Consider the following 144179-nt stretch of genomic DNA (forward strand, 5'->3'; position numbering starts at 1 on the left):
TTCAATGAATATCAATGAGATGCAAAATTTGCTATCACAGCTAATTAGTGCTTAAATATACAAATACACAGGCATACCTCTAACCTTCTACAGTGGCAGGTTGCTGATATGGTTGTATTAACAACTGTAGTGAGTCAGGGAACCTTTGTGTAAATAGACAATGGTTTTAGCTTCATAAGAGTGTCCAGTCTAAAAAAAAAGGGGGGGGGAGAAAACCATAAACCAAAAGGTGTCTCTATTAACTATTTATCTATTCACCAGCAGGTGTAGCTGCAGCCTTCTGAATGAAAATACCCTTAAGTGTCAAATTCTTAAATGAATCTAATTTCAGTGTTTCACTTCAAATAGGTGAAATGTCAATTGTAAGGGACCACGAGGGTCATCTAGTCCAATGCCTCCTTGCAATGCAAAAATATTTTTGCCCAACATGTGGCTCAAACACACAACCCTGAGATTAAGAGTCTCATGATCTGTCAACTGAGCTATCTCTTCTTTGAGTAGGTTACACATTTTGACATGAAGTACACATTTTTTTCGGTGCTTGCACTGTTGTAAGGTGCCCTAGAAATGTGCTAAATAAAATTGTAGCATGGATATGGACACCTCAGCTGCTACCCACTTCAAGCGCATAGTAGATGATTTGCCCATTTCCACTTTCAGAGTAAACAAGTCCTGCTCCTTCACGGCAGTAACATCACCACTAATATACCATATGCACGAGTGACATGGGCAGTCATAGATTTGGCCAGATCTGCTCATTTTGCATAACTAGAGTTGTCACGTCTGCCAGCATTTCTTAGTATAATTTATACATGCTTAATACTTACTTTATTACATTTATGTACATTCTGCCTTTTGTTAAGGACCTGAGGGCATTGTACTTTCTGTGTGCCCTTCCCAATTTTATGCTGACAACCCTGTGAAGTGATTAATCATTTAAAATACAATTTGCTAGTGCCCCATTTAATGATATGGACTTTTTCAATTTAACATCAAATATAAATCCATGGTTGTTCTTAAACTGCACTATTTGCTTAAATCTGTTATCTAGGTGTGCAATTTTTTCATCCACCATAACATGGAGGAATTCTATGTAAAATTTGCCTGTTGTATCAAGAATGGGGGTCATCTGATGTTTCACCTAGGGAAAATGTTTCTTTCTCACATGCTTCTTAGTGCTGGATCGAAAGTAGATTTAAACCTCGCCATCAAGCCTTGTGCTGCGAGGGGGATGATTGTGATATGGGCCTCCATGTAATAGGAAGTCAGGCAAGTTTGGTGTGTGTTCCTTTTTTTTAGAGTGAGCATGTATGTTTTTCTACATGTGTGGTGTGTGCACCTGAGTCGACACAATCACATGGATATGCACACTGGCTTGTACCCCATGGAGGACTGGCCAGCACAAGATGGGGCCTTGGTCAAAAAAATGGTCTATGGAAAGATATCCATATATGGAACATGCCTGGTGAATCTTTCCCAGCCTCTTATTGAAAGCTATCATGAGAAAATTCAACATTCCTAGGCAGCATGCTCCATTAGATAAAATACAGTAATTACCGTATTTTTTGCACCATAACACTCACTTTTTTTCCTCCTAAAAAGTAAGGGCAAATGTCTGTGCGTGTTATGGAGGGAATGCCTATGGATGGCATGCCTACGGATTTTCCTCCTCTAAAAACTACGTGCGTGTTATGGTCAGGTGCGTGTTATAGAGCAAAAAATACGGTATATTAATGCAAGACTTTCGAGCAAAACAGGTACTCTCACCAAGGAGCACATCGCTAAATTGGAGGCTCTAAACTTTTTCCTGAAGGTTACTTGTAACTTCCTGTTCCCATCAGGAGTTCCATCCTATCTTGGTTTCAAGTGAATGGCATGTTCTGCTGCTGTTGTACCTGTTCGTTATTTATGCAAAACTTTTCCATTTGTCTCAGTAACTCAGTTGGCTTTCCTGTGTGCCTTATCGTAATGGACCCAGATCATTATAGCATGGCCAGCTATATTTATAAAATAATAATTTATTACTTATACCCCGCCCATCTGGCTGGGTCTCCCCAGCCACTCTGGGCGGTTCCAACAGGAGATTAAAATACATTAAAACGTCATAAAAAAACTTCCCTAAGCAGGCTGCCTATTTGCCACTTCTGTTAATGGGTATATAGTGGTACCTCAGAAGTCGAACGGAATCCGTTCCGGAAGTCCGTAAAACTTCCAAAATGTTTGGAAACCAAAGCGCAACTTCTGATTGGCTGCAGGAGCTTCTGCAGCCAATCGGAAGCCACGGAAACCCCATCGGACATTCCGGTTCCAAAGAACGTTTGCAAACCAGAACACTCACTTCCGGGTTTGCAGCATTCAGGAGCCAAAAGGTTCCTCGCAAGGCATTCAGGATCCAAGGTACGACTGTACCTGGATTCTAGCCTGTACCTGGATGCCCAGGTTTTGGTGGTGGCTATGGCTCATGCACCAACTGCACCCCTTCGTTGATATCAGATCTGCCCATGGTGATGCATGCCTTACATTACATTCCTGTTGGGACTACTATCTCTCTCTCCATGGATCTGCCTTTGAAAAGTAGTCAGAAGCGTCAGCTGGTCTAGAATGATATGGCTAGACTGCTGACTGCAGCTAATTACAAGGAGTATGGTACTCCTGTTAAAACATCACTGGCCAACGGTCCGTTTCCAGCCACAATGCAAAGTGCTGGTTATGAACTATAAAGCCCTGTGTAGCCTGCATCCAGAAGAGTAGTAGTTTGGATTTGATATCCCGTTTTATCATTACCCTAAGGAGTCTCAAAGTGTGATCTCCCTATCCGAATCTGTCTGTGGGCTAAGATCCTCAGGTGAGCATCTCCCCTCACTCATCACATCTGAAACATGGTTGGCAGTGACATGAGCTTTTTTTGTGGCTGCTCCCAGGTTAGATTTGTTCTCTTTTTGCTGGCAGGCCAAGACCTTCCTGCTTAGACAAGCCTTTGGAAGCCAAGGTGTTTATGATGCTGATTACTGGGCAAATGTTTAAATTGCTAGCTTTATGTGAATTATGTATTTTAATTACTGTACTTTATTTTATATTTTGTAATTGATGTTTTTAAATTCTGCAAGGTACCTTGGAATCCCAACTTTGGAGAAAGGCAGCATATTAAATAAACAAACACTGAGCAACTACCACAATAAAGAGCTCAAATTTATTGACAGACTGGAAAGCACTACACCCTTGTATTGCCTCAAACGCAGACAGACATGAGTTTCCTCAACAGGATTTAGATGAACAAGCAGGAATGACCAGCTCAGTGTGTGTGCGCGCGCGCACAAAAATATTCTTCACAGATAGATTTATAGACCATTAATGGGATATGATACTCAAGGCTGACAAAAACATGACAATATTAATTTCAAAATGTTACTTTAATAATCTGATTCAATACTAATTAAGAACAAAGTTAAACATTCATATAGAAAACATTGGTTTAAGCCAAAAAGCCTGTAATTGGTAACATCTATTTTGGCAATATCAGAACAGATCATTAGGAGGGCCAATTATATTAATTTTGCAACTAAAATTGAAATAGATTTTAGCTGGAGCTTCTGGTGTCTCAAACTACAGCTTTCAGTATCGTACACTATAACACTTTTATACATTCAGTTTGAAAATGGTAACAGTATACTTATGTACAAGTTCTAAAAACATGCCAACAGGTACACTGAAATATTAACACATAAAGGGAAGATGAGGTGAAGGGGAGGAATTAACTTTTGGAGAACTTTATTAGAAAGAATGACAAACAAACATTTACACTAATAATGTAATTCAAATATAAAATTGGTGCACTGACTCTGTACACAATACACTAGCTTCAGAGAATGAAGCTGCTTTCAGCAGGGCAGCTTTGATATTTTTCACATAATTTTTTTAAAAGCCCACTAACACAATGATTGTTTTAATGCTACAGTTTTACAGCAAATACAAACTAAAAATAGCAGCAGTTTCACATGGCATGTTTCCACAGGCTTTTTCCTGTGGTCTACGCAATGCCTAACAAAGTGCTCCCAGTTGAATACACAAGTAAAATTCACAATAGTTTACCTGACACCAGGTATGGTTCAGCCTGTTGGCCTTTGGCCTCTCCCCATGTCATTTTTTCCCTCCATTCCAAATAGAGTAGTTTACTCAAAAAAGCCCATTAGACTACTAGGAAAAGATCTTTCCCCTGAAATGCATTAAGAATGAGAAGCAGCAAACCACTATAGTGGTTAACTCTGGATGGTATACTATTCAGTGTAACTAAAAGGCTTGAAAGTTAGCGTCCTGCTTTCTTTAAGGAGCAGGAGGACACATAGGGTCAGATCCAGACTTGACATTCTGCAACAGAAGAGTTTCTTCCATTCACAGAAAAGCCTGATACCCACTGGAGGCTTCTGCTGGACAAAAGCAGCAATTTTCTCCAATTCCACCCACAGCTCCCACACCACCTCCCACCATTTTCTGGAGGGTCCCTATATCCTCTGAAGCAGATTTTCAGGAGCTGCAGGGAGGGAGGGTTGGTGAAAAATCACATTTGCTCCTTCCTGTGGTGAGAGACCTCAATGAACAGAGTGCCACTCATAGGAAGCCTGGATCCTACAGTTATTTAACTGCATTTGGCAAAACTAAAATTGTAAAAGACTTCTTTATAACACCAATGATAGTGATTTAAAGAAACAGAATCCTCTTCCTCTCCTAAACTAGTCCAGGAATATTCCACAATCTTCTTGAAAGCTTTCTGGAACGGCCAATTCAATATATTGTCAGGCTAACTGAACGGTTCATTTTCTTTCCATTAAGACGAGTTGTTCTAGTCTGTGCTGTAGATCTAGTTGTCATTCGATCTGTAATTTGAGCTCGCTCTTCTGCTGCTGCTTTTGCCATTTGTGCTTTCTTAAGTTCCCTGGAACATAGAAAAAAAGTCATTTTGCCACCAAATAACTTGCATCCAAAATCATTCTAAAGAGACAAGAACAGTAATTCAGGGTGCAAACATTTTATTGTAACATTTTTTTCTGGTCTACCAGCACTATTAGCAGAATCACACAGAGCTTTCTACAAGAATACACTGCAGCAGCACTGATGGATCAGACCAAAGGCCTATCTAGGCCAGCTTTCCATTCTAGTGGCCCACATTTCTAAGTGGTGTACATAAAAAAATTAATTCACAGAAAATTGGACAATAAAAATTTATCATAAAACCAAACACGACCTTAAAATGCACGCTGGAGCAAGGAATTCTGATATTTTATTGATATAAAATTCATCTGCTGATCCTGGGTTCAAGTATTAAGAGGGAGTAAACTACTTCCTGTCCACTTTCTCCCCACCTCTATCACATCTTTCACAATGAAAGCAGATACAAAGAATTCATTCCATTTTTCTGCAATCTCACCCTCCATTAGTACCTTTCCCCCAACTTAACTAGATAACAGTCATTTCCTAAACTCTGATTTTGCCTGAATGGTAGTGTGTTTTAAGAGAGCACACATTTGATATTATGCTCTCTTCACCATCCTGTAAATATACTTATGTGTTTTCCCTTTAAAGGGAGAGAAGAGAATACCTTGCATTTTGACCTCCACTTTGTAGAACCAAAAGCTGAGACCTAGTAGCTGTATTCATTAGGCATATTTAATACATAAAGTTCCCCTAGTCCTCGTCAAACTTTGTAACGTCCACTTTTTGTTACTGGCATGTTTTGTCACCTCACAGACTAATTCTGGTCAAGTTCAATCTTAATACTGAGGTGTCACCCAATAGTTTGTAACAGCATCAACTGTTGCTGCGTGAATGCACAGGGACACACACGGATACACACACAGACACAATGCTGAGGAAGTTGCAACTAGGGCTACTAAAAATGTCCACCAGTTGAAGCTTTCAGGGCAAATATGCTGTCAAAAAACCTCTGTTCTCCCCTTCAAAAAACCCAGTAAAAAGGTTTTCAGCAATCGTTTGCCAAGACAGGCATTCCGTCAGCACCACTGAACCACACCTTTCTGGTTTAGTAGTAAACTAGGGACCACATAGCTAATGTGACTTGCATATCATCTGAACACTTTGTATGGTCGCATACAAAGGGAGAATTTGCACATATCCTTCCCATTCAGAGATGTACATACTTTCTCCTCCTTGGGAACGCAAAGCTCTCCCCATGGTAGATGTTACTATATGAACCTGTTTCCTCCCCCCTGCCCCCGAGTACTTAGAAGCAGTCTTTACCAAATCAAAGTAAACACTGTAAGAACCAGAGTTTCAAGCAGCTTCCATTCAGTGTTGGTATCTTGTTAAACAATACCTAAAGCAAAAAATATGGTGTCTGCTGTACTTCAAATCACTGGTGCTACGTTCAATGTGCTTCAAGAGAAGTTGCAAAATGTTTTATTTTGTTGCTTATGTCTGGAGTTAAATTAAGAGGTTACATAATAAAGTCTAGGTTTTCTTTTTTGTAACAAGGAACAGAGTCTTCTGCTACTTGGCTCTTAATATTATTTCCTAGATTTCTGACACTGAAGTTGCCACAGTATGGATTCAACTTACTTCTGCAACAAAGAGTTTTTGAATTTTTCAGCATTCAGTTCTATTCGTAGTTGCTCAGCACTCTTTCTGGCAGTAGATAACAATGCAGAATGCTTGACTAGAGCTACTGCTGAGGGTCTTTTCTCTGGATCAGGGTTTATCATAAGCTGAAATAGGAAAGAGATGAAAATTAAGGCTGACCACCCTTCCCTTAAAGAACGTGTAGCATGATGCCAGGAACACAGATCACCTTCTTACCTTCAGTAACTCTAATAGCTCTTGACAAAGGACTTGTGGAATTCTAGGGAGTTTTCCTTGTCGAATTTCATGCCAATGATCCCCATTGGCTGGCAGTGGTTCGGCACCAGCAGCACACACCACAGTTAATGCAAGAGCAAAAATATCTGCTTTTGGCAAGTAATTGTAGTTCTGCAAAGGAAATAAAAGTTTACAAAATCCCACCAGAACAATATATCAAGGCATAGATCCTAAGTTTTCACTTTGTTAATGCTTTTACTATGTTTGTTTAAGTCACTATGAGTTCACCTTGCTGGAAAGAAGTGACTATTAATAAAGAGTTCTGCTTTCAGAAGGGGCCCTCCTGTGAATGTAACTCTCCTTCAATGAAGGGAGGATCCTTCCATTCATAATCAGAGGACCCAAACCCTAGTCATCAGTAAGATACAATTAATTATTTAACTCCCATTAGCAAAACACTGTTTACCTCTTGTAAAACTTCATTGGCCAGGAAACGACTATCTCCTTCTTCTACTTGTGGACTAGATATTCTAGTTACATGACCAAGGTCACCTACATCAAAGAAGAATGGGAAGAAGGGTTATTTTCTCAAAAGCAAAAACAAATAAAAGGTTGCACAGGAAAATGTAACTCCATGCTCCCCTACCTATTTTGAAAACAACCCTGCTAGATGTCCATTCATCATCATCGCCTTCTTCAGATATAGTAGTTGGAATTGAAGTCCTAGATATGAAGATATTACCTGCCAAGGAGTAAAAATAGACATTCGTCAAAATATAATCTAGTTTCAGAATTTGCACCATCTGCTGGCTTCTTTGAATAATTAACCCAACAGCCTTCTGGGAAAGAAGCCAAATTTCAGGACAGCCAGCAAACAAGCATAATCTAACAAAAAAAAAAAAGATCCAAAATAAACTGAACAGCAGTTGGCCAGCTGTATGTTTCAGAACTGATTTCTTTCATTGTTTTCTGTATTCAGAATGAAAAAGTTTCCGTTACTAAGGTGTGGTTCACTGGTTATTTTACTACCACGTATTCAATCATCTCTAAAAACACTTTCAATGCAGGAAATACCAGATCTCTGAATACTTACTGGGCTTTATATCCATGTGCACCAAGGACATTGAATGGATATACTTTAAACCACGGGCAACTTGTAGAAGCAAATCTTTCAATTCTGGTTCACTGAAATAGCGCATACTTCTATAGTTTTCGCTTATAGCATCAGCTAAACTTCCACCTAGAAGCAAAATTAAATAATGTAAAAGTAAAAAATTCATTTTCTTGTAGGCCAGAGGTAGCCAAGGTGGTGCCCTCAGGACATTTTGGACTCTCATCAGGCCCAGCCAGCACATCTAATGGTATAGAATGATGGGAGCTATAGTCTTGCAACATTTGGAGGGCACCATGTTGCTACCTTGGTTCTAAGGCCAATGCATGCTGTGTTTAACAATACTTAGCATTTGTATAACACTTTTAAAGTGCTCAAAGCACTTAACATCTATTATCTAGATGTAGTTCTTGCAACAATAATGTAAGGCACATATAGCCAACATGGTATCTTCCAGATGTTGTTGGGTTACAAATTCCATCAACCCCAGCCACTGTGGCCAATGATGACAGGAATTGTAGTCCCAAAAACATCTGGAAGGCACTGCATTGTCAAGGAGCTAGTAGGCTGTAGGGGTTCTATCCAATTCCCTGGGCCACATGTTCGAGAGGTCTAGTCTAGGGTTAAGGGACAATAACAGACAAAAGAAAAGAGACTCTAAAAAAGATACATGAGTAAAGCTATATAAGTACAACCACATATTAAGCAAACCAGATTATTTATATTTTTGTTCTGAAATATTCTAGACTGGGTATTGAATTTTTTCTTGGAATGAAGATCCCCAATTTATGACTCAGGAAGCAAGTCTAGTTAATCAGCTGAAATGTTTGTAAGAACATTCATTTCCTGCCTATTTAAGAAGCTCACAAATTATTTGAATTTTGTTGTATCATAAATTGTCTAAAATTCATCTGATCTTTTACTTCTACTTGCTTTATCCTAACTGTAACCACATGTGTTTGACATTAATATAAAAGGCAACTGATTCAGAGACTAAGATGAACAGAGCACTGCTTGTACAAACTAGGCTCCAATCCCCACTTCTGCCTCTTGCACACACCACAAAAGCCACTTCTTAAAAGGTGAATGACCCTCCAGAACAGTGTGTGATGGGGCATGGGGGGCTTCAGCAGGATGGAGCAATCAAGAAAATTTGCTAGGTTGTCTTCTACAAGCACAAATGCCTTTCTGCTCATGTAAGACATACCTGGCTGGGTCCAAGCCAATGGCTGCAATCCTGTACCCCATTACACATGCTTAAATTCCATTGAAAGAAAAAGGACTTAGCAAGTGCACCATTGACTTTGTTGGCAAATAAGTCAGCAGATCTCCCTCCCCTTTCCCAGACAAGTTTAGCATCTTACTACAACTATGTTCCCTAATAACCAGAATTCATAGTAAGGTAAATTCAATAGGAGCTTTACTTACCATTACAATACTCATTCTGTATAAGCATATGATCATCTTCTGCCCAAGCAGAGAAATATCTGACTACATGTGAATGCTGTCCCAAAACTGCATGAGCATAGACTTCTCTAAGAGCATTTTGCCTGTGGTATTAAAACAAATTAAATAAAGCTTGAAACTGGTTTAAGGAAGCAAGCATAGAATGCTGGTCACATTACAAGAGCAGTTAAGTTTTTTGAGTTGGAAGAGATATGAACTATGGCATAGGGGTGCTGTGTTTGTTATGTACAGGTGAATGAATGATAGTTTTGCAACTATAAACATTTCATTATTGTAGCTGCAAAGACAATACGTGAACAAATCCTTGATGGGATTATTTTAAAAATGAGTATGTGCAGAGGAGTGAAATACAAGGACATAGGATAGTTTACATTTAATTTTTTACTCACTCATCAATTGAGCCAGCCAAGGGTTTCTTAGAACGCTTTATTGCATAGATGCAACCATCAAGCCTTTTCACACATTTGAATACTGAACCAAATTCTCCAGATCCAATCTTTTCCAATTCATGAAATTCTGTTGCATATCGTGATTTCATATTACTTTCTGTTATGCTGATCCGCTAAAAGGATTGAGACAAACAAGTTGAGGAAAAGGGCTTCTTAAAAGGTTAATCCTATGGATTTCAATGGAACTTTAAAAATGCTTACTTAGGAATAAATGGGGATTGTTTTTTATTTTTATTTACCTTGGCAGGTCTTGTAGTTTCATCTTCAGGCTCTCCATCACTTGCTTCCATATCTTCACCATAGGAGCTGTGACACAAACAATAAGTAAAAGAAATGCTATGAAACCTTCACTTTCATCGATAAGTTACATCGATAAGTTACATTTTACTTTCCAAGCAATTTAATCAAATTCATGAACTGTGCAAAGCCATAGCTACCAGACCACTTCCAGACATCTTTTTTCACCCATGCCAATAGTAGGGACAATGTAGAAGAAGGTGTGTGCACAAAAAGTCATGAAGGAAGCTGTGCTGCATTGAGGTGATGTGACAGAATGATTGTTTGGATAGATTGTGTCAATTAATATTGTGCCATGCCAACATCTCAGCACAGTAAGATGTATGTTTGTGTCAAATGCAGGGAAGAGAGACTGATAGGAAACAGACTCCTAAAAAAAGGGAAGTAGAACAAGTATGTAAAAGGTTACATTCAGGCCCAAATTAGACCTCATGCTAAAGGTGAAGCTGTCAGAATTTACCCATGTTTCCCTGGGGCCTACTGTAGCAACAACCAACTGTGTAGAATGGAGACGAGGAAACTGAATATAACATCAGCAGAGAAAGAGCTATATTTGCAGCCCATGTTTAGCAAACTTACAAACTAATATCTCACAATGTTAGGCAATGTTACAAGTTCTGCTGTACAATTTTAACCACTTGTGTTCTTAAAGCCTCTGTAACTCTAAACCTAATTATTCACTTGAAAATAAAGATAGTTAAGTACAATCCCTTCATTGACAGGATTGCTATCAAAAGTTTATTTCTTAAGCAGTTTATCATTTACCAGCTCTAGACACTTACTCATTCCAATGTGTTCTCTTTCTCCTACGACACTGCCCAACTGATGACTGAAGGAAGAGAGAGTCTGGAGTGAAGGGATTAATGTTCACGTAAGGTGCTTGCCCCACATCAGATTCCTGTTTTACTAGTTTTCCAACATTCATAAAGAGAGAGCCACCTCGGAGTTTAGCTGAACTTGATCCCATTCCTTCAGCTCTGCAAAGTAAACTCTGAAAAATAAAGGAAACGAGTAAATTAACAGTTCTGTCCCATGTTGACTTAACAAGTTAATGATTATTTGGAATTTAAACGAATGAATAATCTTTCCAAATATAACACTTGTGCTTCCCCTATGGCGAATTACTATGGCATAAATGGGTTTCCTATTCATTGTTCCATATGTAAAATCAATATAATGCAATAACTGATTTTGGTTATCAGAGCAATGAGCAAAGCAGAACTAAACACACACACACACACACACACACACACACACACACACCTCGCCTCACCTGCAGGCTTCCTAAGTTCTATTAGACATATTGTTTAATCAGTTTTTATCTTATTGTTCCTCCCAAAAGAGCCCAGAGTAGAAAACATATTAGTATCATTTAAAGCATACTAACAACACCTAAAAACTATCACATTCTCTCAGCTAATGATATGGACATAAATGGAAGTTGTCTCCACCCAGCTTTAAAGTGATCTCTGTTTTTAGCCCACTGTGCCACAACTCACCCTCACCCCCAGAAGCTTTCTGAAGTGTTTGGGGAGATGCCAAAGGAGGAAAGAGTCATCTTCTGGCAATCCCCTTCTAGTGGAACTTCTTGGGATCCAAGGCAATAATTGGTGTGAAACGCTTTAAATCAACAGCATTTCTGAATCAAGAGTTTCTTTGTTAATAGAAAAGAAAAATACTTCTGGCAAACAAAACATCTCTCTCCCACCCTTTCTTTAAATCACAGCTGGTGTTATAGGCATGCCACAAAATGCAACACAAGGTGTTGATCAGATAATACAACTATTAGTTCATAAAATCTTCACCTGGATGAAGAGCAAGACCTGATCACCTCCAAAATATAGAAGGCTAACTAAAGATGCTTCTGTCCAGCTCTTGCCATTACACACTTAGTTATACATTGAAGTTGCCTACTTAAATTCAGCAGAACAGATGTACAACTCCAACCAGTAAAACACTGTAAGCTACACATAACAGCTTTGACCAGTTACTGACAGAAGGAATTGGTACAGTTTTTAGATAACAGCAATGTGCAAGACTAGTTGTCCATGCCTACTTTCATCTTGCAGTCAAGAACATGTACATATCAACCCATGTTAATCAAATCTGCTAACTCGGTGAAAGAATTAGGAGTAACTATTAGTATTATTAAAATCTGTATACTGCCTTTGAGCTGTAGATCCCAGAGTGGTTCACAACATAAAATCACAATATGAAAACCACAAAACACATAGTAAAAAGTAAGAACAAACTAATAATCTCCTCTCCCACAACACATTTAAAAGAGCATCAGATGTTAATCAGCCAAAGGCCTGGTTGAAGAGGAATGTTTCACTTAGCAGCTGAAGGTGTATAATGAAGGCACCAGGTGAACTTCCCTGGGGAGAGCATTCCACAAGCAGGGAATAACAGCAGAAAAGGCCCGTTCTCGTATTGCCACCCTCAAGACCTCTCATGGAGGCACACAATAAGGGCCTCAGAGGATGACCTCAGGGTTCGGGTAGGTTCATATGGAAAGAGGTGGTCCTTGAAGTATTGCAGTCCTGAGCCATTTAAGGTTTTATAGGTCAAAACCAGCACTTGAAATTGGGCCCAGAAACTAATTGGCAGCCAGTGCAGTCGGGCCAGGATTGGTATAATATGCTCAAACTGTCTTTCTCCAGTAAGCAACCTGGCTGCCGAATTCTGCACCAGCTGAAGTTTCTGAACCATCTTCAGAGGGAGCTCTGTGTACAACGTGTTGCTGTAATTTAACCTAGAGATTACAAGAGCATAGACAGCAGTAGTTAGGCAATCCCTGTGCAAGTAAGGGCACAGCTGAGCCACCAGTCAAAGCTGATGGAAGGCACTTCACACCACTAAGGCCACCTGAGCCTCAAATGACAGAAATGCAACCACAGGTACCACCAAGCTATGTACCCGGTCGCTAAGAGGGAGTGTAACCCCATCAAGAGCAGGCAACCTCCCATCCATCCTGTTTAGGACAGCCCACTAACAATTCCTCAGTCTTATCTGATCTAGTCCATTACAGAGGCAAGACAATGGTCCAGCACATCCACTGCCACACCTGCAGATGTAAAGGAACAGAACTGTGTGTCATCAGCATATTGCTGACAACATACTCCGAAGCTTTAGAGCAATGTTCCCCAACCTTGGGCCTCCAGCTGTTTTTGGACTACAATTCCCATCATCCTTGACCACTGGTCTTGCTAGTGAGGGATGATGGGAGTTGTAGTCCAAAAACAGCTGGAGGCCCAAGGTTGGGGAACACTGCTCTAGAGGACCCCACTTAGTAGTTCCAAATATATGTGAAAATACACTGAAGGCTCCATGGGGCTGAAAAATACTCCCCAAGCATCATCCCCTGGAAATGTCCACCCAAGTAGGACTGGAACCACAGCAAAGTGGTGCCACCCACCCACTACTAGGACTGCAAGCATTAATCAATGAACTGGTAAATTTGACAATAAATAATGGGAGTCTAGAAAGTCATACCTGAGTCCTGTTGATGTAGATGTCCTTTATCCTTCTTACCTCATTCAAGTTTACTAAAAATCACACAACTAAGAGATGACTTTTCTTTCCAGTTTGTAGTCAGAGCCAACAGTTTGCCATACCACAGGCAACAGAAGAACTCAACTGACACCATATACAGCAATACAGTACTGAAGTACTGAAGTACCTTGACCTTTTTATTTTTATTTTTTTGATCCATTATGACTCTCATGCCATATTCTAAACCAAAAGAAAGCAGACATCCAAAGCCCCCTCATACATACAAATAAACTGCCACCGTGCCACCAACCACCAAACTTTCAGTATTATATTTGGCCACTGACCGGTTGCTTCGATATAGTTTCAAAACTCTGATAAAAGCCAGGTTCTCAGAACATAAATGGTTTCATTTGGGCCCACACTGGCAACAGCAAATATTAAACATTGCTGAAATTGTGAAAACATACTTCTTTTTGTCTGGTTGAGGGTGAAAAAGAATCACCAATAGAAATTAGCAGTATAGCATTTTAAAATAATAGTAATACGTAAGAAAACTGTGCTCTCTGTAAGATGTATTTGAAGTATAATATGCATAGTGCTCATAGAGCAGTGGTGTCCAAACTTTTTTCAAAGAGGACCAGATTTGATGAAGTGAAGGGCCATGAGGGCTGACCAAAGGACTGACCAAAGTTACAGTGGACACTCGGGGTTGCGAACATGATCCGTGCGGGATGCATGTTTGCAACCCGAAGCGTTCGCAACCTGCAGAGGCACATCTGCGCATGCGCGGGTTGTGATTCAGGGCTTCTGTGCATAGTGCAATTTAGCGCTTCTGCGCATGCACGACCACTGAAACCCAGAAGTAGCCTGTTCTGGTACTTCCAGGTTTTGGTGGGTCCATAACGCGAAAAAACGCAACCTGAAGAGCGTCTGTAACCCGAGGTATGACTGTATTGACCTTTTTTGAGGATTGAAGTTGTTGAGCATTTTTTAGGATTTTGAGTTTTTGAGCTTTTTTTTATGGTTGATCTTGTTGAGCTTTTCACCCCAGAAAATAAACTGGATTAAACTGACCAGTGGGCCAGATTAGGCCCCCAAAACAGACTTTGGACATACCTGGCACAGAGGCTACTTAAAATAAAATGGGGATGAAAATTATATAGTTATTCACTGCAAAGTTCATATTGTATTGTTAACCAGAAAGTGTAATCCTATCTACCATGCAGTTAAATCTAATGAATAAAGAAACACCAGCTCCTTCAAAGGAGAAGGTGGTAACCAATTTAGTCATTGTAATAGAACTTCCCTTCACTCTCAAACATAACCAAGAGAACATAACGTTAATTGGTTAGATCCAAAGTTTTCATGCCATATATACAGAGTTGGCTCTTCAGCTAGCCCATAGTAGCATGTGTGGTGAGGTCAATATCCCCTCCCAACACTAGTACTGCCACTGATTACTTGGACTGGGCTTAGTAGCAGGGATGTCAGGGCCTCATGGGCACATCAGTGGGAGTGTCAGTTTAGGCCTCAACCTTGCTATCACTTTATCCCATCTATTATCAATAAATTATGACACTCCCTTCACCAGACAGTCCTAGGATGGGCTAAAATTAAAAATTCAGAATTAAAAACTGTTAAAACAAATAGTCACAAGAATATGGTGGTTGCTAAAAACACATTTTTCATGTGTCAAATGCCTAAGAAGTGCATCTTCAGCCTGTGCCCAAAGCTGTAGTGTGAAGGTGCCAGATGTACCACTGCAGGGAGGGAATTCCAATTTAGGGGCTGCCACAGAGAATGCCCTCTCCAAGGCCATCTTCAACCCCCCCCCCCCGATATACACAAACAATTTGGGGCCTAAATTGTTTAGGGCTTTAAGCACTTTAAATATGTGTGTGACCACCTTGAATTAATCCCAGAAACAAACTGGGAGTCAATGATAGGCAGCAGCAATGGTGGTGGCAGGAGGGTGGCTCCCTGGTTCCACCCCATGCTGCTAAGACAATTACTACTTACTTGCATCCTGATTCTAAAGTTAGAAAACCCAGATCCCCTCAAAGCCAAAATATTTTTGGAGACACAATAAATTCAGCTTCACGTATGAAATTTTATTTATCTACAATACTGGCATTCTTTTTTAAAAAAAAATCTTACCGAAAACCCAATCTTCTCCTACATCCCAACCAGACACCAAAACATGAATAATAACCTCTCCATGATCTTAGGGAATATACATAATGGCACATAAGGGGAAAGCCCTGTGTTCCATGGGCTGCACCATTTAGGGTTTTAAACTTAGAATCATAGCATTGTAGAGCTGGAAGGGACCCTGTGGAGCATCTAGTCCAGCCCCTGCAATGCAGGGGCAACTAATTTGAGTGCTCCAATATCTTCTTTTGGAGCAACTTAAGTTGTTTTTCCCATGACATTCCATTGTATGTAACAGACCTTGCACACATTTCTCTTGAAACAGAAGCCCCTTGTGTTTTCAGTGTTCCTCAGTGCTTAGCTCTGGAGCATACAGAACAATTCCAACTCATTGGTGTTCTTCTCCAGAGTGACCTATGAGCCGATCCTCAGTGGCTGACTCACCTCCTTTCTTTCCCTATGGCTCCAATCAGCACAAAGGGTGAGGAGACTCCTCCTCAGTGGCTAAAAAGCTCCATGAAGCAGAAGACAGAGACTCCACTGCAGAGATAACAACAGGTATTCAACACCACCACCACCAACCAAAACCCCTGGACCACAACAACTTCATTACCAACACTTTGAATTGTGTGTAGAAATGGACTGAAAACAACTGCAGCTGTTTTAAGATAAGCATGCATGAGCACTTAGTAGCATCCTTACTTCTCATTATGGATCAATTTAAATGTCAAGAGCAAAGAAAGCCCTGTGTAGAGCACACTGCAATAACTTAAACTGGAAGCAACTAAGAAATTTGTCGCCATGCCCAGGTCATGGATGTGAACATCCTGCAAGTTTATCTGGCAAAGTGCTATATAGCACTCTCTTTTTTACTTATTATATTACTATTCCATCCTTTTATTCAAGAAGCTTAGTCACTGAAGCTGCAATTCTATGCCCATTTACCAGGGAATGGTTAAGTTACTGGAACGCACTTCCAAGTACACATGTATAGTATTATGTTTTTTCTATTTATATGCCTCACTGTATATATTATACTCAAATTAGTTCAATGCAAAACATTGTCTCACTTTATCTTCACCGTAATTCAGTTGAGTAGCTTGCCCAGAGGCATCAGGTGAGCTTCATACTTGAGGCAAAGATTTGAACAGAGAACTCACTGGCCTACAATTCACCCACTATAACAAAGACAGTTATGAGACAACATTTAACAAAATGTATGCATGTATCATTAAAACAAGCAGATGGCCTTCCAATTCAATGAGTTATCCAATACTTCTATTCCTCTCAAGATTCTTTTACATGGACAATAATGGTATAATAATAATATTTATTATTATATATTATTACATTCCATGAAAACGTTTAAAATTTAAAGCTGGAATTTAAAAAAACTAGTGAAAAAGTTTTCTTCCCTCTCTGAACTGTTACAAAAGCAGTTTGATTTCATGATGTAAAGGGGAGTGTTTTTTAACTGCTCTTCTGAATGTAAACATTTCAATTTCACTAAGCAAACTGGAAGGACAGTCTCAGGGCTCAGAAGTGTCCAGAGTAGCTTTCTTGTGGGGGAACAAACAGCTGCGGCAAACTGGCCCTGCATCTTGCAAGGTGGGTAAAAACTATTTTAGGCACAATTTGTAGTTCAGTTACATAATCTTAACGGACAATCTGTGGGCAGGGCTTACCAAAGTTGCCAATATTTCTGTAACAGGCAAGCTAGCTTATTATGTAATAAGCACAATGTACAGGCTTGGAACTGGAAAAAATTATTCAAGTATTTGGCACCAACTTATGAAGTGTAGCTGAATGGAATTTATGTTTAAAAGGCTCTCCAACCAATGAAATCAAGCAGCAGCCATTGTTTAGTTGGGAGTATTCTGCACTTTACAATGCTGGCTGCTGCTAAAAGGGCACATGTAAACAGTGCAAAAAAGGGGAAAATACACAGATACACAGATACACCAACATGTTGCCTCTGTTTATTGACGATAACCTGCTTCACCAGCTGCATTTGGTATCTAGGTATTTCAGGCAGCCGCTGAAATTTCATGGGGGCACACCACACTTTCAAAGCACTGGCCTTCACCTGCCAAGTATGGTTTGCATTCGCCAACAGTCTCTCATTTCAACTTTCAACATGTTTTGGAGAACGGTCTGATGGCAGCTCTTAATTTTAAACGAGCGAAAAGGCTGCATGGGCGGACCATACGGATTCACTTCTCTCTAAGTTGCCAGTTCAGGGGGGGGGGGGACCGACAAAGGCGAAAGGGGCGTGGCACCTATTCCTCAGAGCACCGCTAGTTGCATTGTCTTCCCTTTCCCCCGAAAATAACATTTTTGCTCTGATCAACCCAAAACGGTCTGCAACAAGCTTCAGAAAATAAAAAAGCGAGGCAGCCTCTAACGCCTGTTTCACGGAGTACATACTACGCGGGGTGGTCAGCCAAGGGAGCCGCCCGGAGATCTACCGAGCGCCCACGTGCTCAGACGGAAGCGAGCCAAGCGGCGGCAGCGACCGAATGGAAACTCCCCGGCAGAGCCAACACGCCGGTGGGGCAGGCTAGCCTCTCCCCCCCCCAAAGCCCCGCACTCGCCACTGAGCCTCCGGATCCCCCCCCCTCCTGCAATTGTCCTCCGCCCGTCCTTCCCCCTCCTCTCACCTTCGGCGTGTGCGGGGTGTCGAAGAGGCGCAGTTTGCGGAAAGTCTTGTGGGGCGGGGTGTCGGGATACTCGGGCAGCGCAGAAACGGGACCCTGGTGGCCCCGGCACGGCAGCACCCGGGAGCGCGGCGGCGACGGTCGGCCGCAGCAGCGCCGGGGTCCTTTCAGCGGCGGCGAGCCAGCCATGAAGTAGGCTCCGGGCGATTTCACGGGGGACGAGGAGCCGAAGCCCTCCTCTTCCCACGAGTCTCCCTCGTCGCCCGGCAGCGCGGGAGGCGCCAGTTCCATCGCCACCTCCTCGGGCGAGCGCGGCGGCGGCGGCTCCCTGCGCCGAGCCGGGGTATGGCTCACGGAAAGCGGGGAGTCGGCCTCCTGGAAAGCCGAGTCTTCCCCGGTGCTGTTGCCGCTGCCACCTTCCTCCTCCTCCTCTTCTTCGTAGCAGTCTTCCTCCTCCTCTTCCTCCTCGCAGTCGCTCCCGCCGCCCGAAAAAAGCAGCTTCTGCCGGATCGGGGCTGCTGCCCGACGCGCCGCCAGGCGCCGCGGCCCCGCGACCGGCTGCTGTTGCGGCTGCAGACTCAGGAAACTCATGGCCGAGATCCGCGGGAGGCCTTCCCTTGTTCAGACGGGACGCTGACAGGAGTAAACCACGCCTCCCTCCTCCTCCCTGCGCTGAAATGCCCGTTCACACGACGCGCGACCCGTGCCTCGCCTTCCTGCTCCTCCACGAAGCTCTGGCTCTTGCCACAGCAGTAGCACACTCGCCCGTTCGGACTCCGCGGCTTTCCCGCGACCGTTAGTCACGTGCCAGGTCACGCCAGCCAATCACGCACGCCCCCTTCGTTTGAAAACATGGGAGGCGGGAGGCGGGGCTGTGCGTGGTGGCGTCAGACGGCAATTTGGCGCGAATTCGGGGTTGGGAGCAGGAGGGGCGGGTGTATTCTAATACCGTTCTTATTCTGGAGCGGCTCGAGCTCTGGGGGGGACGTTAGCTGCGCGTGCAGCAGGGCCAGCGTTTGAACTGGAGCTCGTGCAAGTCCAGAGGAGCAGGAGGAGGGGCAGCAAGGGGGCTTCCCCAGGGTAGGGATGGAGTCAGGAGGGGCAGCAGCGCCGGCCCGTGCGCGACGTGACTCACTCTGACTCTGCAATTCTCGCCGTCTGCATTTGGCCGAAACTGGCTTGCTGCTGATGTAACTGTGTGTCAGCAACAGCCACCCGCTGGAGGGTCCCTTTTACCCACGGCCTGATAAACTGGTTTAGCAGTGAGCCCGAGGCTGTGATCTATAAATCATCCTGACAGTTTAAAGGCTGCAATTCTAGCCAGGGGACACCTCCAATGCGCTTTCGAGAAGCGGCGCGCGGCCCGGTCTAAATCTGTTTGACCGCAGCTTCGCCGCGTCTGAATAACATGTGGCTCAATCGTCTGCTGCCCTTCAAAATTATCTGCTTGTGTACCCAAAGAGGAAGCACCGTGTGGTATAAAGAGGCTAGCTTTCTCCGGGCGTCGCAGCCTCGCTCACCGCAAAGCTCATTCAAGGCCCTCTGGGCAACTTTGCATCAGTAAAAGCAAAATTGCTGGCGCCAACAGTTAAAAATATTCGGCGGGGGGCCGCGGGTTAGCTGTGGCTACATTAGATTCCAGAGGCGCCCTGGTACATGTATCCTCCGAAGGAGGTTCTCCTCAGAGGCGAGCGTACGCGCTGGGATTTTTAAATGGCTTCCCCAGTTAAAAGGAAACAACTCGCAACCACCATGAGAAGCAGGAGCATCGCCCGGCCTGCGCAGACAAGAATTCCCTGCGGCCAAACACTTCCACTGCGAAGGGAGGAGCAGAGCCGCCTCTCTCTCCCAGCAGCAGGGTGGTGGTGGTTGCGGTAGAGAAAGATGGCCTTTGAGGAGGAAGAAATAAAAAGGAGACTGGCTTTTCTTCGAAAAGGAGCGGGGCATTTGAGTGTGAATTTCATCAAGCGTGTCATCTTTCAGGACACGTTAAAGAGAGGGAAAGAGAAACTACTTGCAACACTGTCTTTTGATGACTCCGGTGTCTTCTCCAAAGACACGCCCAAATGGGTTTAAATCTAAACATGGCTAATTTCCAAAAGGAGCACCTCACCCTTGCTGCAATCCCAGCTGAATAATTAGACACCTAATGTATATGCCTCGTACCTACTGCTATTTTTCTATAAATGGTGGAACTCGCCACGAACACCTCTCTTGTTCTCTTATAATAGCAATGGCACCCGCCTGAGAGGTGCCCAAACTGAGTTTTGACTGAAAAAAGCCCTGCTCCTACCACTGAATCACACTTCAGCATCTTGGGCTTCAGCCCTAGGCACATTTAGCAGAGAGTAGGCACCAATGCACAGCCACAAAGTATTTTATAATCACACAAGGACCATGGTTGAAATCCCCATTCAGCCAGGAAACATGGTCACCGTGTGACAAGTTACCATCTCTCGGCCTAAACTGCCTCACAGGGTTGTTTATATGGTAGGAAACAACTATAATTATCATGTTAACCTTGTCGGAAACATGAGATTTAAAAGCGGGTGGCGGTGTAGTCTAAACCACTGAGCCTCTTGGATTTGCTGATTAGGTCGGCAGTTTGAATCTGTGCGACTGGGTGAGCTCCCATTGCTCTGTCCCAGCTTCTGCCAACCTAGCAGTTCGAAAGCACACTGGTGCAAGTAGATAAATAGGTACTGCTGCAGCGGTAAGGTAAATACCGTTTCCATGCTTCTGTCATGATGTTCTGTTGCGCCAGAAGCAGTTTAGTCATGCTGGGCGCAAGACCTGGAAAGCTGTCTGTGGACAAACACTGGCAAAAGTCTGTTGCCTTCTTGACTCCTTGTTCTCAACCAATATATAGGAATGATGTGCAGCCCACACATGCTTCCTCAGGCATAAGTCCCATAGAGTTCAATACAGGCTTGCTCCAAGTATATATGCATTGTGGCTTTATAAAAAGCCAATACATGCACAGTGTAATAATTGTTCTGCCCTCTTTTTGATCCTTTCTAATGTCTCTATCAGTAGGTACTGCACTATTTGTTTATGGAAGACAATCTTACTTGGCTACGAGTGATCGCCAAAGAAGAAGAATTTTAAGACAGCACCTGCACATAATGGTTATGGGCTGTTCATATTTTGTAGGCTTCATCTATAAGAAACATCAACTTGCTTACCGGTATATTAAAATAGGTGGGAGACTGGATGGAGAGCTGGCAGTGAGTGAGGGATGTGAGTTAACCTGGCTTTTGAGTGTGAGGTGAAATGTTGAGGAGCTCCGGTTGTGGTGAGAGTATGAATGCAGCTCACAAATGTGATTGGTGGGTATTTGGTGATTGTGCCATTTCAAATGTAACATTCTGCTTGGAGCACTAACCAACCTTGTTTCACAAACAGCTTGTGAACAAACAAAAAAGGGCACATTACACTAAACATTACAGATAGATACAAGTAATGTTATGACTGATAAGCTCTCATGGGCTAATTTGACCTTGGTGCTCTTAATTATCTGTTCATTATCCTGGTCAGTCTTTGCTGAATTGATAGCAATGTTTGCACCTGCCTTTTATTTAACCAAAGCTAATCATTTCAGCAATGTTGTGTATCCAACAACTACTCTCCTAACTAGAGGAAACTGTAACGATGCATTTAGGACCTTTAGTCTGGAAAAACATCCAGGACTAGGAATGGAAGAATCTGACATTTTTTGTTCTTTCAATTTCACATTCCTTCCATCTTAAATTAAGTTCTCCACATTTCTGCAGCAATCTGCAGATTACAAAAACAACAACCATCATTAAAATTTGTCAGCATTTTACTGTGAATTCCACTCTTGGTGTCACTCCTGGTTTGGAAAGCACTGGGTTCCATACATCTAAAAACACTACTGGCCTTCCTCTTAACCATTAAAGAAGCAAGGAAGATGTGGCATCTCTTGGGTAGGCAACTTCAATTTGATGCCTATACCACACAAACTTTATCCTCTGAACCAGTCCTGCTCTTTGGGAAGTCATTTATCAGGCATAACTGAGTGAGATGCAAGTTTTTACACTCTACCTGCTATTTGGGGACAATGTTTGTTGCACTGCAAATTCAATACAGCTTTGCAGTATTTGCAATTATAGCTCAGTTTGGTCAAGAGACCTTGGTTTCTTCTGAGTCTCCTACACCAGGCAATCCAATATGCCTACTCACCTTGCCAAGCTCTACCTTTGTCCTCTACAAATGGTTGCAATAAGGTGTTCAGACAAACATATATTCAGTGCAACACTGCTGGAAAGATACATTGGCAGATATTTAAACAGACCCCCCCCCCAGACTGGAGTTAAAATTGTTACTGATCCAGCAAAAGTTAGTGTTCAGGATCTATGGGATGGCTCTCAGATTAGACTGGAAATAACATGTAGGTGTCACGGGTTGCATTTTTTAAGTACAGAAAGTATTGGTTTAAAGTGCAGAGTTCTATTCTGTTGATTCAATAAGGTTCTGAAACTCTCTCTGTGATAGAAGCTGGAGGTTTCTAGCTGACAAGTCAAGTTTCTCTTCTGCCTGGTAAGCAAAAGATTCCTAATGTTTGGGTTATTCCTTCAGAGAAGCTGAGTCAAGCTGATTCAAACTAGTCCTTTTATCTCTTTCTCCCAAGGTCATGCTTCCTATAATAATAGGCCTGAAGGAGGCTGGTTTGACTTTCTCTTTCCTTCTTGGTTCTCTCTACTTTGTTCCTGTGTGGTGATCTGTACATAGTATGCTGAAGTGCCTAAGTTTTTAGTCTTATTGTTAAGTTTAAGTTAAGGTTTTGCTGCAACTGGATTATTAATGACTATGCCAATCCTGAAGAGTTGGATTTGTGACTGTTATGCTATTTACCTTCAGTAAATAATTACTGGATGAATCTGGTTGGTTGTGTATATGGTTTATTTTTTGGAATCCTGCATTGTGCTTACTCTGCTAACTAACGTTGAAGTTTGCTCTGGATTGTTATGGAGCAAAACCACGAAAGTAGGCATCCAATGTACTGATGCTGAAAGGCAGATAGGTGTAGGTTTTTTGGTACGTGTGGTATGGAACTGCCTGATGACAGTCCTCTCATCAGATTTGCATTTAACCCAGTTTACAAATATCCACATACTGTAGAACTATATTCCTGCTGCCTTAGACATGCCAGATGGAAATAATGTTGGCCATTATGAAAGCTTTAGAGTCAGACTTGTCTTGCAGCTCTGGAAAGTACATCAGTGGACTAGTAACTTGACAGCTGCATTCACTTTTGAATGTACAGTATGACTTATAACAGACAGCAATACATGGATATTAATTTGGTCAATCTATCCAGATAAATGACAAAATAAAGGAAAATACTCTCTTCTTTCATTAGTCAGTGTTTTTCCTGCTTACGCAACAACAAAAGATAATAAAAATTACTAAATACAGGTATACTTTAAATACCACCAAGTTGTAAATTTTCCCAGATATGAATAGGATTGCACTGTAAACTACTTACAGCACAATTCTCTGCCTTTACTCAGCAAGACAATCCTATTGAATTCAATTGGCCTTATTACAGGTAAGAATATATGACTGCAGCTGTAGTGTTCCATTTTGCTGCTTAAAGTTTATTTTTATTCTTCTCAGACATCACAGCCTTCAATCCCTGACATCCTCCCACTGGCAAAATTGTCTCTTAAAATTTAGTATTTGCTCCTGTGGGTGCGTGTTCATGTGCAACAGCCCATAATCTTGCAAAGTCAATATTGATATTCTCCCAACAGGAGGGAATGCTGACCTTTAACGATAACAAAGGCTATGGTTATAATCTTTTGACTTCTTTCTCAGCACTATATTGATTATAGTGCCTTCCCACATAAACATTACACAGATCCTAGAGGACTTTGTAAGGAACTTAGAAAAATCACAGATAACGGAAGTAATCTTCATTGACTACTCGCATATTTCTTCTCAGCAGAACTGTAGCAAGAGAAGTCTAGATTACTCCATGCTCTAAAGAGTCCCATTTGTATCTCCTTGCCCTAAATTATTATTGTAGAGGCAGAGATTTCTTTGGAACATTCATACCCCCAAAGAACACTTGTCACATAGTCAGCCGTGCGATGTTTACACAACCAGAACCACAACAGTCACATTCCTTTGGGAGTAATCTGTTTTTTTGAGGGGGGGCTGTTGTCAGTTGTATACTACTATGCTCTTATCTTGGTCTCTGGCACCACCCAAATTAAGGATTTCTTTTGGGGAGGGACCATAGCACAGTGATACAGCACATGTCAAGGTTCAATCTCTTGGCTCTCCAGTTAAAAAGGATCAGGAGAGACCCTGAAGAGCAACTACTTGTCAGAGTTCACAGAACTGGGTTACATGGACTAATAGAGCTTTTATAAGGCAGCTTTATGTACTATTCTGCCTTCAGTGAATTTTATGTATGTCCAGCTTGTTGCCCTTAATAAGCCTCCCAGCAAATAGATATCTACAATCTGAGAAGTATAATTCGTTCCAAACTAAACATGTGACATTACTACATGGGAGGAAAGCACCAAAGTAACTTTTGCTTTGCAAATTATATCACTAATAGGCATATAGTGGCATAGCCTGTATCTGGTCCTCCCCTGCTTCTTGGGATATTCCTGCTGCTTTATTACACTAATATTCTGCTAGTGCATTTTTACACTTGGCTTTTTTAAACAAAATGGACCCAAAGTGTGCTGCCTAAGGGAACTAGCAATAGATCTTTCCTTCTTACTCTGCCATTGTCTAGTAAAACTACCCACTAATCTTGTGTATTGACTGAGCAACTCACACAATCAGGTGCTTGATCAGTGACATGTAAGTTAATTCTCAGATGGTTTGAAAAGTATACACATCTTATGAAAGTTTGGACTAGTTAATTCTGGCAGCAAATAAAGAAATAACTATTTCATGCTATTATTTTAATTAGGTTAGTACATAATCTTGCTATACTTCTATCGTAAGTGGAATTTGATTTACAGAACAAGTGGGACCTGCAAAAAAATGTTGCAGTGTAGAGTGCTCCTGTTCAGGTTACCAGTCAGCTGTTCCCATAATAATCCCTCCCATCCTTGTTTTATGTTCCACTCCCCAATAATCAGTCAGAATTCTGTGGCCACAGAGCATGCTATCTTCACTGAGCTGTTTTGATTCTTTACCACCCAAGGGTTTATTCCTTAAATACTTTCATAAACCTGCTAATACCTCTTCCTCCTGTGTGTGAATGGTACCATTTTGGCAATATATACATCCACACTTGGAGAACTGAGTTCAAAATTAGTAAATAGGATAATGATGATAGGGAAAAATGCAGAAACATTAGATTTACATCCCTTTAATATTGAACAACAAAGCTTCTCTTTGTACATAATCCAATCCAAATGTATTCTAATTAGCACTTCCAGCATGAACAGTCTTTATTTACAATCTGAGTTGGGATGGGAAAGCTAAAGAAGATGAATCTTCAGATTGTGTATGAAACACACTTCAAAATGTATTATTTACAAAGGTCTCAAAATTCAGAACTCTTCTGTATGTGAGAAACATTTAAAATTGTTCCGCTTCCAAATGATTTTTGAAATGATTACTGTTGTTACAGTTTAAACGCATGAAATCTTCAGCAATGCCTTCATTGTTTTTGAGTGACTTCAAAACTCATCCCAGTATTTCTATAGTAGCTGCTGCTTCCCTGTAATCTGGTTTGAAATCTGATGTAAGTATAAGCAAGAAAATTTAACATAAAATCCTAATTCTGTTGTCCTGGGCAGAGAAAGAGTCTAAGAGGTGGACATCATATATTCCCAAGGTTCATGTACAGAGACATTATACACATGAAATGTTCTTCACTCTTGCGTAAGGTGTGTGCAAAGTATTAATAAGCAAGAATATGTCAAACTTTTTATAGATTTCAGCTGGCATGGACCTTTGTTGATTGAAAATAAAATGTAAATAAGTCTATTGTTCCTTTAGCCATATTAGGAGTTAATCATCCATTCCTGGTGTTTCACCTTGTTGTATTCTGGAAGCTATTCTAATGGCTTCTTCCAAAGATTGCTGCTCTCCAAGCTGAAATAAACAAAATGTTGTACTGAAATCAATTTTCTGCTGCAAATTAAAAACATTTTTTTTAAAAAAATACTATACTGTGTGAGCTAGTTTTCTGTGGGGAAGTAGTGCATGCAGCTAAATTGAGCAGGTTTTAACCTCTGGTCATCAGCTCAGCAGCATTCAATGTAAATCTCTCCCTGAAAAACAGGGTGGGGGTTGCAATGAAACCCCAGGCTAAAACAGATCCCCCCCTCCACTTTAGTGTGGTGCTTTGAAGTCCTGATTCTGGGACTTCAAAGTGCTAATTCATCTGACGTCACAATGATTTCATTGTGACATCAGGTGACTGACAGGCAGGCAGCCCCACCTACAAGTTAAATTTGGATGGGAAGGCCAATCCTGATAAGGATCTGGATGATGCAAAAAAGGTTCCCCGCCTCTGCCGTAGATTGTAAAGCATAGGGACAAAATAAATAAATCTGTATTAAAAATAACTATCTGAAGTTTATTCCGTACTTACCTGCACTGCAATTTGTGTTCCATTGGATGTTGCCAGCAATGTAACAGGTCTTGAATCTGCAGTTACTAAATGATGCCCATGTTGCTGATGTCCAATTTCTGGTGAAGCACTATGGAATGCTGCTAAATCTTGAGCCACAATGGCAACCTTTGAAATAAAAATACAAAATTTGCTAAACATTGGAATATAAAAAATGATTAATCCTTTAAATGCTCTCTTGCAAAGTGCCTCTCATTCTTAATATTCTTTAAGAAGTAGATCGGGCTTATCTGAAGAATTGTTTAAAAACCCCTGTATCTGTGGCATGATTTAATCACACATGGACAAACTGAACAAGATCCAGTTAAGCCTTGGGCTTGCACCTCACCCCCCTACCTTAAGGGCTGGGAGGAGGACTTCTGCTGAGTTTTGTTTCACTAATACAATCCAGGCTTAGTGTTATGTTCAAACCAAGGATCCTGGTTTAAAATGAACTTTGGCTAGTTGAATGAAGTTGGCATATAATGAAGTTGGCATATTATTTGCTTGGGTTCATTCAATTTTGTCCATGTAATGCTAAGCAGCATTTCACTGAGTACTTAATACTTAGTAGAATTTTCATATATACAAATACATTCTTACATATATTTAGTAGCAAAATTACCTGCTGTCCTTCAGTGCCCTCTGCTGTGACCATTGCAACGGAATGTGTTCCCGCAGAAGAAATAACTGCATCGTGGGCAGGGACTGTGATTGTGGTGCCATCTTGTGTTACCATAGTGATAGTATTTCCAATGGCCTGCATGTCAGCCTGAGATATGTTAACCTTAAATAAAACACAATTGTTGAATTACATGGAAATAATTATATTTGAGTTACAGACCTTAATCATACAGTATTGTGCATTTTTAGCAAGCAACATGTTAACCTGTCCAGGTAGCATTGAAGATAAACACCACCAAGTTTAAACAAGCTAAGTAGAAGTTAAAGCATTAAGAAAAAAGGGGGGGGGAATTCAAGCTTCCATAGGAACTTTACTAAACACTCTTACATCATATTGTTCAATGACCATACTACATTTTTTCTGTTACAATGGTCCCACGTTTATTTGTTTACTCAATGTGTCAGATGTTAATTTCAAAATTAAATCTTAACATCTTCTGCCATTCATAAATTGTCCAAAGAGGAAAAATGGAAACTGGATTCTCGGGGCATTTTCTGCTGCATCAAAAACAATAGTTTTCTCCCCTTTTCTTCAGTCCTACGTGTTTGACTGGAGCCAGTCTTAATGGTAGAAGTCAATAAGTAGGAACAAAATTTATTTCTGCAACTTGTAACTACTAGAGATACTCACTCTAGCTTTCTGCCAAACAATGTCAGTAATTAGTGCTTACGATATTACTACATCGGAATAAATTGTATGCCTGACGCTTTAAAATAGAACCAACATAATACCAATTGAGTTTTATATAGGGATTTTAATATTTGTAAGCATAATCAAATGGGATGACTAAATGGAAACATCTCCTCCACTTTTGAAAGCCATTTTGTAGGGATAGCATTAATATGCTAAAATACTCACATGCTGAGTTCCATCTTGGGAAATAAGGGCCACTTGCTGACCCAGTCCTGTTTGAGTCACTGTAGCAACCTGTGCAGAAACGACATCCTCTCCTTCTACACCTGTTACATAAGTTATCTGAGATCCTTTGAGAACATCTTCACCTTGACCTGTTTAATTAAAAAAAAGATGGGCTTAGTTCATATGCAATCTACAGTAAAAATGAAATGAAGAATTATGCCAGCTATCCTTTGTGATTTGAATTCATATCATGTTTGCATAGGTTATAACCTAAAGAAAGAAACACTGTGATTTAGCTTTAGTTAAATATTAATCTTTGCCTGCCAGCACTGGGATACAACTATCATCAATGGTCCATTCAAAGAATTATTCATTAACTAACACACTTTCCTTCCAAGGAAAAAGAGAGACTCCATTGTGTAACAAGTGATGAAACAGTGTAGTATCTAAAGAAATGTTTAACCCCAGCTAAATATAAACTTTCATCCTAATCTCCTTTTTTGTATGTAGTAATTAGGAATCCCAGAGTTTACTTAAAAGGGCTTAAATTGTATTGTATCAGCAATAGGGCAAGGAGCCAGAGAAATGAAAGTCCCTTCCGCCAGTCCAATGAGCTTGAAGACAAACCTTACAGACAAAACCAGTTATGAAGCTAGACAGCAAGCAGGGGTGGCTCATAATGGAGAAAAAAGGGCAGCTTTAACTATGGTGGGAAGCAAGAGGTAGGCTCTACCCAAGATCTATATTGGGACCAACGTTATTTCATGTATTAATAAATTACCTGGAGTGAGGGTTGAGTAGTAAAATGGCTAAGCTTTTAGATTAATCAAGACCAAAATTATTCCAGGTGGTGAAAACCCAAGCAGATTTAAGAACTACAAAAACTCTCTCAAAACTGGATGAATTAACAACTAAGTGACAATTTATGTTGCTAGCAAAGTAACAAACATCAAGACAACAAAAATATTGATGGGGCTGAACTGGCAGTGACTTTTCCTAAAAGACATCTTGGGGTTTGTGGTGGACAGCTCCATGTAAGCGTCAGTTTAGTATATTGCAGTAATGGCTAGTGTACCGAGGCAGAGCAGAATAGCCACACACCCATTACTGGATTTGAAATATGGGGCATTCAAAATAGAAGACCACACAGGTCAAAGAATCTGCATCACAAGGACAAAAAGAAACATAATATGATCTAAAACCAGTTTGGTGGAAGCAGGCAATGCTTTGGAAGTACTAAATTGTCTACCACTTCACACCTCATCCACCCAACAAAGAAACAAACAACAGACCCTTGCTGCTAAGTACAAGTAAAGTTTTTTAAACTTCCTTAGTTTCAGTGCTTTAGTTCCTCCTCTGGTTAAGATGTAAGGAAGTATTTGAAAGGTGTAACAGTTTAGGCTGCTAATATGAGATATAGTCACATACCTGGAGGTGGCTCAAAAAATGCTTCTTGCTCCTCCTCTATTGGCTCTGTGTCATTGTGTGCTGTCCGCTTGTGCATCGCAAGCGTGGAAATCTGCTTGTACGTTTTCCCACAGTGATTACAGTTATATGGTTTGGAATGTGTATGTACGACATGATGTTTATATAAACTGGAATACTCTGTAAAACGTTTATCACAGCCAGGGACTGTACATACATACGGCTTCTCCCCTAGACAGAAAGATGACAAAAGTAGTGAGGAAAACAGAATATGCTGTTTTAGAAAATCTTGCAACTATCCTAACAATGGCATAAAAATGTTCTATTTCATTATGATTATAAAGAGAATCTCTAATTCAACAGGGAAATTAGGAACCACAGCACAGCTCAGTTTGATTATTTTTTATACCAAATAAACTTTGGTGACTGTCTTTGTCTTTAGAATTTGTCTTTAGATTCAATATGGAATGTGAAAAAGGCATTGACAAGTAAAAGTTACCCTGCACTGCAACACTTTTAATTTTTGTATCACTGATACTTGTATTAAAAATGGCAGTGGTCCAAATGCTTTCGTATATGGGAACAGGAAGTAGTTCCTATACTTGCAATCTGCATGTTGGTATTCTGGCAAATCTTTCTCCCTCTACTAGAAATATTACATTCATATTTATTAGAGGGTGCAGCCAAATATTTGGCAGGGTATTTCAAATCAATATTTGAACTTCTGCCTCTTACCATTTTCGTTTCAAGGATTGTCACTTCTCTCTATCACTTCTATTTTCAACCCCTTGCAGACTTCTCATTCTGCTATTTTCTCTAGAGCAGACAGCCTCGGTCCAGTATACCTGAAGGAGCGTCTTCACCCCTATCGTTCTGCCCGGACACTGAGGTCCAGCACCGAGGGCCTTCTGGCAGTTCCCTCGCTGCGAGAAGCCAAGTTACAGGGAACCAGGCAGAGGGCCTTCTCGGTAGTGGCACCCGCCCTGTGGAACGCCGTCCCACCAGATGTCAAAGAGAAAAACAACTACCAGACTTTTAGAAGACATCTGAAGGCAGCCCTGTTTAGGGAAGCTTTTAATGTTTGATGTATTACAGTATTTTAATATTTTTTTGGAAGCCGCCCAGAGTGGCTGGGAAAACCCAGCCAGATGGGCAGGGTATAAATAATAAAATTATCATCATCATCATTATCTTCTAACCTTGCTTTCCTACACTCCGGCTACTCTGTCTCTTCTTTCCTAACCTTCTGTTTGCCTTACCACACTACAGGATCAGAAAAGGACAGCCAATGGCAAACAGCACCCCTTAGATCACAGTAACTCAGCCAATGGCAGCTGGAAGCAGCTTTCTTACAGCCTCGCCCCTTCTATACAATCAGGCAGCTGGACTATTCATTATCAGAGATGCTTTCTCTGTTACAAAATATCCTTAGCACATGACAATGCATCTAATTGCCAAACATTGTTCTGTTTATTAGATCTGCAAGTCTGTTATATGGGATGTGTGCACAATTTAAAATGCTATTGTTCCTTTAACTGAAAAGAACACACACACAAAATAACCTCTGTCTCTACTGCCACCCCCACTCACAATGTTTGAGAAATATAAACATTATTGAATGCCAAATATGTAAAAGAATGTACTTGAGCTATGGAATTAGAAGAACAATTGTGGGCTCATCATAACAAGAAATGGGACCAAACTACATGTTATGTTAATCATACAATTTTAAAAGTATGTTTGGTCTCCCTCCCTCTCTATTGACATGTGGGAAGGAGGGTTATTTTTCAGTAAACAGTAGGGTTGTGTGCCCAGCTCTGGACAAATCCCAGATCCCAAACTAAACCAGGCCAATCAAGGGTTTGTCCCAAGTTGGTTTAGACAGCTATCAAAAGGGGTGGTGGTGGTTGGGTGACTGCATGTTTCACCAGGGTTTTAAACGTGGTTGGTGGTGAAAAGGAGACAAAGGCAGAGACTCTGGTCTGTCCTTCTCCCCCTATCTCCTTATGCCAAACACATGTTTATACAGGGTTTTTTGTATTTTTAAAACTAATTAAACTCAGGGCTATACAAGCCCCTCTCCTGAATTTGGTTTGGGACCTGGTTCAGGGCTGCCCTATGTCTAATCCAAGATGCCAAACTATGTCATGACCTGGACTGGGGCGAGGCATAAACAGTACCTTTGGAGGAAACAGCAACTTTGAAGATTTTTGTTGGGAAACCAGTAGGGGGAGCAAAGGATGAAAGCCCCATTCCCACCTGTGTGGCTGAGTTTTCTCAAGAAACGAAGTGGCCAGTGCTAAAGACACCTTTGAAACTGTGTGCTTAACATTACATGTGATTTCAACCTATGTGAATTCTATTGTTTGTAAAATTTCTCACCTGTCCTTCGCTATAATGTTCCAGGATGCATTACAATATAATCATACAATTAAAAACAATTTATACAATCAAAAATATTCCAAGCAAAAGCAGCACAGTATAGTTTGAACAAAACAGAATAGGTCCCACACAGAATAAATAGATACATTTTCAAAACTATAACTGGAAAGTCTTTGTCACATCTAAAATTATTATAAGTAAAATTCTATCTTTCAGATACCTGTATGTATTCTCACATGATTCTTGTAATTAGTCGCACTGGCAAATGCTCTTCCACATCCTGGCTCTGTACAATAATAGGGTCTTTCCCCTGTATGCGTCCTGATGTGAACCTTTCTTATGTTCGATGTTGTGAACGACCTACCGCATCCTTCAAAGGGGCACTTGAAAGGTCTTTCACCTAGGAAAACAAAAATAGAAATAGGCTAATCAGTACACTTACTTTAAAGCATCTTACGACTCCCTCACTTCAGTTATATGTAAAAAATTGGTACTAAGTTATATGTTAAAAAATTCATAGTAAGTTTGTTACTAAGCAGCACCTCCAATCTTATCTTCTTTTGTCTATTTTTATTATGAGCTATACGTTTTGGCGGAGATTTAGGTAAATATCTGTTTCTAATGCCTGATTTGTAACTATATTTATACCAAAACATACTTTTTAAACTTGGGGAAGCTTAAGTATGCAGGATCAGAACCACAAACAGTTGAAGCAACAGGGGAGGCACTTCAGGGTGTGCTACTGTTTGCTTCTGCATCATTACTCTCATTCGACACGCAAAGGGTAGGAACCCACTAGAAGCTGCTGAGTGTATGTATTTGCAACAACCCATCAACATCATTATTCAGATTGTGTATGCATAATATATAATTCATAAAAACAATCATAAGGTAATTTTGGTACTCAACAAAACATTTTAAAAAGGGCAGTTGGGATACCCTCAAGGCAAAACATTTTGTATATATTATGCAACGCAGGGAGCTCTTTAACAAATGCTGGCATTTCTGCCTTTCAGTTTGCTAGTTATTTGGAAACTACATTCTTCAGATACAAACCACAATCCAGAGTGCTAATTCAGGGAGTTTATGGGACTGTGCACCCCCCGACAAATAATCGATTCCCGCCCCCCCTTCTGTCACACTCCACCACAATGTCTGAATATCCCCAAGGCTTCAAAAGTGATTTGTCACAGAGTATGAAGAGCTGCTGCTTGAGAAAGAAAAAGTCAAAAAGACTCATTTTGCTAGCTTTAGGGTTCTCTGGATTGTGGCTGGAATTTATGAAGTAAAGTTTTAGTTATTCACCTGTAAGTACACCACTAGACATGTTCAAATGTCTAGTATCAAATTCACCTATGAAGTAATTCTAAAAATAAAAATGCATCTGTTCCCTACTGTTTAACTTACACACAACTATCTTAAATATGGCTATACTGATCAATATTAAAAACCCTTCAATGAATGTTATATTGCTGGCGTACCCTCATGCTGATGTGCTGTATTTTCTCATGTGCTTTTGCTAAGAACTGTCGAATCTCTGTATACTTTCATGCCACAGAGAGAAGCCTAAGAGGGATGGGTGAAAGCACAATTTTTATAATTCAATGTATTACTGAGATATTTATCTAATACCCCATCACTATTATACAACACTGGAAGCTAAAAAACCTTCAAGGGTAACTATTCAGAAAGGTAACTATTAGCTTTTTGGTGGGGGGGGGGGACACGCTCTGCACATCACTCCTTAGTATGTTTTGTCAGTTTTCTGCCAAACAGATGTATGAGATTTTAATTGTACATGCTATAGTGTTATGTTGCCATAGCTTCTGTAATCCTTACTTAATGCTGTGTATCAAATTACAGGCAGAAAACAAGTGAAACAGACTTAGATCCGCCCAGCAACACCCTTTCCAGTTTTAAACATAAGGAATGGAATGTCCAGAAGAATGTCACACAACCGGTTTATAAATCCTGCCGTTGATATTTATCACTTTTTTCAGAAAGCAAGTAGCTGGGTTATGGTTACTTTAGAGTAGAGGTGGGGAACCTAGAATTCTCCAAATGCTGTTGGGCTCAAACTCCCACCATCAGTCCCAGTCAGCACGGCCAACCGTCAGGAATGATGGGAGTTGCATTACAACATCTGTAGAGCAGATGGGAGGGGGAGGTTGCCTGGGGACATGACGTCACCACAGGAAAAAATGCCCCTTTTTACACAAGGCTTGGGGGAAGAAGGGAGGGGCCAGAACTACATGCAGGGCTGGTTGAGAGAGGCTACAGTGGTACCTCGGGTTAAGAACTTAATTCGTTCTGGAGGTTTGTTCTTAACTTGAAACTGTTCTTAACCTGAGGTACCACTTTAGCTAATGGGGCCTCCCGCTGCCGGCGCACAATTTCTGTTCTCATCCTGAAGCAAAGTTCTTAACCTGAGGTACTATTTCTGGGTTAGCGGAGTCTGTAACCTGAAGCGTCTGTAACCTGAGGTACCACTGTATATGCAAAGACTGGCTTCTGCTCTGGACTAAAGCTTGCAACAAGAGACACTCTTGGTATGTAATGTTCTGCACTCCCTCCATCAAAGCTCAGGTATAAATATGTGTAAATAAACTTAAAGATACTACAGTCTCTAGCATGCCTCATTCCAAAGGTACACAAACCCTGGTTAGGTGCAAGGACCTCTGCAATCTCATGCACTGCTCAGCAGAGACTGTATGAGTAACTTTGTTCTAGGGTCAGCAAAATAGAGTAAAGTTTTAGATTCAAGAATACATGCCATTTCACACATTACGTTTTTATAGTTACTTATGAGACAGAAAGTTCAGTTGCTGCAAAATGCAGCAGCTAGATTTTTAACCAAAACTATCTATACAGAGCACATTTTGCTAGTGTCAGAACAGCTACAGAAATATCAGTATTTTGCTCAATATTTGGTGTAAAGAGTAAAGGAGTTGCAATTTCAAAATATTGAAGGCTTCAAAATAGATTGTTAGACCAGTTAAGAGCTCAACAGAGAGCATGCTTACCATGATTGCAGAAGTCAAACTGTGATCAATCAGTTACATTCCATAAAAACCCTCCATTTTCTATACATGAACTGTTATTATCAGAATAATAGACAATGGCTACAATAAATATGCCATGTACCTGTGTGTGTTCTGATGTGCTTCTGTAGGTCTCCTGAAGTCTTGAAGGACTTAGTACAGTTTTCTTCTGAACACCGATATGGCTTCTCTCCGGTGTGGGTTCGGACATGGCTTTTTAATCCATAACCTTGAAAAATACAGTATAAATAATGTTTTAAAATCTAAGACTATCTGGATGATCATAACCATCTTGTCTCAAATTTTAAACATCTTTAGTTCTACACAGACTTTATTTTCCATTGATCTCCATGTTTTATATCTATTTATTTCACACTAGCAAAATGGAAGACTGTCATAAGTCCTGCTCTTGAGACCTGAAACACTGGCAGCTTTTAAAAACAATGAACCAAACTGAAACACCTGAAGGCAAACTGCTTCAGAATATAAATTTTACTGTAGTATTAATTAGTGGTTAATCATCCCCTTAAAGTCGAATGGCTTTATATCTAGAAAACCTCAAAATCTCTTTTTATGTTGTTTTCCTCTATGAAGACCTGTATCATTGAAATACCTCCTCCTCCTTTTGAATGATAAACTATTTAAAAAGTTAAATGCTTAACCTAGTCTTCATGACACATATATTTGCCCAATCACAAAACCTATTTTATATCTAAAAGTCCCCAAAATAAGCAGTTATGTCTTCTTAACTAGACATGTGCAATTTCTGCTAGTATTCTTTTCATTCATGCAAAAAGTCATCAGTCAATCTATAAGAAACCTAGTCACAACTTCTCATTTAAAAAAATTAAAGGTGGGGGGCATGAAGGAATCCCACGACCCTACCTGTTGCAAATGCTTTTCCACAACCTGGATGGTCACATTGATATGGTCTGTCTCCCGTGTGTGACCTTTCATGTACCTGTTGAAAAAGGCCAATCATTTCAGGCTGTGGTATGTATTTTTCAATATAAGTTTTCACTGCTCCATAACTGGGGCCCTATGAGGCAGTCATCTCAAAGAGTCCTTATAGACATATAATCAGCCCACAAAAGCTTTTGCTCCAGCAGAGAAATCCTGTTGGTGGTGATGGTGGGCAAGTGACCGTTTGCCGGTTCCCTCCTTCCCCTTGCAATCCCCAGCGCCACCTCCCATAATGCTCCACACAGAGCCCCAACCCTACGCAACAGTGTGGGAGGTGACACTAGAGGCTGCAGAGGGAAGGAGGAATCACCAAAAGTCAGAGGTCTGCTCAGGAGACATGAGCAAAGTGTATATTCAATCTTATTTGTACAGAGAGGTGGGAGGCCACAGCAGAAATCTAGTTGGTTATGCCTGACAACAGGAATTAGCTATGCCAGACCTATGTCCCCGGTGCAAGTTGGTTGCTATCTGAAAACCACAGAAGTACTGTGTATGTAAGAATGCTTGGAAGGCACTTGGTGGTTTTTAAAAATAGGGACAATCATAACAATGTTGTGGTCAAAATATTTAGAAGGAAAGATAGCTCCCTCTGCCCCCAAATCAAGAAAACATCTTCCTCTACAGAACTAGCAAAAAAGCTCTATGCCTTAAATATATATTGTGAGGCACCAGGTTTAAAATCTTCACATTATTTTGTTTGCAAATTACCAGCTGAAGGAGCTAACAAAATCAGAAGCTCTATCACGACACACAACTCCTTTAAAACTATCAGCAATTCAACATTATTCCATTTGGACCACAGCCCCATTACCCAGAGAAGCTAGAGACATAAAGCGTCTCAGTCAGAAACACAGATACAAATACACAATTATTGTGCTTTATAGAATCATCTGTCAAATAAGGTCACCAATGGAGAAAACAATGAAAACTGCGCCACTTAACATGGCAGTGGTATAAGTGGTATTAAGGACACAAATCCAGATTGCAACCTGGCCAATTGATATACAATTGCATGACTTTATGGCCAGCATTATATTGCCAAAAACAATTGGGAAGCTTTGATACTATTTCAGTGAATACCTTAAGATGATGAGCAGTGGTGTACAGTTTTCCACATCCATCATAGTCACACCGAAAAGCCTTGTCTCCACTTGACTGTGATTTACTTGTCACTCTTGTGCTATGGCTTTGCAAGACAATCTAAGATGAAAGAAATGACATCACGAACATTTCAGACATATATTGAAACATCAAACTTTCTATGAAATGTGGATATCTGGCTTTCTCATGTGATTTAATTGCTAAATTCTAAAATAATTAGCTTTGTATAGGGGTGCACTGCTATGAGCTCCCTGAAATGTTGAAAAAAATCCCAGGAATTATATTAAAAGATCTGTAACATGGCATATCACCAGCTCTTCAGGGAAATTTGCTTATAACCATACTATAAATCCTTTGTCAATTTAACTCATGTACCTACATTCTTCTCTCAAGAAATTTGCGATAGTGTGAGGGCTAAGATTAACATAAGAACATAACATCAGATGAGCCTACTGGATGAGGCCAATTGCCCATCTAGTCCAGCTTCCTGTTGTCACAATGGCCACACAAGATGCCTGTAGGAAACTCTGAAGCAGGCCCAGAGCACAAGAGCCCACTTCCCTCCTGTGGTCTCCAGCAACTGGCATTTAGAAGCATTACACAACTGTATTGACAACTGTCTCCAAGGCTTCTCTGTTGCACCACCCTGGAGTTGACACAGCAACGCCCCCACCCAAAAGACCCCATTTCAGCCCTGATCAGGGTCTGGCAGGGTCTGTTGTATACAGCAGATCATCCCCTGGCAGGGTAAGAATTGCTCTGAAGAGAGATTGTCTGATTTGTATTTCTTCTGTTGTGAAATGGTACCAGGTGCCTATGGGCAGAAGAGTGGGGTATAAATAAAAACCTTGCATATTCTTGCATTCTATATTTAGATTTGTTTTTAACTGTCAAGAGAATGTGTGTTTGCTTGACTACAAAAATATCAGTACCTTTCTTTCATAGAAACAGAATTATTTCCAAAGAGAGAAAGAGCACATCCAGGTGTGCATCTAATAATGGAAGTATAGGGTACTGCTGTTATAAGCAAGGTACAGTAATTACTGTAATTACTCATAACTTATAATACTTCAAACACTTTCACCTACTTTAATTAATTAACACTCATTTAGTTTCCTCACTACTTAGTTTTGACATAACTTTGGCAATGAAACTTCTCTCTCCAAATAAATACCTCTTCAGAACATTCCTATGCTGGTTTATTTGGAAGTAAATTCCACAAACAGGGTAATGGTAACCCCCGAGCCACAGTGCTAGAGAGGGTTAGGATGAGGCAGAATTGTCTCTCTGAAAGGCTCCATTGGTGGTGGTGCTCAGCCATTGTGGAGATCCCCATTGTGCCTGCTGAAAGCCCAGCAGAATAGCCACCCTGCCCCACCTGTGCTGGCCAGCTCAAGCGGTACTAAACCCAGGATTGCAGATTAAGTTGATAATATATCAAAAGGCACAAGTGACAAATTAGAACCGTGGGGCCAAATCTACCCCTATAATTTTTGTGTTAGACAAAGCTTTTGGAATGTGATACCAAAGCAAGTTATTTCTAATGTTAAACTGGAGTCATTTTGAAATTTAATCATATTTTTATTTCGTTAGCACTTCAGTGGACCCCAATAGCAGATTCATAGTGTCAAAAAAAACGATGTTGAAGGTTAGAGGTGAAGGAAGCCCATCTTATTTTGCATATGCCCAACTTATTCATAAACCAACTGGATGGAGACACCTTTTTATGAGCAGCCCTCCTGCACACAGAAGGGGCCTCAATCCAGTTAGCAGCTTCCCCACACATTGCAGATTAACCCATTCACTGTGGTCCCCCTATGCTGGAGAGGCTTTTCAAGAAGAAGAGGGAACAGGAAAACGTAACCTGATGCCAATTCCCTTCCACCAATGCTTCTCAATATCCAAATGACTAAAACCCCTCTAGTTAGGTGGATTTTATTCTCTGCAAGATAGTTCAGGAGGCAGATGACTCTGGGAGGAATATACTTGACAACACAGCCAATCTAAAATGCATTTCTTAGATACAGAAACAGAAACCTTCAAAATGAAAGAAGGCAGCTTATGAAGAATAATAATAATATTTATACCCCACCCATCAATTCAGTTCAATTATGTCATGATACATACCTGCATTTTTTTATCTTGTTCATTGTCTCCTATCATCCCAGTACTACTAACATTGTCACTTCCTTCAATAGAAACCTAAAATAAAGAAAAAGCAGAAATATATTTTGAAATAAAGCTATGGGATGCGGGGCACCATTTTGAATCAAAATGGTGAACCGAAACATCACTTGGGCCTCCTCTCCAGATATTGTTGCCAAACTTGGCACAAGGGTTCCCAGGGTGGGACTCATGGCCTTCATCTGTCTGGATGCCAGGGGCCATTTTAAATCAAGACAGTGGATTGAACTGTGACTCCATCCATTTTTTGGCACAAATTTCACCACCACTCAAGATATCGTTGCCAAACTTGGCATGATGATTCCTGAGGTAGGGATAGTAGCCTTGTTGAAGCTTTGACAAGATGGCGGACCAAAATGTGACTCTGGCATGACTTCACCTGATTTTTGGTGTGATGGGTCCAAACTCCCAAATTACACTATCAATTTTAAAAAGACAAAAAATATTGTGTTTTTTTTAAAATCCTGGGTATTGCCAGGAAATCCCCACCAGTGGTCAAGGATTAGAATTACTTCCTCCTAAATGCAGTACCTCCTACTTTTCACTTTGCCTCACATGCTGCACTAAATCTCAACATTCACTAAATTAGATTTTATTACTTTCAGTCAAATACCTTCTTCACTTTTAACAGATTGTGTTACTTTTCTTCAGCATCTAGATAAAGGTCTGTCATCAACTTCCATCTCTCACTAGCTTCAAAGGAATCTACTGTATTTTTCGCCCTATAGGATGCACTTTTCCCCCTCCAAAAATGAAGGAGAAATGTGTGTGCGTCCTATGGGGCGAATGCAGGCTTTCGCTGAAGCCTGGAGAGCGAGAGGGGTCGGTGTGCACCGACCCCTCTCGCTCTCCAGGCTTCAGGAAGCTATCCGCAAGCCGTGGGAGAGCTGCGCAACTTCGCACAGCTCTCCCACAGCTAGCGGGGAGCTTGCCTGCACCCAGAAGCTTGGGGCGCACTGAGCTCAGCACGCCCCAGGCTTCCGGCTTCGCGCAGCTCTCCCAAGGCTTGCGGATAGCAGCCTGTTCTGGGGGCTGGGGAAGCTCGGGCTTCCCCCGCCCCAGCCCCGCACCTGGGGGGGGATTTTTTTTCTTTATTTCCCCCCAAAAAAACTGGGTGCGTCCTATGGGCCGGTGCGTCCTATGGGGCGAAAAATATGGTAATACTTTCTTCTGCCTTTAATCATCTCTCCTACTGTCTACTCTTTGATTACAGCCAACCTGCCTTTTGCTTTGCTTTGAATTAATCTGATTCTCTTCCCATCCAGTGTAGTAAACATTTAGTTTGATTATATGTACTATTAAATTTCACAAAGCAAATACCATACAAAATTAGGTGTCCTTCAAATTTACCTTGGCTGCATACTGTTCCAAAGCAGAGATGGTATCTGGATCAATAGTAGCATCTCCCGTATGAAGGCCTGCCACTGTGCCATCAGCCTGAATGGCTAAGATGGTATCCGATTGTGGAACCTGCACGGTATGGTGAATATAAGCAGTGGTACCATCTTCTAGCTGTACAGCTTGCAGGGCACTCTGGTCATAACTGTCTGAGAAATTATTTAAAGACAAGAGACAATTGTAATTAAATTGTGTATAAACTGTTGAAATGTCATCAGCCCAGTCCTGTGGAACACCCTGCCACCAGTGATTCAATGGGCACCTTGTACGCCAACTTTTAAATACCTGCTGAAACCTTTTCTGTTCCACCAGGCCTATGCAGGCAATTAAGAGTATATTCCTCATAATTATCTACTGATGCTTGTTTTTAATTCTTTTGCTTTTAACTTGCTTTTAATTTTTTATGATTTTACTGCATGGTTTTATATTGTAAACTGCTGTGATACATTTCTATGATACAGCAGTATATATTTAGACCAACCAACCAATCAACCAACAAAGAACACATAGACCACATTTTTGTGTGTATTTCTTTCAAAGGATGGACATGGTTAATCAAGTAATACTGTTTTGAAACCTCCCTTCACTTGTATGGAACAAAAGGTTTGAATATTGAAGCAGCTGACAATTTACTATATAATGTTTAAGACAATGACAAAAAATGATTCAGTTATTTGTTTATTGTTAGTTAGCAACAATGTGGAGTTGGAAATTAAACATAATAGAAATGACTATTCCAAATGCATTTTACCTTTTGAAGTGTGATGAATGAAAGCTGTAGTTCCATCCTCAAGCTGAACTGCCTGTCCATCTTCTAACCGAAGACTATCTCCTGTATCAGGAAAATAAAATTTCACTTCAATTACTTAATGCATTTATGATTTGCAAGACCAATTTTAACATTTTATCACCATTAGAAAATAAATTTGCTTAAAAGAGTAAACTTCAAAAAATAACAATATTTTAATTTTAAAGTTACAATTAAATCATTTATTATAATCATTTATTATATCATTTATTTATTATATCATTTATTATATTGCACTCTGTCATTAAGTCAACAGCTTTAAACTTGTATTCACTGTAATATACTTACTACTTTTAGACATGGGAACATGTTGAACGTAGGCAGCTGAGCCATCTTCTAGCTGAATCACCTGACCATCCATTAATTTGCCATCTGGAATATATGCACATTAAAAACTCAAGTGACTATAACCTCAATCAAGAAAGAGTGAACCACATGCAGAAGCAATTTTCTTTTTCTTTTATTTACATTTTATAACGAACAAATTTATATAAAACAATCAACACATTCCAAAGGTCACAGCTAAAGTAGCATCTTATACAATTCAAGCAGGACAAACCTGCCCCTTAAAATACCATGGTACATTTTTACACATCTGCATCATTTCAAGGTCTTGCTTGCAGCAAACCCCTCTCATTATCCTTAGCATCCCACAGTATGTGCTAGTATTCCAGTATTTCTTGCACTATAAAAGATCCTTGTATGGCTCACCTGCACCATAAAAAGCTTTTCCTGAACACACCAGATAATAATGACTGCTGCCTTGTTTCAGGGAATGAAACATGTTCCAAGTTTTGGGGCAGCGTGATAAGGCCCATTTACTATCTTGAGTACAGGATCAGTATCCTACAAGGCAACACTGTATGGATCCACTCAGAAGTATATTCCATGAAGTTCAAAGAAACTGACTTCCATGTAGGTGTGTACAGAAGTGTAGCCCAAGTCATTCTAAAGGTATGTACGTTAAGCACTTGTTTTCTACTTATTTAAAATGATTAAACAGTGAGTCCAGAGATATTTGCTTATGGAGACTTTTCTCTCTCATGCCTGTTTAGACACGGAGCAGGCATTAAGAGTCATCTGCGACCATGAGCACAGACACAAGGGTGTTGTGTCTTCGGTGTTAACAACTAATGTATTAAATGTATTATGTATTAAAAAATGAGTAGAATCCAGCTGTGCCCCTCTGATCACCGGAAGGACTTTTGACTAGTGGACACCTTGTGTTTTTATATTGTAAACTGCCCTGTGATCTTCAGATGAAGGGCAGTACATGTATAGAAATTTAATAAACAATAACAAAACTGAAAAAAGGGAGGCAATTCCCCTTTCTCCTGTAGTTCCCCTGAATATCCATTCAAGTGGGATGGGGTACCTCCAGAACAGCTTGAAATATGGCACGGGGGACTGCAGGAGGAAGGGTGAATTGACAAAAACTCTGCTGGATTAAAAAGCCCTTCCCATGAGAACAAGTGAGCCAGCTGGATTTCACCTTTAGACAAAAAAATGTGTGATCTTCTGTTCAAGCCTGTATTGATAATTACATAGAAACACAATTCAACTTTGTAAGGTGATCTTGGTATGAAATGGCAAACATCTATGATATTATTTGGTTTTTGATTAAACAGCCAGTTGGTTGTAGCAATTTTAAACTCAAATATATACCTTTAGAGTTATGTTGAATGTAGGCTGTGGAACCATCTGAGAGCGTAACTGCTTGTAAGCTTACTCCTTCCATGTTGTCCAAGTTGTCTCCATCTAACAACAACAAAATTCTCAGCATTACTTGAGGTTCATAACACATATTTTCCACAACGTAATGATTGTTTAATGTATAAACTATAGAAAATAAATTTTAGGGTCAAGGAAAAATGGTTCAGGCATTTGCTATAGGTTCCAATTATCTTATGTGATGCATTTCAAAACCCAAAATGTCATAGTATGCTTCATAAATTCATCAAGATAGCCATTTTCTTGTCCTGAATGCCACACTGATTGGCACTGGGATATTAATCCAATTACTCACCTTGCACAGCTACAGCCTCTGTTAAACAGAGTGTTACATGCTGAGCCTCCATCCCTCCTCCTGAAAATTCTGTCATTCCCTGAGAGTCTCGATTTATCTGGGCTAATAACATTGTCTACCTAAAGGGAAAAGAAAGAGAAATTTTAAAATATTAACAATGGATTCAAGACACTCAGAATTTTTTTTAATAGTATTCCTCACACCAAGTAATATTTCTGATGAATTTTTCATTGGAAAACATACCATTTTGCCAGTTTTTATAATTACGGTGCATACTGTTAGAGAGAGCATGCAGAAACTTCAAACCACAATCCTTGCTATATTGTAAGGATGTTGTGACCATTCTCACAAAAGTATAGTCCTGGTTGTTGTTTTTAAGCTCTAGTACTCAAATAATGTTTTGAAGGTTCAGAGTGTAATGAGTAAATTAACAGAAGTGTTATAATTGTGTGCAGAAGTGCCAGTATAACTCAGTCTAAGACTCAGTGCTGCCTTCTATTATGGTAACAATCAATGGCAATGGACACTTTGGGAGCTTCAAGGAGCACCTCAGCTGCTCCAAAGCTGCCGCCATTTCAGGGTGTCCAGCACTACCACCTTGGCACCTACCGCCATTGCTGCTGCACCTCTTTCTCTCTCAAACACACACACAAACACCTCCCCTTACCATCCCCGCTTTTCTGAGCCACTCAAGTGCTCCCTCTACTTGGAAAACTGCTGCAGGTGCAACTAGAGGTATGGAACCTTTTTACACCAGTGGGCACATTTCAAATCTTGAATGTCTCATATAAGCCAGTCACAAAACAGCTGCGAGTATGACATGTGTAGTGTAAAACATTAGAGAGAGTACGCTCGTTGCTGCTCCCCTCCCCCTTCTTACCAGGGACGTCAACTATGTTCTACCCGTTCTGATTATTTTTTACCCCCACAGAATGAGGCCGTTGTTTAAAAACAGCATTCTCCAGTATCAGGAAAGATATGAAAGGTGAACACACCACACTTTCTCTAACACATGCACACACAGCATTCATGTGCACTCACCATAAACATGCAACCAGGCACAAATGCCTCTGCCTCTCTCACACACTTGCACCCCACACCTACATCTACCCCTCTCTCACACACAGAAACCACACATACTTCTATCAAACCCCATGCCTGCCACATTTAACAAATATGGCTATTCTCATTGTTCCTTCTTCTGCCATCTTTTTTTAACCCTTCAAGACGCAAAGAAAACGCATACACACCAGGTCCACATGGCTAGCAAGCAACATAGCTGAGCAAAGCCCTGTTGATCTTTCCTCCCCCCCCCGAAGAAAAGTCACACCATGCAGCGAAGGAGCCACATGCACCATCACCACATGGCCGGTAGGTCACAAAGCTAAGCAATGAGAGACACCCCCTTTGGCCTGTGCTTGTGCAAAGGAAGTCTCATGCAACCACAGACGACTACAAATATATATAGAGAGAGAAAGGGGGGGGCCTTTTATTTATTTATGCTACCCATCTTCAATTACTTTTGTTTGAATAAGTGCGCAAAGGAAGTGCATTTTTCCTTTCCCAATCTCTGCAGAGATAGAACATGCTGCTCCTGGCTCTCTGATGTGTATGTGGTGCAGTATATTGCCAGCTTTAACCTTAGAAACCTGAAATAATATAATGTAGTATTACTAGTGTACCAGGAAGTCTTTAATGCCGCCATATAGTGTCCTTGCTAGAGTGATCAGATCACAAAATAATTAACCTTATTTGAAATCTAATATAATAATGGTGCACATAACAGAGTGCCGATGTGAATATTTGTATATGACATTGAAGTATGGTTCAGATTTCTTAAAGAATATAAGAAAGCCAGCTATCTCTAATATGTCCTTGGTGACTTAACAGAACAAATATTAGTAAACATTGCTATTCCCCTTTGGAACAGACAATTATTTCACTTTTGAAACTGATATCCAGGCACTGTACCTTAATAAAGAAAATCCTGCTATCATTTTGAAGGCTTGGGACAGAATCCACAGAAGCAGGAGTGGAGTTCTGCTAGAACAGCATGCCCTTATCTTTTTTCTCCTCGCGTATGCATGCCTCCAAAATCTTCTCCAGAGCCCTTGAACCTTCTTGGCAGATTTGAAGGCACAGAGGGCTGAAGGAGAGAGGAGCGTGAAGACCAGCTTGCATGAGCAGAACAGATCTGTGTTCTCCTTGCACAGAAACATATTTTATTCTTAACATGGTTAAGAATTACATGTTTGCTTTTTAACACAAGAGCATTTTCCTAAGTTAATAACCTAAGCGTAGTGACTTGCTTTAGATCACCTTGTAACTTCATGGCAGATTTCTGTAATCATTTCCCTCATTCCACAAATGCCAAACTAGAGAATAGTGGTAGTTGAATCCAATGATGCAGAAATTGGTGTCTATTTGTGTAAGATTTTGAGAGCCAGAAAGGGTGTGGGTGATAGGCACTGAACCCAGGATGCTGCTTACCTGTCTGCATGCTGAATGTACATTACTGGGGCTCTGCTGAAGAGAAGCTGTGGGCAAGGAAAGGGTTCTGCGCTCATTATTATTATGCCTTTTGCCTATAAAATCAGAAACCTCCCAACTTCCCCATTCTACACGATTGGGGTGCTTCCATTTTTCAACACATGTAACTGCTACCATCACATCCAGTTTGACTTTTGAGCTCAGGAACATATCACTTTTATCAGGACAATGGAAAAGTTCGTGTATATTAGAGAACTGCTTCAATTCAGATGCTGACTTACTGATAGTTGACAGAGCATCCCTCTATTCAACAAGACTAATACAAGCAATCTGTCATATCAGTCTCATTTTAATAAATATTATTAGGAAAATGAAGAATAAATGAAAGTTTGGTTTTAGAAACAATTTCAGAGTCTAAAGGCAAGACTATTTAATGAATATATGTGCGAACCACCCTGAGATCTACAGATGAAGGGTGGTATACAAATATAATAAAGTAGTAAATAAGCAAGGGTCATATAAACAGATTGCCTTGTATGTTTTGTATATATCCGTGACTGTTGGAAGTGATATATCTTCAAAACAGAGTTTGTTTGTTTTTCCTGGAGATGCTAATTGTGAATAGCTAGGGAGAAAACAAACTCTAGTATCAAAGAAAAACTGTGTGGTATGAACAAACTTCTTGACGTATTCCCATAACAAAGTAGTAAAAACAATTTAATTTTTACTTTGTGGTGCCTTATCATCAGTTTTCACATTCAGGGTTTGTACCCTTCTGAAGAACTGGTATCATGAAAGTTGTGCTTTACAGAGTTATAGAGAAGTTGCTCAACAGTTAAGAGTGCCACTTAAGCTTCACCATGATTCAAGAATGCACTTAACCTACTTATTTTAATTATAGCAAACAATTTAATTTTCCATTCTAGTGTATAAATATAAGTGAAATATTTCTCTGATATTCTTATTATGGAATTAATCTATGTGAAATATTTAGACTTCTCAAAGCATAATTTAGGCTTAGAAAACTCATGTGGCACATAAGAGTATATGGTTGTATGTTGCCCACCCTTGGCTTACACCCAGCTGTGATGATACGTTTTGAGGATATCAGCATGCCTCTCCTCTGCCAACTATTTAAAAAATGCACTAGCATTTTTTAAATGGACTGGAAATATTGGTGTAAAATATGCCATATCATTTTTTCTGAAAAATCTGAATTTGTATTATGATCATATTTGAACAATTTAAATCTGAAGCCATAGGGAGGAAAACTCACCCATGAAAGCAAGTCTTCGTAAGGCTGTGCCCAAAACATTCTATAGAGATAACGTGAAGACTGGAGTCTCAGCTCATCCACTCTCTCCTCCTGTCTGCTATCTAGGGCAAGGCAGCACCTTGCTATTTTCTCTTTGCAAACAGAGCTTGAATTTGATGTTCTTTTAATTTGGTGCCTTTTTATGTAACCATGCAGGCCAACAGAAAAAGGTGCCTAATGGAAACAGCACCACATTTTGGCTGCAAGTGAAGAATTGAGCATACTAGATTGCTCTCGATTCTTCCTTTGCAGCCATGGCTTGAAATTCCCCCACCTGACACCATATGATATCAGGCACAAGAAAGGTAGATGTAGTTCACCCGAAGTGTTATCACAAGCAAAATCTGGCAGCATGGCAGGTCTAATCAGGCCTATGGGCTGGAGGTTCTCCACCACTGGTTTAGTACAATGTGGATGATGCCACATTAAGCCTTGAGCTCATGTGTTCCCATGTAGACAGGACAAGTCAAATTAAGTTTTGCTTTTAAAAATTCTCAGCTGAGTATTCAGTATGAAACAGTGGTCCTAATTTCTAAATAAGCCGACTACAAACCATTGGTTATGGAATTGGGTTAACTAGCCATTGATAATAATCAATGTTAAACCAGGACCCCTGGTTTGTATGTAGCACTAAACCAAGATTCTTTGAAAGTAAAACTAAATTCGGTGAGAGTAGAGGGTTTGTGTATTTGGGCTCATGAAGGCTTGCCAATGTACTGCTAAACAATGGTTTTGCCTCAAGTGCAAACTGGGTCACTCTAACAGATATGGGAGCTTTCTTCTAAGTTCTTATGCTGGTTCTTGATCCTTTGTAATTAGCATCCTTTAGTTCTTATGCTGCCTCTTGAACTTCTCTTGTCCTTCTTATGTTTTATTATCTTGCCAGCATTGTGAACTTCAAATTGTATCCTGCTTTGGGAATCAATCTGATTGAAAATAAATCAAAGTATGCATGCTTAAAAATGCAGCATTCTGTTCAGGAGCATTTTAAGCTAAAAGGTCTTGTAAAATACATCATAAAAGTTTCTGTGAAGTTTTCCCCAAACACAGCATATATGCAGAAGATTAGTAATGTTTATTTTATATAGCTATGCTATTGCTAAACAGCATGTATGTTATTAAGTTTCAAATACTATTACATTGTCCTTTAAGTCTCTCAAGTGACATTTGTTAAAGTTACACCTATGCCACAACATACCTCCATGAACTTAAAATTTCTATTGAAATCATGAAAGTGAGTCTCTAAACCCCATTCACTTGAGACCTGCTTCCTAGCAAACATGTGCATGACTAGTTTGCACATTTTTCTTGGATGCTGGCCAAACAATGTGCATTGTGGAAGAAAATCCCGCCTACCCTCAACATTTAGTCTTGTTGTAACTGAATTTTAACCACAGAACCAAATGAGGATTTCAAAAACCAGGGCCTATGGTAGACAGGCACCACTTTAGAGGCATTTCTTTCCATAGCAGGGAATGCTTCTTCCCAGAGTGTCCCTATTGTAATCCACGCATGCATAGCATAAAACAAATAAGCTACTCTGCTTTCTTTGGAACCTGCCACCCTTAAATCTGCATTTATTTGCTTGTTAGCCAACCCAAACTTGCGTGTGTTATTTAACCGGTCGCTAACCGATTGAAAAGCGATCGATTAAGGCTGCCATCCTAAACATGCTTCCTCGGGAATGAGTCTAGCGGGTTCCAACCACCCCCGTGTTTGCACTGCGCGTGTGAATCGCCCCTCGCAGCACGAAGGGCTTTATAGGAACCGCAGCCCCATCTGCTCGATGATGTAGAAGGCACGGAGGGGGCCGCGGGAGGCGCCTCCCGCGTAGCTACGCAGATGCTGTGGGAAGACGAGCCCCGTCCAGTGACGCAGCCGCCAAAAGGAGGCGCCCCCCCCCGCAGCCCACGCCCCGCGAAAGTGGCCTGAGCCCCCCCGTGGCCCGAGTTTATTGTTTCATGTGAGAACTCTCTCTCTCCTCGGGGACAAAAGCATCGCGGGAGAAAAGAGCGGGAAGCACCGAGGCCTAGAAGGCGGGAATATGGAGGAAGAGGGAGGCGGGGGAGAAAGCGCGGGCGGCGGCGGCGACGCCTCGGCGTTTATTATTATTGTGAGCCGCGATACGAACGCGGGCTGCCCCCTTTCCCCTCACTTTCCCCTGCATACAACGCCGCCGCAGGGGGACTAAGGCAGGCCGAACCCAAGAGTGAAGCGTCCCAGCCGGAGATGGCGGCGGTTAGAATAAGGCACACTGGGTAAAAACACATTTATATACGAACCTCGCCGAGAAATTTTCCAACAATTCCTCCGTCCGACCACCATGCACCAGGACAGGAAACGGCCGTCTCAGCGCCCGCCCGCCTACTCCAGCACCGCCCAGAGCCGTGCGGGCGGGCCCCGCCACCAGCACTTGTATAAGGCTCCATTGGACAGGCTGCGGCAGAAAATACCGCCCACGGCCACGATTGGGCCACCGACCTACAGGTTTCATTGTCTATTGGCTGTTGCCGGATAAGCCCGCCTCCGCGCCACATTGACTCTCCTCTATGCTGGGTTTGGGGCCTCTGGAGGCGCCATTTTGTATCACGTCGCACGAGGCGCTAGTGTGTCTGCGAGGGAAAGAAGGACGGGCGCCATTTTCCCCTTTTGTTAGCAAAGCGGGAGGATGCGCTCGCAGAGAGGATATCGGCTGGCCTTCGAAAATGTCCCGTCCCCCCCTCCCCCGGCGGTAGTGGTTTTCAAGGGAACCCCCCCCCCCCGGTTAGGCAGATTCTAGCATGGGGAAGGCGAGTGAGGAAGAGACTGGGGTGTTACGGCTTTTAGAGCGGCCAACGCCGTCATTCGCCCTCGGGACTCGGTGGTGATGGCAGTCGTGGGGGGTAGGCTAGTCTGAGCTTTTCACGCTGAGAAAGGCTGTATTATGGCCACCGGGGGTGGGAATTGAACGGTCCTAAGGAAGTCCTTTAATCACCCCTCCCCCCGTAAATCGACATCATGCATATTGATGTTATATTTCGCTGGAGCCATTTCGTATATAGGTAAAACCTCTTTTAGCAGCATGGACGACTTCCCACGTTACAGACAACGTAGCAGGGGCCTGCTTTGCAAGATGCATCGGAATCCTGTAATATAAGGCAACTTGGCTGCCCCCGCGCCAAATCCATCTCCTATCCTGGCCAAGCGTCACTTTAGAAGGGAAGAGGTATCTCTTTAAGCGGCTGTCGCACCTTCACAGTTCACAGAGGGGGCAATTTTCCACCATTGCAGTTCTGTCTTGCACAAGCAGACATTCCAGGAAAGATTTATAACTCACATCTTCTTACAAAACGCTCAAGCTAGCATCTTATGGTTCCCTCTCCTCCTGGTTTTACCTCAGAATAATCCTGTGGTGTAGGTTAGGCTGGTGAAAAAATAGTGATTGGACCAAAATCACTCAGCAAAATTTATTCCCCAATTCCAGATCGTAAAACTGAATGTTTCAATTGTGACTACAGCCAATACTACTAAGATTAAACATTCTATAAAATTAGAAAGAAAACTGCCATAGCTGCTTTGTACCTTGCTTCAGGAGCCATTGCGTGCTATTTTGTACACAAAGCATGCATTTGTGAAGGGCCACCTTCATTAATGAAGAAAGGACACCAGGGCAGAGACATTTGGTAAAACAAGTGTCAGAACAACCAAAGAGTATCCATATATTTGTGAAGTAGGATCATGGTGCTACTTACATACAAAAAAATAATAAATCCCTATGCATCCTTTCTATCTGGGTGGAAATAACTAGACTGCAAAGAGCCTTGTGGCAGTTCAAAGATGTTCAGGTTAATTGTTGACAAGGGAATTAATAAATTATGGTATTGTTGCTGAATCAGTGGGCTGTGATCTTAAAATGGTCATAGCAGCTCTATAGTTTCTACTACCACATATTGAGAGCATCTTCATGCACTGCTGCTGTAGCATGCGTATTCCCATACAACATGATGTTTGGCAGTTGAAACCAAGAGGATGGGGTTTGTCACATAGGTCTTTTAATACGAAAAAGCTCCAAAATGTTTGCACCCACACTTTGGAACTCTCTGCTTATTGAAATCAGGCAGGTACCTTCAACTGTGATTTCTCAGTGCATTTTTGATTAGACAAGCCTAGCCAGCAATACAGGATGTTGAGGTGTTTTGTTTTTAGCTTATTGCTTCTCTTTTATTTTTAAATGTTTTACTGGTACTTTTATTGTTTTTGTAAACCACAGATTTTTCACAAGCAGTATAAAATTTTATGAAATAAAGGCGTAAAAAACTAGAGTGTATTACTAGAGTGGCATTACTAGAGTGTATTGAGTTATAAGCAAATAATTAAGTGAAGTTTGCATGTATTATGAATAGGTGTGTTTGTCAATTTGAACTTACTCTATAGTTTTTTACTGTAGATCATGGCAGAGGAAAGTTGACATAACTTAAATATGACATGAGATTTCCCATTATGAACCTTCCTTGACCCTAGTACCGGCCTTATCACAAACATTCTGAAGGCATTCTGGAAATGTATTTAGTTCCCTACACCTTGTAAGGGTCCACACGTGAAAAAAAGTTGGGAGAAGTGCAGAGAGAAGAAATACTATGGTGCATCTGTACCAGTGCAATAAAATATACCTCCTGTATTGGCCTCTACAGCAGGTGCTGTATCTCTCTAACCATTTGATTTTATTCCCAAAGGCACATTCCATTGGCATCCCTCTGTCTCAAGAACACTTATTTCATATAATAAAACAAGCTTTCTTTATTCATTTGGTCTAAGAACTTTTTGTGGGCATAATGTTAAGGGTAAAACACATATTCATAAATGGAGGCATGTTATAACTCCAGCAAAAGATCCCAAACTTCTTTGATAGTGTATGTATGGATACACAAGTGCTGGACAGGCATGAGTTCATACAAATACCTTTAAGAGTATTAACACCTTTTTATATCCATATGTGTCAAACAGCAGAATTTTGCTCCCCAAGTTTTTCTCCCCATGCCGAAAAGCTGCCTAGGGTTGTCATGAAGGACATACATAGCCCTAAGCATATGAACATCAGCCTTGCTGGATCAGATCAGACTTACTGTTTTTTTGTTATTGTAGTGGCCAACTAGGAGCCTATGGGAAGCCCACAAATGGCATAAGTGCACTGCTGATTCGTAGCAACCGGCACAGTGGTATCTCAGTTTACAAACTTAATCCATTCCGGAAGTCTGTTCCTAAACCGAAACCATTCTTAAACCGAGGCGTGCTTTCCCTAATGAGGCCTCCCACCACCGGTGCCCTTCCACCATTCGGGTTCCATTCTTAGACAGAGGTAAAGTTCGCAAACCGGGAAACTACTACTGGTTTTGTTGAGTTTGTAAACCGAATAGTTCGTAAACATAAACCGAGGTACCACCGTATTCAGAAGCAAATGGCTGTCTGCTATTGGAGGTAATACAAACATTGTGGCTAGTAGCCATTGAGACCTTCCCCGTGAGTTGTCTAATCTCCTTTTTAAAGCTTTCCAAGTTGCTGGGCATCAATCTTCTGTAACAAATGGCATTTTACTTGCATGCTGTGTGAAGTAGTGCCAACTTTTGTCTATCTTCAGGTCCACCATTCAACTTAATTGGATGACCCTGAGTTTTATAAATATTGCAAGCCTCCCTAAGTTACTCAGCTTTGCAATGTAAACTAAGCTACTACACACTATATGGGATTTGTATAAATATATTAGGGTAGCCGATGGGGTAGCATTCAGCTTCCATAGGGGCAGAGTCCATTGGCCATGCTGGCTGTGGCTGATGGGAATTCAGTCCAATTAACAAACCACATTAACCCTACTCAACAAGTTTGTGCTGCAACTGTTTGCTGTTAGGAGCTGTGGTGCTAAGTCCAAGGAGGAAAGGTCTTATTACAGCAACCCAAGGGGCCCAGTTCTCTAAATACCAGAACCTTACCAGAGATGTCCAAATGAGAACAAAGCATTTGCAAAGTTGTACTCGATACAAAAAAGAAAGAAAGAAAATCCGCAGGATATGAAATTTTAAAAAGCTCAAAAGACAGAATGGCAATGAAATGTCTACAGGACAGGTTCAGGAATCCAACTTTATTATGCTAGTCTGACCAGAACCTGAATAAAAAGATAGATGGAAGATCGTCCTCTCTCAAGCAATTTGGATGCTACATAAGCCTGCCTTAATCAAATCCACATTGAAGACCAAAGTCAAGAATGAACCCATGAGTGAAAAGGGAAAGCCCTTCGTCTGGCTTGAGACAAGTGAGAGGTAGGTATTCTGTTAGGAACCCTTACATTCCAAGCACCCCCCAAAATAGATACATACAAAACAAACACGCATCACACAAATTGTTTTTCCGAAGACTGCATTTTTGAATATCATAATATATATGTTCATTTCAGTTTCATTTTATAGATATAAATTCAGATCATTTTTCAACCTGCCTTTAAAGTTCTGGAGGTTTACACTTAAATTAAGGTAGCTTGTTCAGCATCAATTGTAACAGCAGATGACATTGAATTAAAAAAAACAGCCAGGAGGGGTAAAACATTTTACTTAAAATATTTGACACCAGTGATCTCAAGGCAAGATCAAGAACCTCAGCATTTAAGATTTTATATATGTGTTTTATAGATGGGCCCTAAGCCAGGCCAAACACATCATTTTGATGTTGGCTTTTTCGCTGAATCATTTTAATAGTGGTCCCAGTAGGGAGGACTTTGTTACCTTTCTAGTTAATATACTAACTAATATACCACCTGGAGGCAAGGGAGAACAAATTGTAGCTTCAAAAATGAGACTTGGTAACTGTAAGGCCATGTTCACATGATCATACCTCAGCTTTATAAGCTAGAATATGAGCAAATCTTTTTGCCCAAGCATGCAGCCCCTTTGTGCAAGCCACAACTAAACCAGGAAGTCTCTGATTAGCCATAGTTATCCATCAAACAAGCCAATCTCAAACACTGTTCGTGATCCTGGCTTATTCTGAAACTGTAACCACCATTTCTCAGTTCAGATATAAAGGGAAACCCCAGTTAGAGTCTCCCTGCTTTAATCACAGCTTACGTGAAAGGGTTATGTGCTCAGGCAAAATATCTTGGTACAATAAGCTGGGATATGAACCAAGCCACTGATATAGCTGGATCAGGCAAATGAAAGAATGTCTGCTTTTGGACATCACAAGGCCAGGGTGGGGTGGGTATGAAAACAAGAGACAGAATAGAGATGTTAAAACCTCTACCCAGGTCCTAGAAAAGGAGCAAAAGGATGAGAATAATAATATTCCCAAATATGGGAATAAACTTCAATCAGATCCAACCCAAGTTAGCCAAATTACTTTTTTTAATAGATTGCATATGTAGATGTTCACCACCACACTTCAAAATACACTCCTGTAAGAGCAAATCTTCATGTCAGATTTCACATGCTGCTGAGAAAATGAACTCCCCTCTCAGCACTTTAAAACATGAAGGTTTCTGTATCCAAATTTCCACTTGTACATTGACAGCTTTAAGAAAAAACAAAGGACACAGAGGGTGTTGCCATTTTTTTTCTTTTTTAGCAGCAATGAAATACCACTAACCCCTTTTGTACATAACCAAATTCAAGTCACAACCAGTGGTGACTGCACCACAAAGTCACCAGGTACAAAACTGCTAGTTTTAAATAACTTGAAATTTCCCCCCAGAACATCCCTTTTTTATAAACAAACATTTTGCTATTTTTGTACATAGGCTAGCAGGCTTGTTTCAATATGAAAATGCTAAATCATTTACAGATTTAATCAGTTATGTAGTGCTACAATAAGTGTCCGATATTCTACATATGAACAATCTTGATAAATGGAAATGATGAAGTGTTAAGTAAGGCTATCCAATTACCTTTATGTACATTAAAAGAACAGATACCCAGCAGGAGAAAGGGTAAGGGGAAAAGATTGGGCAAATACTCATAGTCCCACAGGTGTAAAAATTAAATTGGCCTTCTAGCTTGTGTACTGTAAATGAGACCTTTCCAACAGTCCTGCAGCCAATGCCTTTTTTTCTTCATAGAAAGGAAGCTGTCTTCATGACATTACCTCTTGATTTCTGATTTCCACAGCGTGTCATTTGAAGCTCAAGTGTCAGGTTCTTCCTATCTTCATAAAACCTTTCCAGTATTAGGTTGCATGATCAAGTCCCACTTCCTGGGTTGGCTTTTCTTTTTTAAATGTTCAATCTACCAATTCATATAGAGTGAGCTGTAGATAACATGAACCAGTTCTGGAACCACTATTGGGAGGAACACAAGCTCTTCACTACAATCACACAGTAGGAGGAAAAGTAGTGATAATTCAATTCATTCCTGGGGCTGGACCACCAAAATTGAATGAACTTGGCACAACTGGAGCATTGAATTTGTATCCACCATGCTTTTCAATCATTTTGGATTCTGAAAGGGAGAGAAAAATATAATTATCTGAAAGTCACAATCCATGTCTTGTCACAGCTGTATCAAGCTCTTGATGTGCACATTCATGCAATGAAGGGCTTCCGTTTTTTAAATAAGAAATTATATTTTCAAATATCTTCAGAGACAAACTCAATTTCAAGCAGAATACTAGGACATGAAATATCAGAGTTCAAATTCCCAAAAATGGGGGGTGGGGGGAATGTGTATGCCACCTTGAGTTCCTTGGAAGAAAGGAGTTATAAAAGCAATAATAAATACATAATCCAAGCTTTATTTTTTAACTACTGCATTACAGGAGGTTGGACTAGATGACCCTCAGCAGGGTTCCTTCCAACTCTACAATTCTGAATGTACAAGGTGTTGCAAAATCTGAATGATGAACGTTAACTTTGTTAATCCTATGCAAAGACCCACTTGTATCAGGGGCAAGAAAGAGAAACAGGGCATGCAAACTTGAAACATATACCAGCTGCCAAAAGGAAAAGAAAGAGAATTCTAACATTTTTACAAAAAACCAAAAACACTTGGAAGACAGGCAGGTCCACAGCCATGCCCTTTCTCCATCTGAATTGCTAGAAAACACATACACATGCGTATGTGACTTCCAAGAAAAATCAACGGTCAATTAGGTGGCATCAAGCCCAGAAATTTCCGTTTCAAGAATTGGTACTTCAATAAGCTGCAAGATCAACGCAAAGCTTGTCCCCTACAAGCAGGTCCTCTTTTTTCTTAGAACAGGGTGAGACAGAGAACTTTTAGGTCCCTTAATAAAATGCTAATACTATAGCAAGCACTTAATAGTAACGGATTATATCAAACATAGTGAAAATATGCATACCATGGGCTGCTCTTCGCTGATCTGCTAAAGTTGCTACATCCTGTAACTGTTTTCTTTGTTCTTCATTAAGACCACGTGTCAATGCTTGGTACCAAACAGGGTTACGATTCTGAATTGCTACAGAACAAAGAAACATGTAGACATTTAACAGACAGACTAAAGATAGGCTAAGAGTTCAGCAAGGTAATAATTTCTTTGCTCTGCAAAGCTTCTCACTCCGCCACTACCCAGGCTTCTCTCAAGTCCAAATATTTCCCTCTAAACCAATTATTGGCCTAGTTCTTTCCAAAATACTCCACATTCCACTAAAATGGAAGTACAGTGGTACCTCGGTTTAAGAGCAGCTGTGTTTATGAACTATTCGGTTTAAGAACTCCACAAAACCAGAAGTAGTGTCCCGGTTTGCGAACTTTATCTCGGTCTAAGAACAGAATCTGAACAGTGGAAGGGCACTGGCGGCAGGAGGCCTCATTAGGGAAAGCGCGCCTCGGTTTAAGAATGGTTTCGGTTTAAGAACGGACTTCCGGAACGGATTAAGTTCGTAAACCGAGGTACCACTGTATTGTTATTAGAATTACATGGCAAATTAACATTCTGAAAGGAAGAAAGGAGCAGATGGAATCTCAATAATTGTATTAGCCCAACATACAGATAAAAGTATACTATTAAAACAAATTACAATGGAGTTAACTGAAATACCTGTTAAGGAAAAGGGTCAACAGTTTTTGTAACACATACAAAACCCAGTTTGGATCTATATTATTTCACTGATACCACCCATTATGTAAGCCCATGGAGACTTGAAAATGCAACAAAAAGGTAAATTCCCTTACAACTCTACAACGTGTGATGTCTATGATTTTTAGTGCCTAAAGTAGATTATGTAAGACTCATTGTAGCCAGACCATCAGTTCAGTTAGAGCACATAACAGAGAACACAATGACATGCTTTTAAAGGTCATGAACTCTTTTAATGGTCAGGAACAATTTTTAAACATTAGTTTAATTCCTACACATAATGAGAAATGTATCTAGGTGTTACAAAAGTTTAAGATATTTGCAGTCATTTTGATTCAAATTTAAATATTAGTTTCACCCTTTTATTTATTTTAATACAATTATTTTAATATCTATATACCACAATTTCTAAGTGGGGTACAACAGGGGCATAGCATATATCATAAAATCAGTTAAAAGGAGCCATATGATCACAAAGCTCACTTAAAATGCCTGCTAAAATAAAAGAAAGTCTCCACCAAGCACCACAAGTTCAACATAGAGCGGAATGTCTGATCCCAGCTAATTGGGAGTTCCATAGATTGGGCCCACAACACTGAACACACAGCTCCTGATGGAAACTGGCCATGCAACTGAGTCATAAGAGACCACTAACAGTGACTCCTGCAAACACCTCAATAATTGGGAAGGGATATAGGACAGGGGTTGCCAACCTTTTCGGATTAGTGGGTACATTTTGAATTTTGAGAGGATGTTGGGGACACCAGTCACAAAATGGCCTCCATGAGGAGTACGACATAACAAAAAAGCAGAATGTTAACCATCCTCGACAACCTTAGGTTGCTTCACTGAGGTAACCGAACCACACTGAGGTACAGACACATTCAAGGATGTGCCACAACATGAAAAGGAAGATTTCTTCACTCACAGACCAAAAAAAACCTGCCCACTTTCAAACTTAACCCATATCATACTTGGCGTGTGGTGGAATACCTCAGCTGCAGTTTTAAATCATATTCCTCCCTAAACTCTAATTGCACGCCTAATTGCTACCCCATTTCCCAATTCCAATGGGAGTCCCCTCCCACGCAAAAAAGAGAATACCAGTTTGCTATGCAAGATAAACAGCAGTTGGACTTACTCTGAAAAATTGCTTTAAATATCTGATATTCATCAACAGGATTATCTTCATCATCAATAATGGTTGAATATCCCTCCAAAGCAGTCTCTTCAGCATCATCTTCTTCCCAATCTTCATCATCACCATCTTCTCCAGCCTGCTTTGCCAGAATCTCTAAATATTCCTGTCCATCTTCATCAATATCATCTTCATCACTCCCAAGTTCCTCTGTAAGAAGATATGGCTCAAGGATAAAAAACAGCAATGTACTTTTCTCCATTAATTTATGTAATATTTGTACTTCATAACAATTCCACAGTTTTAACCTAGGGCTAGACTCTAGGATTCTGTTTTGCTTTTATCTGGGAAAATTCAATGCATTTACAATGCCTTAGATGAAAACTTTCTCAGTTTGCACTATACAGCTTGAAATGAGAAATAAAAGCCCAGCACAGAGACATAAAAGAAAAAAATACAAAAATTGGACAAAGTGAAGAGCAATGAAGCAACAGTGAGGTCTGATTAGGTTTGCTTTTCAAAAAGCAAACTGAAAAGTAAAGATACTTGGCACGAGAAACTAAGCTACTTGGTCTGATATTAAAAGTGTTCATAATACAAGGATAAAGCAGAGGAAACACTAAATGAGTGACCATAGCAAATATAGTGTGTAACATAGGAAACAAAACACTAGGTGAAAAAGAAGGAAATGACAGGCCAAGATACAAACATCTGAATCCTATTTGGAAGAGAACGAATAAAGCAAGGAGGTAAAAGCAAGAACAGGAAAATCGAAAGACGGACGTACCAGGATTGAAAGTTCATTGAGAAGCTGTCACCAGAACATGATAAATATTGGTGAACTGCTACCAGAGGGGTCAATGCTTTACCTGCTTCCTCGTCATCTTCTGCTTCATCATCATCATCACTATCGTTTTCATGCTCAGCATGGCAAGCATATGCTCTTTTCAAGCCATTAAATAAAAGGATGAAAGCTGGCAGGATTTGGCCCGAAACCTGATTTAAAACCTGTGGTATTTGTTCCAGATCAATAAGTGCACACAAGCCTAGGACACACATTTTTCTGTCATGAAGCCTGAAATGCAAGAGGAAATTCCATATTACATTATTTTTCAGCTTTAGGAAAAAGAAGGCAAGTAGCATACAACCCAATGGAGACCTTAATTTAGAGAAGTACAAGAGCAAATAGGTCTTAAATGTACAATAAAGCTTCTTTTCACTTATCCCCAATAGATGTAGCCCTGCAGAAGCCATATGAAAAGGTGGATGAGACATGCACTGAGTGGACACAATTTCTTGCCTGTGCATAAAAAGGTTCAGAGCACTGTGCATCAGCAATGTGATCCCCAAGACACAAACTTACCCCAAGAAACAGTCCACATCATTAAGCCACTGTGTAATGAAGTGATTTGTAACGGGCTCCACATTATTAGGGAAGCGTAGATTTTCCAAAGTATTCAGAAGTAGAAGGGGATTGTAATACAGAGCAGCTATGGCAACCTGGAGGCACATCGTTCGCAGTTCGCTTGTTTTAACTTCTCTGGTCAACCGCTCTAAAGCAGCTTCCACAAATAAAGGTATACACTGCAAAACATTTATAGTGACAACATTCAGTAATAACCCCTGATTTTTATATTTATTAATAACCCCAACCAGATGCATCTTTTAACTCAGGGCGGCCCAACTTTTCATACTAAGTGGGCCACCAGAGTACTTTGATGCAGAACTCATGGGCCGCACACTGTCTTGACACCGGGGGTGGGGAGCAAGCCCAAAATTTGACACCTCCCAGCCCTTGTGTTACCTTCCCAAAGCTGGCTAAGCGAGGCACCAGGCTTTGGGAAGGGGATGCAAGGCTTTGGCAGGATCCAAGAGCCCCCCACCTCCTCCTCAAAGCTGGGAAAGCCCAAACTAGGTTTTGGGAAGGAGGTGGGGGGACCCTAGAACCCTGTTAGAGACCTCAGGCCTCCTTCCCAAAGCCCAGCACATCACTTTTGATTAAAAATGAAAAGGGTAGGTGACTGTGTCTCCTCTAGAGTTGCAGCTATCATATATTTTTGACAGTCAAAAGTCCATTCCACTTACCTGATCAATGCCACGACCTTTACACTGTAGAATAATCACCTCTAACAGTTTTGCTGCATGGCATTCTGCATCTTCTCCTGCCACACCTGTAAGGACCTAAGAAATACAATTATACCCCATCAGTTTCAGTACTGGATATTTAGTAGCATTTATTCTTTATATTTTCAAAGGAACAAAATTGTTAAGGAAACTCTGTCATTCTACCTCCCATCTGCACAGGCAGGCTGCACTGTGTGTACCAGAACCATATAAAAAAAAGATTAATTGCGTAAAAAGTTACTAGCTGAAATCCCAATACTACTGTTCCATTTGCAGAATGGCTTTGATCCAGTGCTGATATCTGCTAATGTAAGTGGAGGGGATTTTCACTGATTCCTCCTTCCTGCTGCTGCTGCCTTCTATAACTTCCAAAAAAAATCCGTTCCAGAGGATTGGGGGACCCTCCAGACCACTGTGGAGGGTGGTGGTGGGGGACCGCAGGGGGAAACTGGTCAAGACTGTTTCCTCTTCTCTGTTATGGTGGGTGCCTCTGCAAGATCAAAAGCTGTTCTACAAGTAGAACAGCAGTGTTGGATTTCACCTAGGGAATATTATTTTACATCCACAAAACTGAATTCCTGGTTACGTTAGCCAGTAAAGGATCTGAATGTGACTGACCGTTTTTATACATTCAACTGTAACTTAGGTAAACATTTGTCGGTAATTATCATATCACATAACTTAATGACATGTGAGTGTTTCTGCCCCTCTCACCAACATAATTTGCTGTTTATTTCAGTGGAAATAGAAAATGTTCTGCCAACTGAAATGAGCACAAAGCTACACAATACGCAAGCCTAATCCTGCACTGGTGATCCAGGTGAAGAAACAGGCTTGTATATACAGATTCTTCTTCCAGAGTTCAGACAGACATAGCATTTTGTGCCCGACTGTGGAAGGGGAAGGAAAAACTGAATCATCTAGCACCCAGGAATGTTGCCCCATTCTGGAGATTCTTCTACACAGAAGCAAGCAGCTGTTTGCATGTTAATGTGTAACAATATGCCTTAGTGTGAAAATACATTATTAGTACGTACCAGTAAAACTGACACTACCAATCACCAAGTTAAATGAAAGCCAGTATATATGTAAGAGCTCATTTTTGATGTTTGCATTAAAATTGGGAGCCTCTGTTTTAAAATAGTGTATATATAGATATGTAGGGCACAATTCAAGGAACCTCCTTTGCATGCATATAAGTGCATACATTTCAATCTTTCTTCTCGACTGAAGTTCCCCGAAACTTGGCAGCAGGTTGGGGACAGACACCTGCCCCATCTTAGCAAGGAATCACAGGTATTAGACCTAACCGCTCTAATAATCTGTTTAGCAGAGCGAAGTTCAGAAGGCACTGGGATTTCTGTAGTCAGCCACAGCATGAATAATTTTCCAGTTCAGCTCAGCTGCAAAATCACTGTGAGGTCATGTACAAAAACAGCTGTAATGGAAACTGGTGTGTTCATGTTTAATCCAACTAAAATCATCCACCACTTTTTAATAACCTGACTTTGAAGGCAAGGTTATGATAAAAAACCAACCACAATACTGCACAGTAGTAAGCCAAAGACTGAATACAAAGAGATATGTTTAAATTACACTTAGTATGAGTCCAGCCCACATTCAATCTCCATGTTTGAGAGTTTGGAGGCTGGTGAGTGGCAAGCTTGTCTTTCGACATCACTGCACCAGTACTATGATCTCAAGTTGCTCTTTGGCCACAATGCTGTATGTGAGCAACACAGTCTAAATGCAAAACACAATTGGACTGTATTACTAGGCACAGATTAGAAACTATGCACACACATGACTGTAGCCATTTTAATCCACTTCAGGGGAAGAGTAATACAACTGTATGACTGGTTACTGCATGGTTACGCGCATGGGAGCTTTCAGAAGAGGTTATGGACTAATACAGGATTAGGAAACGTGTGGCACTTCATATGGTGCTCAGCTACTACTCCCATCATATCTGATCATTGGCTATGATGGCTGGAGCTGATGGGAGTTGTCCAACAATACCTGGAAGGCTACAGGTTCCCCACCCCTGGTCTACTGACTCTCTGTATAGTTGGATCCACCACGTATTTTTTAAGCAAAATGGACATGCAATTCCATAGGTCCCAATAATTTAGCTTATCTAGGTCTGTGTAGAGTTGCTGGACCTTGCAGTCTCTTGAATGTGAATTTGGATTAGCTGCTGGAAAGGCACAAGTCTTTCTTTCCTAGATCTATACTGCATAATGGATATCTACAGGATTTATTTATTCAACAAAATTTATCTACTGCTTATGTGTAATAAAACATCTAAGTAGTTTACAAAAGTAAACAAAACATTAAAATTCCAAACACACCCTAGTGAAAGACAGGTATTAAAAAACTTTCAAAAGAAAGGTGTCTGGGTAGGTTTGTCTAAACAATGATTTAAATAGGCACTGAAAAGAACAGAGCAAAGGCACTTGCCTTATGTCAATGGGCAAGAAGCTCCAAATGAAATGAATGATTTCTCACATAAATGAGAAATAAATGGAATAAATGGAATAAATATTTTTTGGCACCTGTAGCAGTGCCGGTTCTGCAGATCAAAACACTCCAATGGTATAAATTTAGCTACAGTGATAGGAGGATTAGTGAGTTGCTTACCTTTTTGCACATACTGTAGATCATTTCTAGGTATTTTGTATCAGACAGGAGTGTATCGGTATCAACAGTTACATAATTATGCAACAGTGGCATCATATCTGCAGTAAAAAGATTAATCAACAGTTGTTATTTATGTGTTCTCCTGGTCAATATGAAAAGCTGCAAGGTACAAAAAGGTATCAATATCGTTCAGTTCTGCAGTGGCCTGCCTATGCTATGCAGGAAGTTCACCTGTAAAGTAGTCAAAGCCGTCCTGCTGGAATACTTCAAAGACCAGAGGCAAAAGCTGCCACATCTGTGCTGAGACCTGCTGACAAGTCAGACTGTGAGCCAAGGAGAAGATTTCCTCATAGAATTCTGGAACAGGAAAAGAAGATGTCATGAACCTTGGCTTGATCCAATCAGTGCACCACATGCAAAGTAATAGCTGAAGGGTGGGGAGACCTCTTACCCAGAACATGCTGTTGTAACACTGTTCCTATTACTTGCAAACAGATACCTTCCAACTGCTGGGTAATCTGAAAGGAATGGTTTAAAGGAAACATGGTCAATGTCATAAATTGCTTGTTTTAAGTATTGGAGGACGAATTTGGGTCTTCAGAAGTAGAGTACAGGAAAACAATTAATTAGATGGGATTATAAATTATGAGGGTGGGTGGACAAGGTTTCTAATAGGACCTTATCTTTGCTGCTTTTGTCTAATTTGGCTAGTAAACCATAGGATCGATATAGAATGCTGTAACTTTCCCTGAACCTTAGATTAGGATAAGTTTTAAATATTGGAAATGGTCCTAACTGGTAGCAGCTTCTTGAGGAGCCTTAAATATGAGTACAGACAGGAATAGTTAGAGCAATTTGAGTGAAATCACAACCTTGGAGACAGAGAGAAATTTGGAAGGAAGGAGAGCTGAAATTGTGAACTGTCCTAATGGGAAGCCTCTTCCAGAGATTTAAATATGCCAAAAGTAAGAAAAAAGAATGGGTAACAGTCTGGGAAACGGTTTTTATTTAGGGGCCAGCGGTTGTAAATAAATTGGGACATCAGCAGACATGGATTAAATGCTTGCAAAAAGCAACAATAAGGATAATTTAAAAAGGGGAAATAGTCTGTAAGCATAGATGTGTAATGTATAAAGCGGTCTGAATGTTTCAAATATCTGTGCAATATATCACAAGTTTAATTGTTTAGTAGTTGGAAAATTGCGTAAAGGGACCTGGAATGTAAGATGATTTGGTTTATTTAAAGAACCAGAAGAGGGGGTTGAAGGAAGTCCGGGGATTTTTTGGGGGGGAGGAGTAAAAATGTGTTCTTTTTGGTTATTTTTTAATGTTAATGAGAAATGTGCGGGGTAATCTAGTATTGATACAATGTGGCATATACTGGATTTTTGTAATTGAGAATTAATAAAAATTATTTAACGAAAAAAGGGTAAGTTTTAAATAAATCACACAACTACAAATTACTTGGGTGGGTGGCCTGTTTCAAAAAGCTTAGAGTAATCAGAGGCAAAGCACATTTACAAAGGTGGTCACTGTCATTATTTGAAGTGTTTAACACTAGGACTGTTTTATAAGCATCAGAACAAAAAGAGTTAAGTTCTGATCAAATATATGTCTTTAATAGATGTTTGAGTACTAAAGGGTTAAGCATATCGCCTTCTTATCTCTGTCACAGAGAAGGTTGTTCAACAAAGTTCTCATCCATTTCACTGAACACACCTGCTAGGTTCATGTGTCCTAAAACACACACGACGACTCTGAAGCCACTGGTCTCAAATACAAGGCATGCAGAGAAATCAGATATTGCAGTCTCACCACCTATCTATTGTTTATTTATATATCTGAAACATTTTGAACCTGCTCTTCAGCCAAAAGAGGTTCCCAGAGCAGCTTACAAAGATCAGACTTGCAATCTAAAAAGTCACAACACAATAGGAAAAGGTACCGGGAGGGAGGAAGGATTCTAGTCAACATGGCTGTGTGCCATTTCATACTCATGCAGCACAATGGAGAGCCTGGGAGATTCATGTGTTTGCCTCCCTTTACAACTGAATACTTTTCTGCTTAATTAATTTGTTACAAGCATTTTAATTATTTCTGGCTTTCTACTATTTGTTTGTTTTACCCACTGCTTTTTATATATCTAGCTTTCTGGTTTATTTTCACAGCTTTGTTTTTATGTTGATATGAACTGCCTGGAGCTTTTCTTTGGAGTTGGAACAGCATGATAGAAATTCTGCAAAGTCAGTCTTTAAATCGGCTCTTAATTGTACTCCTGTCTTGTTCATACCTGCTGTGTCATCTGGCACGGCTGAATAACTTTGGAGCTGCAAGCTAGCCAGGAACCCCTTTCTGAACCTAGGGTCATAGCCTAATTAGCTACAATAGGGATGGAGGGAGCTGGATGGATGGATTAATTAATTAATTAATTAATTATAGGGATAGTTTGTGAGGAAGCTTCAGTAACAAAGCATTAAGATAAAATGCAATGGAGAAGGAACAAGGAAGACAAAAAAATAGACTGCCCACCAGCAGTCTGCACAGGCAACAAGCTTAACAAAGCTCGCTTTGCTATTTTTACATATAAGAAGCGTTTTCTGAGTAAAATTATCAGTCATAGGATTCAAAGATGGGTCCTCTTATAGATCAGTAACTAGCTAAAACAGGGCAGTCCAACACATGGCCCAAGGAGTGCATGCAGCCCTTGAGGCCTTTTTGGTGGCCCTCAGCAACAATGGCACACACACCCCGTCACAGCCTTCACGCTGCCTTCCTAAAGCCAGGTAAGCAAGGCACTGGGCTTTGGGAAGGAGGACTGAGGGCTCTAACGGGGTCCGAGAGTCCTCCCACCTCCTTCCCAAAGCCTAGTTAGTCCTTTCACAGCTTTGGGAAGGAGGTAGGAGGGCTCTAGGACCCTGCCAGAGCCTTGCACCTCCTTCCTAAAGCCCAGCGACTCACTTAGCCACTTTTGGAAAGGTAGCATGAGGACTGGGTTTGTGCATCAAATTTTGACCTCTCTCCCCGCCCCCATGGCCAACAGGGCAATGTGCGTCCCATGGGTTCCATGTTGAAGTACTCTTGCAGCCCACTTGGTAGGAAAAGTTGGACTGCTCCGATCTAAAAGAATAGGAAGTTCAACGGAACCTTCGTTTTCAGAAGCACGGTACCCCTGAAACCAGATACTGGGGACATACAATTGCTTTTTGCTGTGATTCTATGCTTCTTGAAGGCATGTGGCTGCCAACTAGACTATACAGATCAGTTTTGATCCAGCAAGGCTCTCTTGTATTCCTATGAAATCCCATGAACCAGAGAGAGGGCTATGAAGTATTGTTATCTTCACTATGGATGACATCAAAGTCACTGTTCCCAGCAGGGATCAGGACCCTATGACCCTCCTGATGTTGGATTACAACTCTCATCAGCCCCAGCCAGCATGGCCAGTGTTCAGGGAATTGAAGTTCCCCATCTCTGCCTTAAAAGTTTTCAGCCTTTCACCATTGAGCATATTAAGAAAGGTATGAAAATATACTTGTTTCATATCATAAATACAGGTCAGGTTTTTAACTTTGGGTCTATTTTTAAAGCACAGCAGGCCCACACATAGTTTCTCACAAAAATGAATTCTACTGAGTATTGATTCCCTCTGGAATCTGCAAAGCGCTGAGGTACTTAGAATAGCAGGTGTTTGTCTTGTGACCTCTATCTTTCTTCAAAAATAATTTGTATAAAAGTGCAAAGCAGTTTTGTAAAATTCAGTCAGGACTAGAGTTTGTTTTTACAGTTTAACAAAGGTTAACAACAAAACAGTAACGTATTTTTAATAAAAATAGGTTCACAGAATTTAAATACTGATGCTGGCTTCCTACCAACCCTCTTAAAACAAGGCTATTTTACAGCTTTTCCTGGATACAAGCAAAATAAATTTCTTACCTCTTTGTGATCTTCAACAACACTGAGGAGCGTATCAATGGTATTCAAGATGCCCATTGCTGTTACTGCTTTATCATCACTGCCTTCTTCATCTGGCCCTGTCTGAATCACCTGGTTAAAAGTCATTGCCTACAAAGAGAAAGAATAAAATCTCAGTTAAGAGTTAATAGGAAGCTCAACAGCAGACTAAAGAATCATTGTGTAACAAACAACATTTTCAGGACTGTTTGCAAAAGAACATTATCAAATATGACTTTGCATCAGGGTGGGGTGGGGAAGAACTCAACCCTGATGTAAAATTTGGGCTTCCTTAAAAAAAAACTTTTTTTAAAAAATACAATTAATCAGGGATGCACACTGATAAAATGTAAAAATCTATTTAAAAAAAACAACAACACAGCTAAGCTAAGCGGTTGCAGGGGGTGGGGTGGGGACTGCTAAACAAAGGAGGAGGGTAGGAGATTTTTGCTTTCTACCCAAAGGCCCCAGCACCACTTCCCAAGCTTTATCCCCCTGGAGCAGCTTTCCAGGGAAAAGAGAAAATGGCAAATATTACCTCCTCCTGCCCGCCAGCAGAGAGTCCCAAGAGCAGACTTCTGCTTCTTGTAATTCTGGCTCCAACCCCAAATCTTTAAAATAGCCCAACAGCGCTACAGTATTTGGGATTTTTGTGGTATTAACTAAGTCATTTTTCATTGAAAAATTCAGAGTATCTCAGATATGTTTAATTAAATCTTCTCTATTATGCTTTAATAAAAAAAATTATTTCTTGTGTATGTTTTGCTACCACCAACACACTTACTTTGGCAGCAAACTAAGCAGGTTAGAATATGTAATTGACTGTCTACATTAGCATAACATCAGGATATTAAAACAGCAGCCAGCATACTATACAGGCCATGCGCATGGTAAAATAGTGTGACTTACCAAATGCTGGGTCATTTCTACTGCTATAGGAGTAACCTCTTCACTATATTCACAGATCATTTTCTGAATCACATTGGTAAGATCATCATTCTCAGTCTCTCGAATAATATGAAGAAGAGCCTGCATTACAGGTCTAATGAATGGGGTAATATATTCCTTAGCTGCAAAAAAAAAAAGGGGGGGGGGAGGAAAACAGATTACTTTATTGTAACTTACAGGAAAACAGGAAGTACTTTAAACAAGAGGTAATCAATGTGGTGCTCTCCAGCTGTTGTTGAACCACCACTCCCATCAGTCTCCAGCCAATGGGGCCAAAGGTCAGGAATGATGTCACCTGTAGCCCCAACATCTGGAAGGCACCAAGTTGGCCACCGCTGCTTTAGGCATTCTTTTACAAAGCCACACCCTGATAAAGGCCATTTCAAGTAATCCTCAGCTTCTTGGCATGAATGTAGCTTTCAATCATCTTTTCAAATGTATGTACAAATTATAAGCTGCAAAACACCACTACCACTTCCCCCACGCTTTCCCCCCTCCCTGTTCTGGTTCAGTTGTGCTCAGTTTCTTGATAGGGAAAACAGATTGCCAATCCTGGACCATGTGCCGCTGCCACCCACCACCCTATCCTTATTATGGATGTTACTCTAGGAATATTGGTTCCCCAGCAATAAGATGCCTCAGCCTCCAAGTAGAGAATCCAAAAGGCTCCTTCAGTCTAAATCATGCACCTACCGTTGGATCTGGTGTGCACCCCCCAATCCCAGCGAAGCTGTTAGATTTAGGAAAAAAGCTGCCAGTGAAAGTATTTTTTTGAAGCCTATTCGCTGTGGAGTGTGGAGAAGAAGTTTTCAGGGGAAACTGAAGCACATGTGGAGGTTAATGTTTTTCTCTTCAGCTGCAACCTCTTTGAAAAATCCCCTCCCAACCACAGAAAACTTAGGCTTGGGGGGTGGGAAGGCTTTCACTGTCACTATCAGGAGCTTTTTACTTAAGTCTAATTGCTGCACGGGGAAGAGGGAGAAGGAGAGGCAGAAAGAGCACACAAGTGCAGAGGGAGATAGTGGGGTGGCCCCACACACCACTGGCCGCAACCCCACTGTCCTGGGATGGTGCCCCAAGGAAATCCAGCCCTCCAAATAAAAAAGGTTGCCACTCCTACACAACACAGTAAGGTTACTTGATAGGTCAAAGGGTAGGAAAAAGCACCTCTCTCTTGATTACTAATCAAAACCTGCAGTGCTATGGCAGCTTCCACCTTCACAGGCATCTCTCTGTCATCAATTAGGCATCTTCTTGTCAGTTCAAGGGCTGTCTGCAGATTCTGGTCACTTTTAAACTTTACTTCACAGAAATAGTGAAGCACCCAGCAAGCCTGGAGAAGATGATATGCAATTTTAGGTAATTATGGACATACCTATCCCACACAACAGTTGAGAAAAGCACAAATGCAAGACAGAAATGTGAGAATCACACTGAAATGTTTATTTCCCCTTTAGATAGACATGTATGAGAGTTTGGAGGCTGATCAGTGGTAAGCTTGTCTTTTGACATCACTAGACCAGTACTATGATCTCAAGTTGCTCTTTGGCCGCAGGTTGTATGTGAGCAACATGGTCTATAAGCAGAACGCAAATGGACCATGCCACTAAACATAGATTTGAAGCTACGCACACAAATGCCTGCAGCCTTTCATGGGGAGGAGAAGTCAGGAGTCAAGTGACAAACTGCATGATGGTCTCTTAAAAAAGGAAACTTATCACATGGTGGCTTTAATTGCATGAAGAACCGACTGCCTCACTTTCAGGTTGTACCATTGCTAAACTGCTCTTAAAATTTACAAACCACAACACCCCTATCCCACTCTCACAGAGGAGTTATACTATCAGGGAACTTGCGAGAAAAGCTGTGATCATGAATTCCAGGATATTGAAACATGGCATCTTCAAGATCATTGCCACTCTTAGTGTGGCCTCTTTAAAAAAAATTGGGAACCCAGATAACAACTTCCACAAGATTACACCACCCCTTCTGCAAAAGCCCTGGCCACAACCCACACACCATCCAAAGCCACTTGTTAGAAATCATATGCTCCTCACGATTTCACATAGCCCTTTTGTGAAAGAAGCTATGCAATGTTAACCCTCCCCTTCACTAGATATCTTCACCAAGAGGCTACCAATGGAAAGAGCAGATGAGACTGGACTTGGTTTTACACTTACCCGTGCTCTCATGTAGCCTAGCTCGCTGCTGAAGAGAGGAAACACGTGATTCTGCAGCATGTACTCCATCTGATCTTTGTATATCTTTTTCTATTGGAATATAAGACAACAAAATGTTAGACAATTAGAGATCAATCTAGCTTGTCAGAAAGGAGGGGTGACTGTTAAGATTGCTAACCCTTCTGCTAAGGTAATTTTAAAGTAAGAGTATGTCAACATGAAGTTAAATTTAAAAAAGAACTTGGACAAAACTAGCAATTCCCAGATTTAACAGCAGCAGCTGCCAAAAACTGGACTATCAAAACAAAGAGAAGAGCCTGTGACAGACAGGCGCAAACATTTAAATGATTCATAGTTACAGAGTGTCAAAATGCAATCATGGAAAAATTATTCTCCAGCCTCAACTTAACAAAAGCCTGTTATGGAAAGTGTCAAAAATTAGATGAGTGCTAAAGTTTATTGTCAATTCATAAGATTCTAGAAATCCAATAGGAAAACCCAGCATCTGGGTCAAGAGGTAGATAAGATATCTACACCACAGCATCTCCTACATTGGCAGTTATGTAAAGTGTGCAAATTCAAGACCGGCAATATACTGCATTTAAGCACTCCTGTCCCAGTGCTGACAGGATTAACCCTCTCTCAAATAGCCTAATACACCCAAATTGTAAATGTTTGTTTGGGAAGGTAGGGTTGCCCACCTGGTCAGTTACAGCAACACAATTCCACCTTTCACAGATGGTCAGAGATCTCACTGCTAAAGGTTCACATTTTGGCTTGGCTTAGCAGTCAGGCATCATTTGTGGCTGGCACTGACTGCCCTCCCTACTTCTCTACATGCATGCACACACACACACACACGCGCACGCACACGCGCACGCGCACACACACACACACACACACACAGAGCCTCTTAAGGGGAGTAATATTTTCTCTCATTTTCTTTTGGGATTTGGAATAAGCATGCAGCAGCATCTTGCTGTTTCTCACCTGTCATGAAGCCTACTGCAAAAAAGACACACACAGACACACAGACACACACACACCCCATGTCTTCTACACACCGAAAAACTAGCAGAAGGTGTGGGGTTATATTACACTTCACACTGAGCTTTGAAGAAGGGAAGCAGCTGAAAAGGTGAACTTCACTCCTCATGTGCACAAGTTGTGTGTGCCTGTCAGAGGGTTCAGTATTGAGGAAATATGGATCATCCAACTAATGGACTGGATCTAATTTAGCCAGGCAATATAGATTTTTTTGTTAACCACTGCCTGGAAATATTGGGTCTCCGTCTTCGAAAGGTGACAAATAAGTCACAAAACCTGGCCAGGAATTAGCATTCCTCTAACAATAGCAAAATACAAATTGATACTAGTGCCAGTCATGTCACACTTCGAAAATGTGCTAACAAAGGATTTTAGTAAATATAGTTGTTGCCATGGGAGAAGATACCACTGTAATTACTTGAGTTAACAAGATTTATGTGTTGCTACAAGATTTTTAAAGTGTCTTCTTCATATGGCAAAAATTAGGCAGAGAAGTTTTGAGCGCACTTACTTTCAGAAGTATTTCAGCCAAAGAACCAATCATATGCAAAGCACCATCTTTTTTACGAGGATCAGCATTTGGCTCTGTGAGGATCTGATAACAAAAACCCATAGTCTTTTGCAGAACCTAGTATAAAGAGACAATTTGAGATATTTCAGTTATTATTCAAAATATTAGAAAATATCCTTATGTCTATGATGTCATTTGAGGCTTTCTTTTCATTTTTCTAATAAATGAACACTGCTCAGTTACCTTATAGGTATTCAGATGCTACATGGCTGCTTGAGGTGTTAAATGGCCAGTTAAGTACAGCCCAGATTTAAGAACATTGTTCTCCTCCAACAAATTTGCTAATCACTTTTAGGGCAAAATCATTTCTAATTACTCTGAATTTGATATCACAATTGAAACAGATCTTGGTGAGATTCGGGAGCACCATCTTGTGGGATCCATTTATTACTTGTTCACTGCATAATCAAATAAATATATTTATACAGTTTGAGTTGCTGTGTCTTGATGTAGACAGGATATCTGTAGGGGTTTTGCGGACCACCTGTCTTCTCAATCCTTCTTGGCATGTGCAAACTAGCTGTGATGGATTGACAGGGTAGGTCCAGAGAATGATTAATGCTGCAGTATGGGATGGTGTAGTGCCTTCCATCTAGAAGAAAGCAGTTGTGTGGCTTCTCCTGAAGAGGCCTGTCCGTGTGTGTGGATAGGTAGATGATTGATAAATAGATATTGTGTGTGTGTGTGTGTGTGTGTGTGTGTGTGTGTGTGTGTATATATATATATATATATATATATATATATATATATATATAGCGTGTGCGTGTGTGTACACCCCCCCCCACATAGTCATGTTTGCCCTGAACAGCTATGTGAGCATTGTGTTTTAATACTTGTTCCTTTATGAATATACAGTGGTACCTCGGGTTAAGTACTTAATTTGTTCCGGAGGTCCGTTCTTAACCTGAAACTGTTCTTAACCTGAAGCACCACTTTAGCTAATGGGGCCTCCTGCTGCCGCTGCGCTGCCGGAGCCCGATTCCTGTTCTCATCCTGAGGCAAAGTTCTTAACCCGAGGTACTATTTCTGGGTTAGCAGAGTCTGTAACCTGAAGCGTATGTAACCCAAGGTACCACTGTACTAGTTGTGTGTTTGTTTTCATCAGTGATTTAATTTTGTTGTCAGCTTTGTTGTACATCACCCTGGGCTCTGCTCAAGCAGTGATGATTCATTAAACAAACAAAATTCTAACAACAGCAGCAGCATTAAAACTGTTTGTTAGAATTCCATTTAAACATGACAATAACATGTAAATTGTAGTGGCTAAGTATTAATCATAGGAAACATTTGGGCCTGAAACCTATATGAGGGCCCACACAAATACCAGAAAAAGTTACTGTTCTTGGATTACAGGTAATCCTTAAAAAGCATACCTCTTTCCTTTTGCCACATGCTGTAAACAACAATGTTTGTGCAGCAGTTGTGGGGGAAATGAAGTCTTCAAACACATCTATTAAGCAAAACACAGAAGTCTAAATGTTTGGTCTTTGAAGCATAAAAGAAACTAGTGCAAAAGAAGTGAATTCAGACAACAGAGCCACTTTAGTCCTCACTCACCAGGTTTTGTTAAAATTTAAGTGCAGCAATTTCCTCTTTCAACTTATGCAAGGAGTTTTTAAAAACACAAACAATAACATAAAGATCCCAATACTGTAAAACGCCTAACATGTTGGAAGTAGTAACTGGAAGTAGTAAACATATTAATTTTGTTTTCAAAACCTAAGTATTGTAAAATATATCCACAAAGTACTTTCTGCGTTAGGATTAACCTCTGAATGTTACAAACTAGTTTGTGCAAGGGGTGGAGAGAGGCATTTCCTTTATTGTGAAGGCTTCCTGTACAAGACAAGCAGAACAGACCTGTCCAGTTATGTTCTGTGTTCTTCGTACAGGATGCCACAGTAAAAGTTGTGGTGCAAAGCTCTCTTACAACAGCTAGAGGGATGGGATTGAATGTCCCTAACATATGCAGCATCTCCTCATTAGTACTACCTAGCTGGAAAAATAAACTTAGTTTTGAACTACTTACCAAACTTCATACGTATATATTCATATGGATCTTCCTGCCATAGCTCTTCGTCAGCATCTGTGTAGCACATCAGTGGGAAAATAACATCTTGGATAATTCCCTGCAAATAATAAGGAATATAATTTGTTAGAAGCATGTTTGGCATTTATAGGCTGCCCTATCAAAAAAAAAGGTTCTCAGGGCAGTCTACAACATAAGCTGAACAAGTTAAATCAGAACTTTAAATAAATCAAATGAAAACTTGAATTAGCCGTTATTACGCCGGTGCTTGCCAACAGTTTTTGTACAACCTGATAATTGCATAACACCTAAAAGAACATCATTTGGATGTGTATTAGATCCTCTGCCACACTGTTTTAAGACTCTGTCCAGATGCAGACTCACAGCAATACCATTGGTTATATATTCTCCACCACCTTAGATGGTAATCTAGTGCAATGAAGAGTTCTCAAGAACTTGAAAGCTTGCACTTTATTTCATGACAATTTGGTTGGCCTACTCAAAGTACTGCCCCAATATGGATTTTCAGTGTTTTCTATGGCCAACATGGTTACTTTTACTATATGTAAATTTGATTTATTTTGGCTTCATATGATACCACAGTATGAAATCGCTGCGAAATATATTATTATTTATTAAATATCTATGCCAATACCTTTAAAAAATATTTAAGGGAAAAGAAAAATAATCTAATGAACTCTGAAGTTTTACTGCTGTGGAAAAAATATACAATTGTCTCAAATATGCAAAAAATAAAATAAATTAAAAATTACAAAGATACTTAGAATCAAGAGGTCTAAAGTATTTTTCTGTAGTTAATTTCTCTGGCACACCAAGTTTCTTCTAATTGATGGCTTTCAAAGTAACTATGGGTATTTACTGAGCATTATCTTCAATACAACCAAATTTAAAACCGCTTAACATAGCAAGCAGTTCAAGTTCAAGTTCAAAATACACAGGGCTAGAAAAAGGTTTAAGGTATTCATGCTGTTATGCAGTCACAATTCAGAGAGGAGGATGGGAAAAGAACTTACTTGGATATGGGGCTTCAGATTCTTCCAAGTGACTGCATGTGACACCCCCTGATTGATATAGTTCAGTGTCTGCTGCAGAACTCTAGGAGCCATGTACTGCTTTTCCTTATACTGATATAACACTTTCAGCAAAACCTTTAAAAAAGCAAAAAACAACTGCTGTTGGTTGTTTCTAAAGATTAAAGCATCTTGCTGATAACTGCTAAAAACTAACCTTAGGTTGTGTTTAGGTCACAGCTTTCTGCACACATGATTTAGAAAGTGCCTATTAGCATGGGAAGGAATTAGGAAACGAGAGCTTGTACCTTTTGGACTGTGCCAATAACACCAGTTCTGGTAGTTTATATAAACCAGCAATGGTCAGCACATCCCTACATGATTTGCAAGTAACAGGAGCACTGAAACAATTCATGTGGAAGGAAACTTGATTATGGTCTCACAAATTATGTTCCCCTTTGGAGATGTGACATAGCTCAGTGGTAGAGCCCATCTTTTGCATGCAGAAGATCCCACATTCAATATCCAATATCACAATACAGTCATACCTTGGTTTTCGAACAAAATGCGTTCCGGAAGTCTGTTCAAACATTCGGAAACCAAGACATAGCTTCCTATTGTGCAGGCATGCCGGAAACAATAGAGGAAGCCGCATTGGATGTTTGGCTTCCAAAAAAAGTTCGAAAACCAAAACACTCATTTCCAGGTTTCGATTGTTTGGGAGCTGAAACGTACAAGTACCAAGGCGTTCAACAACCAAGGTACAGCTGTATTAGAGAAAAGATACCCTCTCACAATTTGAAACTCAGATGTTTGCCAGGTGGGCAAATAGTCTGACTTGATATATGACCTCAGGTCACTCAAGCTTCATTCAATACTAGGAATGGAAAACCTGTAGTCCACATGTTGTTGGACTTTCAACACCTATCATTAACCACAGTCAGCAGGACCAATGGTGGGGGGTATTGTGGTCCAAAAACATGTGGAGGGCAACAGGCTCACCTCTAATCTATACCATCATTAAAGACCTTGGTAATCCAAAACTAAATGGTGCAAAACACCAAGAACAAGGGATCAAACCCTTTTAAGCAGTAGCAGTTCCTACTTTATTTTTGGGGACGGGGAGACGGGGACAGAACTTTTATTTCAAGTGTTTTCTTAGCAAGCTTAGTATAATCTTTCGTATTTGGAGAAAAATAAGAGGGGGGGAAAGGATGGTAAACCGCAAGTAATTATTAATCAAGCATGTGACTTGAAAGAGAGTTTCCTACCTGCTGGACACCAACAGCAAATGCCTTTAGGAAAACTTCTGCAAACTCATTGTACTCCTTGGAAACATTTCCAGGACTTCCATACCTGTTGTATTAGTGAAAAGTCCAATATAATACTGCAATATATTGTGCACATCATCACAAAAGTTACATTTTTAAAAAATGAAAAGGAATATTGAGGAAAAGCATTACCTTTCAAAAAGTCTAGCCAATATATGCAGTGCCCACTTCTTACATTTCCACCATGGTAATTCAGGTCGATCATCTTCATCCACTTGAAGGGTTTCCTTTAGGAACCAATAGCAGATTAACAGAATGAGTACTTCACATTATTTGGGGGGTTCTGAGAAATTAGGATCTTTGCTTAAAGTATACCATGCAATTATTTAAAAGGCAAAATACTGTATATATTCTAGTGGGACAAATAGCATATAGAAAAGGGCCCCCAAATACCTTCAAATTCATTTATGTTTTCAGATGATCCAAAAGGAACAGGTCACATGAAAGCAAGGGAACCACAAACATGTTGGGAACACTGTTTGCAGTTCCAGCACTGCAATACCCACTTCTGATAAGACAAGCAATAGTTCCACTTGAAAAGTAGCTTACCACATCGGATGTGGGAAATACAGAAGCAAAAACTATAAAGAAAGCTTCAGCTTACACATATGGTTTCTTTGCATGCTCATAAACTGGCTGGCCTGAATGTAACAAGCACTTACAGCTGGTACATCTCGATCCACAACTGTTTTCAGAATCTCAATCCATTCTGCTAGATTTTGCTGATTGATCAGTTCCATGGGTAATGTGTACTATTAAACAAACAAACAAACAAACAAACAAAAAAGCAATGGTTACAAAATATGCTCAAAATATATTCCATGTGAATATGTTCTTAGGGGGCATTCCCTTGATAGAGACCAAAATAAGCTCAAAACGAACTAGCCTACAAAACCCACTCTGGATGAAAATAATCCCAAATGAGTCACTGACTTCCTTAGCTAAGCACTGATGAAAAATAGCTTCAGACAGTAGATACGTTATTTAAGGCAATATTGCACTAGGAATGCAAAAAATGTTCTTACCTGAACAAGAGCATAGAAAATTTTGAAGATCTGTTTCTGGATAAGGACAGACTGATCAGACTGATCAGGGAGAAGCTGGATAAAACGATCCTTCAGAACAGGCAAAAAGTGTTGCATTGCTGCTATCAAAGGAGTCCGCTCCTCCGGTTTCTTATATCTTTAAGGAGGAGGAGAACTGACATTAGAAAGAATTTAGATGCCACACTGATTAAAATAAAGATGTCAAGGGACACCATTAGATTGGTGGGTTAGTGCAACAGAGTGTGGCAGTCAGACTTCCTTAATGTTTGGGAGAAGCATGACTTTGAAGAAGTGAACACCTGCAATTAGACAAGGTACATCCTAGTCCTCCTCCAAGGTCCTCAAGCGTCTTAATTAAAGTTCCCAGGAAATGTCCCAAGGACCAAACCTGTGTAGCTTCAGCAATAAAACTCTGTAATGTGCTCCAATCCATGCTCTGGGACAGACATTTAAACTTTTAAAATCACCTCTCATGAAAGCAGGTTAGACACTTGTAAATCATCTAGGATTATAAAATTTAAGTAAAATGGTGGGACACAGAACAAGGACTTTGGGAGGAGAGAGGAGACTGGGAAGCAGCACCCACCATGTTCTGAACTTTAAGACACTTTAAATAAAAGGCTAGTACAGGGATCCTGATGGAAGTAGTCTTTGCACTTGCAACCTTCCCTTCAATTATCAAAATGGGCCGATTCCACAGCTTGCTCAGTTTGACAATTCAAACAACTCTACTGTCTAGGAACTAGCTGTGTAAACTACAAGGAGAACTGGGACCACACATCACTGATGTGGCTCTTCTATGGGTTTATAAGACAGACAGAAACTTACTCATAGTTCTTCACAAGTTGATAAAGACAGAGAAGAATTCCAAGCCAACAGGCACTATTATCTGCCTGAAGATAAAAGCCAATTTTCTCTACAACTGCAGTCCAGCGAGTCGGATAATCATGCTTGATAATGTGGTGAATGCAAGTAGTAAGCTGTACCCTGGAACAAGAAGTTACAAAAATATTGTTACAATGCATTAGCTGGGATTTTTTGTAGGATAACCGAATTCTTAATTAAAGTGAGCAAGCAATGTTGTACTAAATGAAATTTCAAGTTTATTATTAATGAATTGATAATTAAGTAACAAAAATAAATTTCTAAACCACCCTTCATCCAAGGATCACAGGGCAGTTTACAATAGTTTTATGCACACAAATGAATTTATTTAAATAGCCATGCTTCTCCAAAGTGATACAGCTAGATCGCCTCCCTTGCCTCATTACCAAATTACATGGGTGTCGTGTTCATACCTTTTTCAGCACCTACCTAGATTTATTTGAGATCATAGCAACATCGTTACAATTTCTAGTGACAATGAAGGCTTAAAATAACAAGGAAAGAGTTGGGAAAGAGTGTGCTCTGTGATCATGACTCAGAGTATACCTAATGAGCTCAGGAGAATGAATAATGGCTTCTACAATATTCTCACGAATGCAATGTCTATCTTCTTCCGGTATTGAGTAAGGTGGGATGTCTCCTGGTGTAGTTTCCCGGTCAGGCCAATACTGAGTTATCATATTTTTCAAGTAGATAACACCTGTCAAGAGAAGCATTCAATATTAATATTGTCCAAGCCCGTTTTTAAGATAATGATGTCTCTGTAGTAATACTGATTAACACATATTAAAAAAAAACCCCAAATGAAACATATTTGGAGATTAAGCAGCAGCTTGTGACTAACATACCTCAGAATATATCTAAGGGAGAGTGTCAGTGTGATTAGGTGGTCACAGTGTCACAACTGACACCTGTGTACCAACTTCCTACTCAGATATGAAGCTCTCTTGGTGATCTTATGCCACTCACGATCAGTCTAACCTATTTCATAGGGCTACTGTACAGCTAAGATGAGACAAGCCCCCTATAAGCTCTGTGATGGAATTATGGGATACAGGTCTGATGTCTGATGGATATCCTCAAAACTGACTTTGAGTACTCTTTTATGCTATGATCATCACTGTGTCACCTTTGGGCAAAAGTGAATCCTTTGGAGGGGTATGAAATTTATTCACTGTCAAACCTACCCAACTTCACATAATCTTTCAGAATTACTCTGAACTTTCTCATTTGCGCTGATGTTTGAGGACTGAGGTTAAGGTAAATGTGACTGAGTTGTCAATACTACTGAATTCAACAAATCATTATTTTATCCATGTTTATATTTCCAATTCATCATATTGGTATTGAACTTAAGATTTTATGAAGTATAAACCAACTGTAAAAACAAAGTATTTCAAATGTAACTGTACCATGATGCAAAAATATAATACAGCTGCAAGCCATGCAAACAAAGCCTTCAGAATGCTATGGAACTTACTTTAGCTCAGCTTATATCACAAGAGAACCATAGCATAGTATTTCCCTTGTACACCTCAGCTGGCATGAAGCAAATCTTTATGCCTACATTCATGACTGGACTCCAAATGATGTGCATAGCCTGCTGTTATTCCAACAGTCAAATTAGTAATGCATGCATCTCAAACACGATTAGCTTGAAGAGTCTGGTATTATCCCAGCAGTACTATTTCTAGCAAATAGGTTACTTCAGCTGCCATTATGTACTTTTTAAAGAAATGAAATGGCAGAGGATGAGATGAACTTTCATCTCAAAATATTAACACACCACTGTCATGTAATCATAAGCACACTGAAGACACAGAGCTTTGTATGGAGAAATATGTATGTTAGTTCTACCACTGTTGAAGGATGACTGGTAGAACAAGCGTTTTCCCCCACCAAAACACCCATACCTATTTTCTAAGACCGTATGGGTTCTGTTCATATTATCTAGGTTACAACAGCTTTAAACTCTACTTATCATTATGTATTTTTGCCCACGGTCAAATAATATTAGCATACATACTATAATAAATAAATAAAATCAATACTTGCCTGCCTGTCTTACTGGTAAATCCAGCTGCTCCGACATAGTGATTTGAAGGAGAGTTGAAACGAAGTTCACTGATTTGTGAGCCTGTAAAGTAAGTGAATACGGTGTAGTCAGATGTCAAAATAATTTATGGAAACCATTACAAATAAAGCTTTGTAGTTTTCAGAGTGCTGTATGTTCTTCAACTAAAGCTAGACAGCAGGAGGTGGGGGCCCAACTCTTTAAGAAACAGCACCCAGAGCCTCTTAACAGAGAGTTTCCCCCCTCTTTCATTTCCTATGGGTGTGCTTCCCTTCTGTTTTCCTCCCCCTCCCACTTTCCCATTTGGGAGAAGAGATGCCTATCACATTTAATGCCCTTTACTCTGGCATAATCTTATTAAGAGCTGCTATCTGGCTGCGTGAGATGTTATCAGCTTTAACACAGGAAGTGGAAATATATGCATCACTTTCTCTTGCTCCATTACCTGCATTTTCTTCAAGGGTGTGTAATAAAGATCATAGAACCAAGGCTACTTAACCCTTTACCACTCCACTGTAATCTCAAGTGGGATGTTGAGCATGCTGTAAGTATGGTGTTTTCCCTACCCTTTCAGTGCATGCTTCTGAAAAAGCCTAATCCATAGAAGTGATTTTGAGAATGAGACTAAGGGTAATAATGTTGACAGACTAACTATGAGCAGGTCAAGCAGATAAGGAACTCTTGGCTCCTTCCCTGAAATCCGAAGCTAAATCACAGACCATCTTCCCACCAGGCTGTTCATTTTCCATGGGTGTGGGTGAGGGTGTACAGTCACATGGTACACACTCCTTCAGATGAACAGAGTTGTTCTTCTGGCTGAATTTACCAATCCTTCATACTTACATTGTAGAAGGAAGTGAGTTTGAGGAATACAAGCATGCTCCCATAAAATAATACAGTAGACTCACAACATATGCACATTTAACTTGCACACATTCGGCTTTATACACTTGGCAAAAAGAACACTTTACAAAATTAAGGAGAAGGCAGAAAGGAGACAGGCATCGGGGGGGGGGGAGACTTTGGCAATCCTAACCACCACCGCACCCAATGTGTTTTGACTACATGTGATTTTGGCTTTATGTGCTATCCCTGGAACATAACCCCCCACATAATTTGAGAATTGACTGTACTCAAGATTTCTCTACCTCCCACACAGCATGTCTGGAAAGATGGCAGCTCAGGAATCCTTCTCCTCTACCCTCTATTACAATTTGATTTTTGAGCTGCAGGCTATTCCTTCTTCCCCTCCACATTTCACAAAGGTGCTCTTCCCTGGTTTGAGAACACTGTGCCTGTGGCTAGGACCTTATCTCTATCTCAAGAGCATGATACTCCACTCTTATGAACCTGCCAATGTTTATTAGGAACATGCAACACAAATCTATGCAGAATGAATCAAAGTTGAGTTTAAAGTCCTAGGGTGTGTGTAAGAGACAATTCCTGCTGTTCACTGCAAGTGACTTACACACTTCTAGTGCCAGGAAACATTTTGTAAGCATGCTATCTTCCTCCTCAACAAATTTATAGAATTTAAGATGAGACTACTAAAAAGAGCTTGAACAACAATTTAGGAAACCAACACAATCTTATTCTTGATGGGGTGGGGGAAGTCTCAGACTACACCTATCAACCATGAGTACTGATTAAGAGATCTTGTCACAGAGGGATATTTGCTTTAGAGGAACATCACAGAAATGGAACAAACAAACAAACAAAATTTCACCTTGCCAACAAAGGTCCGTATAGTTAAAGCCATGGTTTTCCCAGCAGTGATGTATGGAAGTGAGAGCTGGACCATAAAGAAGGCTGATCGCCGAAGAATTGATGCTTTTGAATTATGGTGCTGGAGGAGACTCTTGAGAGTCCCATGGACTGCAAGAAGATCAAACCCATCCATTCTTAAGGAAATCAGCCCTGAGTGCTCACTGGAAGGACAGATCGTGAAGTTGAGGCTCCAATACTTTGGCCACCTCATGAGAAGAGAAGACTCCCTGGAAAAGACCCTGGTGTTGGGAAAGATGGAGGGCACAAGGAGAAGGGGACGACAGAGGACGAGATGGTTGGATGGTGTTCTCGAAGCTACAAACATGAGCCTGACCAAACTGCGGGAGGCGGTGGAAGACAGGAGTGCCTGGCGTGCTCTGGTCTATGGGGTCACGAAGAGTCGGACACGACTAAACGACTAAACAACAACAACAACGGCTCCAAGGTTTGCTTTAAAAGTTTCTCCAGAGAGATCAGAGGGGAAATTGTTCTTAAAAGTCCTGCTACAAATAAATGGGGAATGGCAGCAGGGAGAATGCCCATAGCCACTCAAGACTGGATTTAAAAGGGGACATAACAGTAGCACGCAGATATTCAGAATCCCTAGCCCTATAAACACACACAATTGGCAGCAAATATTAAAAAGAAAAATACATCTCCAAGCACCTGCTTGCCCCTTTTTAAAGAAGTCCCAGCACTCACTTTAGGAAAATCACAGGTTGAGTATTGAAGGAGGGGAAGAGTATACAGATCAATGGCTATAAGCCTAAGCCCTTAGTTTCATTAGAGTCCAAACTACAATGATCAGCCCTCTTGCAACAAAGGTGTCGGCTGTAGTGGAAACACGGGTATCTTTTGATTGTTGTAAGAATTTTAAGGTCTCAAATATAGAATAAATATTAATATCCATAAATGCATACATATATGGTGAATTTAATACAAACAGTGAGTCTTTTAAAAGAGGCCCCGTGGAACATGTGTACTCTGTATCCACAGGGCATCTTTTAAAGGACTCACCATGTATATATTAAATGCACCACACACACACACACACACACACACACACACACACACACACCATGTGTCTGAAATAGTATGGGAGAGCAATCCTGAAACAATTTTGTCTCTCCCAGTTAGCTCAAATATTCCTCTGCAGTAAGGGAGGCAAATGGAGAAAGCCTTCCCATTGTCTTTTTGCTTCCAAACAAAAAGGCCGCATTTGTGTATGAATAGGGTGAGCTTCTGACCTGGATTCAGGAACTAAAGTATTGACCATCACAAAAGAATGGCCAGACTGCCCAGGTAATGCAATCAGTGACTATTATCAGGTATCCTGGCAGACAGGATTTCTGCTGTAGACCGCCTCCTTCTGTGATGTATATTTGATGTTTCAGGGGGGTGGTCTTGGACTACAGGGTAGACAATTTCAAGTGTCTATATAAGGGCTTGTGCACCACTGTTCAGGGTTCTCCTCCCTCCTGCATGTGGTGAGACAGAAGTGCCTGGCGTGCTCTGGTCCATGGGGTCATGAAGAGTCGGACGCGACTAAACGACTAAACAACAAATATAAGGGCTTGTGCACCACTGTTCAGGGTTCTCCTCCCTCCTGCATGTGGTGAGTGGGGACCCTGTTGCAACAGTTCCTTTAATAAAGATCAGGCTTCCAAGTCGCTTTGCTTCTCAGTACAGTATACTCTGGTTGGCCTCTGTTACTTTCTCCTGCAGATAGGGAACCTTAGAAGGGCTCTATACGGGCTCTGGAATACCCTATAAGGGAAAAGCAGCAGTTTTTTCTTATAACATGGTGTTGTGACCACTACAGCTGTCACCTTTGCTACAAATGGACTGATAAATCAACAACTGTAGTTAGGTTCTAATGAAACCATTAATCTGCATCTTTTTAAAGCTCTTGATTTGTACAATACCAAAATTAACCATCCAGGAAAAGAAAATATAGAACTGGAAGATCACCTTTTGCCACCTAACACTGAAGGGGCCTTAGCTCTATGGATGAGACAAGTTTTTCTATTGCATTGTGGCACTACTCTTTGACTACTATTGACTTTATATTTCATTCACATTTCATTCACCATCTAAAATTCATCTCCAGCTTTGCTAGTGTAAGGACTGCCATCAGTACTCCACTTATGTTCTCTACCTTACAAGTGTTAAAATTAGTGCTAAAAACAGATCTGAATAATTGCCTTCTTTATTTTTTATCTTATACTGAGGAAGGGCTGTAATTCAACAATAGAACGTCTGTTTTGCATGCTAAAGGTCCCAGGTTCAAGTTCCATCATCTCCAGGTAGGGTTTGGAACATCCTTTGTCGAAAATGCCAGAGAGGTGCTGCAAGTCTACTGTAGAGAATACTGAGCTAGATAGATCAGTTGTCTGACTCAGTATAAGCCAGCTTCTTAATGTTCCTATTTTTCAAAAGAGATTAGTAGCTATTGCTTCACCATATCATGCTGCAACCAGAAATCCCCTTTTCAAGCAGGTACTGTCTAACCCAATTAAATCTGCACAATACATATTCCATTCTATTGCAAACTATATATTTTGGTTTTTCATCACATTCAAGAATATGTCCTCCTTCTATATCATTTTTTTCATAACATCTAGCCTGCTGAAGAGTTCTGGTGAATTTGAAAGATGCTCAAATAGGCTTCTATTTTTGGTCTATTGCAGGTGTAGGGAATTGTTGGATCTCCAGATGTTGCTGAACTATATATTCCATCATCACTATTAGCTATGCTTGCTTGAGCTGGTGTGAACTGTAGTTCAGCAATGTGTGGAGGGCCAGAGGTCCCTGACACCTGGTTTAATAGATCAAAAGGGTGACAACTTCTTCCTTCTCTTACTAGAGGCATGTATAGATCAGTAGATTCTACTGTACTGGCAAGAACAGTTTCTAAAGCAGAATGATTTTTTCATCACACCTTCCAAAAGCACCATTCACCCTCATTGTGTGTATGGAGAAACTAGGACAACTCATTGTAAAATATTTTCCCTTTAACCACCAGACAAAGCCGAGTCATCTTAGGAGCCGATTACAAATCCAAGTTGTTTGAACATAATGAACTACTCACTGGTGACTCACTTTTAGTTCACTGCCAATATAAAAAAAAAATTGGCATAGTGACAAACAGGCATGACATAAAAAGAAACCTATTCAGCAGAACAGCATGAACCCAGAACAATCTAATCTTGGTTCAAATATGCTACCTAAAGAGGTGTGATATTATCATGGTACTGATACAAATTTGGAAAAAGATGCATTAGCTTTAAGCCAACCACTTCTCTTTAATAGAGGATGCATTCATTCATCAGACTTTGTTGTTGTTTTATTATTGTTACTAACTTAAGACATGAAGGAAGTCTTGGTAAGTCATAACTGAGAGAAAATAGGACAATGCTTCTTATCTGATCTGCATGGAAATATTGCTCTCTTCCAAGGTGCTGCCTTACTTAACTTGTTAGAATTATAATCAGAAAGACTGCCCTTGTAAACAAACTGCAAAGCTGGAAAATGCAAACACGTTAAAGCAAGAGGTGCAAAATGGCATGCAATGGATGCTGTTAATTTAGGAATTCAGTTCAAGCAAAAAGGTGATATTGTATCATCTGCTATTTGTGTCAGTGGACATGAATCTCTCTCATTATAAAATGCTTAATAAGGTACAATTACAGCCTCGGCCATATTAAAAGTTAGGGATTTTTATTAATGTAACTTCAGGCAGACTTTGGTATAATCACATTTTTAGGGGGAAAATTAGTTTTAAACCATATTGCATATAAACAACATGCCTGTCTAAAATTGGAAAGCTGAAAACAGGGAATAAAATGGAAGGTGAAAACTTCTTTGAATTTCAATCAATATTTCCATTCTAATCTTCTGTACACTTGTTTTTCAAGATCATGAATGCTTGCTAGATTTCTCTGGATCAGATTCCAATTTCTAACCAACATTCAATATGGAGACTACTTAATTTTTCAAGGTTTTCTTTCTCATTGTCCCATTTTTCACTCTTTCTCCTTCTTCCTTCCACATGCTGCTTATTAAGCATCCTCAGAACAACTGCTGTAATACAAGTGTCCAGCAGCATTTCAAATTGCCACATTTGCGTATGCTTCCCTTCCTTTATACCAGCCTTTTATTCTCACAATCAGAGAGAGAAAGACTTGAACAAATTGTGGCTTATCACTGGTGTGGCACAAATTACATCATAATGCAACCCAATTGTCTCTCTTAGTTCATCAACAGAGAAGATAGTGAAACTTCTCTTATAAAACCCTTCCATGCAAAAGCTCGTGTTACACTAAGTTTTAAAAACACTTCTTAGTTTACTACACAGGTAACTTGCATCTTACAGTTATTTAACTTATAAGCTTTGCATGAGTGGGGAAGGAATAAATAATAAACGGAGAGCAGAGGAAAAGCACTATCCATTTATTTATTTCCACCCACCCACCCACCTGTCTGGCAGCATCTAGTGGATAAGTTTGGGAAGGAGGCATGTGGTCTCTGGAAGAGATCTAGAGCCCTCCCTCCTCACTCCCAAAGCAGGGCAAGCACTTAAATGACTTTGCAAAGGAAGCGAGAGGGTTCCCAAAGCTGGGCAAGCAGTCCTCCACATTGCAGGGGGCTTGGTTCCAGGGGTTCCTGCCTTTACACATTTTTGTGTATATGCATGGACCCCTGGAACCGAACCCTTGTAAAAGAAGTTACCTGTATTGTACTTCTTGGTTTGCTATTTCTGACAAGAACCAGAACTGAAATGCAATGATGTCTGAAGGCAAGAATAAATCCTACATATTCAAGTCCTTCAAATAGGTTAATACAGTATGGTAACAATGGAGGGAAGCTACTTCCTAAGACTTGCCATTTCATATTGCATTGTTATTCACATGCGTGCAGAAGAACCTGAAACTAACTGAAAAATATCTAACATTTTAAAGAAAGCCTATTTATCTTGTTTAAGAGTAAACAAGATAAAACACCCTGCCTTGTCCTCAAAATGCTGTGTCATGGCCATGACTTCCTAGTTGTTTAAGAGCCAAGGAATCCAGTGACATTTCTAAAATCTATGTTTGCTATGCAACCTTATTAACAGAGTTGTTCTTCCCACTCCACCGCATGTTACACTACTCTTTCAGGAACTAAACACAATTTGAAGTATTATTTCTTATCAAAGTTCACTTACTCAAAAGTTATGTAAGATCATATTTAATGTTTTAAGCAAAGCTTAAGCCACACAAACCACTTTGCTCACTCTGGGTCATTCCAATTTTACACCAACATAATAGCTATAACACACCAGCTTCCTAAAAATAAAAAAGAAGCTCAATCACAGGCAATCTAAAAATATTTTTCATAATTTGGTAACATACAAGCAAGTCACTTAAGCCATAAGAATGTTTCAAGGAAAAGGCATTTCAACTAAACTTCTTTTATAAAGAGAATGGTATAGTAAGTGTTATTAATATGTTCCTGTAGAGAATAGAAGGTGGGATACTACAAAAAACTAAAAGAACCATTATCACTGCTTTTAGTTGCCATGGTTTACTGACATTTTAACTAAGTAACAAAAAACTACAACAGATTTTTAAAGGTTCTATTTTAGCATCTTTTGATGGCAGTAATCACTTCAAGTCATTATTTACTTCTTAACACAGACCTCCAAAACCTTTAAAAGGTTTAGAATGTCTGAAGATAGGGGAAAGTGGAATGAGATTATTAGAATGCATTCTTCAACTAGAAATCAGAGGGATTACTACTAATAAGCATTTTCTTTTTCTAGTTTGAAGAAATCTGGAAAACCAAAGCAAATGTATAATTGCTTCCTAGGTATTTTTCTGAAGTTTGTGGAAGAATTAATAGTGACCTCTCTTTCTTCCACACTAACATTTCAACAGGCAAGCAAAAAACAAAAACAAAAAACCCAAACAAACAGCAAAATGGGCATAAACATTTAAAACAAGATTAAATGCAACTGCATTCTATCCAGCCACTAGCAGGACAGGAGGGAGTCTAGGACCCAATGAAGAATGATGGTGCTTCCTGTCTCCCAGTAGGAAACTAGGCTGTGGCAGTACACATAAAGGCAATTTTGGCAGCTGTCACTAGCCCAACATTTTGTGGAGGCTGGAGATAAGCTAGGAGGGAGGAGGAGGAGGAGGGGTTAAGAAACCTCTGCTCTCTATCACTGAAGCTTTTCTTCTTTAGACTAGGTCCGTATAGTAAAAGCTATGGTTTTCCCAGTAGTGATGTATGGAAGTGAGAGCTGGACCATAAAGAAGGCTGATCGTCGAAGAATTGATGCTTTTGAATTATGGTGCTGGAGGAGACTCTTGAGAGTCCCATGGACTGCAAGAAGATCAAACCTATCAATTCTGAAGGAAATCAGCTCTGAGTGCTCACTGGAAGGACAGATCGTGAAGCTGAGGCTCCAATACTTTGGCCACCTCATGAGAAGAGAAGACTCCCTGGAAAAGACCCTGATGTTGGGAAAGATGGAGGGCACAAGGAGAAGGGGACGACAGGGGACGAGATGGTTGGATAGTGTCTTCGAAGCTACAAACATGAGTCTGACCAAACTGCGGGAGGCAGTGGAAGACAGAAGTGCCTGGCGTGCTCTGGTCCATGGGGTCACAAAGAGTCGGACACGACTAAACGACTAAACAACAAGGAGGACACATTACAATGGAGAAATCCAGTAGCTCTCAGAAAGTAATGTGCTCTAGATTCCTTACATTGTAGGACTCTACACAATATGCAAAAATTAGCATTCAATTGCTAACAAAAGGCACACTCCACAGCAACTATATGAATCTTGAAAACTGAAGAACAATTCTCAACACTTACTTACAAGTAAGTTCTGCTGAACTCAATGAGGATAATGTCTGAATAGGCAGACACATACGAGGCTGTAATATAAGTTATATTTAAATAAGACCGCTATTCACAGTACACCACTATGCACTTCATCAATAATCTTAAACCAGGGTGGGAAGCCTGTGAACCTCAAGATGTTGCTGGACTACAACTCCCATTATCCCTGACCAATGACCATAATGGTTGGGGATGATGGAAGCTCAAGGGTCACAGATTTTCCACATCCTAAACTTTGAGACTTATGTATTGCACATCTGTTTAGCTACCTATTGCATTTATCTCACACACTTCAACTAAAGAACCCAGGACAGCATTTTAACCTCACAACTCCATAATATATGTATATATGTATGTATGTATTTCATAAAACTTATACAGTATAACTCCTGACTGCAGAAAACCTCAAAGTGATTTACAAAAAGAATGATATACGTTAAACTAATATATAGGTGGCAGTCAGTCAAGCACTAATGGCAGAGTGGTAATTTTCCTCATTCAAGTCCAATACTTGATACATGGTTTTCAACCAAAGTGCAACCAGTCCAGCAATGGACACCCACTGCATTCCAGTTGCAACTGTCTACTGCTCAGTTGTTGTTGGCCAGCTGTAAACTTACGAGTTGCATCCAACACTGTCAGAGCCCAAGAATGCACTTCTGCTGATGCAAAAAGATGTCGCAAGCCTCTCCTCTCACTCCTGCCCTCAAGATCTACTTGAAAAGTACTTGGGGAACCCTCCAGAACAAATTATGGGAGCACAAAGGGGGGGAGAGGAAATGAAGTCATACAGCACAAGCAGGTGTGCATTGCTGAATTTCACCTTATAATTTTATTTTGCTCAAATGTGATGTGATGACATGACATCTACTCCAATCATATATAAAGGGCTGTTTAGTGAAGGCCTGTGGCTCAGTATTAGGGCACATGTTTTGCATGAAAAAGGTCCCATACTCATTTCTTGATGTTACCAAGCATGGCCAGGAAAGACTCTGTGAAACCCAGAGCGCTACTGTCAGCCTGTGATATAAGACTGAACTAGATGGACTAACACTGTTGCATGATATAAGACTGCTTCCTATACAGTATTCCTATGTTAAGCAGCAGATGAGAGCCCATTTTTAAGAGTAAGATGGTTAAGGTAACTGAACCCTTCATTGTACGTGATCAGCTACCTAGTTCCCATTACTAAGAGCATATTGGAGTTTCGTTTTACCACATATAAGCATAACTCAAAGATCCACAAGCACCATAGTTAGAACCTATTAATATCATTAAATACTGAATGAATTACTTATAACAATAAACGACCTAATATATGAACAAAGCTCTAGTCTAGGGTCAATGCACATTTTTCAGATTAAGACTTATTGAACAAAGCATGCACAATATACACAAGTCTTTTTATTTACCTATATTGATGGACACCTCACAACTTTGAGAATAAAAAAAATCAAATGACAAGAAACTTTCCAAAAAAACATTTTTAATATATACATGAGAAGAAGGATAAAAAGTTTCAACCTGTGTACACAGTACTTCTCTGTAATCTTTTTATTGGCATTATTTATCAGGACAAACATCCTGAACGAGCATTTACTGTATATAAAAGACCTACATTTGAAGAACAATGTTGTTAACATTTTGCCATTACCTATAGAGCTCAGACAAGAGGCGAGGACTTTGCTATTTAAACATATGCCAGGAAAACTATGGGCTGTTCATTCAAAATGATATAATGCAAGTCTGATTAAAGCTTACAATATAATATCATGTTTCAATGCACAAAAAGCAAGTCTAGACCATTAAGTGAACTGGTACCACTTCTAATGCAGTATTTCACTCAATTGTATCACAATATTTCCTCTGGCAAAAGCTTCAAGCTATAAGCACATTTTGCACTTATGCTGAATATGATCATAATTCCAAATTTCTGCTTATCACATGTTGTGTAGCAGCCATACGAGTGATCTTTTTGATACTACAATATTAATGTGTATATTACTTTTGTTCAAAAAACCCAAAATGTTGCATATTAGCCATAAATTAGCATATTTCCCAGAACTGTATGCAACTGTTAGTTTATTAATTCAGTTTCATGCCACAAGCAAATTATGATGGAACATTGGAAGGTGTACTTTTTTTAACCTATGTAGATAAATAGACTGAACATGTTTGTTCACAAACAGCAATAATTTTAAAACCACAATATAAAAATAGACCTAGAAAAGCAGCTTTCCCCAATTCCTCTTGAAGCCATGACACAATCATTTCATTTTCAACACTGCAGGCTACATGACCACATCTGTTGACAAGTCCAAGCCCCAGTCTTAATTGGTCAATTAGTATGTCTCTTTTATACCTCCATAGTGATGTCACTTCCTACACTTTCTGGGTTCTAAAACAATTGTTACCTATGGTGACTCAGGTATCGCCATTCTACCTTTCCAGAAAGAGTGATTTACCTTATCATAAATCACCTACATCTGTTCTGAACCATGTGTGTAGTACAGGCCAGATGACCTATTGCAAACCAAAGAATATGAAAAGCATAGCAGACTCTCCTAGTGTCAGCAATACAATACAAGCTGCCACTGGAAGAGGACTACCATCCTCAATTATGTGACTGTTGCCACATAGGCCCAAGTCAATTCAGATAAGGTAGTCAGTCAGCCATACAAATATATGAGGAGATAGCCCATTTGGGCATAATTTTACTGTCTGTATGAAGCCTCCTTCCATTCTAATATTTAAAATGTAGGTCTTTCAAATGTTTCAGTAGTGTACATTCATCTTCAGTTAGCTTAATCGATGGAAAACCAAGGGAAAGCATTGTGTGCAAGAAAGTCCCACAAACCATGTGCCGAAAACAGTCTCATCCACCGTTCTCCTGCTGCTTTCTGCAGCCTCAAAGCTTTCAGGCTATGTTTGGAAGTTGTCTGTTTAAAAGAACACCACACTTTTCAAAGCAGGCACCACGTTTTTGAAATTATACCAAACATTGGCATCTAGTTAGTCTTTATTCTTTTAATAAAAATACTGTAGTTTGAAATGCCATTAGAAAGTCCATCAGCTGTTCACTCAAACACACAGCATCATACTGATGTTGTGTTACTCCTTTCAATTTGAGAAGCATGGTAACTATTACTCCTTAGGAATTATTTGAGAAGACTTGTTTTGGTAAAGAGTAAGTTTCTCTGGCCTAACTAGATTTCAAGCTTCAAGGGACATCCTGAACAGAAAGGAGCCCAGAAACTGTCCCAAATGCAGTTTCTGAGTTACTAAGTTCCTAACCTGCAGTCAAGCTGACAGTTCGCAGCTGAAGTCTGTGTGCTGCATTACTTATGAAACCATTTAATTCCAAAAGCCTTAACAGGCTTTCCCTTCCGATCACTAGACCGTCTCAGATCTCTTACAGGGCTCTATTACCCACTAACCTCCTTTCAGCTTGCCTAACCTAAAAACTCAGAAGTTGCGCCCATATATGGGCTAACAGCATCCTAGGCTACCGCTTTAAAAAAACCACTTTTCGAAAGGGGCAGTTTAAAAACTCCGTCGATGCCACGATCGGGCGCTCCTGCCTCGTTGCCCAGAGGCGGCGGTGGCGGCAGTGGAGCGGCTTCAGCCCCTGCCACGCTTCCCCCTGGGGTGGAGGAGGCTGCCATGTGCCTGAGGACAATGCTGGAGGGAGCGCGAAGGCGGCCTGACAGCGGGGCCGACCACGGGCAAGGCCTTCCCTTCCGCCCCGTCCACACTTCGTCAGCAAGGCCTCTCCGCTCTCCCTACACGCCGCCTACTTCCCTCTTCCTGCCCACGTTTCGCACAAGGCAGCTCGGCGCGGCGGGGCGGCTCTCCTGCTGCCACCGGCCTCCTCCCGCAGCAGCCCCTCCGCGTGTGCGTGTGAACGGGGAAAGTGACACGCGCGACAACCCAGTTTCACCCCCCTCCGGCCAAGTTTCCCTTCACTCCGGAGCTTGGAGGTGACCTCCCTTGTACCCTTCACAGGGCTCCCCCCGCCAGGCTCCCTTCCCCTCGCCAGACCCACCGCGCACGTAGCCTTCCCCTCACCCCGCCCGGCCCCGCATGGCTGTTCCTCGGCTCCCACGCCCAATCTACCCTCCGTCGGCGCCTGCGGGCCTAGGGCTGCCTCCTGCCGCCCGCCCGCCCGCCGCCCGGCCTGGTCGCGGGGGTTGCCCCTGTTGGCGCGCTCCGCTCCCGCCCCGGGCCGGGCCGCGCTGGCGCCTTGGCCGCTCACCTCGTTGAGCTGCCTCTCGGCCGTCTCCCGCAGCGTGGAGTCCATGGTGCCCCGCAGGGCCTCGATGATGGTGTTGGGATCCATGGCGGGAGGGTCGAGGCCCGGCGAGGCGAGGCGACGCGGAGGAGAGCAGGGGCAGCAGCGCCGCTCGATGCGCACATGGACCCGCCGCTCCACAGCGGCAGCCGGCGGCGCGAAAGGAGGAGAGACGCGCCAAGGCCCCGGATAGAGCTGCTGCTCGCGGCCGCTGGGAGGCCCGACGCCTTCCGCTCGGCTCTTGCCGCCGCCGCTGCCGGGCATCACGGGAATTGTAGTCCGTTCGGAGCGCTTCCTCCCAGGCCCCCGTATGCCACTCAAACGGGGGTGGCGCAAGCATTGGCCGTGCAGAGGGGGGAAACGAGGACAACGTGTAACGTGTGGATGCTACGTGTGTAGAATAAGGATCAGGAAATATAGTGGTTTCACTGGTTCCATTAGTGCAAATATAAACGACTCTCCCTTGTATGTTTTCGGATAAGGCAGATGCGAAGGAGGGTAGCAAAAAGTGATGGACCAAGCCTTGGAGCTGTCCGCCCGCGTTTTCTACTGCTGTACCGTTGGACAACCAACCGTCAGCATCCATGCGTGGTATTGAACACTGGCCGCATATATGCAAACACAAGCTATTAACGTCATCAATCACCACTATATTCATCCTATAGTGTTTTTATGGCTATGCCCAATTCATGGTTTTATAGTCTTGGGTAATCAAATTCACCCCAATGCTCATCCTACTGATTTGCAGCCTTTTTGACCTGTTATTCTCCCAAAAAAAGATCCAGTCAAGCTGGAGCCTGCAGGCCAAATCATTATGTCCTGCACCTTCTGCGGGCCAAATTTGATAGGTGGGCAGGGCCATCCTCATTTCAATCAGACAAATGTACAGAGTGCAAATTGCCTTTCAGAATATTCTACATTAGCTAATAGGGGGCTTTGGGGGCACTTTAAAAGGGGCTTTGCAATGCCTGACAGTCAGCTGATCTGTGCGCATATATATATATATATATATATATATATATATATATACACACACACCTACATACATAAAAAGGTAAAGGTACCCCTGCCCGTACGGGCCAGTCGTGTCCGACTCTAGGGTTGTGCGCCCATCTCACTTAAGAGGCCGGGGGCCAGCGCTGTCCGGAGACACTTCCGGGTCACGTGGCCAGCGTGACGAAGCTGCTCTGGCGAGCCGGCACCAGCGCAGCACACGGAAACACCGTTTACCTTCCCGCTACAAAGCGGTACCTATTTATCTACTTGCACTTAGGGGTGCTTTCGAACTGCTAGGTGGGCAGGAGCTGGGACCGAAAGACGGGAGCTCACCCTGCCGCGGGGATTCGAACCGCTGACCATGTGATTGGCAAGCCCTAGGCGCTGAGGTTTTGCCACCCGCGTCCCTTATATATATACATACACATACATATATATATGATATCAGGCACTCACAGCTTGGAAGAAATGGCCTCACAGGCCAAAATGGGGAGGCCTGTGGGCCAGAGGTTCCCCACCCCTGCAACAACTTGTCCCTGAGATCACTTTCAGCAGCTAATTCAATGAAATAAGTCTGTTGTTGTTGTTTAGTCGTTTCGTTGTGTCCGACTCTTCGTGATCCCATGGACCAGAGCATGCCAGGCACTCCTGTCTTCCACTGCCTCCAGCAGTTTGGTCAAACTCATGCTGGTAGCTTCGAGAACACTATCTAACCATCTCATCTTCTGTCATCCCCTTCTCCTTGTGCCCTCCATCTTTCCCAACATCAGGGTCTTTTCCAGGGAGTCTTCTCTTCTCGTGAGGTGACCAAAGTACTGGAGCCTCAGCTTCAGGATCTGTCCTTCCAGTGAGCACTCAGGGCTGATTTCCTTAAGAATGGATAGGTTTGATCTTCTTGCAGTCCATGGGACTCTCAAGAGTCTCCTCCAGAAATAAGTCTTACTACCCCTCAACCTGTACCTAACTTCATTAAAAATCTGGCCTTCCAACCTTTGTAGATTATATTGATTATTAATTTTATTTAAGGTTTTGCTTCAAAAGATATTTGCAGATAATTCATCTGAAATTAGCAGAACATGACCTAGTTTCTCTCTTGCATGGTTTGCCTGCAACACTAAAACATGGTTTGTTTAGCTTTACCATGGTTTGTTTGTTCCTAACAAACAACAGTCATAAGCTATGGTTTGTTGTTGGGTTATGAACCTTGGCTTGTTCCATCATTTCAAGAGCAAATGAAATTGAAAGAGAGACAGAGCTACACATGAACTTCAGATGTGCCTCAGTACAGTCCTCCCAAGATTTCTTCCATTAAAGTTTTGGAGTTGCAGACCTCCTAACCCATACATCAGGGGAGCCTCTTGTAACCCATAACTCTAGTCTCTGGGGTTCATGATGTACATTTTCTAAAACAATTTTAATATATTCAAAAATTATTCATTCAGGTCAGTTTAATATGTAAAATCTGCTGCCAGAATAATCTCCTACAATATTTTCAGTTTGAATAGGACTTCCTGCTACTCAGAGTCTCACCAGTTAAGTGTTGGAAGTAGGCAAGTCTTTTGCAAGCGATGAGTCAACACTTAGATGAACTTTAAACAGTCAACAGACTAATGCAAGGAGGGAGGAACCAAGACAATGAGAGCCTGGGGAGAAACAGCATGATGAAAGATGAAAGAGACAGAGGAAGTATGTAATGAATGTGAAAGTATAGGTAGGAAATTATTGTAGTATAGAACAGAAAATAATTATATGTAAAATGCTTTGCTTTGGTATAATTACACCATAGATAAATCAATCTGGAACAATTAATACAAACAGTATTTGCAGATCATTTAAACATAGAAAATTAGTTACTGTTCAAATCGTATAGAAGTCTATCTTATTCAGTCTTTTGAGAAGTCACCTTGCATCTACCTATACCACATTGTGAAATCTACCCTTTTTATGACAAAGAAGATGAAACCCAAAATCTTAATTGTGTGGAGGTGCGGTGTGCACAATCTCACTCTCCACTAATTTGGAAAGGGGTTCTTATGAAACACTCCACTTCCACGTCTATACATTGAGTATCCTCCTCAGGCACTTCCAGTTCTGTAAATTATTTGTCCTTGACACCAAGTTTTCCAACAGCCTATCTCTCTGCCCTTCTTCCTTGCTGTATCCCTTCCTGCCTCTTTACTCCTCCAACCCAACCATAGTTAGCCTCTCAAAGTCTCCTGATATGTTACTCTGCCTATTACTCCTTTGTGATCCTTACACATAAAATATACAGTACGTACAAGAAAAGATAACACCTTCCAGAACACCTGTGTGAAACCTCTTTTATTGTTCATTTTAATATTTACCACCTTGATAATGTTAGGTTGAATAATATTTTTATTGTATTTATTTATCAACATGAGTTTGACCAAACTGCGGGAGGCAGTGGAAGAGAGGAGTGCCTGGCGTGCTCTGGTCCATGGGGTCACAAAGAGTCGGACACGACTAAACAACTAAACAACAACAACATTATTATTAATAATAATATTATTATTTACATTCACAAACCTTGTAAGTACGGTAATTTTGGATATAATCATGATGTTCCTTGTAGTAACTAAAGATGTTAGGGGGACCACCCAAAAAGTATGTTTTTTTTAATAATACCCTGAGTCCTTCAAAAGTCATCTTAAAAGGATCAGAGCAGGAGATGAAATTGTAAATGATAAACTTATTATTATTATTATTATTATTATTATTTTAAATAAATAAAATAAACATAAAAAGTTCTCTGCCTGAAGCCCTGGAGAACCACTACAGTTGGAACAGACTGTGCTGGGCCAAATGGCCAAATATTCTAATCCAGCAGAGGGCATCTTCCTAGGTTCCTATAATGCTAGATGGCTCAGATTTGGGGATTGCTGTCAGCATATCCAGCCACTCACAGGAGTCTCTTCTTGCTTGTCCAGTCCCATTGCTTGGGACAAGAACCATGTGAATGACTCTGTCTGCCCTGCTCTTCAAAAGACGACACCAGAGGTCATTCATGTGTTGAGGCAACATCTTGGTTTGTGCCTAGCCACGTACTGTATCTTCAAAAGTTCTACTTTTGAGATAAGTTCCAGTGAATTCTGATATCACATAGTTGAGGGTTTGTGGTTATTCCTCTTTCTTCAACTGCAAGAAACCATCATGGTTCTGTTAGGAACCAAAGTTAAAATATCCAGATCAAAATAAATATCTGACCTGCAGTGTTCAAGATGAACGCACAGATTTCATGCAGATCGTTGCTTGTGGGGTGAAATTAGTGCAGTACTCATAATCTCCACACCACCCTCCCAAATAAAACACTAATCCTGTTTAGCAGCTAAGTCCACAGTGGCTTTTCATCCTCACATTAACTGCTGTAAGTGACACTATGCGCTTTCCAGGACAGACCTTTGGGCTAGTTCTGTTTACTAATCTCATTATAAGAAATACTCCATCAAGTGTTGGGAGTATTCTGCTAGTGATAATTCATATGTAACTATAGTGCTCTTTTACAATGGAAAATACCGTAAACTTCAGACTATCAAAGGAAGAAAGTTAAAGTAGAGGAAATAAGGGAATTAAAGTGTGGAGAAACAGCATAATAAAGAAAAAAACAGAGACAAATTAATAAGGGCATATATGGAGAGGAATTAATCTACCATAATTGCATAATGCAATTTTATTTACTTTGAACTAGTGTGTTTATACATCAAAATGATGATTAAATAATAAAGAAAAGTGGAATTTACAGATAATTTAGAATGATCAACTCTTTTAGCCTTTTAGCTGTAAGCTCCATTTTTAAAACCTTGCTGATTTTATCTTGTCTCTACAGAAATACCTTTCAATAATTTAACATTTGTAGCAGGCTTCCTCAAATTTGGCCCTCCAGGTTTTTTTTGGCCTACAACTCCCATGATCCCTAGCTAGCAGGACCAGTGGCGAGGGATGATGGGAATTGTAGTCTCAAAACATCTGGAGGTCCGAGTTTGAGGAAGCCTGAAAATTTTGTAGGAAAGTTCTGCAAGAGAAAAAACCTGCTTTAAGGGTAGAAGAGTTGTAACTCAAAATGTCGGTCTTTTGAACCAGACAGATACATTTCACTGAGATATCAAAATGTAGTGGGGAAATCTAATTTTTCAGTTGAAATAGTTGAATTAGAGGCCTGATCATGCATCCCACTTTCTCCTATCAATGCCAAGAATGACACATGCCTTTGTTTCACTAGTCCTTTCAAGCGGCATAATTCAATGCCACTATTCCAACTACATAGTGTCATGCCATGAAAGGGCCTCATGGCTTCCTGCAGGATCAGATATTCTGGTGATGGTGGTGCTGTTAAAAATATAGAAGCATAGCCAGGAAAAAGGTAGCAAGTGGAAATCTTAATTATCTCAACAGGGATTAAATTGGTTTACATTTTCATTCAGTTTGCTTGAGGATCAGGTAGTAAATCTATTGGTGATCTATTTTACTGAAGTAAAAGTTATAGTTTAAGATTACTTTAGATTAGAACTTATTCCTGGAACATTGATACCACTGAGAACAATCACTTCAGACTGAATCGTCAACTATAACATGTGCTGAAGCTGTTAGTCTTTCAGCTTGTACTTTCATTTCCGTTTGGTATACCGTAACAAAGATACAGTCTTAAATAACAGAAGACCCAATTACCAAGTCTGATCTAATTTGCTACAAGGTATTATTAGGCAGAGAAACTTTTATACACAGCGTATGTCACTTTTCACGTTTAATTTAATCACAACTTTGTTTGTAGAGCCTAGTGGGGTGTGTTCACAGCTAACAGTTTACAGAACTGTAGCTGGAAGTGCCCATACCACTATAGTCATCGTATTTAATAATGTGTTAAATGGGCACCGAAAGATCTAACAATAGTTCCAAAAGAAAGAGTTGTTCAGCGAGAAGGTCCTTGATATCTGCTTTAGCTCTGGTGTGAAGATTTGGGGGACTCTCATGGTGGGGTATCTGTCTACATACCTAAATCCACTAGAGTGGAACCACAGTTGTTGAACGCTTCGGAAGCCGAACAATTCAGAACCCAAATGCCAACTACCAGGAAGTGAATGCTTCTGTTTTTGAACGTTTTTTGGAAGTCGAACTGCTTCCTGAGAGTTTTTAAAATTTTTGCTCCATTGACTTCGCCGACCGGCAGTTGCGCCTCAGTTGTTGAATGTTTCAGAAGTCGAACAGTCTTCCGGAATGGATTACGTTCGACAACCGAGGTTCCACTGTATATTGTTCGCTGTACTCATTTTGGAAGGTACTATAAATGAAGAGAAGACTGTGGAACTATGCAGCAGAAAATAGAGAAGGGGTGGCTAACTTGCCAACATAACCAACAGTCGAAGATGATGGCAGCTGAAGTCCAACATCCAGAGGGTGACAAGTTAGTCACCCCAGTCTTATTACCTCTCCTTCTTCTCCATTCTTGACTCCTCCCCTCACTCCCATATTAAAGCTTTTGAGTGAAGGCTGTTAAAAATCATACTGTGCATGTTTGGCATGCATAGAACAAGGAAACATCCTGCACAGGACCTTTAATTCTGAATGCCCCTAGATGATGCTGCCAGATTACATGGCTTCAGCGGGAACATCTTATGATTGTGGCAGTTATGGTTTAGTGGTGTTTGATTCGGTCTTACTGAGGTTATTCAGCTCTAGGTCTGGTCAATGCTTGGATGAAATACTTTCAAGGAACCCCAAGTATGCCACCTTGAGTTCAGTTTAGTGGATTGGCCAGCATTTTGCTGACGTGTCCAATTTGACTGCCTGCTACATCTTGTTATGAGTTGGGGAGGCTACAGTATATGCCTGAGCCCTGCTTCTATTTACTGGATCCAGCAGAGATTCAACTGCTGGAAAAGCCAGGCCAGTCAGACAATGGCCCGTGGGCCTCCCTCCCTGGTTAGTTAGAAAGACAAAAGGCCTGAGGCAAGCTGGGAAGCCAGAGAGACAAAGCAAGATGTTTTATTTCTGTTCAAATCCAAGGTTGTGGCTATGGGAGAAACAAGACCTGTTTGGGGTGCTAATGCTGTGAACCCCTCCATCGTAGGCTCATGTTGTATTTATGTAAATAAACTATATTATCATAAAGACACCACAGTCTCCACTGTCCCTCATTCCAAAGAAACCGAAGCCTGGAACCCTTAGAATCTCACACCGCTTGGAGCAGCATGAAACAATATTAACATTATAGACATTCTGTAATGTATACAACTTAGAGGCTAATTCTGCTTTTTGAATATTTGAATGCACTTGGCCTTCAGTGTTGTGTTTCACAACCCACAGACAGATATGCTGCATAAGGTTGCCATATTGTAAAAAATAAAAACCAGGACACTTCAAAAGTTGATATTTTTTAAAGCAAACCCCCAAAACTGCTAAGCTTTTTAAAAGAAAACCCAAAGTTGTTGAGATTTTATTTTTTTTTTTACAAAAACACCATGGCCCTAATGCCACATCATTAACCAAGTTGTGTACATCCTGTTGTGGTTTTCTCAGTACAGGAACTTCCTTCAGTTTTGTATCAAAATGAATTTGAAGTAAATGTCATGGTGGTATATAATTAGGGTTTCTGCTTGGCTGGTTTTAAACTGGCTATTTAAAGTAGCTAGTTTTACTGGATAGTCTTTTTGACAAGGGGAAGGTAGGTTGTACGCCATTCACTGTTCTGTATATATTGGGAGGAAGTGATATATCCCTTTGAGGAAATATTGGGGAAAAGAGGCACACAAAGAAGCACAAATCTACAAAGTTCAACAAATAAGTTTTACTAGCATGTTTGATTTAAGTACTACCATCCAAGCTCATAATACAACATTTTGCATTCCTGCTTGTGAAGAAATCCCATACATTTCCATCAAGTTGCAGCCTGCAGCCCATTGAACTTTGTGGCCTATTTTCAGAAAAGTATGCAGATAAAAAGCCTGCTCCTCTTTTGTCCTGGAGCCAATTGTACACCACTATCACTCTATGCATATTGCATAAGAACATGGGAAGCTGCCTTGTACTGAGCCTGACCTTTTAGTCCACCTAGCAGTATTTTCGACCCTGACTTGGCGGTGGCTTTCCAGGATTTCATGCAGTGATCTTTCTCAGCCCGATCTAGAGATGAACCTGACACTGTGTACATGCAAAGCACATGCTGTACTCCTGAGCTACAGCCCTTACTTGGAAGGAAGTGCCACAGTGTGAGATTGGACTTACTCCCAGCCAAGAAAAGATAAAACCCTGGGTTTTATAAGAAGAGCCCTGCCGGATTAGACCAAAGGCCTATAGCGCAGCATCCTGTTTTCTGCAGCAGCCAACCAGATGCGTATGAGAGGCTCATGAGCAGACAGCCATCATAACTAGCAGCCACTTAGTGAAATGTCCCACAGCGCTTCTACTCGGTGGAACCAGTGCTGGATTTATGTATAAACTAAACAAGCTATAGCTTAGGGCCCCACTCTCTTTTTTGGGGGGGGCACACAAAAAATTAAAGAAAAAAACACGTGGATGTACATTTCCAAAATATAAGGAAAAAAACCAAATAAAATAAAACCTACATACAGCAACAGTCTTTTGTGTTGTATATGGACCTATAGCATATATTCAACACAAAAACATCAACAATTTGTTGCTGACAAAGGACAACTGGACAAATAAAGGGCCCCATTACCTCCAGTAGTTTAGGGCCTCATCAAACCTAAATCCGGTCCTGGGTGGAACCCATGGGCGCAGCTGCCCTTCTCCCCGCCCCCCGCCCCCAAATCCATAAAAATCCATAGCAAACTGAGGTTCTGCCCCCCCCCCCCACAAAAATCCTGCCTACGCCCATGGTGGAACCACTGCGTTCCTTCCGAATCGGCGTCTTTTGGAGAAAGAAAGCGACTTCCACGGTATTTACTAGAAAACGTGGGCAGCCCTTCCAGGAACCCAAGAGCAAAGGTGTTGGCGTAAGGGCGGCAAGGGAACCTCTGCGGGCGGGGCGGAATCACAGAGTCCGCGCCTGCGGCCTACGGAGCCGGCGAGCGGGCGGCGTCGGCGCTGATGGGAGGGCTGCGGCCGATCCCGCCTCCTCTCGCGGTTCTTGGCGCCGGCGGAGGCTGAGCCGGGCCTGTGTGTTGCCGGCCGGCGAAGGGGCTGGTGGCGTCGCCGAAGGGGGTACCATGGCGCAGCCGGGCACGAGCCAGCGAGGGTCCGGGAGGACGTCGGAGAAGGAAGAGGCGGCGGCGGCAGCGAAGGAGGCGGAGGCTGCCTTGGAAAGGCATCAGGAGCTGCTTGCAGGTGGGAAGCAGAAGCGGCAGGAGGAGAACGCGTGAGAGATTCATGGATGGATGGATGGGTGGATGGGGGGGGACGCTGGAACCAAGCCGGCGGTGTGCCTGGAGGTGTTCCGGGGTCACTGGAGAATGAAGGATAGGAGACGCGGGAAGGGAGAGGAGGAGGAAGAGGAAGGAGGAGGGTGACTCAGAGGGAAAATGCACATGCTCCGAAGCAGCGTTTAATGCCACAAAACAAGAAGTGCCGGGGTTCAAATTCGCCTAGATCCCGAACTGAACAGTCTTCCCACATAATCCGTGGCTGGCCGGTTCTCGGTTTTCTTGGGCACTCTGCAGATGCTCAAAGGGACGCATTTATTAAGCCTTTTAAGTCGAGACCTTTTGAAAACAAGTTCTGGGGGGCCCGAGGCCTGTCAGGAGCCCTACTGTGCTCTCATGGGTGTGGAGGCCCATATGGCGTGATGTGGGGCAGTTCTTCCACGTTGGACCTCAAAGCAGATAATTCAGGTTCAAGACTCATTAGTCATAAAACTCTGAAGGTGATGTTGGGCAATTGGGATATTGTGGGTGGCCTGTGGCATTCAGCAGTAAAGTTGTGTTCATTCCTATTGGACAAGTTGCTGTTAGCTTGCTTTATGTATTTATTTACTCATGGAACCCAAGGTTCCCAAGCAGTCACCCCTCTGGACACTGACCAGATCAAGACCAGTTTGCACTGTGGTGGCTTCGGAGTTTGAATCGTAGCCATTGGTCTTCTGAGAACAGATTTCCTATAACAAGAAGTGCTTTAAATATGATAAATACTAATGATGAGCATTATGCATGAAGGAAACCAGTTGTTAGGGGCCTAGGAAAGTGGTGTGGAGTAAGGAATGTAGTTCAGGAGTTGACTACTAAAATGCATTAACTTTCAGCTGTTGTATTCAGAGTGTAATATTTACAGTGGGACTTCTGTGCATAGTTCCAGCTGTGAGGTTATGACAGGTTCCATTGATTCTTAAGGTCTTAGAGACAATAGTGAATAACTTCTCGCAAGTCTTTCCAAACCTTCATGTGAATAAAATTGGCACAGTAGTTGTGATTGAATTAGAAAGGGATGTCTTCAATGTCATATGTGATGCCTGCCAGATGGTTATCAGTGATGGGGTATGTCTAGCCTCTTCAGCCAAGTTTTCTTGGGAATATACTGTATGTTGAATGCGTATCCCAAATCTGAGGTGTCTTTCACTAAACACTTGCAATCTCTGTAGACTTATTTGGAAGGATGTCCAATTGTTCTTGGTGGGATTAAGTTGCTTCCTCTAGGCTGTATGAAAGACTGTCTTCTGGGAGATTTGCCACCTTCCACAAGCATACATTTCCCACCTGGAATAGATAGCTGATAGTTGAAAATGAAGTAGGATTATGTGTTGTGTTTTGTGGGAGTAGGCTTGGGAAGAGAAGTTGTTTTATTAGAATAACCTTGTGATGACCTAGTGTGTCATTACTGGTTCTGAGTGGAAATTCATTTTACTGATACAGGGTAAAGTTGAACTGCGGGAAGGCAGAGCAAATTGCTCACATGTGAGAAAATGTTTCTCTCCAAAAACATTTTTCTCCCAGCGTATTAGTGAAGCATGTTTGTGTGTGTGAAATGTTCTCTTTGCCATATTTGCCATAACTTGCATGTCTTCAGATAGACAGATCTCCTAACAACTTTCTCATGCTTTTCTGACAAGTTACATTTTAGATGGGAACACTGCTGATGATTGCATTAGTTTTAAGACGTAAGATACTGTTCATGTAGGGCTGCTCAGAAAGGACTGAGTCTATTCCTAGCCTCCCAAGTTTCTTAGTTGCCTGCTTTTTTTTATTAAGAAAGGTCCTACTTATTGTACGCTAGAAACACAACAGCCTGACAGTGGAAAAACTTGAGTTGTCTGTTTCTTCTTCGCCAGTCCACTGTATTTCTGTGGTGGCTGCAGAGGAAGTGAAGCTCCTTTCTTTTAGCCAGAATGGGTGCTATGCAGGCTGGCAAAAGAGAAAAAAGTACTCTGGTTCTCTTTGCTAGTCCACTCACCCATCTGTGTTGAGTTCCTGGTTGGCAGTAGAAACCAGGTGAGTGGTTAAATACAAAACTGGGGTAACTACATTTATTTGAGGGGGTGAAGGAAACCATACGGCTGTATTCAACTAACTTGGTTTGCTAGTGGAAGCCAGTGCAACTATTCCCACTAGTGCAACACGGCTTATCCCATGTCCAACGTCTGCACCCTCCCCAGATGGTGTTCCAGAGGGTTGAAGGATCCCCCAGAACAGTACATGGGATATCATTCTCTCAGGAAAGCAGAAATGATACATTAAATTCATAGGTTGGATACAGACCATTTTAGTACTTTTTTGCATGTATAGCCTGCCTTTCTTGTGTCTTGGAACCCAAGGCAGCGCATGTGTGGTTTTGAGAGGATTACCATCCACGGACTGACCAGACCCACATGTACTTAGGTTCCCTAAGATGATGGTCTTGTGGCACTTCAAATTTTACCCTGGGTTTCCAGTCCTGCCTTTTGCCTTTTAAAATTGGGAACCCTAGTAGCTTGGTACAGGTAAGGACATTTTGACATTTACAGCCTGAAGGAGCAGAGTATGCCTGAAAGAGCAGAGTGTTTAAACATGTAATTGGTCTAAGCTGGCATGGCGACATTGTTGTAGCCACATTATATTAGATGCCTTGGAAATCATTGTTTTTTCAGAACTTGACATAGTTATTCAGAGTTGCTGCACTTCAAATTTTAAAGCCTATTCTATAAATTTGCTATGTTATCCGGTTTAGATATAAGTGGGTAAGGAATAGAGGAAGTACAGTAAATGCTACTTTATGATTACGTGTTCTTACTCTGACTCTTAGCTGGCTGTGGCAAACTCCTGTAAGTGAAATTACTTGTGTCAAAGACATTTAAAAAGTTGGCTTTGTCACAAGGACTTTAAAATTAAGGTATACAGTACATTCTAGTTTTAACATAATTCCTTTGGTTCAGTGGGCTTATCACAACAGTGCATCAAAATAATGTTCAGTATCACTTTTATATTGAACCGTTTCTCATGTTGGAATAGTAATTGAAGTGCCTTTGCCAAATTGAAATTGTAATTACAGATATCTACTGTACTTGAGATGATTGAGTGCAGTTAAATGTTAACTCTCAGTTCTTTGCATATGTCACTTGAGTGGTCCTAATGATTTTTTTAAAAATTTATTTGCAATAGAATTTGTTCCAAATTGAATCATGATATACTCCCTGTGCAAAAAGCACTCTAATCAAAGTAAAATTTAAAAGTGTAATGCATTGGAAACTTGTAAGCTTTGTTTAGCCTCCAATGCAATAGCAGTTGTTAGAAATTGGCATGTAATGTGGAAATTGAACTTTTAAAATGAGCATAATTTCAAGAGCTTAAAAAAAATGTAATGGCAGAAAAAAAAATCAGGTAAAAACGGTTATCAGCTTATCTTCTCAAAACCCTTGTTGAGTTTGGCATTTTAAATTTTCATATGTCTTTGTGGGTTGTGTGCATATTTCAGACCTAACATGAATGCACATTCATACAATTACCTGTAGGCATAGCTGCCTACAGCACAGATACAATTCCATGATTTGTGATGTTTGCTTGCTGGAATAGTGTGACACGCAGAGTGTACATTTTGCTGTTGAAAGAAATGTGAAATTCAACTGCTACTAAACAATTATTTTTCTTTCTGCTGACAGTAATGATTTTATACAGATTCTTCCTCGGAGGCACTGATTTTAAGAGGACTAATGAAACTTCAGGTGTAGCTGTGCAGATGGTGTGCCTTCTGTTAGACATATGAGGCTTTATGAAAGCATGCTACACAAGTGTAGTAACTTCAAGGCAAATTGCTAAATTCAGAACACTTGTTATGCCACGTCATATGATTTTCATACTTATGTGGCAGTTTCATCATCTCTGTACTCCTCCTGCCAGCTCATAACCATGTAACATCACAAGAGGGAATATTCAGTACACATTGCATAATCATGGCACCACCAATTGTAATAAACACTCTGGGATTATTATTATTCTTGACAGATAAGCAGGGTGGATGATCTAGCCAGTTTACTATGTAGTAGCAGTCTCACACAGTTGCCTGCCTGAGTGAAATACCGTAGTTGTTTCAGGCAAGTTGGTCATGGGCATGTTTCCTTTATCCATCAATAGAAGCAAATTGAAGAAGAGATGAACTTATTGCTTGATTATCATCACTAAAGTAAGCTAGGGAAGTAGACTTGAGTGAGCTCTAGTTACCTTGTCAAACTCCATTTCTTTTACAGGATTCTTGCCCACAGTAGATATGATGGTCATCTGAACCGAATTCGCCCATTCCCGTCCATTTTAGTTCACTGATGCCCAGGATGTCAATATTTATTCTTGCCACCTCATTTTTGACCACATCTAAGGTTCATGGTTCTTACATTCCAGGTTCCTATGCAATGTTTTTCTTTACATCATTGGACTTTCCTTTCGCTTCCAGGCATATCCACAACTGAGCGACCTTTTGGCTTTGGCTCAGCCGCTTCATCACCTCTGAATCTACTTGTACTTGTCCTCCGCTCTTCCTCAGTAGCATGTTGGGTGCCTTCCGACCTGAGGGGCTCATCTTCCAGCGTCATAACTTTTATATGCCTGTTGTCTTTGTCCATGGAGTTTTCTTGGCAGGGATACTGGAGTGGCTTGCCGGTTCCTGCTCCAGGTGGATCACGTTTGGTCAAAACTCTCCACCATGACCTGTCCATCTTGGGTGGCCCTGCATGGCATAGCTCATAGCTTCTCTGAGTTATTCAAGCCCCTTCGCCACGGCAAGGCAGTGATCCATGAAGGGGTGAAGTCTAAGTGCCCTTCCTCAATTCAACTCCTCAAATATGATTTGTAAGAACTCATGAATTAATTATATTTTTGTTCCATTTCAGGAAAGGCCCATAAAGAAGGTGGATCTGCACGAATGTCCCTTCTCATATTATTGTCCATCTTCTTAATAGCTGCATCTGTTATGTTTCTGGTATATAAAAACTTTCCACAACTGAGTGAGTAAGTATGACAAAGAATTTGCTTTGTTTCCAGCAAATGTACCTAAAGAACCTTACAAACTTATAGAACTCAGAAGTGAAGGACACAGTTCATTGAGTTTTCAGAAAGGAACCATGTGTATAAATGTCTAGTTTTGATATCAGAATTTACCAGTAAGCCACAAGGTACGCTACCTGGCTCATTCCTGTCAGAAATTTGACATAACCATTTAAAGATTACTGACAAAGATTTTTTGTTCAGACAATACATTATGGAAGCTTGTTGTACTACTATACCAAAACACTTCATATTGCTGGTTAACCCCAATCTTAGTTTTAATATGTCACAGTGTGCAAATTTCCCAGGTGGATAGTTGTATATTCTGGGATTAGAGGTTAAACTAACCACCTGTTAATGTCTGGCAGACCTGAGCTGTCCAATTCAAAATTATGTCATCAGACAAAACTTGGACAAATGCTCATTTCACTACACATTCACACTACAAAAAGCTGTTACGATACTGGGTTCAAAGTAGTTTTTAACTATTGGAGCTCCCCTCTCCAAAAAACCAAACGAACTCTGGAATTGTAGATTTCTGATTATGCTGAGCACTGCTGTTTCAAGGATTTGTGATAGTTAGCTGTTACTGTTTAACTGACGTGGAAGCAGTGTTAAAAACTCAGATATATAAGCTAAGTGCTAAATGGCATCTTAAACCTAGGTTACGGTTGCCGCAATGGAATATCTGTTTGCTAGGGGTTTGCCAGATTGTCCTTGGGGTCACTTTCAATGCTATAATCCTATGATTCTATGATATCAACTACATTGCTTGACTGTAGCTTGCTCTTACAACAATTCACTTGTCCCAGTATGCAAGAAGGAGAAACACACACAGTGGAAATGAAAATGGTATTAACAATGGACTAAGCCAGAGGTTTTTAAATTGTGGTCTGTGATGATGGAGGACTAAGATGACCAGCAATGGCTCCATGATTCACAGGGCAATGCAGAAGCACAAGATGCATGTCTTTTGCTGTGCACAAGTCAGCAGACTCGGTGCAGATAGCAATCACCAACCTGTCACCCAGAAATCTCCACGTAGTCACAACTGGAGCAGCTCCAGTAGCAAAACACACCTGGCACATGGGGAATTCCAAACACTGTGTGGAAGTGGCTTACATTTGTAGTGTAGATGTGGCCATAGAGCTTCTTTGTATGTTCTGCTAAGAATCACCCAAGTGTTTTCCAAAAAATAATATCTACAGGTATTTGAAAGGAATTACTTGCTTCCAAAGATGCAGAGATTTGGGGTATTCTCTGTAGATGTGTTATCTATTGAAGCCCTTCTCTATCTCTGAAGGAATGTTTTGTCCAGTTTGAAAGTGAAGTGGATAAAAAGTCTAAACACCACAAACAATTACTCTTCTCTCCTAAAGCAATGAACATGTGTTCCATCTGCTTGTATTAAAAGTTATTAAGTTGTGCCTGGATATTATGTTGAATACGATGTGTGGCCTTGCTTTGAACATTGACTTTGATTAATAATTGCTGGAGCGGAGGCAAAGGTAATATCAAACTGTCTAGTAATTTCTGAACAACTGATGTTTTGATGTAGTACCTTTGATACCTCAACAGGTTACAGAATAACATCAAGTAGTACTTAAAGCTGGCTGTATGTATTACAAAATCCAATAAGTCAAACAGTGTAATTAGTATTTTACATGAAATCTTAAGAGTGCATGATACATTATGTCACAGTGCCATTAGTATCCCTGCTCTTTGGAGCAAGCATCTGCAGTTTATGCTGGTAACTTCACCTGATTTCTTTTTCCCCTGCAGAGAGGAGAGAGAATGTATAAAGGTTCCCAGAGACATGGATGATGCTAAAGCCTTAGGAAAAGTTCTCTCTAAATACAAGGACAACTTCTATGTACAAGTCTTAGTGGCCTATTTTGCTACTTACGTTTTGTATCCTTATTTGAAAAATACACATAGCTGTGGCTTTCTGGAATATGACGTGAAATAGTTTCTAGGCTTTTTTCTGTGTGGTGGTGATGGACCCTTTTGATTATTTGGATTGGGTCAGAAGATAAGTGAATAGATGGGAGTTCATAGAAGAAAAGGTACCCATCCCCTGTACCTCCATGGGGGGGGGGGCTTTTGAACAACATGGAATGGAATGTGGGGAACAACTTTAAGAGCCATTAAGAATCTGTGTGACCGTACTTGGCATCTTTCAATATGGAACTGCTGGTAGTTAACAGTGTGCGGTTTTCATTGGTTTGTATAAGAAGGCCCTTTCCCCACTTCAGCATTGAACATGTTTATTTCAGAATTTTGACATGTAAGATTGCACCAGAAAGATAGAAAAAAAGAAAAATGGAGTACATTGTATTATTGGGGGATTAAATTCAAGAAGCCAAGGCTGCATTCCTAAATATACAGTACTTACTAAAGAATATGCTTCATTGTAGGCAATGGAAGCTACATCTAAGTGAACATAGGTTTCCTTTGCAAATGACTTGGTTTTGAAACACTCCTGTGAGTTAAATCATTTAATCCTAGAGGATAATGAAAGCAGAGAGAATGCCACTGCCTTTGGAATCTGAGTAGGGATTATCCTTCATTACCCTGGCTTGATTTATTCCATGAAAGGGGAACCTGTGGTCTTCCAGATGTTAGAGCACAACTTGTGATGTTCCTAACCATTAGCCATGCTGGCTGGATGAGTGAGTCCAGCAACTTCCCGAAGGCCACAGATTCTCTAAGCCTGCTTTTTTTCATTTCAAGTGGGAGAGATTTATCAATTTTAACAGAACATTAAGTGTAGTAATCAATAATTGAAGGAACTTTTGAAAGTGATTTTAAGAAGCAACCTAACTTGGTTTAATCCTGTATTTTTAAGGTGTGAAAACTGCATAAGAAGTCAAAGGGGTTAAGAGCATTTAGGAAGACTTGACTTATTTGCATAAAGGAATATTTTTGTGCTGTGAAGTTGTTAAAAAAAATTCTTAACACATAGGCAACCTGTTAAAACAAGCAGCTTTATTTTTATTGGTGGTTATTCACCCTGTGGGGATAGAATATGCTAATTTGCTATTGCTAGGTTGTTAACAACACTTGGATAGAAATGAGTCTTTGATTCACTTAGCTATTTAAAAGTTGTTTGAGGCATGCTCCGTTAGTGCTATGTGAACAACTTTTAGCAGCTGTAAACAAGGCTATTTAATGGTACCATTGAATAGCACTTCATAGTACAAATTATGTTTTGTAAGAGTTTGGTTCACAGAACTTACGGTAAGTAGCCTACACAGAGGTAAAGCTGAGATTCATTTATTATATGCCTGCCCTGGGACCCAATAAAGGTTAGAAATACCCCAGATTTTTTTTAAAAAAAACCCCCAATGTGAACCTTTATTGGTGTCTAAATTAGTAGAACAGCATAGTCTGTGAACCACCATGACACCTCCAGGTATAAGGCAGTATATAAATTCAGTAAATAATAATAGTATGTTCTGTACATTGCTGAATGAATGTTTCAGATTTATGACTGAGAGCCAGGTACCAGCCCAAGTCCTGCTAATACATTGGGGCTTCCCCCTCTCTTCCCCCTGTGGACCCCCCCCCAATTGACTGTGGGGAAGGGAGAGCATGTCAGAGGATCCTGCAGAAACACACACAGGGGAGATTTTTCCATCTGGCAAGCTGAAATGCTTGTGTTGACAAAACGACGATTATAATGTGATGTTGAATTCCTCCCAGAGTACTCAGCATTTATGCTGTGGTGTTTTATAAAACAGTGCCTGCAATGTTTCGCTGCTGCTCCTTGTTGATCAGTGGCAGTCCCGGGTTTACCAGCATGTGTACATTCAACAGGTAGCAAAGCCCAGCTCCCTTATAAGCACAGCTGTGTGACAGTTTTTTCCCTTGCAGATGTGGTTGCCATGTATGTTCTAGAACTTTAGATGCATACCTAAAAATGAAATACAGTATATGAAGAGGCCCAGTGTAGAGAAGTTTTAAGGGACCACATGCCTAAATAGTATATGCATATTTCAAATATTAAACCATCTTTTAAATTGTTTTCATTGGCAATACTTTTGATATATAAATTATTTAAAATTGTATTGGTTTTAAATTTTTAAGGTTGTAATCCTATGTACCTTGGAGAAAGTTTTATTAAAAACAGTCAGACCTAACTTCTGAGTAAACATGCATTAGTATACTCTGCATGTTCAAAACAGTGAAGTAATGTTGTCCTTAACTAAACCTACCATCCAGTTTGCAAACCTTTGCTATTCCTGGATCAATATTTCTGAGTATACTTTCAGGATTTCTCTACCCTTTCCCCCTAGCTCTATTTCTTGTTTGTTTGGTAAGTATTAATTACAAATACAGAATGCTTTTCTTCAAAATATTTGTTTAAGGTATTTGCTATTTACTGCAGCAGCAGATGATGTGAATAGTACAGGCCTAACCTTTTAATATGTAACAGTTGAAGTAATGAACGGGAGTTCTTATTAATTAAATGTTTAGCTATTAAATGTTTAGCTATTACTTTCTTAGGAAGTTCAGACAGTAACAAACAAAATAGTAATATAACTGAAAAACAACATAGAAACCGACACAGAAAGAATGTTGAAAGCAACCTAAAAACCTGCTGGCAGAGGGTTTGCCTCAGGGCCAAAATACACATTACTTACTCTAAATAGATTTTTCCCATTTAATTGCAAGTGTCTCTTCCCTGGTGTGCTGTGAGACTGCAGCATAAGGAGAAGTTTAATTTAACCTTTCCGTTATGCTGCAGTGGGTGCCAACGGGAACTTTTCCCTTAAGCCTAAGTAAGATGCAGGGGGCATCTTGATTGGGGTCATTGGTGGGGAGAGAAGACCCAAACTTCCCTCCCCAGTGGAGCCCACATCTGTAAGGAGAGAAGAAATGTTCTGCTTCTGTACACTATCACTTGTGTATTTATCTTTTTTATTGGGTTTGAAAAGGTGTCATCAGGTTGTATCCAATGTTAGTCATATTTAGAGGAGACCCACTGAAATGAATGGACCCAAGTTAAACACGTACATTAATTTCATTGTGTCTACTCTGAGCAGTTGGGTGCACTGATTAGAAGATAGGGTAAGAATATTTTAAATATAAGTTAAATATTTAAAATATTTAAAATAAGCTGGCTCTGTTAAATCAGTGCCTAATAGCAATAATTGTTTTATGTAAAGTAGGCCTGGCTTTTCCTCCACTGAATTTTAACACTAACAAAGAAATAGAATAGTTAATAGAAATGTAGCATTTACTAGTGAGGGCAGTATACTAAATCTTGCTCTCCTGGGGCAGCTGAAATTTGCTTTTGACATAAGGGGTGGTAGTGATGAATCAGCTCTCAGAAATGAGTACTTTCTAATGGACAAAGTTGAATAAGTGATAGCAAAATAATAATTTTACTAGATAGTATTCAACTAAGTTTAGCCTGGAGTAGACCCGATGAAATTACTGAAAGTTACTAAATTAGGTCCATTAATTTCAATGGGTTTACTCTGAGTAAAACAGAAACATTGGGTGGGATTCACATCCTGCCTCTGCAACAGGGCTTACCCCTTAATTCCCATGTTCTCCCAAATCCCTCAAAATTGGATGGGGGGGTCAGTATAGCCCCCAGAACAGTGGGCGGGAGGAGGATTGTTCAGTCTGGCAAGCTAATATGCTTGTGCAGACAGAATGTTTGTAATAGTGCAATGTTCAATTCTGCCCACTTTTTCTCTGGTGGCTATAAAAGTGAGCAACTGGAAACCAATTTAAATGCATTAATTAGGGTGTGATGTACATCCCTTTCCAAGACTTGAAACAACTTCTTCGGAAAAAGGAAGGGCATTATGGTTAGGGTCATTTGCAAAACGCTATGTGAAGGTAATTTGGAAATGGTGGCCTCAGTGCACCATGTTGTGGACAGCTAGTCACTTGTAACAACAGATGGCCCCAGATGCAGACACACAAACACCCTTGTATAATAAAAGTCCAATTCAAATCAGTTTAAAAAGAGTTTTCTGTAGTTACTACTATTTTGAAGCTTCTTGTACTAGAGTTGAAGTGTGGGTTCAGCAGAATCATACAGACAACTCATACATGGTAAGAGAGGTTCTAGACTAGTTTTCTCCCAGATGTGCTAGTTTTCTGCATGAAAGATTTTCTTTTTAACATAAAGGGGAGTACTAACAAAGCAGTCCCCTATAGGTGGTCTGAGGTGATACAGTTCTAACTAAGAGAGAGTAATACTGAATGTATAGATAAATGCTTAACTACATTGATTATTTGAAACCCCATTGCATGTTAATCATGTGAAGGATGAATATATGAGAGTCTCATTTTCCATTCATTTGCAGTGCTCTGGACTTGGGGCCTCTTTCTGTTATATGCTGTCCTATTTAGTTGGAAGACCTGTTGTTTATAGATATTTAACAGAGAAAGCCGTGAAATGGTCACAGCAGGTAAAGTCACTCTGGTGGAACATCTACCCTAAATGCTTACATTTAAGTATAAGAGGATAGGAATTACACAAATACGGTGGTACCTTGTTACTCAAACGGCTTGGCTCCTGAACAAATCGGCTCCCAAACGCCGCAAGCCCAGAAGTAAGTGTTCTGGGTTGTGAACATTTTTCGGAAGCTGAACGTCCGACGTGGCTTCCGCTTGAGTGCAGGAAGTTCCTGCAGCTCCTGCAGCCAATTAAAAGCTGCGCCTTGGTTTTCAAACGGTTTTGGGAGTTGAACGGAGTCCTGGAACGGATCAAGTTCAAGAACCAAGGACCACTGTATCCATTTCCCCCCACTCCTGGTCACAACCTGTATTTCATGCTAAACCATAGTTCAGTGTGACAGGAATGAGTCTAGAAGTAAATTTTGGGCTTGCATGCTGTTCGTGCTAAACCATAGCTTGTGTCGTCTGACTTGACAAACACTGGTCAATGTTAATTTCAAGCAAGCCAACTTGAAACCAGTTGTAGCCTATCTCTTCCCACCCCTACTTTCCCCAGAGTAACAGCAAATATGGGGATTTGGCAATCTGTCAACCACAGGTTCCCTTTGTTGACAATGAAATGAGTTGCTAGTGGGCTGATATGTCTGTGCCCTCAAGCCTGGAAACTCTCAGGTGCTTTCTGGGCCGTTTACTTCTTCTTCGTAGTAATAGTAGTAACAACAGTGGTAGTAGTAATAATAATAAATTTTATTGTTTTATTTTTCTGTACAAACTTTCACACCCCTACCTAGAGAATCCCCTATGTAGAAATTGTTTCTTTATTTTGGGATAGCCCAGTTTAACCCTCAGCCACCTGAGTTCACTATTAGAGGGGTAAAGTTGGACCTACAACAAAGCATTGCAGTATAGGGTATTCCTGTTCCCTGTTCCAGTCAATCAGCCATGGTCCTCCATGATGCTCTATTTTGTTCTCTTTCTTACCCAGTTTGGAGAGGGGTTTTTCATCCAACAGTCAGCATTCCCTGGCCACTCCGTCCTCGTTTGGGTTTTTTTGGGGTTTGCCAACATCCTTAGTTCCTCCCCAAAGATTTTGTTGTTGTAATACTGTGAACCTTGGGGGTTCAACCAAACTTGCTGCTTTCTCCCTCCTGTGTGTGAATGGTTCCATTTTAGCTATGTGAAGACCAGCACTCGCAAGTAAACTTTGGAAATAGAGGGAATGATTATGCAATTAAGATTGCTGCTATATTTCTAAAATAGGATTCTTTTAATTTGGAATTTTTATATCTCAACAGGTTGAACGACACAGAGAACACCTCATTAACTACATAATATTTTTGAGAATAACTCCTTTCCTTCCTAATTGGTTTATCAATATAACATCTCCTGTAATAAATGTACCATTGAAAGTATTTTTTATTGGTACTTTTCTAGGTAAGAATTCAGATTAATATTAAAGATTTGCTAAATGTGACACTATTTTCCTTTCTGCATGCTTCATTAGTACACAGCCCCATCTCTTGGGCAGTTGTATAAATTTTGAATAAATGTTTTTGCATATTCTTATTTTAGTGCTTTATTTATTTTTAGTTGTTAAGGAATGCGGGCCGTAAATTTCACAGCTAAATAAAAATGCGCTGAAATTCTACATATCTATCATAGGATACGTTCCATTTTAGAGCCTACTCTGTGGCATGATTGTGGTGAAGAAATCCTACATCACCACCATTGTTTTCTCTGCTCATTGGATCTGTTCAGAATAGTAAAAAGGCTTGTTGCAGTCTGGCCAGCAGGGGGATGGTGACTGCTTTGCAAGAAGCTTTTCAGATAAAGTTGCTAGCATCCACTACAGTGTGGATGCCATGGTTATTTCTGAATCAGTGCCAGTGATCACACAGGGCTCCTGACTGTTCACTTTGTATTGAATACCTTTCAACTTGCGCAACCTGAAGTTCTGAAAAAGTTATCTGGAAAACCAAGACCCATGATAGGCGCTTTGGATCCTTGGCTTCTCTGGCTTATTAAATCTGCAAGGCTTGGTTGGGCTAGTCAGCTGAGTCACAGAAGTAGAGAAGGCAAAGTGCCAGTGACACAGAAGCAGACAGAAGTGAAATCCTGGGTTGTAGCTTTCAGAAGGTGGACCTTAGTGACTACTGATTTGGCCTGTAGCTTTTGGTCTGCAGTGTGCCACAAGGTTCTGTCTTGACCCCATGCTTATTAATGCCTGCTTTTAAGCAGGCAGCAAATACATTTTTATTTAGGCTGGTGGTTTTGGAATCTCCGTTTTTCATTCTTGATTGCTTTAGTTATTGGGGGGTTTATAAGCGGTATTTTATTGTATAGACCATCTTGTACATGTTAGCTAGGGACGCGGGTGGCGCTGTGGGTTAAACCACAGAGCCTAGGACTTGCTGATCAGAAGGTCGGTGGTTCGAATCCCCGCGACGGGGTGAGCTCCCGTTGCTCGGTCGCTGCTCCTGCCAACCTAGCAGTTCGAAAGCACATCAAAGTGCAAGTAGATAAATAGGTACTGCTCTGGCGGGAAGGTAAACGGCGTTTCCATGCGCTGCTCTGGTTCTCCAGAAGCGGTTTAGTCATTCTGGCCACATGACCCGGAAACTACGCTGGCTCCCTCGGCCAATAAAGCGAGATGAGTGCCGCAACCCCAGAGTCGGTCACGACTGAACCTAATGGTCAGGGGTCCCTTTACCTTTTTACATGTTAGTTACAAGCTGGAATATAGATAATACTTTAGTGTGGTAAAGTGGATAATACTTTAGTGTGCAAAGTTGGGGGAGAGCAGGTTCTTCCTTCATGACTTCTGAATCATCTATAAGATTTGGTGACATTAAAAACACACACAACTGTTTTGTGTTTAATTTTTTCCCCCTGATCCATTTTTTTGTCTTTTATTTCCAGGTGTTGCGCCACCATCTTTTGTAGCAATTAAAGCTGGAACAACGCTCTACCAGCTTACAACAGCAGGTGAAGCAGTCTCCTGGAACTCTGTTTTCATTCTCATGATTCTAGCTATTCTCTCCATTCTGCCAGCTATTTTTCAGAAGAAACTTAAACAAAAGTTTGAATGAGAATTAGCCTGGATCTTCATGCCCCATATTTCATCTCAGGATCAGCACTATTTCTATGGTCACTTTTCTATCGCATCTTTCACAATTTGAAAGGAGAGAATTATAAGAGATAAAAATGTTTCTGGACTTCTTGCTGAGTTTTATTTATGGGGCACAAAGACAAAATAACTGCTGTCAGAAGAAATTAAGATGAACCATATACTTTTTTTAAAGCATTCTTCATTCTAACTAATCAGTAATATATGTAATATACATATACATATGTATACATATGTATATGTATATGTATATGTGTATGTATGCCTTATCTGATTTTGTTTGTGTAGGCTTAACGTGATAAATTCATTCCTGTTTCCCCCTCATCTTTGCACCATCATTCATAATTCTGAAAAAGTAATAGACTGCACAGTTGTTTTTACAGCCCAGTGGGTAATGGATTGTATGGAATCTTTATTAACGAGCTCCTTGTGGGAGAGCAGGAAGAGATATTTTGACCAGTGTTTCAGAAATTCCTGGGTTTCATTTTGCTTCATGCCAACTGTGGAGACACTGAAAAACATTGAGTGACTTTCCTGTCATATGAATGTTTTTGCTGGGGTTGGGGTTGATCAGACTTTTATCTATCATGGCACATGAAAAATGCTAACTTATATATATATATTTTGCCAGTATTTCATATGTATGGCAGCTGTTTCCAAAATTGCTAATATTTTATTAAACTAATTAATCAGCTGTCAAAAATAATTATTTGCATGCATTTATAAGTGCATGCAAAAATGTGGGAAACACTTTGAGGAATTATCAATTTCAGTTAGTAAGCAGAAACAATCTGTCATTATAGTTAATTAAGTATATAATGTTTGCTAGGTTTTTATTTATGCAGCATGGCCATATAGCATAACCTCTGGTGTAAAGATCCATTGGTGCTCCAAGTGCCCAAACAGTGGTTCTTCAGGCACGGAATCCCTCATTGGTTTTCATGCCCCTACAGCTGAAACATTTTGTAAGTGCCTCAGTATGAGGAAGCTCCATGCCTACATGCATACTTTCGTTGGGTTAAGGTTATCATGTACAAATTGTACATCTTGTAAATAGACGTGCTAGGAAGATGTGTCCCTGTTTTGATGGAAGGCTAACTGATGATTAAATTTATTTTTGAAATTTTAAGAGCTCTGTTATGGTTTTTACTCCCCACGGTAATGATAGCTTTCCTTGAATAATTATTGTTGCTAGGGGTATTTTGTTTCTGTTTCTGGGCTTTATTATATTGTTCCAGTTCAGAATGCCACTCAAGTGTATCCATCTCTAGGCCTGATTACTCTGTGTGGTTATTTTTGTTACGAAACAATTTTAGCCATTTTTCAATTCTTACAAACAAAGTAGACTACAGTACTTGCCAGCTTCTGCTGTCCTCCTTTGAATCAAGGCTAGTATGCCAAATTTAGTCTGTAGACAGTTAAGTACTACATGCCCGCTAGTCTGAAGAACTACCATATAGTACCTGTTCCATTCCCATACGTTGGCACTCCTTCCCTCTCAAAATGGCATTCTCCTACCTGGTTCACAACTCATCTAAGGTACACAGTGTCCTTTAGTCTGTAATCAAAGGCCCTTTGCAGTTCCCTTGAGCTGTGCAGCTCTTCAGCAGATAAGCATTGACTGAAGAATGTTACAGGTCTCTTCTGTGATTGCTCAAAAGCAGTGGTGAACAGGTAGACATTGGTGGTGTGGGTGGATGATGGCTCCAGTAGTGAAAGATTCTGAGGTCCATAGATGTTTGGCAAGCAATCTGATGTACAAGAGGCAAAATTATGCTGTTTGAAATGCAGAAATCGTTATTCACTAAAACGCTACAATCCATTAAAAGCTAGTTGCAAGCGCCATTGAAAGCAATGGAATGTGTAACTTTTGCTGTAGTGTGCCCTTTTTGAGTTTAAAGCAAGACAAGGGCACACTCTAAAACTCAGCTGGTAAAAGTGGAGATTACTTTACATGGTTGAAATTACCCATAAGTCTGTTTTTGAAGTTGCATGGTGCTTAGTGCTCAAGTGCTTTGGGTTATTAGGAATAAAAACATTCTAATATTTTTCTGCAATCTTGTAAAATAGCTTTCCTCTCATCCTGAAAAGCACCACTTTTCAGAGGAACTTTTGAAATGTAAGAGTATATGTGAATATTGGCAGGTACCAATACCTACTGCAGCCTTGTTCTTTTGTAATATAATATGGATTGAATCATTTTATTACAGTATTATGTGTAAATGCAACTACACAGAAGATACATTAATATACTTCGTCATTTGTGTTCTGCATATGCAGTTTTTGTTGCTTTTTGCCTATTTTTTAAAAAGTGTTGACCTGACCTCATAATAAATGGTATAGTGGCATAACCAAATGTTATCTTACTAGGTATATTTTTATTACTGGTTAGATTTTTTAAGAGGTTGGTTCAGAAATGTCTAAAAGTACACCTGTCACAACAAATGCCACATTATGCTGCTGAACCATTTTGACCTTAGTAAAACTGTGGCAGGCGATTCGTGTATGTGATACTCCTGCTCTGCCGGTTCCAAACTGTGTAGTGTTCTTGTTGCTTTGAGACAACATAAGAGGTAATCTTCGTTCTGTCTTTGCTGTTCAAGAATACAGTACAATGAACTGGTTGAATTAAGTTTTCAGACATCTTTTTGCACTACGTAACAGCCTAGGTTTTACAGAGCTGTATGGTTTTAATTCTATGTAATAAACTGAAAATAGAACAGTTTTGGTTATGAAATTTGCTCCATAAACACAGTAACTTTTTATTTTGCACATTTATCATTGCTGTATTGCCAACATACATGGCTCTTCACAGTGGAACATAAACAAAAAATTCCATACAATTCTTGTCCACTGAGGTCCTCTGAAGAAGCTCTTCTGTGGTATGGTTGGTAATAGAACGGAAGATCTTGGTTGCATCATCTTGCGCCTTTGGAATCCTGAGATATCTGTTTGGCCTTCTCCCTAACTGTATTCTGCTGCCCCCCGGACACCTTCTTCTGGTAAGGCTTTATCTGATCATTGTTTCATTATGATTGGCTCCCTTGTTATTGTTTTTTATTTGCTACTTGGGAAGAGAAAAACAGGAAGGGGAGATGCAAGGGTTACAAGGGATGAATTTAATAAGACACATTGGCTATGTTTGGACAATAAAATTTCAGCTAAATAAGCTAAGATACACACATGATTCAGAAATCTGAATGCAGCTGCAAACAAGCCAGCAAACCACAGTTAACTATTGCTGTTATGTCCAACCTGGTAGTTTATGGCTTCCAGCCATGGCAGAATATGAAGCCATGTTTTAAAGCTGGCTTCTATATCCTGGCTTATTTGGACACTATTACCTGTAGCACTTGATTTGCACATAACAGAAAGCTATGACTTCCTGGCTTCTGTCGCCGCTTGGTGCAAGAGGAAAAGCAACATTTCTATATCTTGTCTTATCCAAATTACATATTACTTCGGTAAGATTTTGTTTCATTATTTGCATTTACTAGGGAACATAACATGCCTCATAGAAACCTAATAAATGGAGACAGTTCTCTGTGGTCTCAATTCTTCCCACATGTGGGTTCAGTTTTCTGTGCAGAGCAACATTCACAATTGCCCAAATATTTGTTTTATTTCTTTAATTTTCATTCCCATTTGTCTCAAGAGAACAGCATGAACAGTAGTAGCACGTGGTATACATCATGCCCTTCTTTCAAAGTGATTAAATTCTGATGCAGAAAATTATATGTTGAGTATGGTTGAGAGATTTATATCCATGCAGAAAGCAGCTTTCCCAAAGATGAAGTTCCATCTGCTTAGTTAAATGTATGTGACCTAATTCTTCAAATGCAGAGTACTACGCTCACTGGAAGTCTTGTGAAAATGCTTTTTTAAAAATCAGCGTTGTTTTTCAACAAAGTATAACAAATCAAGATGGCGACAACACCATAAAACAGCCAAGCAGACATAAGAAGAGCCTGATTAATCAGGCCAGTGGGACATCTATTCCTGAATCCTGTTGTCACAGGGGCCAGCCAGATGCCTGTGGGAAGCACACAAGCAGGAGCTGAGCACAACTCCCCTTCTGCAGTTTCCAACAACTGGTTTGTATGGGCTCAAGTGTAACTCAAATAGTATCCCTCAGCCCCCATCAAAGGTGTCTCTAAACACCCAGGTCTACTTAGAACCTAAATGGCACATTGTGTTGAGCCTAGGCAGGCTTCCTAAGGGAGGGCATTCCATAAAGTCAACACCTTCCTGTTCCTGGTAGAATTTGTCTTGTAGAATTGTAGAATTAATGTAATACAATGTAAATGCTAATTGTACTTCAGGCATGCAGAGTGTCAGATGTTTATTAAAGTGCTAAGGGAGAATCATGGGGGGGGGGGGAGCAGGCTTAAAATACCTTTAAAGCCTTAAACAGCATGCAATGTGAGTAAGAATCAACATATTCTGTTGGGTCTGAAAATCAATAGTTAAACGCTACAGATAAAATCTGACTACAGGCTAGACATGAAAAAACTTCAGTTAAACTGGTTACTGTGAGTAGGGTAAGAAAACTGTACTTGCCTTTATATGTTTCTACTTGGAACAGATAAAGCAATCTTTTTTTGAAATGAAAACAATGTGCAGTCTCATCGGCTGTATGTATGTGATAATGTGTTTCTTTTTTATTGGGTTTCCTAGTCACCTCACATTCAACGTAATAGCCTTTAAATCAGCCATCTTTTCATATCTATATAGGAAACTTGAAGACATTCATCCTGCTCAGCCAAATGTACAATTCTTAGTTTTACTGCCTCAGTCTTAATGTGCATTTTCATACTGTTAACAAAACTAATTTAAAAGATGAAGAGAAAACATAAGAAGGACTAGACAAAACTAAGGGGAAAGGGGGGGGGAGAAAAATTTTAGTAGTGAGAAAATTTAAAAATAACAAAAAGAATAGAGATAAACATAAACTGGACCACTGAGCACCTTGCATGATCCGAACTTTCTGCTGGTATAATGGATACCTTCATGCCTCTTATGGTGAGGAGGAACCAGTGAAGCTTCACTAAACATGCCTTCACTAAACTTGATGCAGAAGAGTGTAATAATGATAGCATCATGAATAACAATTTCAACAATAGTACTAAGATTTTTTTGGGGGGGTGTAAAATTTTTAATACAAAAGTAACCTAAATTCTCCTCCTTTGCCACCTATTAATATTTGGGTTCACTTTGAAATTGCTTAAATATTAGCTGTTTGGAAAGGGCAGCAGTGAGAGAATGCAATAAATAATTGACAAGCAACATATTATAGAACAAAAAAAAAGGGAAGAAGAAAAAGAGGAAAAAATGGGTGTAAATAACAACACATGATATAGATATAGTCTAGTATAGAGGCAATTGATCTAATCAAATGATTTAAATATATATGAGCCAGGAGGGTGGGAATCAAGATAATAATCAGTAGGGGCCTTTCCAACTCTACCAATTCTAGATTCCACGATTCTATGAAAGAATGGAGGGGTAGAAACGGGAGAAGGCGCAAGCTTGAAGGAACTATAAAAAATGGAGATGGAGGGAGTTGCTATGTTTATGGGAAATGCTGTGCTATTCAATCAAATAAGAGCTGCCTCGAACACCACGTTGTAGAACAATATTCATATTTAACCCTTAATAGTGGTCTGTGATTGAGAACACACACACCTGTGTGTGTGTGTGTGTGTGTGTGTTAAGTTAGGCAAGACCACTAAGTGCTGAGATACTTTTTGTGGGTATCTGGTTTTTAAATTTGTGGGGGGGGGGTTCATTTTCTTGCCCCCTCCCCATTATTAATAAAACTATCAACACAACAATGGACTTACCTAACGGATTAGTATACTAGCTGGGGGGGGGGGACAACTGCTTTAACTGTACAAAAGGCGCTTGGGCACCAGAGGCATACCTAGGCTCCCTTATGCTGCGCTGGTGCCCACCCTTTTCCTTGCGCCTAGGTAAAGGGCTGTATTGACAACCCCAGCGCCATCCTTGCACCCTTGGCAATCACCATTTTTTCCACCTTTCTTTGCAATTTTTGCACTCCCTCCTGGGCCTGCGCTTCAGTTTAGGCCACTCCTAGGTACGCCCCTGTTGGGCACTCAGACTGAAATATTACTTTTATACCCCTTTGAAAAGCAGACCCCCATGTTATATCTCAGAATATTTTTGAAACTTCTGTCAGCTTCAGAGGCTAGAGTTAAATAAATCCATGTTCAAAGTTCCCCTGCCTGTATGGAGCTAGATGTGTGGTTCTTTGGATCCAGGCTATATAAATTGAACTAAGAGTATCCTCCTAATTTCCTCGGTGTTTTTTTTATTGCATGTGAGCTTTTGTATGGAATATCTCAATCTGTATTAAACACTCAGAAGGGTGATTGAAAACTCACCCCTCTTCACTCTTTTCTCCACAATACAAATATTACAAAACTTTTCGTAACACTATTGCATGTGTACCTGCATGTTGAGTCAAATACATTTTGTACTTTTTTTTATGTGTGAGAAGTCTCAGGTAACCTTCAGAATGCAAATCAATGCAGTGACTGCAGAGAGTATGAAGCAATAGAATTGGCTGGGAAAGGAATGACCCAGGAGAATTTTCTTGTTCTTGTGTGTAGCATTTAGGTGTAAAATGGCATCTGTTCCTATTTGAAATAACAAACATTAGAACGGTAGAGAAAAACCTGAATAACAATTGTCGTGTAGAGCAAAGGCTTGAAACAATCTGCCATTCTATGACTTGTGTTATTATAGTGAAGTACTGTGAGCATTTGCTACAATAGATTTTTGACATACACATACAACACCGGATGAATATCCCAAAGTGTAGCTAACTGTGTTGTACTAATAAAGTTCTGATTTTCTACTTGTTGGGAGTTGGATGGTATCCAGCTACTGAGGCTTAGCCCTTGGTATTTACAGCATTTTGAAGAAAGTTACATGTGAAATACTTAATAGTTAATAGAAATACTTAATAGTTAAGGTAGCCAAATTTAAAATTCTGAAACTTTCAGTTTAAGAGCTGGGATGAGTTGTTGAGAGGATTTGCAGCAATAAAGGCTTCTGCCTCACTGCTACCAGTCCCTTAATTTACTCATCTCTCCTGTCCGCTAGAGCAAGAAAAACTCTAACCCTTGGGCTGACAAAAAGGCCTGTTTGAGTTGCAGAGCAGAAGTCTGAATCTCTGCGTTAGCATCCAGCAACATTAGCCCTTGTCCCCTTTTCTTGTTTGCTGCATTTGATTCTACTCCTCTGGTAATTACCATGGTAACTCTTTGCATCTGTTTCAGTTGACTGCTGCCAGGAGCCTCATGTACCATCTCTTTAATACTGGCCCTATGGGATACTTGGAACAAGTGCAGAATGCTCCTGCAGCAATTCAGCCAGTTTTAACACTGTTGAAAAAAGTGTGAAGTATATAGCAGCAGGGGCATTTTAGAGTGGAGTAAGCTGGAAGCATAGTGCTCATGTGAATGCAGACTTCAGTATAGGGCTATGCATTGAACTTTGTGCCTGCTATTCTCAAACCCTGATTAGTTCCAAATGAGTTCTACATTTTAACGGCTTTTGGAGGGTCTGTTTGGAAAGCAAAATTAATTTTCAATCAGTTAATGGTAAACAGCTTCTTATGCTTCTGTTTAATTCTTTGCAGAAAACTGCTGCTTTTTGGAGGCAGGGAGGGGGAAATGTTGTCCACAGTATCTGCCACACTAGGTGGTATTGCCCTCCACCTGCATGCTTTGACCCCAAGCAACAAGCCTAGCTGATCTACTGCCCACAGCTGCCCCATGGACCTGGTCTTCCTCCTATTACTATTGGCAGATTGTACAACTCTTTTGGGGGCAGTTTCCTAACACTACCTAAATGTAGCTATGTTAAAATTAGGGTAAGAATCATGTTTCAAATTAGATAACAATCATATTTCTGTCTTCGCACTGTGATCTCTCTGCGAAAAAACAATTTGGGAACAATCCCTGCTGTGGGCCAAGGAGGAGGACAGTAATAATAAGAATGCAAAACCTTTGGAACAATCAAGAAAAATGTGATAATAACTATAACCTCCTTTTCTGCCATGTGGCCAAACATGGGCACAAATCCAGGAGAATTTGTTAATAATGATGATGCTTCTATACTGGGCTCCCTCTCCTTCCAGATATACGGTACAAAGGAAGCAGGGTTTAAAAGTGAAGAAGGGGCGATGAGGGCAACGACTCAAAAGGGGAGGGAGAAGCAGAGAGGCGGAAATGTCCGTTGAGAGAAAAGACTGGGCTCTAACTCTATCCGGTGCTGAGGAAAGAACCAACAGCGGGCGAGGAAATGGGCTTTATCCCCTCGCGCCGCTCCTCCCAGAGTCTTCTCAAGAAACCACACTGCAAGGAGCATCACGTCATCCTTTCTGCTCACTGCGCCTGCGCAGCATTGCGGTCCTCGCTTCTATTCCTCCTTCTCTCCCGCCTCCCCCCCCTTGGAAACATCTGGGAAGAGAGGAGCTGAGGGGGGAGAGCGCCCTGTTATGTGTGTTCCCTCGCCCGAGTGTCAGGCCTTGCTACCCACAATGCCATGCGGCCCTGGCCGCTCCGTCATGGAGGCAGCAGCGGGGGCCCCTGAAGCAGCCGTGTCCGCCGCAGCTGGGCGGCCAGGAGCCTCGGCGGTAGCGCCCCGGAACGCTCCCTCTCGCTGCTGCTGGGCGGCTTGAGCCGTCCCGCCTCGCTGGGGGCCCCGTCCAGCATGAGCGGCGACGGCGGCAGCAGCGGCAGCAGCAGCGGCTCCTCTTCGTCTGCTCCTGGCCGCTTCGCCGACTACTTCGTGATCTGCGGGCTGGACACCGAGACTGGTCTGGAGCCGGACGAGCTCTCGGGTGAGTCAGACGGCAGCCCCGCCAGCCTCCCTCCGAGAGCCCGAGGGCTGCTCTGCCGCCCGGCGTCGACGTGCTCTGCCCTCAAGGGAGGGAGGCGGCGGAGGGGAGAGTAAATCAGCCCAGCCGGGGCATCATCATCATCATTTTATTTAGGCCGGGAGGGGGGGCACTTTTGACAGCGGCTTCACTTCAGCCCCTGCCTGGCGCGGGTGAGGGGCGACCCAGTTCGGGGCTGAGGGGTTGCCGTCGGTCCCTTTAGAGAAGAGGCTTCTTTCGCGTCTGCTGAGGCGAGAGGGGCGAGAGCTGCTGTGCCTGGGCTACTTGGCGGCGGCGGCGGCGGGTGGAAGCAGCCACTGCTTTGTTTTGGCAGCAACAGGACCCTCATTCTCTCTCCTCCTCCTCCTCCCTCCTCCTCTTCTTCTCTCTGCTCCCAGAGCACTTGGCCTTCATAATAAGGAGATGTTGCATCTTGCTGTCGCTGTGGGATGCAAAAGCAGTTTTAAGGGTCATGTGGCAGCGGTTGCCACAGCAGTGGCATTAATTTCACTGCGGGGAGGTGAAATCTAGTGCACTTTATTTTTGTGTGTGTTTACACTGTTGTTCCTTTAACGTCTTCCTGAAATGCTGCCCTGACTTCAGATTAACATCCTTCTGCCCACTTATTCTTGACAGTGGAAACTGGTACTGTATTTATTTTTGTAATCCTGCAAAATAAATCATTGTTTAAAAGATGTGGTAGGATGCAAAGGGCTGCTCATGGAGATGGAAGAGCAGGAAAAAGAAGACACTCGACCACAAGATGAAACCACTAGTAGCAGCAATTTAGGAACCATATTTGCAGAAGTATAAGGAATGGTTGCGAGTCTAGAACTCTTGCCTTTCATAGTCTTTTGGCACAACTTAATAATTTCCCCCTTCAAAACCTATATAACTGGTAATTGTTGTTTAGTCATTTAGTTGTGTCCAACTCTTTGTGACCCCATGGACCAGAGCACGCCAGGCGCTCCTGTCTTCCACTGCCTCCCGCAGTTTGGTCAAACTCATTCTGGTAGCTTTGAGAACACTGTCCAACCATCTCGTCCTCTGTTGTCCCCTTCTTCTTGTACCCTCAATCGTTCCCAACATCAGGGTGTTTTCCAGGGAGACTTCTCTCCTCATGAGGTAGCCAAAGTATTGGAGCCTCAGCTTCAGGATCTGTCCTTCCAGTGAGCACTCAGGGCTGATTTCCTTAAGAATGGATAGGTTTCATCTTCTTGCAGTTCATGGGACTCTTGAGAGTCCCATAACTGCTAATACTTCATGCATATAAGGGATGTGGGTGGCTCTGTGGTCTAAATCACTGAGCCTCTTGGGTTTGCTGATCGGAAGGTTGGCAATTTGAATCTGTGTGACGGCGTGAGCTCCTGTTGCTCTGTTCCAGCTTCTGCCAACGTAGCAGTTCAAAAGCATGCCAGTGCAAGTAGATAAATAGGTACCATTGCGGTGGGCTGGTAAACAGCATTTAAGTGTGCTTTGGCTTCCATCATGGTGTCTTGTTGCGCCAGAAGTGGTTTAGTCATTCTGGCCACATGACCCGGTTCCCTTGGCCTGAAGCAAGATGAGTGCTGCACCCCATAGGTGCCTTTGACTGGACTTAACCGTCCAGGAGTCCCTTACCTTTACATACATATAAATAATTATGTGGCTCTAGTCCATGAATGTTTATGACACAATAACAGTGTAACCCACTCTATGCATGCTTTTGTGGAGCAAAAGGTAGTATGCATAGAATTACAGCCATTAATTTTTAAGGAACCCCAAGATTATTTTTCAATACATAGAATGATTATTTGCTGGTTGTATCTTGTGTTGGTTTTTGCCTGTACCCATGTCTATGCATTTCTTAATCTTGTAAACATAAATAGTTTACATTTTATGTGTTGTTGCTTACTCTTACCAGATCAGTTCTAGATTCAGGTAGGTAGCCGTGTTGGTCTGACGCAGTCAAAATATATAAAAAATTTAAAAAATTGTCCAGTAACACCTTAAAGACCAACTAAGTTTGTTCTTGGTATCAGCTTGTATATGTACACTTCTTCAGATACACTAAAACAGAAGTCACCAGACCCTTAGCACTATATATAAGGGTCTGGTGACTTCAGTTTCAGTGTATCTGAAGAAGTGTGCATGTACATGAAAGCTTATACCAAGAACAAACTTAGTTGGTCTCTAAGGTGCTACTGGACAATTTTTAATTTTTTTATATATATTTTACCAGATCAGTGTTAACTTTTTCTGTTTTGGCACTGGTAGTAGATTGGTACATATAAACTGCTGTACAGATCTTAGCATCTACTTTAATAAGGTATGTGTAATTTCTTGGAGGATTAAACTAACTGCATAATTTTGTCTGTAAAATAAATGGTTGAAAATGAAGAATATTTGCATGATTGGGAGTTCTGTTTATGTTTACTTCCTTGTTGTTTTTCCATATTGCCTCATAGACTTTGAGGCATAGATTTCATATAAAATGGTATTTTGTACTAAGCTTTCCATATAGTGTGCTCCTTAGTGTGCGCAAAGCTATGGAAATACTAATCTCTGGATTATCTGGAATAAAGTCTGGTGTCATCTTGTGTTAAGCGATATATAACATTCCAGTCTAGTATGCAGACTTATATGTCAGGAGAGTCCATGTATCCCCATGTCCAATTTTTCCTTGTTATCCTGATCTGTTTTCCCAAAACTCCTAAAATTATGCTAGCCGTGGAACTTCCATAGTTTATTTCCTTCCATTGGCTGCAATGGGCAGCTGTGGTTTGCAAAATGATAAACTAGTTGTCTTATGCACTATGAGACAGTAGGGCTCTGAATAAGTTGGTGACTCCACCACACAGAGTTCCCCACAGGTTGGATTTCTTTGCCCATGTTATTTTGTTAGGAATCCCGAAGTAGAAAGTTGTATTATATTATGTACTTCTTATTTATTTATCTAAATGATACATGTAAGATGCTAGAAGTTTCACAATATCTCATTTAACAGCTTAACAACTCTGAGTGGGAGCTCATATTATTTTTACCCTGCTACTTATTAATTCTATTATTATTTACTTTGGAACAGATTGAGAAATAGTGACTTACCCAAAACTATCCAGGAAGCCCGTGACTGAGCTTGGGTTTGAATGAACTCAGGTCATCCCTCACCAAACCATGAGTCAATTCACATATGAGGTGTCCCCCTTGCAATTGCTTTAGAAGCAGGTCTACCCAGAGGGTTATGGAACCTGAAGCAGGCGTGATGCTTGGGGCCCTGCTGCTACCCTTTAAAAGGGCTTATGAACCTGTGTACAACATTGGCTGGAGCACATCAGCTGCTCCTTAGCTTGGGAACAAGCAGGCTTTCTGCACTTGTTCCTGTGGCATGTACAGCTGGGCACTGACTTTGAGACACATTTGTAAGGCAAAATGGCATTAATAGTTGACAAGTGGAAAAAATATTATATTTATATTACAAAGTTAAGACCCAAAAGACAAAATGAGAAGTACAAAGTCAGAGATAATTTCTGCATTAAATGCATGCAAGGGGAATGGAAGCCTCTTGGAGAAAAGGAATGAATAGAGACCCCTGCTGTGTAAAACGTGTCAGGGTGGAATAAAGCATTGTTATTTTTTAGATGACAAAGAATTAAGCCAGATGACAAAAGTGATGTAGTTTGGTGAAGCCACTATATTTTAAAGGGAAAATTTTCTAAGAGTAAGTTTAGGATGAACTTCAAGTCCAAATAAATTAGGTGAGGTTGTTTCTATCTTGCTTTATGCTTTTTGCAAACTATAATTGTGATGTGTGTTGTGTATTAAAGCAGTTTCAACAGTTTTCATACCTTGGTCCTTAGATTTAAAATTGACACAGCTCCTACTGCAATTCCTCTGAGATCTACAATTTGAATTTAGCAGACTTTTAAAATTTTGGTGTTTCCTGAAAGATATATTTACTGGAGTAAAAAGGGATATTGTGTAGACTTTCCTCTGCTGAATGCATTTTTAGCTATAAAGGCATCTTTGTTCTGCTGAAACAATTTGTCTAATAAGTGGCAATTGTTCAAATAAAGCACTGGTATTACAGTGTAGAGAGGCGGAGGGAAGGAAAATAGGATTCCTAAATAAAAGCTATTCTTAAAAACACTAACAGTAATTTGCTGCACACTGCAGTTTTCCTCAGAGTTAAGATTGCCTTGAGCACAATCTCTCTGGATGGTATTCAACTACTTTTACTCAGAATAGATCCATTTATTTAGTGACTATGACTAAGTTAAGTCTATTAATTTTAATGGATCTTCTCTGAGTAAAACTTTTTTTAACACTACCCATAGTTCACTGGGAAACTGACAGTTGTTGCTGGAACACTTAGCAAGGCTATACAAATTTATTCTAGGAAATAAATGTTATGCTGCCTTCTAGGGTTTATTCAAGAATATAACTTACAAATGGTAGTTTTATATAATAACAGTTTTCATATATGTGATTTTATTATTATAAACTTTAAAGTGATATTAGTTACAGTAAAGCAATGGTGCATAACTTGTGAGCTTTGGCCCAATTTCAGACAACCTCTGTAAGTGTTCAGTTGAAACCTTCTGCAAGAGTGAACTGTCATTCATGGGAGGAGAATTTGTAATAAGGCAGAACACAGAGAACTTTTATGGGAGAGAGCATCCAAAGCCAAAATATTCCCCTCCCTATACCCACTTGTAAGGAGCTAAATGGGTGGTGATGGGAGAGAAGGGGCTTGTGTCCTGCCTCCCACTGTGCTAACTCACTTGCAGCTCTTTGGTGGACTCTTTCTTGCTGCCTTGGGCTGTAGGGGCTGAAGAGAAGTCAGGTTTAGGTATGGACAAAGGCCGGCAGAGTAGGTCAATACCAGTGGGTGTGAGGCAGAAAGAAGGGTGGAGTCACTGCTCAGTCACCTGCTCCTGTTGGCACAGATTGGACTCTTGTCACTCCACCCTGAGCAGTGTTCGAAACTCCTATTGTTCTAGGCGCATTTTGCAACAGGGAATTTCATTAGCGCACACAGTTTTTGAGCTCTGGGTGCAGTACTGTGCCTAAGATTTCAGATCAAAACTGCAGAGTGGAAGGAAAGGAGGCCTTTTCTGCCTCCCCACTTACAGCTACTGTCTGAAGACTGGAGAAGAGACCATCTTAAGGATATTAGTGGGGTGGGCAGGGGAAGGACTAAACCATATGAAAAATGAATGTAATATTTTAGCTGCAATTCATTCATTTTCAGCTTTGTATTCTTGTTATTAAAAAATTGCACCTAGACATTCCGTTGTTGTGCCCATAACCTAGGTTTAAGGTGCCATTTAGCTCCTAGCTTTCATATCTCAGTTTCTAACACTGACCCGGAGTGAAGCAGAGACACCATGGATATTTTTTCCAAGTGAAAAGTTATCAGGTGGCCTCTTTCCTCCCTATGCTGCCCACCAAGTGAACCAGCACGTCAGAGGCACCATAGATACCTTTGCTGGGTGGATCATTTGTTTTCTCTCCACTCTTCCTGAGTGAAATGACACAGAAACTATGTGGGCCTTCCCCCACCTCCGCTTGTCAATGATATGGTGTCCTGTTGGGCCTTTACTCCATGTCTGGGAATGGACTCTACTCATTAAGCAAGTCCTTTTTGTTATTTTTCTTGTTCTGTGCTTGAGCTGTGTCTGCAATTAAAACTCCAGTCTCCTGCCTGGGTAACTCCCTCTCTCAACACCTTCAGTTTCATATAAACTTAAGAACAGCCTGCTGGATCATGGCAATGTTCCATTCTAGCATCCAGTTCTCACCATGGTCAGCCAAGTACTCATGAGAAACCGTAACAGGACCTCAGTGCAGCAACATTCTATCACTTGTCAATCTGAGCAACTGATATTTGGAGGCTTATTGCCTCTGACACAGCTTGATGTCTTCCACTCCAGTGGCTTCCCATTCCCAACTTCTTTATCAACAATAGTTTCTTATATACACTTATTTTGGATATAGTCTTAATGGACTCCGTATGATTTACTTCTAAGCAAACATGTATAGCATTGTACTGTTGATTTCCATGGCATTTTAGTATTTTTATTGAACTGGTTTTCCCCCTACCTCATTTTATTTGTTATTATTTATATTATATTTTAAAGTTTTCTTGTTCTATAAGCCTGAACATTTTTTGGCAAGGCAAGCTAGAAATAATAAAATAAAATTGGATTGTGATAATAATAATAATAATAATAATAAAAATAATATAAATAATATAAATAAATAAATAAATAAAATTATACACCGCTAATCTGACTGGGTTGCCCCAGCTACTCTGGGAGGCTTCCAACAAATTAAAAACTTTAAGCACACTAAAACATTAAACATTAAAAACATTAAAAAGTTAGAACGTTGGGTAGAGAAAGGTCTGAGCTCCGTTCTTTTTCCCTACCCCTGCTGGCCTCTAGAATGACTACTTGTTTTCAAGAGCATCTGTTGGGTTTTCAGTAGATACTTGCATGTAATGATGAACAAAAATGCTTAAACATGAATGTTCTATATCTATATCCAAGCTTGACTGTGTGGCCACACCTCACCAACTTCTCCACACAAAACCTTCCAGGATTGCCAGTGTGAATTTTGGGATGGGAGAAGCATAGCTGCAGACTTCAGTGAGCTAAATCCTGTTTTATGTGGTGTATGTGAGTAGACCACTAATGGGAGCAGTTATTTCCAAAGGCCAGTTAGCTGCAGTACATCTGCACTAAATTAAACGGATCCTAGTTCTTTCCCAAATTATGTAAAGTGCAAATAGAGTTCTTAGTGATTAAACTTATTCATTGACTGGTATTAAAATTGATGGAGAAGCCATTATGTTATGTGAAATGGCTTTTATTTCATAAATTCTGCAGTGATAGGGCAAGAATTTGAGGTTGAGGTTTGCAATGGCACTTGTGAAATCCTCTGTACATGTTGCTGCCCTATATCACCCAGTTTTCTTTCTCCCGCTGAAGAAGCTTATGCTGCTTGCCATGTTGCAGAATACCAAAGAGCTCTTTTGTTTCTTTGGGAGCTGAGCAGACGTGCTGTGGTAGCTGATATTGCAGTGAAGAATGGAGTAGCTGATGTAAGTAAGAGCAGCTGTGAAGCTTCTTTGGAGACTGCAGGCTGATATGATAGGCTGCTTTATGGCTGATGTTGTGATACCATGTTTTTGTATTTGGCTGTATATTTACAACCCTGAGTAGGAGAGCATAATTTATAAAACCTGAGTAAACAAGTCACTCCTTTTGTTTCTCTAAGCAGCCTTTAAATGTCTGTTAGCTTTACAATGTGTGTCTGCAAAACTCAAAATTACAGCAATAATTGACTCCGCTCAATATTGAGGCAAATATTTAGATCATAGTTAACTTCAGAAATGTCTCAAGGTGTTTAAATATTATGTTATCTAATTCCACAAATGAACAATTAACTTTTAAAACTTCAGCTGTATGCATAATATTAAACTTTACCTGGTTACATCTTGTGTTACTAGCTAAATAGTAACTCATTTTGTATTTAAATATTGTGAACCCCCCCTGTGATCTTCAGCTCAAGGGTGGTATACAAATTTAATAACAAACAAACAAACAAACAAACAAACAAACAACTGTTTCCCTGACCACTCATCAGATTTGAAAGTTTATGAAAATGTTTTTGGTTTGCCTCAGCACCTAGGGCTTGCCGATCGAAAGGTCAGCGGTTCGAATCCCCGTGGCGGGGTGCGCTCCCGCTGCTCGGTCCCAGCGCCTGCCAACCTAGCAGTTCGAAAGCACCCCTGGGTGCAAGTAGATAAATAGGGACCGCTTTCTAGCGGGAAGGTAAACGGCGTTTCCGTGTGCGGCTCTGGCTCGCCAGATGCAGCTTGTCACGCTGGCCATGTGACCCGGAGGTGTCTGCGGACAGCGCTGGCTCCCGGCCTATAGAGTGGGATGAGCGCACAACCCCAGAGTCTGGCAAGACTGGCCCGTACGGGCAGGGGTACCTTTACCTTTACCTTTACCTTAGGATAATCAATCTTGCCTGCAAGAGTTTGTATGGAAAAAATAATTCATATAATGCAACATTGCCAGGAATATTAATCTAACTGTACATGGCAAATTGATTATTCTGCTCAGATTTGAGGATGTCAGACAGACAGTAGCGACTGGCAGGACAGTGTGGGTGGGGTCATGTTGCTGTCCTATCTTCTCAATGCCATGTGTTGATGTCAGTTACCAAGAGAGGGAGAAACAAGGAAGTGGGGAACTCAATGTGGGTGCAATGGCAGGAGCATCAGATTGTTCTACCACTGCGCCCATGCTACATTCCTCACTGCCTTGTGCCTCCCCTTCTTGGTAACTGTCAGTGACACATGACACAGGAAAGCCAGGTCAGCAACACTGTTTTCCCCCACGGGCCACTACTACAGGTAGATAGTATTATTTCCTCTTCTTTTTAAAACTGTTGTGCTTTGTTCCACAAATATGTAAAGGTAAAGGGACCGTTGACTGTTAAAGTCCAGTCTCGGACGACTCTGGGGTTGCAGCGCTCATCTCGCTTTACTGGCTGAGGGAGCTGACGTTTGTCTGCAGACAGCTTCCAGGTCATGTGGCCAGCATGACTAAGCCGCTTCTGGCGAACCAGAGCAGCGCATGGAAACGCCATTTACCTTCCCGCCAGAGTGGTACCTATTTATCTACTTGCACTTTGACCTGCTTTCAAACTGCTAGGTTAGCAGAAGCAGGGACTGAGCAATGGGAGCTCACCCCGTTGCGGGGATTCGAACCGCCGACCTTCTGATCGGCAAGCCCTAGGCTCTATGGTTTAGACCACAGTGCCACCCGCTTCCCATGATCCGCAAATAGGCCATAGTTATTTGCAAAGTTGTCATTTAGGGTCAGTTGCTTCCTTTCCAAGATATATGGCTGCTTGTTAATACCTTGCATTATTTTGGGCTTTACATATTATAAATTGAAATATTTTAAATAAATTAGATAGGATATTGGCCTAAAAACATGACTTGTATTAGTCTCCCTACATTTGCTGATCCTTGAAGTAATTTAGTTCTTTTAAAAAAATTATTATTCACGAACTTAATCAAATTGCCAAAAGTTATTGCTTTATCCTCAGGCATAAATCATAAAATGGGAGAATCTGCCCAATAGAGTCCAGATTATGATGTATATTTAGCTGCCCTGTGCTGCCTTAGGAAATTGAATGTTGCTAGAATTCAGCATCTTACCAGTTAATAAGAGATGAAAGCTAAAATGGGGTACTGCCACTACTAAACATTTTAACAGTATACAAACCCTCTGAACTGCATGCACAAGTCATGGGAAGGGGAAGGACTGAGAATACTGAGGATGCAATAGAAAAAGTTAGAGGGAAGTGCAGAAAAGATGATGAGGCTATGGTGGTCAAGACAAACAAAACCCCACAATGGAAGATATAGGAGTTTGGTGGGGTTTTTTACACATTCAGAAGTGGGTAGACGCTTGATTGCAGTTAGTGAAAAGTAGATAAGTCGAACTCGTGGAATAAATTAATCACAATTCGATGCACAGGTATGATAGGTATGTGGAACCTGTGGCCCTCCAGACTCCAGCTCTTATTCTTGTTGTTGTTATAATAATTATATCCCACCTTTCCTCCAAGGAACTCAATGTGGCATACATGGTTCTCCCTTTTCCCATTTTATCCATACAACAACATTGTGAGTTATGTTAGTCCTTGGCCAATTGTTATGAATAGTCTTATCCAGATATTCAGCTGAATGTTTGAGGGCACAGACTATTTAGGGAGTGTGGGTTGATGTCCCCACTCATTTCCTTCTGAACTTTTAGTGTGCAGGACTGGTGGCATAAGTGGGGCTGCACTGCTGATCTAGCTTCCCAACACTGCACATTGCTGCCAGTTACCAAGAGGGAAACTGCCACTCCACCTGTGCCTGTACCAAGCTCCCTGCTGCCTTATCCCTCCCCTTCCCTGTAACCAACAGAGATGTGCACCATTGGGAAACCAGGTCAGCAATGTTGCCCTACCTGTGGTGCCACTCCATTCACTACTGGATTCTGCCTGTGATTGAGCACTTAGAATCCCCCTTCTGACTTTTAGCAAGGCTGGGTGTAGAGGCAGTCAAGGCGTACATAGGGACATTAGGAGCAGCATGGTCCACACACCCTTTAGGAGCTGGGGCTCTCATGCATTTGACTGAATATCTGAATAGGGTTATTTGAGGCTAATAAAGTTAAACGCAGACTAATGCTTTGTTAAATTTTGAAAAACTCTTGAGTGTTTTCATCCAACTTGTAAGACTCATGAATGTCATCATAGATGGGTGGCAGTAGTAGGTTATTTTTAGGTGTACTTCACCCTCCCCTCTAGCATCAGACAACCTCCCAGTTTGCTCCACCTTCCCACCCTACACTCTTGTCTTCTGTGTGCAGTTACCCCCCTCTCTGCCCAGCAGTGAAGAGTCCTCAAGATGGTATCAGATGTCCAGAACATCTAGTTTGATGCCTTGTTCAGGATAATCGCTTTCTACAGGAACCAAAGAAGCTGTCATTAGTAGCAGAGCAAGGTACAAGCATAAAGAAGTAGAGCAGGGCTTCCTGTTATTTCTCTCTTGGCTGCCTGCCTAAAACTTGCTGCTAATGACAAGGTCACTAACAAATTAGCTTGTCTTGTTAATTGGTATAATCTTATTCAGTAATGGGGTTAAGAAGTAATTGGTCACTCTTGAAACTTTTTGTGTGTGGGAGAGAAGAATGTTTTTGATAGGCAGCAACTGCATAAATATTGCTGATCAGGTTGGTAGTATTTATAGTGTCTGTTGGGAAACCCAAGCTTGACTTTTTAGTTCAATGTTGCTACCAGTTTGATTTTGAAAACAAGACTTAATCAGCTGTATACTGAAAGACTAACTTGGATCAATAATTGTCTGCTTTACGGATAGCTTAATACAGAAACAATTAGATGACAGAAGGTTGGGTGATATATTTCTTTTTCTTGCTATTTTACGTAGATTGAATTTATTGGGAGTCAGTGAATAGATAAAGATCATGCTTATTTAAGGTCATTGTTGTGTGAGCTAGCAACTTTTATTGCATCTTCATGTGTTTATAACTGTATTTTCGTAAAAATGTGCTGTTAGTGCATTAGTGAGCAAAAGGGGAACTGATACATTTCCTCTCAAGTCGTCCTTCAGGCATTGTTCTAACTAGCTGGGCTTGAGACTTTTTATGCAAATCCAAATCTTACACAAGTTAGGTGTAAGAGTAAGTTTACCATGGCCAGACAGATGTTTTGGCTCTCTGAATGCTTCTGTCACCTTTATTATCTGCCCTTTTTATTTTATTTATTTGAAGTAGATTGCTATTATGGTGTAAGTTTAACATTGGATATTAAACAATGTACTAAAAAGGTAAAGGTACCCCTGCCCGTACGGGCCAGTCTTGCCAGACTCTAGGGTTGTGCGCTCATCCCACTCTATAGGCCGGGAGCCAGCGCTGTCCGCAGACACCTCCGGGTTACATGGCCAGCGTGACAAGCTGCATCTGGCGAGCCAGCGCAGCGCACGGAAACGCCGTTTACCTTCCCGCTAGTAAGTGGTCCCTATTTATCTACTTGCACCCGGGGGTGCTTTCGAACTGCTAGGTTGGCAGGCGCTGGGACCGAGCAACGGGAGCGCACCCCGCCGCGGGGATTCGAACCGCCGACCTGATGATCGGCAAGTCCTAGGCACTGAGGTTTTACCCACAGCGCCACCCGCGTCCCTTCAAACAATGTACTAATAAAACTCAATTCTCTGGGTGTGTGTCTAAATGTAGTTAAGACAGCAGTATCTATATGTAAGAGGGAGGTACTGACAGCCTTAGGGGAGCCCTAAGGTTTGCAGACCTACAAAAAAGATAGGTGAGTGTGATTTCCATGGGTTCTTTACAAAGTACAGTGGTACCTCCGGTTAAGAACTTAATTCGTTCCGGAGCTCTGTTCTTAACCTGAAACTGCTCTTAACCTGAAGCACCACTTTAGCTATTGGGGCCTCCCGCTGCTGCCGTGCCGCTGGAGCACAATTTCTGTTCTCATCCTGAAGCATAGTTCTTAACCCGAGGTACTATTTCTGGGTTAGCGGAGTCTGTAACCTGTAGCGTATGTAACCCGAGGTACCACTGTAAATAATTTGGCTGGTCTGCTGAGTCCAAACTTCCCTTAATAGTCCTCGCAGCACCTGCTGCCACCAGATGCTTATCATGGGATGTCAGCTACGTGCTGCTGTTCTTGATTGTGGATATCACACAATATTGATTCCCCCCTACACAATGATACTCTTTTTGTCCAGTAAAAACAGGGTTACCAGGAAAAACATACAAAGTTGACACCACACACACACACACACAAACACACACACACACACACACACACACACACACACACACACACGTTCTTTCTCTGGCATTTCACATATACATAGCCACACATACACCTCTTTCTCACAGCATCTTACAGTGCTCTGGAGATAATTTTGAGGCTGCAAAGGGGGCTGAAGGAGATTTGAGAGGAAGTTCCATCACACACATGGAAGTCCATTGTGACAGTGGAGCTGCAGTGCTGGATGCAACCTGTAGAGCCCCTTTATTGGGTGAAGCAAGTGCCCACTACTAGCACTCATGGCTGGCAGGCAACAAACAAGCAAACAAGATTCCTGTCACTTCTCCCCTTCTTAAAAAAGAATCATTCAAAACCAAGTTAGCTTAGTGCAATAGGGTAGGCTCTTCTAGGAACTGCTCTGCATTATTCTGTTATTCCTCTCACCCCCGATAGTTGGCATTGGTAACATTGGATCAATCCATCAACTTCTGATGGATCATTTAGAAGGATTGGGTGCGGCAACACTTTTGCTGTGTGTGTGTGCCAGTATCCATACTCAGCAGCGTTACATCTCAACGCAGCTCCTTCCTTGGAAGTGTCTTTGGGGTTGAAGGTACAGATTCAGTGAAGTATAGAAGTTTACTTGATAGGCATAAAACCATAATGATACATAAAGACATTCACCACTGCTGTGGTCAAGGCATGCTTAGAGTCCAACAAGAGTCCAAGACACTCTCTCTGCTACTCTCACCGCAACACGCAAGCAAGAGACTCACAACAAGATACACAGAACTATTGTTGTCAGTACTTCTTGTAACACTGTGCATGGCTAAAGAACAGTTCCCACAGAAAACGTCCTTGCATAGACAAAACAATCTCAGCCTTCTGCTGTTTCTTGAAACTTTTTCTCTGTTCTTCTCTGTTTCTGGAACAAATTATTCTCTCTCACACAGAGATAATATCCAACAGGTAAGCCCAGCATTATTCCTATATGTGAGCTACCTGGTGTGCCTAGTTGAGGCTGCAAGATGGAATGTAACACATTTGTATTTCATCCTTCTTTCAGGAATCTTTGTGGTATATAGGGGGTCACACATTTCATTTCTAAACCTTTTACTTTTCCAAACATTTTATAAAATAGACCTCACTGTGCGTGTTCTGTATTGTCATGAATCATAGAATCTGTAATCTTCAAAAGTAATAAATATTATTTAAAAAAAGAGAGAGAGAAAGAAGGAAGACTTCCTTCAGGTCTCTGAAGTAAGGAGAGTGAAGAAACTTCAGGGAGTTCCCTTTGCTTCATTTCTTTTGATTAGCTCCTTATGATAGACAAAGGCACTACTCTGTAGCTCTAACAAGAATACTACCTTTGGAAAACTTAACCCATCAAGCTGAGTTTTAATTAACTTCCTACACTTGCACCCACAGCTGGTTCCTTTAAAATATTCAGAACCTCATGAAAACAGTTTTCAGCTTCCACCATCTCGCATGGGTCTTAACAATCATTACTTAATACATATATTTCAATCTGTTAAGCAATGAGTGGGGGTTTCCTCAGTTCCGTATATAAAACCCCAATGATACCTGTTTGCCACCAGCATGAGCACAACAAAGCTTCTGAGCATGAATAGGCATGGAGGGTTTAAACCGACAACCCCATAATGTGATAACATGGAAAATTAGGTTTGTGCTTAGGGGATAATCATATGGCATGCAAATGTACAATGAAAGAAGTATCATCGTTTACAAGCTATAAGGAACAAGCTATAAGGAACACCATTTCAGATAAAACCACAGCGGACTTTGCCACCAAACTCTGCCAATTTGTCCTTACCCACAACAACTTCAAATTCGGTGATGACCTGTTCCTTCAGATCAGCGGCACAGCAATGGGCAGCCCCACAGTATGCCAACATCTTCATGGCAGATTTAGAACAACGTTTCCTAAACTCCTACCCACTCAAACCTCTCTTGTACCTGTGATACATTGACGATATTTTTATCATCTGGACACATGGTCAACAGACCCTGGACACCTTCCACCAGAAATTCAATGATTTTCACCCCACAATCAACCTAACAATGAATCAATCTATGCAAGAAATACATTTTTTGGACACTACTATAAAAATACAGGATGGGCGCATAGACACCACCTTATACCGTAAACCAACTGACCGACAAACATATCTACATGCCTCTAGCTACCATCCCAAACATACCAAACAGTCCATTGTATATAGCCAGGCACTACGTTACAGCCGTATCTGTTCCAATTCTACAGACAGAGACTCTCACCTAAGAGATCTACAGCAAACCTTTTTAGAACTAAAATACCCAGCAGATGAAGTTAGACAACAGATCAACAGAGCCAGACAGATACCCAGAGAGAACTTGCTGCAAGACAGACCCCAAAAAGAAAATAACAGAACACCTCTAGTCATCACATACAGCTCCCAAGTTAAAACAGTGCAACGCATCATCAGAGATCTACAACCTCTCCTGGACAATGATAGTTCTCTTTCTCAAGCTCTGGGAGGAAGACCTTTCATTGCCTACAGACAGCCACCCAATCTTAAACAACTCCTAACCCACAATAATACTATAACCAGACGTAACACGGACACTGGCACCAGAGCCTGCAATAAACCCAGATGCCAACTTTGCTGCCACATACACCCGGACAACACCATTACTGGCCCCAACAACATCACACATACCATCTCGGGACTATTTAATTGCTCATCGTCTAACATTGTATATGCCATCAAATGCCAACAGTGTCCTTCAGCTCTCTATATTGGACAAACAGGCCAAACCTTACGCCAAAGAATAAACGGACATAAATCGGACATCAAGAATCACAAGACAGAGAAACCAGTAGGAGAACACTTCAATCTCCCAGGACATTCTATACAAGATCTCAAAGTAGCTGTTTTACTACAAAGGAATTTCAGAAATAGACTGGAAAGAGAAGCTGCTGAATTGCAACTCATTACCAAACTTAAAACCATGGAGAGACCTGGTCTGAACAAAGACATTGGATTCTTATCTCATTATACATGACAAAGCCATTTTTCACCTTCTCACCCCTTGCTTTTTCCTGTAAGACCTATTGCAGTCGTTAAGAGTCGTCAACAGGCTCATCACAGCTATCTGCCAATCACCCATTCCCACCACCCTTCTGAGTAATACCCCTCCCCACCTTCTCACTATATAGAGGGATCTGGCAACTTCTGTTTCAATGTATCTGAAGAAGTGTGCATGCACACGAAAGCTCATACCAAGAACTAACTTAGTTGGTCTTTAAGGTGCTACTGGAAAGAAAATTTTTTTTTGTTTTGACTATGGCAGACCAACACGGCTACCTTTCTGTAACAGGATTCTATAAGTTAAATGTATATTTTGCAAAGCCAGATCCAGGCAGAATGGTAGAGACTGGTTTTCATTTTTGCCTTTGTAGATGTTGTTCAGAACAAGGAAGCTGGAAACAAGCAGTTACCCCATAGCAGGAAAAGTCCAATTGATAACTAGATCTGCAAAGCTCATGAATCTCCTTGATCCCATTCTTTTAACTGAGAAAAACTAACAGAAAAGCTTACTTTTTCTTGTAAAGCAAACTTTTGGACTTATTTTGGACTTGCTTTTCTGCAGAGGGGAGGGAATGTAAATTATAAGGCCCTATGTGTACCTTTCATTGCTCCCTGGATGGTTGGAAAAAGAACTCCAGCTCTTGACCAGCAATGGAGCTGGCAGGAAGTGAATCTGGTGAGTGAGGTTCAGATTCTCCAGCATTCAGGAAACCCCTCTGAAAGATTCCACTTCATGCCAGTGGAGCAAGTGGGCCAGGACAGCTCATTCTGGACTCGTTTCCTCCTCTGCAGGAAAACTGTTCTTTTATGTTAAATGGTATTTAAATTGTCTAAGTAAATAAATATGGGGATAGTAAAATATAAAAGCTTATGCTAGTATGAGGTGTTGTTTCTCCATGCTAATATATGGTAAACTAAGCACCCCGGGTGGCGCTGTGGGTGACGTGGGTGGCGCTGTGGGTAAAACCTCAGGGCCTAGGACTTGCCGATCGCATGGTCGGCGGTTCGAATCCCCGCGGCGGGGTGCGCTCCCGTCGTTCGGTCCCAGCACCTGCCAACCTAGCAGTTCGAAAGCACCCCCGGGTGCAAGTAGATAAATAGGGACCGCTTACCAGCGGGAAGGTAAACAGTGTTCCGTGTGCTGCGCTGGCTCGCCAGATGCAGCTTGTCACGCTGGCCACGTGACCCGGAAGTGTCTCCGGACAGCGCTGGCTCCCGGCCTATAGAGTGAGATGAGTGCACAACCCTAGAGTCTGTCAAGACTGGCCCGTACGGGCAGGGGTACCTTTACTAAGCACCCCTAGTCTTCTACATCAGTGCTTTCCAAACAGTGTGTAAGCTGCAGTGTGTAGGTGTGTTGCGTGAATGCTCCCTGTGCTCCTCCCGGGGCTGGAAAGGGGTTAGTTTAACCTCCTGTTTGCTAGTAAAACTGAATTACTGTCACAAAATGATGCATGTCTTAAAAGTGTGTCACCAACATGAAAAGTTTGGAAAGCTCTGCTCTACATGCTTAGCTGGGAATAAGCCCCATTGAACTAATGAGGCTTTCTTCTGAGGTCGGTATGCACAGGAATGCACTATTAAATGCTGGCTGATTAAGAAGAAAAAGGAAGGTGACTATTTTGACAACCCTCACCTCATGCCTTTGGTGTGACTGGGAACTAAACTGGACTCTCTGCCTATTGAGATCAAGCAGGTGCCTTCACTGTGCTCTTTTTGGTGCATTCCTGTTTAGAAAAGCCTTCCCAGATGCTTAGAAAGTTGAGGTCATTTCAGTCTGTTTTAGTACTTTAACTTTTGTATGTTTTAAAGTAAGGTTGGGAATTTTTCTTGATTTTACTATTTTATCTTTTGTAAACCACTTTGAGGGTTTTTTAAACAAGCAGTGTATAAATTTTATGAAAAAAAAATAAGTAAAATAAACTGACAACTCTTTGAGATAACATGTTTAGGGAAGTTTTTAATGTTTGCTGTTTTGTCGTCTTCTTCTTCTTCTTCTTCTTCTTCTTCTTCTTCTTCTTCTTCATATTCTTCTTCTTCATATTCTTCATATTCTCAAGTCCAATGTTGACAACATTTTTTGTAGAATGAGTGTGCCCTAAAGAGTAAACACTAAAGTATAATCTGGAATCATTTTCCATTGATGAGTAGAACA

The 144179-nt window shown here is 40.9% G+C and overlaps 5 protein-coding genes, 1 long non-coding RNA gene and 2 other non-coding genes across 19 annotated transcripts in view; 3 read left to right on the forward strand and 5 right to left on the reverse strand.

Annotated features, from left to right (window-relative positions):
* Nucleotides 1-3391: 3391 nt before the first annotated feature.
* On the reverse strand, nt 3392-19209 carry WEE1 (WEE1 G2 checkpoint kinase). The gene is made up of 11 exons (XM_053391421.1): nt 18438-19209; nt 10914-11122; nt 10074-10140; nt 9775-9947; nt 9347-9468; nt 7901-8047; nt 7454-7549; nt 7274-7359; nt 6808-6978; nt 6571-6716; nt 3392-4930 (listed from the first exon to the last, which is right to left on the reverse strand). The coding sequence occupies exons 1-11, from the start codon at nt 19023-19025 to the stop codon at nt 4780-4782; spliced, it is 1956 nt and encodes a 651-aa protein (XP_053247396.1). The 5' UTR covers nt 19026-19209; the 3' UTR covers nt 3392-4779.
* A 77-nt stretch (nt 19210-19286) lies between these two features.
* Nucleotides 19287-22304, forward strand: LOC128415342 (uncharacterized). The gene is made up of 2 exons (XR_008330917.1): nt 19287-20475; nt 21468-22304. It is a non-coding gene; the product is annotated as an uncharacterized LOC128415342 (long non-coding RNA).
* Nucleotides 22305-25778: 3474 nt separating this feature from the next.
* ZNF143 (zinc finger protein 143) lies at nt 25779-50145 on the reverse strand. Of its 4 annotated transcripts, none has more exons than XM_053391439.1 (16): nt 50004-50145; nt 43917-44035; nt 43556-43648; nt 42179-42262; nt 41834-41920; nt 41035-41231; nt 39628-39702; nt 37480-37599; nt 36322-36397; nt 35540-35665; nt 32616-32795; nt 30017-30244; nt 28589-28737; nt 27671-27832; nt 27028-27174; nt 25779-26525 (listed from the first exon to the last, which is right to left on the reverse strand). In XM_053391439.1, exons 2-16 carry the CDS (start codon nt 44026-44028, stop codon nt 26442-26444), a joined length of 1920 nt encoding a protein of 639 aa, XP_053247414.1. In that variant the 5' UTR covers nt 44029-44035; nt 50004-50145; the 3' UTR covers nt 25779-26441. The 4 variants fall into 4 exon arrangements, with proteins under 4 accessions (XP_053247414.1, XP_053247439.1, XP_053247422.1 ...); XM_053391464.1 differs by having other exon boundaries at nt 41834-41914; nt 50004-50143; XM_053391447.1 differs by lacking the exon at nt 50004-50145 and adding an exon at nt 45888-46069.
* Nucleotides 50146-54091: 3946 nt separating this feature from the next.
* IPO7 (importin 7) lies at nt 54092-93918 on the reverse strand. Its single transcript, XM_053391477.1, has 25 exons — nt 93686-93918; nt 80751-80832; nt 79242-79395; nt 78639-78797; nt 77790-77946; nt 77427-77516; nt 76897-76991; nt 76705-76789; nt 75437-75571; nt 74403-74502; nt 73747-73823; nt 72314-72430; nt 70756-70845; nt 69743-69908; nt 68537-68697; nt 67610-67738; nt 64128-64194; nt 63908-64033; nt 63677-63774; nt 60998-61093; nt 60276-60496; nt 59782-59987; nt 58916-59122; nt 57037-57153; nt 54092-56177 (listed from the first exon to the last, which is right to left on the reverse strand). The coding sequence occupies exons 1-25, from the start codon at nt 93767-93769 to the stop codon at nt 56080-56082; spliced, it is 3117 nt and encodes a 1038-aa protein (XP_053247452.1). The 5' UTR covers nt 93770-93918; the 3' UTR covers nt 54092-56079.
* Nucleotides 62664-62845, reverse strand: LOC128403298 (small nucleolar RNA SNORA23). Its single transcript, XR_008327925.1, has one exon. It is a non-coding gene; the product is annotated as a small nucleolar RNA SNORA23 (small nucleolar RNA).
* LOC128403288 (small nucleolar RNA SNORA23) lies at nt 70037-70217 on the reverse strand. The gene has a single exon (XR_008327924.1). It is a non-coding gene; the product is annotated as a small nucleolar RNA SNORA23 (small nucleolar RNA).
* An 8852-nt stretch (nt 93919-102770) lies between the features above and the next one.
* TMEM41B (transmembrane protein 41B) lies at nt 102771-118805 on the forward strand. The gene is made up of 7 exons (XM_053391565.1): nt 102771-103015; nt 107973-108090; nt 109909-110037; nt 112351-112444; nt 114456-114560; nt 115845-115983; nt 117469-118805. Exons 1-7 carry the CDS (start codon nt 102898-102900, stop codon nt 117636-117638), a joined length of 873 nt encoding a protein of 290 aa, XP_053247540.1. The 5' UTR covers nt 102771-102897; the 3' UTR covers nt 117639-118805.
* Nucleotides 118806-126173: 7368 nt separating this feature from the next.
* The window catches only part of DENND5A (DENN domain containing 5A), a 66069-nt gene continuing 48063 nt past the window's right edge, over nt 126174-144179 (forward strand). For 2 of the 9 annotated variants that reach the window (XM_053391489.1, XM_053391506.1), the window contains exon 1: nt 126177-126548. In XM_053391489.1, coding sequence (XP_053247464.1) covers nt 126419-126548 — 130 coding nt within the window. In that variant the 5' untranslated portion in view covers nt 126177-126418. Of the gene's footprint in view, nt 126549-144179 lie in introns of all 9 variants that reach the window. The other 7 variants (XM_053391512.1, XM_053391498.1, XM_053391523.1 and 4 more) reach the window with 4 other exon arrangements.

Source organism: Podarcis raffonei, chromosome 1 (assembly GCF_027172205.1).
Source record: "Podarcis raffonei isolate rPodRaf1 chromosome 1, rPodRaf1.pri, whole genome shotgun sequence".
In the NCBI taxonomy this organism is placed as follows: domain Eukaryota; kingdom Metazoa; phylum Chordata; class Lepidosauria; order Squamata; family Lacertidae; genus Podarcis; species Podarcis raffonei.

Coding starts and splice junctions, on each gene's coding strand:
- WEE1 (XM_053391421.1), bottom strand. CDS start 19,025: ATGAGTTTCCTGAGTCTGCAGCCGCAACAGCAGCCGGTCGCGGGGCCG. Junction 10,141..10,913: donor AAGAGAACACATTGGAATGA/GTAAGTGTCTAG, acceptor TTTGTGTCACAG/CTCCTATGGTGAAGATATGG. Junction 7,550..7,900: donor GCACATGGATATAAAGCCCA/GTAAGTATTCAG, acceptor ACTCCTTGGCAG/GTAATATCTTCATATCTAGG.
- ZNF143 (XM_053391439.1), bottom strand. CDS start 44,028: ATGTTATTAGCCCAGATAAATCGAGACTCTCAGGGAATGACAGAATTT. Junction 39,703..41,034: donor TGGAACAGTATGCAGCCAAG/GTAAATTTGAAG, acceptor TCTTTATTTTAG/GTTTCTATTGAAGGAAGTGA. Junction 30,245..32,615: donor TCATGTGAGAATACATACAG/GTATCTGAAAGA, acceptor CTTTCTGTCTAG/GGGAGAAGCCGTATGTATGT.
- IPO7 (XM_053391477.1), bottom strand. CDS start 93,769: ATGGATCCCAACACCATCATCGAGGCCCTGCGGGGCACCATGGACTCC. Junction 72,431..73,746: donor CATGTGGCAAAAGGAAAGAG/GTATGCTTTTTA, acceptor TCTTTATACTAG/GTTCTGCAAAAGACTATGGG. Junction 56,178..57,036: donor TCAGCGAAGAGCAGCCCATG/GTATGCATATTT, acceptor TCTCCCTTTCAG/AATCCAAAATGATTGAAAAG.
- TMEM41B (XM_053391565.1), top strand. CDS start 102,898: ATGGCGCAGCCGGGCACGAGCCAGCGAGGGTCCGGGAGGACGTCGGAG. Junction 112,445..114,455: donor CTCTATTTCTTGTTTGTTTG/GTAAGTATTAAT, acceptor ATTCATTTGCAG/TGCTCTGGACTTGGGGCCTC. Junction 115,984..117,468: donor TTTTATTGGTACTTTTCTAG/GTAAGAATTCAG, acceptor TTTTATTTCCAG/GTGTTGCGCCACCATCTTTT.